The sequence below is a fragment of the Eschscholzia californica genome, unplaced genomic scaffold (genome assembly GCF_041429995.1).
Source record: "Eschscholzia californica isolate CP2 unplaced genomic scaffold, dmEscCali1.0.p SCAF_2, whole genome shotgun sequence".
In the NCBI taxonomy this organism is placed as follows: Eukaryota; Viridiplantae; Streptophyta; class Magnoliopsida; order Ranunculales; family Papaveraceae; genus Eschscholzia; species Eschscholzia californica.
The window spans coordinates 11,299,943-11,442,919 of record NW_028238309.1 but is presented as its reverse complement, the minus strand read 5'-3'; the positions used below and the strand labels follow the sequence as shown (position 1 = coordinate 11,442,919).

General features: G+C 36.2%; 10 protein-coding genes, 1 long non-coding RNA gene and 1 pseudogene across 31 annotated transcripts; 4 read left to right on the top strand and 8 right to left on the bottom strand.

Moving 5' to 3' along the window:
* Positions 1-11,502: 11,502 nt before the first annotated feature.
* On the bottom strand, positions 11,503-18,682 carry LOC147556203 (uncharacterized). Of its 2 annotated transcripts, none has more exons than XM_086664019.1 (11): positions 18,536-18,682; positions 18,287-18,328; positions 18,079-18,201; positions 16,466-16,586; positions 14,690-14,818; positions 13,475-13,584; positions 13,199-13,379; positions 12,875-13,078; positions 12,501-12,740; positions 12,182-12,377; positions 11,503-11,885 (listed from the first exon to the last, which is right to left on the bottom strand). In XM_086664019.1, exons 2-11 carry the CDS (start codon positions 18,307-18,309, stop codon positions 11,791-11,793), a joined length of 1,422 nt encoding a protein of 473 aa, XP_086520145.1. In that variant the 5' UTR covers positions 18,310-18,328; positions 18,536-18,682; the 3' UTR covers positions 11,503-11,790. The 2 variants fall into 2 exon arrangements, with proteins under 2 accessions (XP_086520145.1, XP_086520147.1); XM_086664021.1 differs by having other exon boundaries at positions 18,566-18,671.
* Positions 18,683-21,753: 3,071 nt separating this feature from the next.
* Positions 21,754-23,484, bottom strand: LOC147556202 (LOB domain-containing protein 29-like). Its single transcript, XM_086663303.1, has 2 exons — positions 23,034-23,484; positions 21,754-22,545 (listed from the first exon to the last, which is right to left on the bottom strand). Exons 1-2 carry the CDS (start codon positions 23,337-23,339, stop codon positions 22,129-22,131), a joined length of 723 nt encoding a protein of 240 aa, XP_086519429.1. The 5' UTR covers positions 23,340-23,484; the 3' UTR covers positions 21,754-22,128.
* Positions 23,485-26,670: 3,186 nt separating this feature from the next.
* Positions 26,671-31,897, bottom strand: LOC147556201 (Methyltransferase family protein). Of its 2 annotated transcripts, none has more exons than XM_086664018.1 (8): positions 31,429-31,897; positions 31,185-31,294; positions 30,558-30,769; positions 30,344-30,432; positions 28,892-28,994; positions 28,630-28,772; positions 27,621-27,746; positions 26,671-26,852 (listed from the first exon to the last, which is right to left on the bottom strand). In XM_086664018.1, exons 1-7 carry the CDS (start codon positions 31,702-31,704, stop codon positions 27,648-27,650), a joined length of 1,032 nt encoding a protein of 343 aa, XP_086520144.1. In that variant the 5' UTR covers positions 31,705-31,897; the 3' UTR covers positions 26,671-26,852; positions 27,621-27,647. The 2 variants fall into 2 exon arrangements, with proteins under 2 accessions (XP_086520144.1, XP_086520143.1); XM_086664017.1 differs by having other exon boundaries at positions 30,558-30,763; positions 31,429-31,707.
* A 4,307-nt stretch (positions 31,898-36,204) lies between these two features.
* LOC147556200 (protein EIN4-like) lies at positions 36,205-46,709 on the bottom strand. 12 transcript variants are annotated; one of them, XM_086664010.1, is made up of 5 exons: positions 46,332-46,709; positions 40,442-40,586; positions 38,293-40,117; positions 37,214-37,770; positions 36,205-36,326 (listed from the first exon to the last, which is right to left on the bottom strand). In XM_086664010.1, exons 3-4 carry the CDS (start codon positions 40,066-40,068, stop codon positions 37,231-37,233), a joined length of 2,316 nt encoding a protein of 771 aa, XP_086520136.1. In that variant the 5' UTR covers positions 40,069-40,117; positions 40,442-40,586; positions 46,332-46,709; the 3' UTR covers positions 36,205-36,326; positions 37,214-37,230. The 12 variants fall into 12 exon arrangements, with proteins under 12 accessions (XP_086520136.1, XP_086520133.1, XP_086520138.1 ...); XM_086664007.1 differs by having other exon boundaries at positions 40,442-40,696; positions 46,441-46,660; XM_086664016.1 differs by lacking the exon at positions 36,205-36,326 and adding an exon at positions 36,736-36,960 and having other exon boundaries at positions 40,472-40,586; positions 46,332-46,708.
* Positions 46,710-61,334: 14,625 nt separating this feature from the next.
* Positions 61,335-70,345, bottom strand: LOC147556199 (Peptidase C13 family). Its single transcript, XM_086664003.1, has 11 exons — positions 69,899-70,345; positions 68,094-68,135; positions 67,847-67,991; positions 67,346-67,575; positions 67,090-67,147; positions 64,962-65,039; positions 64,719-64,807; positions 64,085-64,166; positions 62,881-63,066; positions 62,332-62,471; positions 61,335-61,724 (listed from the first exon to the last, which is right to left on the bottom strand). Exons 1-10 carry the CDS (start codon positions 70,102-70,104, stop codon positions 62,334-62,336), a joined length of 1,254 nt encoding a protein of 417 aa, XP_086520129.1. The 5' UTR covers positions 70,105-70,345; the 3' UTR covers positions 61,335-61,724; positions 62,332-62,333.
* Positions 70,346-72,729: 2,384 nt separating this feature from the next.
* On the top strand, positions 72,730-75,694 carry LOC147556198 (Galactose oxidase/kelch repeat superfamily protein). The gene is made up of 2 exons (XM_086664002.1): positions 72,730-73,867; positions 75,147-75,694. The coding sequence occupies exons 1-2, from the start codon at positions 72,891-72,893 to the stop codon at positions 75,436-75,438; spliced, it is 1,269 nt and encodes a 422-aa protein (XP_086520128.1). The 5' UTR covers positions 72,730-72,890; the 3' UTR covers positions 75,439-75,694.
* Positions 75,695-81,146: 5,452 nt separating this feature from the next.
* LOC147556197 (uncharacterized) lies at positions 81,147-85,129 on the bottom strand. 6 transcript variants are annotated; one of them, XM_086663999.1, is made up of 3 exons: positions 84,734-84,898; positions 82,732-84,177; positions 81,147-81,603 (listed from the first exon to the last, which is right to left on the bottom strand). In XM_086663999.1, exon 2 carries the CDS (start codon positions 84,165-84,167, stop codon positions 82,959-82,961), a length of 1,209 nt encoding a protein of 402 aa, XP_086520125.1. In that variant the 5' UTR covers positions 84,168-84,177; positions 84,734-84,898; the 3' UTR covers positions 81,147-81,603; positions 82,732-82,958. The 6 variants fall into 6 exon arrangements, with proteins under 6 accessions (XP_086520125.1, XP_086520122.1, XP_086520123.1 ...); XM_086664001.1 differs by lacking the exon at positions 81,147-81,603 and adding an exon at positions 81,884-82,304 and having other exon boundaries at positions 84,734-84,846; XM_086664000.1 differs by lacking the exon at positions 81,147-81,603 and adding an exon at positions 82,500-82,559 and having other exon boundaries at positions 84,734-84,915.
* A 2,570-nt stretch (positions 85,130-87,699) lies between these two features.
* Positions 87,700-89,735, bottom strand: LOC147556196 (uncharacterized; annotated as a pseudogene).
* Positions 89,736-90,424: 689 nt separating this feature from the next.
* On the top strand, positions 90,425-98,211 carry LOC147556195 (S-adenosylmethionine carrier 1, chloroplastic/mitochondrial-like). 2 transcript variants are annotated; one of them, XM_086663994.1, is made up of 13 exons: positions 90,425-90,525; positions 90,685-90,760; positions 91,078-91,179; positions 92,607-92,689; positions 92,920-92,996; positions 93,621-93,711; positions 94,239-94,292; positions 94,368-94,463; positions 94,943-95,032; positions 95,228-95,279; positions 97,213-97,274; positions 97,375-97,455; positions 97,618-98,211. In XM_086663994.1, exons 2-13 carry the CDS (start codon positions 90,706-90,708, stop codon positions 97,747-97,749), a joined length of 975 nt encoding a protein of 324 aa, XP_086520120.1. In that variant the 5' UTR covers positions 90,425-90,525; positions 90,685-90,705; the 3' UTR covers positions 97,750-98,211. The 2 variants fall into 2 exon arrangements, with proteins under 2 accessions (XP_086520120.1, XP_086520121.1); XM_086663995.1 differs by having other exon boundaries at positions 90,515-90,593.
* Positions 98,212-114,171: 15,960 nt separating this feature from the next.
* ARC5 (P-loop containing nucleoside triphosphate hydrolases superfamily protein) lies at positions 114,172-122,832 on the bottom strand. The gene is made up of 17 exons (XM_086663993.1): positions 122,438-122,832; positions 120,407-120,571; positions 120,183-120,305; positions 119,783-120,004; positions 118,471-118,604; positions 118,267-118,359; positions 117,997-118,060; positions 117,748-117,796; positions 117,504-117,586; positions 117,105-117,262; positions 116,953-117,013; positions 116,418-116,480; positions 116,190-116,290; positions 115,610-115,667; positions 115,197-115,532; positions 114,596-114,760; positions 114,172-114,488 (listed from the first exon to the last, which is right to left on the bottom strand). Exons 1-17 carry the CDS (start codon positions 122,828-122,830, stop codon positions 114,423-114,425), a joined length of 2,334 nt encoding a protein of 777 aa, XP_086520119.1. The 5' UTR covers positions 122,831-122,832; the 3' UTR covers positions 114,172-114,422.
* A 1,417-nt stretch (positions 122,833-124,249) lies between these two features.
* Positions 124,250-127,496, top strand: LOC147556193 (uncharacterized). 2 transcript variants are annotated; one of them, XR_015235349.1, is made up of 3 exons: positions 124,250-124,455; positions 124,626-124,697; positions 124,795-125,311. It is a non-coding gene; the product is annotated as an uncharacterized LOC147556193 (long non-coding RNA). The 2 variants fall into 2 exon arrangements; XR_015235350.1 differs by having other exon boundaries at positions 124,263-124,455; positions 125,306-127,496.
* A 6,234-nt stretch (positions 127,497-133,730) lies between these two features.
* Positions 133,731-136,898, top strand: PI (K-box region and MADS-box transcription factor family protein). The gene is made up of 7 exons (XM_086663989.1): positions 133,731-134,243; positions 134,432-134,498; positions 134,851-134,912; positions 135,077-135,176; positions 135,322-135,351; positions 136,105-136,149; positions 136,530-136,898. Exons 1-7 carry the CDS (start codon positions 134,062-134,064, stop codon positions 136,689-136,691), a joined length of 648 nt encoding a protein of 215 aa, XP_086520115.1. The 5' UTR covers positions 133,731-134,061; the 3' UTR covers positions 136,692-136,898.
* Positions 136,899-142,977: the final 6,079 nt, after the last annotated feature.

Genomic DNA, 142,977 nt, shown 5'->3' with positions numbered 1-142,977 from the left:
TATTTAACGTATTATATAATCTATTGATATAAGTTAATATAATTAATATTTAAATAATTAACATATGAATTATACATTAATATATATTTTTTAGATTTCATATATATAAGTTAACATAATCTATAATTGAGAAAATCAACATAAGAATTTACATCAAAGTATTATAAAATATGTTGATATAAATTAATGTAATTAAAAATTAAATAAGTCAACATAAGACTTATACATTAATATATATTTTTGAGATTTTATTTATATAAATTATTATAATTAAGAAAGTGTCAAGTATATCAAAAGAGCATAAAAAGAAGAGTGGTCAGATATATGATACATAAAGCATATATTATGTATACGATAATAAAACATACATCATGTATACCAGGGTCCACCTGAAATAGCAGCAAATTCGTTCCCTTTCCTCATTAATAGAAAAGGATGTGAAGACAGCACATCATCAAATGGACCATGATAATGAACTTGACTTATCGTATCCCCTAAAATCCAAGGCTTTAGTTTGTGAGTGTATGCGAGCGTGTGTTGTGGGGCGAGAAAGCCTGAGCATATGGGTCTAAAATTAAAGTGGACCTTGGTGTGACATACAATTATTTTGCACCTTATATTATAGAATATGTTGATATAAATTAATATAATAAATAACTAAATAAATCAACATTTGAATTATACATTAACATATGTTTGTAAGATTTTATACATATAAGTTTTACATATTCATATAATGTACTTGTCTGAATGCTTAAACACTAAATTTAATTACTCAACCTAAAACGACGACAAATCAAGAAGAAGACGCTTCGTATTTGACTACATATTTGCTATAAATGTTCCATTAACCTATCTTACCATCAAAATACAAGTATAGTGGAGGTAAGTAATGAGCATGCATACAATAATTGAGTTATCTCAGAAAAGTAAAAACTTCAATCATCAAAATTTATATGTAAAACCGAAGAGAAAAGAAAAGAAAAGAAAATAAAAGAAAACAAGAAGCCAAAATAAAAACAAACAAGCACTTGCGAGGCGTGGCGTCCCTGGATTCCATCTTTGTGCATTGTCCATTTACTATCAACATTTTTCTTCTTAGAAAAAGTAGAGTCTAGAGGGAAATCTACCACTGAAGTGATCCTTATCGCTTCTGGCACTTGCTTTAATGTTATACTCCTAAAACGATAAAACAAAAATGATACCAGACCGTCAACAAGCTTAAAACCAAAAAGATACCAAACAACTATATTAGTGACAAGGTGTAAGTACTTGTATCTTACTTGTGGATAAACAAGAAATTGACAAGTTTGTTATGACAAAAGCAAGTAATCCAAGAAAAAGCAAGTAAAGCAAGTAGTTCGGTTGGTGAGAACTACTTTAGAGTGACAACGACACGATGATTTCCACTATGATAAGCAAACAAGTTACACAAGAGATTCTTGAGAGTTAGACACAGATATCTCCTAGGATTTTAGTTTATATAGCCATTAAAACCCCAATCCAACCGCCTAACAGACTCTCTCTTTTTAAATCCGAAATACACTTGGATAAGCTAACACTAATAATCGACTTAAGCCCTACTCTGCATTCCAACTCTGTCTCAGAGATCAGCTCTGCCTTAGAGTCCTGCTTCGCGAACCAGCTCTGTCTCGGTGATCAACCGTGCTAACGGGTCCAAAATTTTGCGCTTGTAAGCAGGTTGGCGAGTCGTAAACCGGGTTAAATATCAACCCATATTCAAGACACTTTCAACAATTCTACACTTTGACTTGAATATGCTCCCATTGACTTAAATCTGCCACCATCATAGCTCAACGCCTCTGAGCCATCGTCGCGCAAGGCCTGCTAGGGCTTGCCCTCCAAAGGGCTCAACATCTGGAAATCCAACCAAGTCTAAGCAATGCTTAAAGTTGAAGTTGTAACTGCTTTGGTCAACATATTCGGTGGATTATCTGCCGTGGACACCTTCTTCATCGTGATCTTCCCTTTTCAGTCACGTCCTTAATAAAGTGATACCTGACATCAATATGTTTAGTTCTCTCGTGATACATTTGATTTTTGGTCAAATGAATCGCACTCAGGTTCTCGCAATATATTTTTGTCACCTCTTTCTTTAGTCCCAAATCACCAACTAAACCACTCAACCATATTGCTGAAAGAGATGTCCTTCGACCTAATATGCTCTGCAAGTAATTTGTCGGATAAGAAAGTTGATGAAGAAAATCATCAAGTCCGGGTGATTTAAGGATCGTAATTTTTAGCTAAAAACCAACTACGAGCGTCTAATCACAAAACAGATCGCGGCTAACTTCGTCCGGATCCTACATCGGGTTACACCAAAGAGTGTCGACTTGATCGAAAGATATGACTAGAGGGATGAGACATATAACCATGGGTTAGACCCATAAATATGTCCAAAAGGGCTAAAGGAAGTTTAGGCAAAGATAGTACAAAGGCCTGAATAAATGGAATTTGGGTCGGACACCTAAATAAGGATTTTAGGCCCAAAAGACGGTCGACCTTCCTTGGTCGTGCGCCCTTATAAGGCCGGCCAGATCTGTCCTTCAGGGCATGCCTTGGCCGGCCATAAGCTAGGGAAACAAGAAATAGCAACTAGTTGCTATTTTTGTGAAAACCTTAAATCTTATTCAAAAGGGACTTTTAGGAAACCTAATTAGGGTTGCACTCTAACTTAGGGTTCTATATGATGTTTCTTAAGACGTGAATAACGTGTGGAAAATTGTCAAGTACCATTCTAGCTTTACAACATCAAGTAGAGAAAAAAAAGAGAGATAATTCCCAACTATCTATCTAGTCAAACAAGAAGTGTTCTTCAACTAACCACCATTGGAGTTCTAACTAACAACAAGGTGGGATATCAAGTTGATTACTCGGTGTCTCAAGTGGAGGAGTTACAATTAGAGTTCTTGGTCTTCCAAAGCGATTGGAAAGGTTCGAGGAGCTACAATTGGAGATCCAAGATGGAGCAGAAGCCAAGCTTACTAAGGGTGCTGAAAGGGATCGAAGTCTTCTTTAGGCACTAATCTAGATTAATTTTATTTTCTAGTTGAACATTATCTCTGTACTAAGTATTATGGAGAATCAATAAAGAAATTTATTTCTATATTGAGATATTATAAAAGTGTTAAATGAACGATTTATACTGACATATTTTAAACTTTGTTATAACTGTAAAAGAGAGACATCAACGAATCCAATGATATGGAAATCATAAGATACATGTGACTCATAAAACATGAACATCCTCAAAGAAAGGGATGAGGACAAAGTGTCCAAAATAACCAAAAATGCTTCACAAAAGAAAAACGTTTTCTTTCAAGGGAAGCAGAGAATCAATTAAAAAGAAAGAAGAATCTTAAGTCACACACAGAGGTTAATTGTCACTACACTTCTAACTTGTCCAAATTGGAGCCGTCCAAAAGAATAAAATTGAAGTCTATGAATTAAGCCATGTCCTCCAAAACACTATATCTAGACACAACTTCTCACATAAAATTAAATCTGTCTAAAAGCCAAGTCTAGTTAAAAACGTTTTTACAATGATACAAAATTAGCTAATCTGACGCAATGCTTAAGAACGAATTTGGACTTTTCCACAACCGATCGAAGAACAAAGTGTTTGTTGCTCGTGATATTATCCTTCTAATAATTAGTTTAACAAAGGACTCTTATGAACTTGAAAGTTGCTCAAACGGAGATATCTCAAAAGTTGAGAGTATTCCAAATTGTTGTTCATAAGCCCTTAAGGTCATAATAGCTTATCTAACAAGTTCAGAAGATTGAAATCTTACTGATAGAAGATAAATGCCATAGACCTGCGCAGAGACGGAAACCAACTCCGAATTTGGGCTAGGAGCCAAAATATCATGGAATCCATATCTCATCAAGTTTTGGAACTTGATAATTTCGTAAATGGAGTAAAACCCATTAGACGAAAATTAGTTTTCCAAAGGAGAACCTGAGAAAGATGAAAACATTAGAGTTTCTCAAAACTAGACAAGGAGATAAAGATCACAGATTCATACCAAGAGATTATGAACGAGATCTATACATCAGTCTAAATTTAAGTCCATACTAACATAGAAAAGTCAAAAACCGTCTTCCTTAATAAAGTTATGGAAGTAAAAGGTTAAACGACTTCTGAAGTTAGTAAACACAAATGCTACAGAAATTTATCGATGGATTAAAGCAGACAAGAGTTGAAAACTTAGATTCAAAGAGGAAATCAAAAGATGTTTGATTCCTAAAGAATGAAGAAAATCTTGAATCTCGAGAATTTCAAGAAGGTAAACGTTTTCAGGTCCGGTATGCAGAGAACATACTAAGATTGAGAACAACATAAAGATGTTGAAAATAGTTTAGAGTTGACTCAATAAAGGACCACACACAAGGATGATATCCTTTTTTTGGGCATCAAAGATATATGTGCATAGATTGAAAGGATGATAGGCTTAAGTTAAGAAATTTGCTACGCTAAGATTCCTAAAGTCCAGATACGAAAGACTCTGTGAGAGAAATTCGACCCAAATGTCATGAGATAGAGCTTAGCGAGACTCAAAGTTTAGTAGGCATTGATGAGAAATCACGCATGAGAAAGATATTTATGCCTCGAACATAACATCGGTCATGTTGGACATGATTAACATTAGGCATCTCAAATACTGGAATATAAAGAGATGTAGACATCCGAAATCAGATTAGATAATCTGAACCACAACTAAAGATTATCCTAACAGGTTTTAAAAGTAATCAGGATGAATTAGTACAAAGGTTTAACAAGTTATTCATTGCAAACTTCCAAACATGGAAGGAAAGTAGGCTGGAAAGTGTTTCGAGCCGAAAACTGTTGCGGACTATACAAACGAAAGAATAGAATTAAAACTTAAGAAGTTTTAAAATTAGTAAAGAAATACTAAAAATCATCAAATAAAATTGAAGGAAGTGACCTTCGATTAATAGGTTTGTCAAATACGTGATCTGATGAATGAACCCCTATTAAGTGAACTTGGAATTATTTCATTATCATCTCACTGGTCCAGGTAATTGCATGGACAACAATAACTTACGAAGACTAACACGTGAGATCGACAAAATAACGTGGTTTCGTGGGCTATGTGAATAAGGTATTCAGGTCGACTATGTGGGTGTATGATTGGGAATATACACTGGATAACCCACAAATGAGAGGACATCTAGAAAGATGAACATCAAAACCTCTCATTGACAAATTTGGAGAGATTCCTCATAACATGAGGGCTTCACTCATCTTATGTAAGGAATGTCTGAATTTAGTTCCGCTAGACGCCGCACCGTAAAAGGAGGTTATAAAGACGGACACTAGGTCATGCATGATAGACATGAAGCTGAGTGAGAGTACACAAATGGATTGTGTCATGCTATATAAATTAGGAAAAGTATCTCAAGGCCACTTGATGAGTAGCAACTGAAAAATGCGTGGCCACGCTAAAATGGATTAAGTGATTAATCATTTGGATCGACAATTGTGCTTGGGATCAAGAAAGTCTGAAAGATGTGACGTATCAGATGGGATAAAAATTGACACCAGAATCGAGCATTGCACTTGTTCTAAGTACAAGTGGGAGACTGAAAGAGATGTCCTTCGACCAAAAATGCAATGCAAGCAATTTGTCGGATAGGACAATTGATGAAGAAGATCATCAAGTCCAGATGATTTAGGAATCGTAATATTTAGCTAGAAACCAACAACGATCGACGAATAAGGAAAGAGCGACCAACTCACCTCTGTCCTTCATTAATTATATCTTAATTTAAATTTGTTATATAAGTTTATCATTGTTCTGTAATTCGGAACGATACGAGTAATCGTCAGAACTCTTGACTTTTAATAAATCAGTATACCGAGACTAATAGTATGTGCATGGCCCAAAAAGATGACGTGGAATGTTGTGATTTGAAACTGAACATGTTAGGTCGATCATAATGGAAAAATATTAGGCCGTATAAATAGGGAAATGCAAGTGTATAAAGGATTTTTGACAAAATTCTTGATTTGAAGAGTTACACGGGTGGAAAATAATTTTTGAGTCTATAGACCAAAAATAGGGTCCTAATAGGAGATTTAATCCTCTATAATCCTAAAAAGGATTTCAAAACCTAAATAATAATTTAAATAGATATCTAGTCCTTTTGGTCTCATCTAGAGAGAAAACACAAATCCATATAATACATATTAAAGATTTAATACCTATATTAACCTTCTTTAATATCAAAACGTGATTTACATTCTAAACTGTTAAAGATATTTTTTCCATTTTTATCTCAACTTTCTCTCTCCAATCACGTTTGAATTGTAACTAACTACTATGTTGATAATATTCCGTAACTGAAATCCGGTAACTTTCCATCTCTCTCTCTAAAAACGAAATCTTCATTAAACATAAATTAAACTCACCACCAGCTGTTAAAACTTCCATTGTTTAATATTCAATCAAGAGCTTTCATCAAAACCTCCATTGTTATTTCGGTTTTATACTGTTTATCTCTTTATTCTAGCCATTGTTATTCAGGTTTAAAATCTTATCTTTATTGCTTTATAGGTTAAAGATTCATATAGAATCGTTGAAAACATCAAATCTTGATTTAGGTCTTTCTTTTCTTGTTTTCCATTTCAATAACTTTGAATCTGTTTTGCTGTAATCTTAACTACCTTCGAATGGAAGATTTACATTTTCTCTCTCTAAAACTTTCATAACTCTTTAAGATCTTTGATGTTTATTTCTTATTTAATGATTTGTTCAATGTTAGTATGTTATTTCTCCTTCCAATGTTCATTGTATATTTCTTCAGATCTACGTTAAATCCTCTTCTTTTTTTGTTTTTTTTGCAGATCAGAATCATCTGTCTGTACAGTTCTTGATCTTTGTGATTATCCACACTTATTCCTATAACAGAATATAAAGTACAGGTACTTTACGATAACTTTTCATGTTTTCTGATAAAATTTGCTAATAATATCTTGATGTTTATCCTTTCTGATTCTTGTAACAGAATAAAAATTACAGTTACGTTACGATAAATTACCATACTTTCTGATACAATCTGCATACATTTCACATAAGATGATAGTATTAATGATCAAAGGTTCGTAAAGTATGAAAAATTTATCCAACATTACACGTCCTTTTTTTACCAGAACAGTGGGCATTATTAATGTATGTAAATTTGATTATAATTTTTTTTAACTAATACATATGTTTTTTTTTTCTTGTAGTAAACCAGCACTGATGGAATTTCCTACAGAATCATCACATAAACTATAGAAGTATAAATTACGATGAAGAAGATTGTTTCTATGATCCTGTTTGGACAACGGAGTCTTACGTGAAGACTTACAAGGAACATATAAACCCTGCCCCTAACTTCGATGAACCATGTACATTTAATGAAGAGTCAAAAACACTACCATGTTTGATTCGCCGTAAACCTGGAAGACCAAAGACAGTAAGGATCGAGAGCTCGGGCAACATTCTGACGGAGTTTGTTTTTAAGTTACCTAGTCTACTATGTTCTTTTCATTTACAATAAAACACAGATTACTGTTCAATAAAATTTCCTTTCAGTCGTACAAAGGTTGTGTTATTTTCTATACAGTATACATAATTTATGATAAATCACATACTTTATAACAAAAAACATGATTTCAGATTTACATTTCCTAACAAGTTACTATAATTTATGGTACATAATGGATAATCTAAGTATTCAATGGTACATAATGGATTCAATGGTACATAATGGATTCAATGGTACATTTCCTAACATGACATAAAAAACAAGTAATTTATGTCAGAAAATAATCTAAGTATTCAATGGTACATAATGGATGACACACACGCATATGATAAATTACGTTGTATACATGACAAATGATGGTTTCCTCGTCATAAATAACACATAATTTACGAACTTGTTTCATAATTTGTATTCGATGTGTGTTTATGTATGAATAAAAAATGAAAGTTAAGTGAGAGAAAGTTGATATATATGTTTTGAATATTAACCCCCAAATCACGCTAATTGATCTCAGAAAATATACTCTTTCCAAATCTGAAAATTAAGTGAGAGAAAGTGATATATAGATTTGGTTTCCAAATCTGAAAGGATGAGAGAGAAAATCTGTTTTGGAAAATATCCGTTTTCCAAATCTGTTTTGAAAAATCTATTTTGGAAAATATCCTTGATCCGTTACTTCCTATTAAATCTTTTCAGTTTGTAACCTAAATATCTCCCCCAAATCACGCCCCCTGGTTTGGGAAACTTTCCGGATTCGTTCCGAAATTTAACAACCCCGAATTTTTTAGACGAGGGACATGGAGGGTATTTATCAATAAAGTATGAGTTATTTATGCCCTTATTGTAAAAGGACTAAATGTCCATATTTTGGGAAGATTGGTCTGTATACCTATTATGAAAATGATTTTGGTCTATATACCCATGGACTCTAAAAGAATAGTCTAGATTTAAGTCAAACTTTGAAAAAACTGTCTTTTAGTGATGAGTCATTAAGTCAAGGATTTTGTCATTCTAGCACTCGCCGTATAAATACATACAACATCACCATCAAGAACAACTTGAAGTTTACATATTAATCCACCTCCATTAAATATTTTATACATAACTTGTAGCAAAATTTCTCCTATCTTTCTGCCGTGCCGTCCCAACTACTTTAAAGCCCAACAAAAGAAATCTGATAAAATTAATCATAACTCATATATGATCAATATATGTATAAAATACTATCAAATATGGATCAAATCATCAAAATAAAATAGAAGTAGAGCTATCTTAAAAAGAAAAATTAGTAACTAATTAATGAATAACATACATTTCACGGCAAATATGTTATTAGAATTGATTTTAACAAATAATTCTCTAACAAAAAGAATTGAATCTATAATAAATTATACTCAATAGAATATACTACTTTTACCTTCTATTTTTCTTTTCTTTTTCTTCCACAAGATGATACATTTTAACATATATAAGTATATTTACCAATAGATATAAGTATTTAACATAACTAATAATAATAATAATGGAAGGAACCTCGAAGGATTAATCGATTGATTAATGGTGCAATGGGTTTGGACCAGTAGGAACTATCCGTTTGGAGACACCGTAACGTGGGTCGATCTCTTCATCTTTCCCTTGTAGCTCTGGTTGCACCACCATGTGGTGGTGGTGGTGATGGTGTTTGTGGTGGTGGTGATGTTTATAAAAGGGAGTGAAGTCAAATAATTTGGTGCTACTTGATAACATTTTTCGGTTGGTGATGAAAGAATTGGTGTTGTTAGATGGCTTGCAATGGGTAGCCCATCCATGAATGAATAACATAAAAAGAGATAACCAAACAAGTGAAGTTAACAAATATGAGATCTTCAAAGCCATATATTATAAGATATGAAAGAAAAGAGATGAACAAGAAGAAGAAGAAGCATGGGTGATTAGAAGGAAGAAATGAAGAAATTATGGGTTAATTAGTAGGGAAGTAATGGTTTTGAAGATTAATGACAGCTTTTATCTCATTGACTAACAACATAAGAAAATATTATGATCTCCAAAGTAAGAGTTGAAAATTGAGTGTTTGTATTTACTTACATCTTACACTAGTTTCTTTAAGGAAGTAATTTAATGCAAGAACTTATAGAGAGTGAGAGAGAAAGAGAGAAATTTGGGGAGAGTAGAAAGAGGAGGAGAAGTGAAGGGTGGGAGACCCCCTTCCCAATGATAGTTCCCTTAACGTTCAAGGAACATATTAATATAGTTGGGTCATTAAGAAGGACATTGTCAAACCCTAGTAGTGGTATTGACTTAAGTATTATATTACTATGTTATAAGTTTCTATGAAACAAAGTAATTAATTTAAAGTAGTACAAACTTAAAACCGAAACTCCCAAAAAGGTGTATCTAAACCATGTACGTATGTACGTACAATCCTCTCATATACCCACGCATCAAACCAATTAACTTTTTCTAACGGTGACGATCCTCTGACACCCTGTCATGTGAAAAGGCTGCAAGTACAGTTCAACTTATAAATTTGCCAGTGACCCAACCCAATGTGTTTACTTGGTGCTTAGTTTGTTGTTTTCTTCTATGTTCTTTAATCGGAGAACATCAAACTATGCAAGATTTTATGCCATAATTTTAAGTTAACTAGAATAAAGTCAGACTAATTAAACTTTTCAGATAATACATACCTATATAAATCACCAAAGTCTCACAAAAACCTTGAAAAGAGGGAAGAAAAGGAAAAGAGGCCAAAAGAGTTGTTTTCCCTATCTTTGGGGAATGGGAAAATTTTATGCATATAGTTAGTTAACTTATGGCAAGAGTATAAGGTCAGGTTGTCGAAGTTTCACAGAAAGACATAAACATAATAAATTAATGTAACTAGATTAATTTGTTGACTGTAATTCTTTGGAGCAGCCGAAGCACCAATTGCGACAACTAGCACAAGACCGGCCCCAGTAAGAACTCAAGCGAGCTCCATAATAGTTTCTGGAATGCTAATGGATGCCGAGAACTATTGCTAAACTTTGGAGAAGATTTAATTTCATTCCTTTCTCAGTGCTTCTGAGGAGAAACAGAAGGAAATAAGCTTAGCCTATCTCTCTTATTCTCTATTGTTTTGGTTTGGCATACCCGAGCCTCACTAGAGAAAGGGTTTTAACCTATTAAGAGTAGCACCACGCTCCGTCTTCCACTGATGTGGGATTGTTTCGATAACACACTCTCCTAATACAACGTCACAATATAAAAAAATACAACATCATAATAGAACAACTCATGCTAATAATGAGTTATAAGATGGTATGCCGGTATGGACTAGCTTTCTGGACTACTAGTGATACTGTCCGCTTTGGTACACCCGCACCTCAAAGTTTTAAAATTCCTAACTAGGGCATGGTGGTTAACCCCTTAAGAAAAGCGCCAGAATCTGTCTCCCACAATAACTAGGGCATGGTGCTTTTGTTGGCATGGTGCTAATAATGTGGGCTTATTTCTACAACAATAACAATGTTTTGAATGAAAAACAAAGATCACAGCAATCTCAATTGAACTGACTATCAATCATTCTTCAAGAGTTTCATTTGAGATAACTTTCTTGATAGACAAACTAAAATCTAAATTGAACTTCCATCAAGGGATTATTTTGCAAATTGGCAGCTTTCGGCACACCAGCTTGAAATATTAATTGTTGATAGGTAGCAGAAATTAGGATTTATAAAACCTTGAAGCTGGATAGAGATTCTCGGAGTGTGAAGTGACTTCAGATGGCAGGTCTGTCTAACGTTTCCATCGAGTCTTCTTACTGAACTACACACAAGACTCTGAGCTGAGGTCTAGGCAGAGCTCGAGTAAATAACAGAATAATCGAAGGGACACGAGAATAGTTTTTGACTAAACAGGCTATCGATCTAAAACATGTATGAATTTTACTAGATGATCTTCAAAACAATCATATTATCTTCATCTAAATTGGGTCTCAATTAGGGTATCAAACTTATCCCTTGTGTAAAACAATATGACACAATATTCAGGCCTGAAGCAATGGTTCAGTCACTATTTGGGCCCCAGCCCTTACCAAATTATATCGAGACAATACAACTTTCAAGGCGATATTCACGAACGAACCTAATAGAATGAAGAAAAGGAATCTAACATGGTTTAACTCCGCCTATTATATACAAACCGTGTTCGATAAAAAGATGGGGTTTTCTTTTAGCCTTCCTCCCAATCAATTTCGTCCTCATCGTCACCAGATTCCTCCACAGGAGTATTTAAACCATTTAGTTTGCACTTCTCTGTTATAGTACCTGTAAAAAAGTTCGGGTTAGGCACTTGCATGAAAGTAAATTTGAAACTCTCTTTCAGATAACTAAAGAAGATTTAAATGCCGCTAGAATTCTAAATTGATGATGTGGTTCTGATCTCCAGTCGACTAGAGATTCAGTGACTCTATTTGAAGGGAGATGAGTTCTCGTCCGTCCTTTTAATCGGAAATTCACATTAAGCGTCGAGAGTAAAGACTAGAGCTAATAGGAGTCAATAACTTCTATCGTTTATTTTCCCCAGAAGACCACAGCCAAATCAGCAGTTACATAAACCATACCTGTAGTTGGAGCATGTTCCCATATAACTTCATCATCCTCGTCATCTTCCTCGCGTTTTGATTTCATACCAACTTGGCGATCAGAAAGCATATCAGATAATAGATTTGCTGTTTGTTCTTCATGCTTCTTGGCAAATTCTAGTTGTTCTTGTTGCCTCTTCAGTGATGCAGCATTATAAGCTTTGACATACTCCTCCTAAACAGATTGAAAAAAACTACAATGAGATTTTATTCCCAGAAGATTTAACATAATTTGTTACGTACATCCATATTCTAATACGAGAAATAATAAAGTCAAAATTAATCACTTTGAACTTGCCTTTATACTCGTGTCATCCTCCTTTTCATTAACTTTTGACTTTTTGTCATCAGATAAATCTGAAAGTACTGATTTCCTATCCATTTCCGACTCATCGTTGGCGACTTCTCCACGTTGTTCCTTCGTAAGATTCATGACCTGTTTAATCGTCCAAGGAGGCACGACTTTCAAACCAACAGTTGGAGCATCAGGTTTGGTGTCTTCTTTCTTTACTGCAGTATCCAATATAACAACTTCAACCTGCGAAGAATCAGAAAAAAATCTATTATCAACCCGTCCAAACATGTTTCAGCAGTGTCGGAACTCAGAAACATGATAGAAAATACATAAAGAAACAAAAACACGTAGTAAAAGAAGGAAAAATTACTGCCCACCTTTGTATCCGCAAGAAATGGCATATGCATTCCACCATATCCTTGGCCTTGCGAAGACTTAGATGGATCATTGGCACTAGAATCACCATTTGCTGCACGGTTAGCAGCATTAGCTCGGGCTTCCCATGCTTGTAGCGTTCCAAATTCAGGAACAGGCAAATCCTTTACTCTATTAAGTTGGTCCATCAACGGCTGCAACTGGTCCTGCATTAAAAATCCAGCATATCCAAAGATATAACACCTACCATGCATGAAATCGTCTGCTCCCCGGCGAAACTCAGCATATCCATCGAAGAGATATAGAAGAAGAAGTTAGTAGCACACCTCCATCTTTTGAAGTATGTCTTTCAACTTTTCCCGTCTCCTCCTTGCATTGTCATCTCCGTCGCCCATTTCCTCAGCAGCTAGCTTATCACTCTCAGCAACAAGTTCTCCATTGCAATTTTCACAGACAAAAGCTTCATCAAATGGGGAGACCAGTTGAAGTGCATCAAATGCTGTATACCTGAAAATAGTCGAATAACAGAATATGGAGAATGAGGAAATTTGTTTTAATATAACAAAAAAGAGATGGATTTTGAGAACAGGAGTAAGTATAACCTTTTGCCACAATCAGGGCATACATATTCCTGAACTGTGTTTCTATTATCCAGTGCATCTTTCAGTTTTTTCTTTAAATGATGCAGTCTGTATCTCACAACATCATATATCTGCAAACAGATTTCCCACTTATCATTGTCCACAGAAACGTTTACTAGCACTTACACCATAATTATGAGGCCCTAAGCTGAAACCTAAGTCACCTTTATGGAAAATGAGCCCCTAAGCTTAAAACTATCAGTTCTGTTAATCCTAAAGCCACTGGTGAAAGTAGTGACCTTAGTCAAAAGTTCCAGACACAGTAAAAGGAGATAAAGAGATGACTGTGTACTAAAGAATGTGGCCTTCGGATCTACGTTGTTCGAAGGAGGCTTAATAGATTGTGTTGGATAAAATTTGTTCTTTTTCAAAGAAATTTTTTGTATTGAATGATGATTACAATCGACATAGAGGTATAGAAAGAGTAGATATCATGCATATCTAATTACTAATGTCATATTTTCAAGCAGAGACTAGAAAGGCAAAACCTAAGAGCCATTCAACTGCCTACTAGAGATGGGAGGTCCGTCGTATCGCCTAGCGCTTCATACAACATAGCTTGGAGAACTTACTAACCTATATCTGCAAATAATTTTTAATGATTAGGGCCACAAGTAGCAATGGGTTTTAGACTCCTAATATAATAATCAGCTGTATTTTCAATTTGTTATTTTTTTTTACTATACCCACATTTTGTTATACAACAGTAATTAGTTTGTGAAAGTTTCATCAACATAAATCAATATTGTCACTTCGGAAACTTGTTGAGTATTCAAACATTTTCGAAACACACTCATGGAGTCATGGTTAAGAATACGCAAACTGAGAGTTTTGAAAAATGTAAAAAGTAAATATAATAAAACAAAAGAAGAAAACGGAAACTGAGTTATCAAATTCACAGCAATACAGCATTGATGGTGAAGCGACACACATGATCAAAGAATCATTTACTATGGTTGAATTTTGAAAACACTGAATGTGATTAAGAAACAAATAACTTTCCAGGCATATGAAATAAAATCAGTAAAGTTGCAGTTTCAGTAACAAAATAAGAAATAGTTTGTTTAACTGCTAACAAAGTTTGAGCCAGCAAACTCATATCCAAGCCTCTTTTGGTGAAAAATAATCAACATATGCAAGTAGAAACCATACAGATATACATCAACAAAGACCAACCTGTGAGTAATCTAAACAGCAGTAGGAGTGGGTATGCAGCTTTATCTTTTCTTTTCCCTCGTTCCCATTTCTCTGTCTATCACCAGTGGCAGCGATTGCAGCACTAAATACCTTTGCTCCTTTAGCTGTCTATACAAAATCAAGCATCAAATAACAAATTATCGTTGTTCATAATCATAGGCAACATTACTGAATGATTCCCTAAACTGAAGTACTATTAGGAACTATGCAGTACGACTCGGCCGAGTCAGTCGAGTGACTCGGGACTCGGCTCGGACTCGGACATACACCGAGCCGAGTCCTGACTCGGATCTGACTCGGGTCGTTACTAGTATATGCCAATTTTTTTTCCTTTATTTGTCACATATTAATTCTGTTTTTGAAAATATTCTAGAAATACCAAAATTTTCCGTTTCTTTCAAAAGATTATTAGTAGTAAGTTGCAATTACAAAGTCTATTAGTAGTAAGTATTTAAACCTTTGGAATAGCAAAAGATTTTCTAGAAATATACCAAAACATTGTTATAGAAAGTTGCAATTTAGTAGTAAGTATTTAAAATCTTTAGAATACCAAAAGATTTTTTAGACATAAAAAGAAAAATTTATTAGTAGTAAGTATTCAAAATATACCAAAGGATTTTCTGAATAAAATATTTAAACTACCAAAACATAGTTTTAGAAAGTTGCAGATTAGTTGTTAATTTTCAGTTTTGAAGTTTGAACATGATTACATTTTGAATTGGCGTATTAATCATATTATATGGAGTACATACATTAGTAACTACTTATGGGAAGCAATGAGATCGACTCTGGCTGACTCGGCCGAGTGACTCGGCTGACTCGCCCCCCTGACTCGGACTCGGATCTTGGCCGAGCCGAGTCCGAGTCCGAGTCGTACTACTTAGATTAGGAAATAATAAGGCTTCTCGGCTTATTAGAATTATATACGTAAAAGAACTAGTTGATAGTCGGAAATATCAGAACACTTTAAATCTTTAGAGCACCAAAGGCAAGAAGAACCGCATTAGGTATTGTCCAGGGTAAGATAAACACAAGTTCAAAACACATAAGACACGGTAAGATACCTAAGCAGCAAAGCAAAATTTTGATAAGCAATGGAAGGGCTCTTCTTAAAGGCTCTATAGACCTTTAATACTTGTAATGGCATATTGGTTATAAAAGAGTTCTATGAAATTTGATATATGCAAGTACTTGATCCAATCGGACCTGTAGACATTCGATATCAAAATGTTACCTTCAATGGGATTATCAACCAGAATACCATTCAACAAAAAACTAGAGGAAACCCTTAGAACTGAACAACAACCAATCCATCACAATGGTTGAAAATCATATATAAAAAGGAAAACTTTTACCCAATACCTCCCACGCTCTCAACAAAGAGGTCAACAAACCACATACTGTACTCACTGTCGGTAACTGCATTACTGGACAGACAGTGCATAAGCTGTTTCTTACAGAAACAATCTAAACGAAAAATCTCTCAACGTTTTCCAACTATGAATAGTTCCACAATGTTCAAATCCTTACCATCCCAAAGTAACTCACTTTATCTCTAGTGGACAATACTTCATATCTGAAGAGTTTCATACGATGCTAAGAACCAAAAGCAAAATAAACTGGCGACAACAAAATTTAAAATAGAAGGAGAGTAAAAGTACTTAATCAAGTTATATCACAAGATTCATATGTACATGGGACTAATAGACATTATCACCTAATCACGGTAAAAAAAAAAAAAAAAAAAAAACTAACCTCCTTCCTATGATCCCTCGTCACTAGCTTCTCTTCTTCAAGAAACCGCAAAATGCGGCGAAGTTGCTTTGAATGCAGCTTCAAATCCCTAGCCAAATCTTCTTCTCTAACCCACTGACACCTAAACAATTGGAAGTCTAGAATTGATCAGAATTGACAAGCAGCATGAAAAAACAAAGCCTATTTAGACCTTATTTAACAAGTGAAAAAGAGTTAACATATTACCCCAGAAACCAGAATTCAACATGCATATTTCAAATCCAGACTTAATGTCTGTTAAACTATTCAATTCTTTCCAACAATATCTACTCTATTCCACCATACACATTACATGCTCATACTACTCCACGATAAGCTTACAACCTTGTGGTTGGAGGATTCTACATTACTTTCTTTTACGGACCTCAACACATGGGGATTAACGAATGACACACTGATACTGTGATACAGTTTGGTAGTTTAATGATAGTAATACTTGGATGAAATGTACCAATGGATGAATGGAATAAACGATCGAATCATGTATAAAAAAATCCTTGGACTTAGGACCCTTTTTCTATAACTAAGAAGCGTGGATTTTGCATTACCTTAAATGTTAAACTTGTATCTGTCCTGAAAGTGAGAAAATCTGAGTCTGAAAGTGGTAATTTAACCTATATGTCTTATCACTAAGCCATTTTGGCAGCAGAACAATAACATCAACAAGTTCATTTACTCCATAACATGTACTTTACTTAGTTCCCTTTCCCATACTCAAAGCACTATCCTTTATTCCTTGCCGAAACGACAAATCAGAGCACTCCACAAAATAACTTGCATTGTTTTAGAAAGTGCTAAAAACAATAATGGAAATCTCAGTATCAGACAAGTACAGAAACCAACACTGTTTCTTTGGATAGAGAAGTGGTTTTGCAAAAGAATCTTCACAAATAGCCTTCATCATTATCCAAGAGACACATCATTCCCTTGGAAGTTATTCCAAAGGAATGAAAGGATATAGAGACATAGTCGGTAGGGACCCAAGCGATTTCACGTAGATGACGTCATTTACAGAGACAATGCATCTACCAGTTTTCCATTCAACTATTTCTCAAAGGTGCATATGTATGTTTCCCAACAGCACTCCAAAAATGATAGGCATATGCAAAATTATAATACTAATGCCTCACGTACAGCCCGGCTTTACACATACATAACGTAAGGATATGTTCGCAAAACAGAATATAACCTCAGAAATATTCTAGTTTATCATATTAAGCTTTTGATAGCATAAAAGATAATAAATCACCTTGATTCTAATTTTATGTCGACGCATCTGAATATCCTCTATGTATGATGTATCATCCTTCTCTTCTTCACAATATAATCCAAATAGTAAAGGTGAAGGTGACACTATGTTTCATATAGTTTTTCAACAGCTATCATTTAAACCTAGAATTTTGGTATTAAGTTCACTGCCCACACTGCCCAATTAGGATCGTCAATCTCATTCTTTGGCGCCAAAAGATTGTGCATACTGAGAATGCTACTATTTTAGATTCAAAGCAAATACAAATTTGATAAATTTATCAACTCGAACCTTGTGAAAAAAAAAGTATTAATGAAGACTGAACCTTGTGAGAGCATCTAAAATCACGACAGCAATCCCTCTATTATCACTCCTGGCATTCTTTGGCTGGTTATTGCTTTTCAGAGTAATGTCATCGTAAAAAGCTCGAGCCGTAAGCTTGACCAACCTAACATACACCAATACTTGAAATTAGGTCAACAACGTTAATAGATGTTATCAGTGATTACTTAAATACAACTTGAAGTCATTACTTGTCGAAAGGCCCCAAACTCATCTTCCTCAAATTATTCTATCTGCCATCAGAATGTCAAAGAGGAAAATGCGTGTTGTCATCAAAGAAGAAATTGAGGATAAGTTCTTGATTAAATCACATTAATGGAACCGTATTTGGTTTAAACCCTAATTAATGAAAAAATGATAAGTCGAAACAACAGTAAGGAATTGAAGAGAAAACTACCATGAAATCAATTAAAAGTTCATAACCTAGAACAAATAAAAACTCAATCAAGAAATTAGGGGTCATGGATTACCTTCTTTACTTCTTGTAGAGAAAGAAACTCCCCAGTTTGAAGCAGGAAACCTAAAAATCTGGTATATATAGTTTTCGGCTCCAGTCAAAATTCTACAAGCAGAGCCTCTTTTTGTTTTTAGCTCTCCCCATGAGGAGTTTGTCTATAGAGAACTTGACAGGCTTGGGTCACCATATTGGGCTTACAGAAATGGATCTTTGGTCCATGAACTTGCATCCCGCTCTTACATATCTGAAGTCCTATGTTCGAGTCTTGGTGGAAGTAGTTTATCCCCATTGTTTATCCTGTTTGTTGTATAATAGGCACTAAATAAAGTAAGGGTTGTCTTGATGGTTTTAAGGGCTCTTAGTGTGACCAGTAAAGGTCTTTATATGATTTTTAAGAGTCCTAAGTATCAATTATAGTGGTGTACATGCTCATCCAATTTTCATGTTGTATTTCAACGTTGTAGCATTATGATGTAATCAATGTCATATAGTGAATGAACGAGTCTTGAAGTCTGCCACAAAAACATATTGGGCCTACACTTGTAGTCTGGGGCCCTGGGCTTACGTATTATACTTTTGTAAGCATTAGTGACCATGACTTGGGATGACCTTTATGTGTTTTACTTTTGTAGATTAGATGAAGAATTTTTTAAAAATCGAAGTCAAATTCATTTGTCCGTAAAAGTTTATACAATGATTTATCGTCCTGGTTATAGAGATAGAATTCAAGCTCTTGTTGAAGGACGTTCACGACGAGATACGAATATTGTTAGAGAGGCGATTGGGATTAGTAATGTTCACGGCGAGATACGAATATTGTTAGAGAGGCGATTGGGATTAGTAACGAGAACCCGAAGCTAGGGAAAAGTTCTGGTGGTGGTGGAAGAGATCATAATGGAGGTCGGGATAACAAAGAGAATGAGATAGAAAAAGATAAAACACAGAGAAAAAAATGGTAGCGGTAAGGGTCGGTGGTTGGAAGTGTGGTAGTGGTCGGAAGTTGCAATGTGGAGGTGACATGATGATGAAAATGGAAGATTAGAGACTAAAATACGATCATGTTAATTCTTGGACTGAATATAAAGATGCTCCCTAAGTCAATTTCTATTGACTATAAGTTTGTATTTTCCAGAGACTATTTCAGATTCCCAAAACCGTGTCCAACTTCAAAATATAGCTGAAGAGACACCGACTCATTACCGTATCATAAATAATATATTTTAGAGAAAGAAGTAATAGAAAACGTTTCTTTATAACAAGCACAAACACATGAACTTATCCCCACTACAATAAGTCTTCTTTTTTAGACACAAAAGAAAGCTTTTACCTACTACTTTAAGAACTACCTTTTGTCTCTCGATTTTGTTGAAGTAGTTTCATATTTGTTAATAGGACAATCAATTAATCAATGTATCTAAATGACTAAATCTCTAACCTGGAAGAGAAAGAAGATTATTGTTGAGAAGAATGGTACATTTGGGATGGAAAATAATGTGAGGTCCTCCTAACATATGCTCCAAAATAGTGGTGTGATTAAGAATTTAAGGACCTAGTTCGAAAAAAAAATAGATTTTTTTTCCAATAATGTTAAAACTTAAAACACAAGTTTTTATTTACAAGTAATGCATTCAGCAAACACGAACGAAGTACGAAATGTCTTCGTATCTCAGATGAATCTAAGTCGTGTATTTTTTTGCTCCCAAATATTTTTTAAGCAAAAACCACAGATGTCCAACTCCACTTGTTCCATGAAAAAAATTAAACAATAAGTAATAAACTTGATAACTAGTCTTTCATACAGACTAACCTAAAACTAGTTGCATCATCTATAATCAATAGTTGTTATTATTACTAATAGTTCAAGATAATATTGATCAGTTGAGATAATCAAGAAATAAAAAGTTTAGCAAGGGAGAGTATTGAAATTATGACTTCATGTTTGTTGCACAAGATGTTTACTAACTAAACTACTTTAGCAAATTATTAGATTTTTTATTCGGTTTTTAGATATTAAGATAATTTTGATTACATATTAAGATAGTTTTGACAGAGTGGAATCAGTAGTACTATGACCGTAAATTTACTTCTTATTGTTTATTAATAATAGGAATTCTACTAAGTTTTTTCATTTATTTTTCAAGAACAAATTCTTGCAATTAGTTGAAGCAAGCGCAAACTAATCCATTTTTTAATATGTATCCTCGCATACGACAAATACCCCATTTAAATAAAAGTGGCATATATGTTAAAGTAGTTAGATCGATCTCCCTATTTAACTCTGAAAAACATGAAACACTAAACAATGGGTTCTTACTGAAAATGAGGGATTTCAGAATCCTTATGACATTGATGTTGTCTTGTAAAAGGACAGAGTTATTTAGTAATTTATTTACGCGCATAATTAGTTTAGTTTAGTTTAGTTTGTATAAGTAATAGTTGGAACGTTCTTATCTGATCAAACTTTTACACGTAATAAAGTTACTAAGGGATAATCAGTTTCCGTAGCTACTACACAACAATCAAAATTAAATTGCTTTATACTTATTTTAATCAATACTTAAGTTCTGATTATAATATTTAAATGCATTATTGCTTAGATACTGTTCGTACTAAAAATTGTATGTTGCAAAAACATTTTAAAATAGTTCCCTACTTCGGTTAGGTGGTAACGAGTATCTTCTTTATTTTTGTGTTTTAGAAAGCAAAAATGCTAAAATTACCCATAGTGATCCTTTGGTGACTTCCTCACATACGTAGCCAATCACGCGAGAGATATTTTGGTCTTTTTCTTTTATAAAATGGTCAAAATACCCCTTGTCTTAAGAGAGACCACGGAGGTCATATACCTCTGTTGTTCTGAAAGATTTAGGCTGTATGCCTTTCTTCTTCTGATTTTCAAAGAGCGAGATAATTCTTTCACATTTGGCTGATGGACTTGTTTTCTTGAAATGACAAACTAGTCATTTTTAATGTTTCAACAAACAATCATGATAGAGAGGGCAACAAAATTATTATGAATTTAGAGTGAATCACCATCGAACGACTCACAATTACTCTGTTTCATCAAGAAAGAGAAAGTGTCGTGAATCCAGTCGTCCCATTGAAATTCACACCTATTTTGTCGATGGGTGTGACATTTTCCTTCAACAAAAACTACCACAACTTTGTGGTTAAAACACAACGTAATATATAGAGAGAAAATTGATAGAAGAAAAAAAATACTAATTAGCATTGATTTATCTCTCAAGTAAAAACACCTAATATACCTTACTAAATTAAGCTTGTCAAATTATTAACTTAGTTTTTCTTTGAATTTACATGCCCATGCAAACACATATCTGTAACATACCAGAAGTGATACAATCACAAAGGATTTGACAAAAGAAGTTACCCAGCTGATGTGGTGGTTGTGATATTCATCTCTCAACGGCCTAGATTTCGTCAAAGTTTCAAATCACAACTTCCACATCAGCTGGGCAACTTCTTTTGTCAAAATCCTTTGTGATTTTACCATTTCCCATAACATAAGCATATGTTTGAGAGAGAAAAAGACAGATCTTAATTACCATGAGTTGATTATGAGTTTCTCATCATTCTAAAAGCTAAAGCTTGAAGTTCACTCAAGTCAGTATTAGAAACTAATCTTTTCTTACTACAAGGTTGAAATGGAGAATAGTATTGATGATGATGATCATCTTCATCTCTGTTTTCTTGAACTCCTCCTCCTATATCATTACTACTGTTGTTATCAACCGACGAATCAAGCGAACTTTGTGGTGAAACTGATGAATTATTATTATTCATACAATTATTAGTCTGATAGCTCAGATGTTGTTGATGAAACCCTCCACCACCACCACCACCACCACCACCACCGGCACCGCCTATGTTGATCCCCATCCAATGGTTCTCTAAGGACCGCGAATCCACGATGTTATTATTCGCCATTAATTGAGCTTTCACTTGCATCAGTTGACCTTGCAAACTTGCTACCTATTCACAAACATACACCAAGAAATCTTGTTCATTGCTACTCTATTAGATCTGATAATGCTAATACCTCCCCACTAGCTCTAGTTTCATGCCCCAAGTTACTCTTCCTTAAGAAAATGATAAAACAGGCTACAAAAGTAGACCTATCCCAGACCTAAACAGGAATTAACCATCCATCAAGACCGAAAATGTCCATCAGGAGAGAGAAAATGTGTTGACTCGAAAATAAAGACAGTTGATTTCGCGTATGTCTAGAGTAAAGAATAACAGGACTTGCCTAGACTTCTCTGCTCTAAGAATTCTATTGTACAGATGATGTGGGATAATGCTAATCACTATTACTAGGTTATTACCACATAAAATAACACAGTGTTTAGTAAAGCTTAATTTGTTCTACTATAAAAAAAGAACTAATACCCCATATATATTAAAAGAATTCCTTGAAGCCAAAATTGTGTATATATATAAGCATGATTACTAACTAGTACCTGCTGCTGGAGTGCAAAAATATGAGAAACACAACCATAAACAGGATCTCTAATCCTAGCTTGAGCTTCATAAGCAATCGTAACGACAGCTTCGCAACGATCGTGAACAGGTACATGTAATAACAATTTTGAAACATTACTAGCACCAAAAACCTTATGAATCGCGGCGAATCGAGCTGGCCCTTGTTCCGAACAGAAATAAGGTGCAAACACACAATCTGTAGCACACTTTCTTCTTAGAAATTTACATGCACCACAAGGAGAACCACTACCAACTGATGAACTAGTACTACTCATGGTAGCCATTAATTTCTAAAATAGAGAGATAAGGTAAAGAGAGAGATGGGAATTTGAACAAAACTCAATCTTGAACAACCCACAGACACACACGAACACACTAGGGAAATGGGGGTGCAAGAAAATTTGCAAGGGCACAGAACACAAGTGGGTCTTGAAATATTAGGGCATAAAGAGATCTTTATAAAGGTACTAAACTAGAGACATGGAAGGTATGAATGTAAGCTTCTAAGGGAACATTTAAAATAAATTTTGAGAATTTTCAAACTTTGGGTTATATTTTTTATTTCGAAAAAGACTATTTATCATCGATTAATATATTTATATATAGTTCGTGGGCTTTTATTTCATTATGTATTTGGAATAAATTAAGATAAAAAGAAGTATGTAAAGAGTTAGATTTTGGGGGTTTTAAGTATAAAATTAATTTTCCGCCGAACGCCGTACTTGGGAACTGCTGCTTTTTGTTTGTTTTCTTGTACTCGGATCACTAACACCTGTCGACAATATTTTTATTTTTATTTTTTTTTTGTTATACAATATTTAATTGAAAGTAATCTAAAAGTCTTTGATGACATAAAACTGTGACTTTAATTGCTTTAGAAGAAAAAAGTCATGCTTCTAGTTTGGTTGGGAATTAGATGTTCATGAAACCAATGTGAGATTTTGTTATTCAACAATTTAAGCCCTTGGATAGGTTGACTACAGTTTTGACGTATTATTGATTTTTTTATCATGGGAACCGGCTAAACCTCTTTTTTTTGTTGAAAGCTAAATCAATTATTAATAATGAAAAGTCTGATCACAATACAAATGAGAAATAAAAACGATACGGTAGTCCAATAATGTTGGCCAAGATGCGTCCTCCCCCATTTCGCTAAATACTCTGCCGGTTTGTTCTGATCACGATTAACACGACTAAAGATGATATTTTGAAATTGAGGAAGTAACTCTTTTTATTTTGTGGATATGCAAGATGGATTACCATTGCACTCTCGAATCATAGGAATCAACAACAAAAAAAAGGAGAGCGCTACAATGACAAAATCTTTGATTAAATATTTGACTTAATGACTCATTTTCACTAAAAGACAGTTTTTTCAAAGTTTGACTTTGATGTAAACAGTTATTTTATCCGTGTGACTCATCGAGTCAAAGATTTTTGACAAATCACTTGTACACTTAACATTTCCGGAGAAAAAGGGCTAAAGTTGACCCTAAATCCAATAAATAGAAAATGAAGATGCGAGTTAAAATAGTTTTCCCATAAACTAAAAATATATCTAAACTTCCTACCGATTAAAAATTGTTAGAAATATATATAGTTTTTTTTTTTGCAAATACCAATTATATTAATAATTAAGAATATTATTATAATGTAATTGGGGCAGAATATGAGGAATAGCATCGAAAATTCTTGTACTATTATTATGCCGCACCCAGTTTGCAAGAATTTCAACAGGACCATTGCTTTGCATTTGATGTCGTAGAATTGGTGTTTTAGTTTTTTTTTATTTTCTCAATATGAGCTAAAGACTGCCACTGAATTGTATTTCTTGTGTTTAAAGTAACGTGTTACTGTTTCTCATGTCATTTTGTATATTTTTGTTGTAAGATATTCTCTAGCCAATAAAACTTATCTCTTCTCTCATCAAACAAATCCACTAAGGCTTTTGGATGAAGATAGTTAGTTATGAATTTCGATTTGAATAAAGATACTAGGATTTTTGATAAGTTGTTGTGTTCACATATCTATTAGGTTAATCGAAGTCCTGAAGACTAGTTTAGATTTGACATTTGTACGGGGGGTTGAATCATCTAGTACAAAATCAATTTTTTGTACCACGGCTCCCCCTACCAACAAAAAAAAAGGGCTAGAGGTTCAAATACAAGACCCTAATAGTGCTAATAGTTCACTCATCTTTCAAAATGTGTCAAAAGTCTAAAAATAAATTATACCCACATCTAGTCCAAATGAAGATCCAATGCACCAAATCCTATCTCTAGGCAAAAAAGATTTCCCTTTTTTCAACTTTATCCCTCTATATATATACAAAGGCAGTTATGTATTCACCATTTCTAATAGGTCATAACCTAATTTTCAATGGTTATTTTTCAAATAGCCCCCAACTTTGTGATCAGCTTCCTGTCTAGCCTCCTACTTTATCAAAAATATCTAGATGAACCCTTTTTTCAATTACCGTTATAACACCGTTAATCAGTCATCTTTTCTCTCTCTTTCATCTCATCACCTCTCCCTGCCACTTCACCGGCGAAGACCGCCGACCAGCCAATTTTCAGGCCGGCGACCTTCAAACATTAAAAAAAAATTCTCTCTCCTTTCTAGATCTGTTGAACCATTGAAGTATGAATTACTAGTAATAATTACACACTAAAATATGTATTGTACAAACTACCAGATGTAATATACAAACTAAGGGTATGCAACAGTCGGTTTTTTTCGGTTTTAGGTTGAGCCGAATCGAACCAATAGGTGGCGGATTGACTAAATCGTCGGCCGAAGCCGAACTGATTATTCAGCTCGGTTGAGTTCGGTTTAACCAAGCACAATTTCATTTCATAAAAAAAAATTCTTATTATTGATTATGGTTCTTTTATTTATTTTTTTCCTTTTCAGTTAACACTTTTAACACCAAGAAAATGGTGTACTAGGGAAAACTTTCTTGTTTTCTAAAAGGACTGGCCAAATAAAGGGTAACACTAATTAGACCTGCTCCATTTCACTTGAATAGCCTACATAAATAACTACTACTTGCTCTAAATGGTCCATTTCATTATGTTAAAATTCCTACCAGACTTTAATTTTTGAATTAATAAGTTTTTCAATTTAGATAAAACAGAAAAGTCACTCTGTTGGGATGACATTGGATTAGATGACTCAATAGTCCTAGTCCCGTGCAGTGATGTAGCTAACGCGTCACATATCGACAGTCGACTACATTCGCAATACTAAAACTCAAGAATTGACAAAGGGCCTACAGAAACGGCTGTGCATGTGGGTTGATTAGACGCCAAGCGAAGAATTTTACCAGGGCTTGACGCGTCCTGAATAGTATTATTAAACTAAAGAATATGCCAAAACTAGTTTGGTTAGTTTTATTTTTGGCCACATGATTTCACTAGTTGAACTTATTAGGGCTCTGACACTATTTTGGAAAGATGAGAATTAGGGCAGTGGGGTTGCATCATATATATTTGTTGGCTACTACTACCCACATTCATAAGGTGTCATCATCCATACTTAGCCGTTACTCTCCAATTCTTTAAGTTTCTTCAGAGATGAAGTGTCAGCAATTCTATATGTAGAGACAGATTCATGTGTACCAAAACATAAACAAATTATATTATTTGATAAAGTCTGTAAATGTATTACTTTAAATAAAGGAAATAACAATATCGTTGCCGTATTCCTTAATGCCGATAAAGGGAATGTGGTACCTTTTTTTCCTAGCTCCACAATATATGCATTTTCTTAGTTTTTCTGTTCTTCGACTCCCTTACCTGATATGATCGTCAACAACAGAAGTTTTGAAATTGTTAGATAAGTGAATGCTTAATTACGTGCCGATATATAAACCAAAACTCACAGAATTCAGTTTACTTCATTTATGTATAAAGATTATACAACATGGCATGCAAAATTTTGAGTCTTGGACAAAACTGAAATCATCAATATGGTCTCAACTCAAGATCATGCATAATGTGTTATTTCAGGGTATAGATTAAGAGAGATAGAAAATATGTCCTTTTAATATGAGCCAAGAACAAGCACACGCTGAAACTGAGATTTCAGAAGTGAAACTGAAAACGAAATTTCGTTTTTGGTGGAAATTTTGGTAGGCATGGAAATAAAAATATTTCGGTCTTTTCAGCCGAAAATTTCAAAATTCGAAATATTCCTTGGTATGCATTAAAGCAATTCGATTTCGGTTTCAGTGGAAATTTCGGTAGGCATGGAAATATTTCGGTCATTTCGGCTGAAATATTTCGAAATTTAGTTCCTTGCTTCATGCTCTCTTCTTCACTCAAAAGGCTTCATTAATATGGTTGAGTAAAAGGAAATATGAATATATACTGTTTATTTTGAAAATTTTGCGTGTTATGGGCTCTGGCTTGTTGTACATACAAATATCTCACACTGTTGAGGATTAATGAATTGGTTCTAGCCCAACACACCAATCCTACTATGTTGTGAGACGTCTTCACATCTATAACGGGCCGCGAGTCTATACATAACACTTATATTGTTTGTATAGTACCGCTACATACCTAACTGGTAGTATTCGAATCGCAACATCAAATGGGCTTTTGGAACTTGCCGTGAACCCAAACCCTTCGCATGCACTTCCCTTTCCGTCGGTTTACAGACTTCACACAGCAGTATTCAAGCTCAAGCTGCACTTACGAGACAATATATCAGAAGATATAACCGGAAAATAGACCTCAACAAACATACACCTTGATGTGGTTCTGTACCCAAGTTACGCCACTACCATGCCATTCATCAGCAACTTGTGAAAGATTGTTTTAATTGGAGTCTTTTTCTGTTTTAGTTATTGTTTTTAATTAGTAACGCGCTACTTAGAACTTGTTACTTATCAAGTCTCTCAGAAGGATTAGGAGTTGCTGTTTTATTGAAATTAGAAAATCTATTTGGTAAAGTCATAAAGGTTCTTCACCTACATATCTCCTTTGGATTAGTTAATCTGCTCCTTTGCTTTAATTTTGAACTGTTTAGTTTGAAAAACTATTATTTATCAGAAGAGTTTAACTAATTACATCTTCTTTTTATATGAATATGGATAAATCATGGTCAAGATTATTTCGTCTAAGGCGGAAAATGAGAGTGAAGAATGGGTGAGGCGGAGAGTGAAGAACGAGTTAGGCGGAGATAGGAAATGGGACAAACAAATTAACTAAAAGACTGGAAAGGAAAATAGTCACAAAACAATCAACTAGGCATTATATCGTTAGCTTTCCGGGGCATTCAATAGTACCAGTTTTAATAAAATAAAACAGAGGTTCTAATTCTTAATAATTAATAGCCAGTGAAACAGCAAGAGTAACGGATCCAGTTAGTTCAAGTAACCTAACTCGCACAAAAACGCTGAAATCCTCATGAAACTTATAAACTGGATAAAAGATCTGGGTTCTTTTGAAAATCAGGTTCCATCACGCCCCATGATTGGATTGTGATGGTTAAGGAAAGAGGTAACTTGACTGCAAAAGTGCAAATGTGGCATTTTAAATTATAATAATTCCAGTAGAAGATTAATACCTCAATGAAGCCTGCATTGACAAAGAGCTCACGTATAGTATCAAGACAGAAGAAATAAGAACGTGTTCCATCAGATCGCATGTACTCCCTGAATCCTACTCTTTGATTTGGCTGAAATCTAAGCATTGTCATGTCATAAAGCCCTGATCACGTCAAAAGAAGTTTTCAGCAAGTATAAGATAGTAATGATGGACTCAAATTCAAGGAAAATATGAACAGATTGAGTAGTAAAGCATAATTAATGCTTGGTAAAGCATTTTACCATAATCCCTGAACAGGAGCAATCCACCTGGCTTCAGGACGGCAAGACACTTTGCTAACGCTGGCAGCATCCTTTGAAATGGTATAGCAGATAATGTGAATATCTGGAAATATCAGCGGAAGTATATTACTTAGAGCATTAGCAGATACAGATTTTGAAAGCAATATAATGCAAAAGAACAATATATATATGATCCTAAGACTGACAGCAAGTTCAGATCAATTTTCAAATCTTCAACTTCAATTAACCCAACTTTTTCTTTAAAGTCTGTAGAGTGTAGAATTAATAAGTCGAGCAATTAACTACAAAGATTTTTTAATTAACTATGAATACTTTCAGTTATATGGAGATGGAATGTATGAGGTTGAGTCTATATATTCTATATGCATCAAGGAAAATATATAATTTTCTAAGGAAACACCCCCAAGCATACCGCGACCCCAAATTTAGTACAAAAGAGGTATACTCATAGTGTACTGCATACTGGCGGCATACCACGTACAAATACTCGTACCACGTAGTGAAGCAATTCATCTAGGTAGCATCGTGTCAACATACCAAAAGAGAGGGGGAATACGGGATACATGGGCATGGGTAGATTTTTTAGTAACTTTGGTTCTGATTAACTTGTACCAAATTGTATGAGATCTAAAACCATATTCCGTCTATATGGCACCTGAAGACGCGAAATGAGTGATGCACAAAGCATACTACAGCATTCGAGTGTTTTATTTAACCCTCCACGATCAATAGGTTCACATCAAGAAAATCTAAGGAAAATTTTCAGCGAAGCCTCTTCGTTAACAATATCGGATAAACTTTTCATTGAAATCTAGGCCTTCATCTTTGTTGGACTTCTTCATTTCAGGAGCTTAAATGAATTACCTTCACCACTAACGCCCTTGGTTTGGAGATCTTAAACCACCCTATCTTGTAAGTTTTTTAATTTCTGCTATTTGTTCCATTTTTTAGTTTTTGGGCAACTCAACTCATGAGGTCTTCTAACCCTAACTTCTATATTGGATTCCAACATGATGAATGTGTTTGTTGTGGTGTGAAAGTGAAACTTTTGCTGCAAACAACCGTTGTTAATAACATTATTGGCCTTCGGGTGGAAACTTACTAGAGTTTGATGGGTGTTCATCAAGTTAATTTGTTAGTTAAACAACTAGGCGCCAATGAACCTATTCCCGACAGTGGACCTAAAATAGAACCACCTACAATTGTATTCCAATAAAAATGAGGACTACTTGTACTAATAATTACAAGCATCGTATACATTCAATCGAGGGAATTATTTCTATTCGACATTAATCATAATAATTATAATAATTATTAACACACATGGCTATATTGTTTGTTATAGTGGAAGCATATAGCATTTTATGAAAAAATTATTTTATTCATCTTTTGAGAAAATTTAGTGCAACTACTTGAAATAAGTAAACTTACCATCGTGACAAAATCCACCCCACCTAGACAACATTGACTTTGTTTCAAGGAGGATGAGCTGTCTAACTCCTCTTTCTCATCTTTAAACTCTGGGAGGCCATTTGAACTATCATAAGCATGTATTACCAAGAAAATTCCTGTTTTCCAAAATTTATAACAATGAAAAGGAAATAGCCCTGAGAATCTTAAAGATGAATGGCATAAGGTGAGGAACCTTTCTCAGAATTCAAAAGCTCCTTCGCGGAGGTTCTCCGACATAGATTGCAGATCAACCACTTCGGAAACCCATTAGTAGAAAAATCACAAAGAAATGGATGGAACCGATGTTTAATCGAACCTCCATCAGTTGTGCCTATCATCTCCTTAGCCCTGTCAAGAGCCTCACTACTACAGTCACATGCATAAACAAAGATGTTCTGCCTGCGGCTAAACAATAACCACAATTTTTGTAAGAATGACAGATTAACAAGAGCTGATGAGCTGAAATAAACGATTGTGGTCATTAACATACAAATGATCAAATTATGTGATCCCAGACAAAGGTTGACACTGTCACACTGCAATGTGAAGAATTGCAATCATATTGAACACGCGCCTATCCCAGAGAAAGGTGTGCGTGCGATCACAGGGAAAAAATCCACATTATTCTGGCTACCCTATCCCATTGGAGTAGGCAACTTCACTGGGATAAGAAACTTTCTTACCTACGTTTTACTCTTAATTGGGAGAGGCTTTAGTCATAACAATGTGAATTTTTGTATCCTTTCCCCTTATTCAGTCAATCAAATTATTCAAATAAAATTGCTCAAAGAAATGAGGGAAAAAAAAACTAAAATTGTACCGTAAAATGGGAAGAACAGTGCTTCCATTCCCACACCCAACCTCCAAAACCACTGAAGATTCGTCACAATGAAGCAATTCTGGGAATTCTTTCAGTAAATACCTTCTTTCCTATTAACATAAAATTAAAAATACCCAATCAAAATCAATCTAAAGAAACGTTAACAAAATCTCAAATGTTTGAAAAAGAAAAGAAACATGTAGTGATTGATTGATATTTCTATAGATAGAGATAGAGAACCAACCTTGAAGAATCTGCCAGTGAAGTGACGAGTGTGGAAGGTTTCCCATGCGACTGAATCGTTTGAAGGAAGGGAAGAGGGAGAAGGAGGATTTGAATCGAAAGGGAGAAAATGGTGTGAAAGATATGAATCCTTCTCGATTTCTTCTCTTAGATCTTCCCATTCGAAATCTTTAGAGAAATACTGTGTCTCTTCTTCTTTTACTTGTTCGCCCATCACCCTTTTTTGCCGCAACAAACCTGAAGACTTTTGAAGTTTGTCACGAATAATAGTGGTCATACAGCCACGGAAATCCTATGTCCATTTGGAAGGGAAATCCAAATCAACGGCCTGCAATTTCCTAGCAATTCCACAACCAGATCAAGAGAAAGTTGACGAATCAATCTAAACTGTTGATTGGGGTTTCTTCCCGAGTCTCTTTGGATTATCCATGGCTAGATCATTTTTCTCGTGTTACGATTGACTCTGAGACGGGGAGGAGAAATTACTAGGGCACTCCACTAGAACCCGAAAACCCACAAGTCCACATGGTTTGAACAAAGAACTTGACTTATTTTTTCAGAAGAGAAAACTACAAAAATATACCTGCTTTAAGAGGAATCGTACGTCTAGAAGGTGAAAAAAATCTATGACGGAGAGAGTTGACTTGAAAATAGAGACTATTATTTTCATGTATGTTTGGACTTTCGCATAAGTTTTGACTTGTAGCCTCTTCTAATACGTCTGCATTAAAACCTAAACTTATAGCATTTTTTAGAAAACTATAATTACAAATTATGCACTCGTCAAAAGAGACAAATAACATCAAATATGTAACTCATAAACAACAAGAAATAAAATTTATACTAAATCTCATTTTATGAACAATGAGGAGCAGAGGGAGTGAGGAAGTTTTTAGGAGATTCGGTAATTGCATAATTTTTTTTTTTTTGAATTGGTAAGCGTGTGCCTCGAACCCTTGACCTCTAAGTTGGAAGACTTACCTCTTACCACTTGAGCCAAGGGTTGTTGGCGGTAATTGCATAATTGTTCCCATTAAATTTCAACCCAAAGCAACCTTATCTTCGGTAATTGCAAAATTTATACTAAATCTCATTTCAGACTTGTTAACTTTTTTATAGTTTTTTTTTTATGAAAATAGGCATTAGCCTTGACTTTAGTCGTGGATTAGAAAAGAGTTAATGTTAGATTTATCTATCCCCAACTGACTTACAATGCAACCTAGAGTCTGATTAGAGTTCCATACGTTATTTTCATTTAATATGAGATCCTCTTTTGTTAAAGTATGAACCGCACAATTAAGATGTCTTGAGCAGTAAATGAATTCTATACCGTGTAATTTATTGAGTTCGGATAGTACATCAGTCATTACTGTCTGGATTCTCCATGTCATACTCTTTTCAGTCGATAGAAAACTATTAATCACCACCATCGCCTCACCTTCAACAATAGTAGGAAACTGGTTCACTTGTGTTCACTAAATTCAATGTCAAATGTGACGATTTTGCTTCAACCTCTATCAGACAAGATGCCTCACTCTTCTTAGTTCCAGCTGCTACAAAATTTCCATTGGAGTCACAACACACCATTGTCGTTGTCGCCTTTCCAAGGATGAAGGCAGCATCAAAATTGAATTTCGCTCTTGGTTTCGGTGTTTGCCACACCGATGGCGTTTCGTCATTCTTCTCTCTTCTAGTTTGTCAGTTGGGATCATTGTCTATCTTTTTAAGCCTTAGTTTTCTTGCATGAATGATACCTCCTGTAGAAGGCTTTATTCCTTCAAACAATAATTTATTCTCGTCTTCCATATAAACCACACAATATAAAATTTAACACTAGTTAATAAGGTGTCAGAGAAGCGGAGTTTGTATTTCTTCTTTAAATCCTACAAATGTTTTTGATTAATTAAAGACCAAGATGAAACCCCAAAGTTGGAAAAAAAAATTGTTTTCCTATTTATGAAATTCTGAAGTGAGTTTTTTCCTGGATGAATTTCTTAGGTGAGTTTATTAGGGGTCTAAGAAAATAAATCAATCAAGGGCAGGTCGACAAAATTAGAGATATTTTTGCATCTGCATCCGTTTGTCCACTTTCTTGCAATTTATTGGGTCCACGGGTTTTAGGCCCAAAATAAAATTCAAAAAGGGATTAACGCCCAACCTTCCCAGAAAAAAGAATTTTAGTCATTTTCCCTTTTAGAAGAAACATTGTTAGGACATAATGTGTTATGTATGACACATAAAAAAAATTGAAATAAAGTATGAAACTTAATTTAACAATAAAGAACACGTTATTTATGAAACAAAACAAGAATCAATAAACAGAAAAACACCGTAACTTTGACATCTAGACATACTTTAACTATACTAAATGTGTTTTGTTGTAGAAATATACGTAATTGATACTAAATAACATATATATTGCGAAACAGATAGTAAGTTTGAAATCAATCAAAAAATCTGAGAAAAATAAAGAAAGAGAATTTTGGGGATTGGTTTTCGAAAGTGTGTTTTTTCTTATATAAAAGGTTATAATGGATATTATGATTAAATAGAAATAATAGAGATCTGTTTTTTCTATAGAGATGGGTCAATTTGGACTAAATATCCATTATAATTATTATTTTGGTTTAAAATTCTATATTAGAATTAGGGTGGACTAAATGTGTGTTTAGGTGTAGATTTTTTTACTAAGAACTCAAAATATAAAAGATTATTGTATATAACATTGTTCCCATTTAGAAACCCTATCTTATTAGATGCAACACATCTCGCAATCCAACCGTTTAGTGACAGTAAATTAGATTGACGTTTTCTTTTCTACATTTTTTCTAGTCAAGTATGATGTTTCTGCATATATAACATAATAACGTAACTATACAGAATAATCTTCATAAAAAAAAAAAAACTATACAGAATAAAAGTATCATTGTATAGAATAAAAATGCCTTTCTATGACCATTTTACCTTTTGGGACCCAAACTTCACGTCTGAATCTGACTTCAACCACGGGACGTTGCGACACCAATATGGATTTTGTACCGACCCTGTTTGTTCAGACGTGGGACTTTTCCATAGTTGCTGAAGAATTGTCTTAAGCTACTCACGAGTAAGAAGTAAATGAAAAATTAGACTTTTAGAGTTTTGGGTTCAATTGGACCTTATTTTACGTGGCGTTCATCAAAACCAATGGTCCATGTCAAGCCGTGTGAATAGTGCAAGTTGACGTTGTGTTTTAAATTCCAAAATGAACCAACTCGTTGGTTTTTCCCGGCATTTTTTTTTCTCCTACTAAAAAAAATGATTTGCTATATCGGTAAATCACATGTATCAATACAAAAAAGTGTAAATTTGGGTTATATAAATAGTACAAAAAATAATAACTAATAAAAATCTCTCTCTTAATAAAATTTAACAATAAATTTCGTAACATTTGATTGATACAAGTGTCTGTGCCCTAGGGGACGGCATATACCCTAGCATTTCTCTGTATATATATACAAAGAATCAATCATAGAATATTTTGAGAAATAGATAATCCTATTAAAACTTGAGAATTATCAAGTTTCCTATTAAAACTTTTACAGACACATGAGCTTTAGTTTAGACTCTAAGGAGTAGATAATATGTGGATTAAGAGAGTAATTAGAATTCGATTAGATATTTGCAGTGGAAAATGACATATATAATATGGAAATTGTCGTGCTATTTTGAAAACGTAGCTAAATTAGCTACGTTTTTTTCTGTAGTTCGGACAAATACTTCGCTAAAAATGACATTTCAGATTGGATCAAAATAACCCATTAGTATTCAGAGACGTCGGCTCACAAAGTCATGCCTGACCCGCTGCATCCTACCAATTTGTATGTCATGTGGTTAGTGGTGATTGGACAAAACTTGCCATATCATTCAACTAGTCAAACGGGTGCTCGTTCTAGACGCTACAACCCGTAATGAACCTTTACAATATAGGACTAAGATCACCTTATAACCTAAGTTACTGTGTTACCATCCACCCATAGGCCCTACGATAGGATTTTTTTTGTACTACATGCTTCTTCTTCTTTTTTTTTGTTGAAGATTGTACTAGATGCTTGCTCAGAAAATCAATGGAGGGCCCTTTGGAATTGATGTGATTTTCAATCATTCTATTTAAAATTCGGGAGATTTTAAAAGGCCTCCCCGTTTTTGTTAAAAGGCCTCCCCATAGTTTCGTTGACTTGGTAAAACACGTTTGACTTGGCTTGGTTAAAGGGCCCCCTCTTTGAATGGGTGAAAAAAACCCCCTTTAAGTGTGTATTTCACCCACATCATTTGACCACGCCACATCATCACCTTCTCCGGCAAGGTCGCCGGCCGGCCAAATTTCCGGCCGGCGACCTTCAAACCAAAATTATTTTTTTTTTTTTTTTCTTTCTCTCCTCTCTCTCTAAGAACTCCGGCGAAGGAACCCTTCGCCGGAGTTCTTAGAGAGAGAGAGAGGAGAGAAAAAAAAAAAAAAAAAATTTGAAGGTCGCCGGCCGGAAGTTTGGCCGGCCGGCGACCCTGCCGGAGAAGATGATGATGTGGCGTGGTCCACATCACCGGTCTTGGGTTAAGTTTGACCTAACGGCGTTAACTTTGCCGTTAGGTCAAATATTGATGAAGGAGGTGCTCTTTTGTAGAGGGGGCCCTATAACCAAATGGGTTATAATGAGAGGCGCTTTTAGCGGGGAGGCCTTTTAACAAAAGGGGGGGGGGGGGGGGGGCCTTTTAAAATTTCCCTTAAAATTCTTACTTTCAAATCTCAGATGCTCTAACCAGAAATAATTAAAGAGTCATTCTTTTTCTAATTTGAGAGAACAAGACTATCAAATCTACAACTCCCATGTGGTAACTGACCAGCATAAAGCAAGCAATCATCTGCAAATAGATGTGATTCTATTAAATCATTTGTTTAATCACACTCTACATCTAAGATCCACTAGACTACTGATAGATTACTCAGTATGGGTAAGAACCAGGTCAGGCTCGGACGCCCATGGGTACCTCTAGTTCAGGCTCAGGCATTCCGGTCAGTTTATATCAAAGGCCATTAGAGGGGCTCTGCCCGGGCGAAGTAAAATATCATGAACAAAGCACAAAATTATCTGATTGTATCATACTAACGACGGACAGAACGAGCTTTGAGCGCGCTGTGTTTCGGGTCATTCATTATATAGCACAAATTATTTCAATTGGTGATAGGTTTATGCAAGTTTGATCTTCCAGATTGCTGATGATTATAACTCGGGCTCCTCTCCATCCCATGTCCGACAATAGAACAAGATAATTTAACATGAACCAAATATCTATTCCTCATACTGAAAAAAAATCGACTAAATTTTACACGACGTGGACACCCAAAAGACCTCACCCCTTACTGAGATTGAGCACTCACGTATTCGGATATACTCAAGTCTCTGGGCAATTTCCAGAACGCGTGGATTATTACATTCAGGTTTTTTCTACAATCAGAATCTTAAGAAACTGATATTTCTTTTGCCAGATATGTAAACTGTATTTGATCAAATAGTGTTTATATACTGCACCTATAGAAGCTTAAATCAGAAACTAACCAAGAAAAGAGAGCTAATTTTTGTATACCATTTTGATTCTAATGTAAAAGTGATTTTTCCATCACTGGATCTTTGAAAGGGTTCACTACCGCTCTTTGTTTATTCCATAACCGATATAAAACCCCCCGAAATATTGTCAGGAAAAAAAGGCTGCACACTACTTAGTATTAGAGAAAAATTTTGAAATCTAACCTGGTCCGATTGGATTTTCACAATCCTTTGTTTGCTTGTTGTAAAACCCGGCGGAGTTCTTCTGCTATTCCTGATAAGAGAACTGGTTTTCGAATTATGCCATTGATTCCTGCCTTCAAACATTTCTCTGACAAATCTTCATCTGTACTTGTTGTTAGAGCTATAATCAGTGGCCAATTTCGACTTCTGAATTTTCTAATTCTGATTGCAACTTCGAATCCATCCATTTCGGGCATGTGGAGATCTAAAAGAACCATATGGAATGAAGTACCCGGCATGCCTAGAGAATTCAAACAGTCAAGTCCCGACGAAACAGCAGTCACGTTACATCCTAGCTTTTCGAGTTGTTTACATGTGACGGCTCTGTTAATACCATCGTTGTCGCCTAATATCACTTGCAGACCTCTAAATAGAGAGTTTGAAAGAGGTTCTACATACGTTCCGGGTTCAAAGCTAGTACTTCCTATAGATGATTGAAGTTGAAACCTCAGGATAATGGCCATGCTTTGGATTAATCCATTAGAGTTTGGAATCACCCAGATGTTTCCTTGCATCATCTGCACATTAGTTGAGCCAAACTTTAATTATCAGAAGAAGTCGGCGGGAGAATCTGAAGCTTAGCTAGAAACAAGTAATTTTATCTTCTGCTACCCATTCTAACAAGAGTTTAAGTTCAGAATATTGTAATGTGATTTAGCTACTGAAAGAAAATATTACATTCATCATCCAACATGTGAACTATTTAATGAACATTCCACTCGGTTTTTAATTTGTAAAACACAAGAACATGCTTTATTTTATAGTCCATGCAACATATAAATCTTTCATGTTTTCATTAATTTCAAGACAGGTATCCAAAAATAGTGAAAGAGAGAGATGGCCAATCATTGATTTTACTGAAAACTAGATTTTAGAAATCTGATCAATTTGATGCAAAAAACAAAACAATAATTGAAGTTGAGGATTTCTTTCCATGATTCCATTAATAGGATCAAGGAAGTAGCTATCAACCATTTCCACCATAAAGTACGAGTAAATGAAGAACATGCATATATATGTATGAGATTGAGCATTCTTACCCGCACGAGTTTCTTGCAGACACTAAAGCTCAAGCTTCCCTCAAGTCCCTCGCTGCTATTGATTTTTCGACCAAATTGTGGCAAAGATGAAATCGAGCTCTCTGTTGGGACTAAAGTACCGTCATCATTTATCCCAATTTCAAGCTTTATGTACGTATATCCATCAGAAGATCCTGGTCTCCAAACTGCCCATCTCTGATCATTCCAACCTTCACTTCCCCTCACTGGACAAACCCGAAAAGTTACAAACTTTCCTCCATCGGACCCATTCAATAGATTCCCAACCATATGAAGTATAACCTGAAAAATCCGTTTTTCATCACCAATAACCCGATCAGGAAGTTTACCCTCAACCTCTACCTTGAAACCCAGTCCTCTACCGACACATAAGCCATTTGCAAGGCAAGCTGCTTCTTTCATCATTGAACGTAGCCCGAATGATCTCAACTCTAACGGAGGTTTACCCCTATCCTTATCTGAGATCTCCATTACATCATCTATCAAAGTCGAAAGAACACTACTAGTTTTCACCATAGAGTCGACAATTATCTTCTGTTCACTTTCGATATTTTCTTGTTGTAACATTGAAAGTAGACCCGAGATTGAGTGCATTGGTCTCCTCATTCCATGACTCATTACTCTCTGAAATGAACTCCTTGCTTGGCTTGCCATCATTGCATCTTTCCTTGCTTGTAGCAAAGCATGGTTTTGCTCTTCGAGTGTCTCTCTCATCAATTGAGATTCTTCCAATACAGCAGCGTGAGAAAGAGCTACAGCTACTTGATCAGCAACCACTTCAATAATTTCCAGTTCATTATAGGTCCAAAATCTAACTTCTTCATTTGGAAGAACCAAGACGAGAATAGCATAACATGCTTGAATTAGTTCTGGAGTTCCTCCTTTGAAGTTTGAAACTCTCAACATTGGCATTCTAATTGCAGCCACGGCACCTGGTTCACCATTTCCACCACTACTAGCCATTCCAAGAGCAGAAATGGACTTCAATATCTTAACGCCCTTGTTTTCTTTGATCTCCCTTACATCTAGATCACTAGTTGGGATCGCAGGGGCTACACTCGACGGATCTCTACCGTGTAATTCATGGGTCAGATTCATCTCTGTCTTGCCCTCATTAGGCATCCAAACCGCACAGTTTTGAAGGTCCAATGTCTTAGATAACTCAACCAAGGTAGTATACAAGATAGTATGCCTATCAAGTGACTTTCGAATCTCTCGAGTAAGCATTCGAACATGCAAACTTGTTTCCTTTTGTTGTTTCATCATCTCAACTTCCCGATCAAGCTCCCAAGCTTTCTTCTTCAAGAAGAGTTCTCTCACCTTTATTTTAAGAAGCAAAGGGATGAGAGTTATAAGTGTAATTGCCGTCGCACATGAAACAAGAGCCGTTAGAAATTTGAAGATTGTAAGTGCAAGCATCAACTGAAATGTGTGTGGGGCATAAGTCCATCCATTGAGCAAATGAGTTAATCCACAAAGAACAATGAAGGCAATGAACTGAGAGAGTACCCATTTGAAGGGAACATTGGAGCAACTAAGGAAGTAAAGCAGTTCAATCGGTATTGAGAAGTACGCGACAGCAATCAAAAAGTCACTGGCTTTTTGACATTGTAAAATGTTTTCCACACTCCAGAATCCTTCATCTTCATCACAATTACAACGAGGAAAGCTATTGTCGATGGCCGAAACAGATAATAGTAAGGAGGAAATCAACAATCCAACAACAATTACTTTTAACATTGCATCTGAGTACTGCATTCCTTTTCTTCAATCCATTTGATAAACCCCAAAAGATTGAATCAAAACCCTACAACACAAAAAAGAAGATAATTAAATCCTCTGAAACATTCTTAAGCTGAGAGAGATAATGAGAGAAATTAAGCTCCAAGATCCATAAACTATATTAAATTATAAGACTAAACCCCATGAATAGGGATAAAACATTTGGTAATTTCATAATCTCACATAATAGTAAATCAGATATCCCAATGAACTAAAAATGATTCATTTCCTCTTTCTCACTAGTGTTTGTCTCCCATTTTACTTAAATTTATCAACCCAGAAAATGAATTTAATACTGTAATAAAATTCACAGTGAAAATCCGAAAAAAAGAACAGTGAAAGAAAGTACCAGATAAATTAGGTTTCCAATAAAACCCACCTCCAGATCTTATCCTTTCACCTTGCCCTAATTCCAGAACAGCTATTGATTTTGGCGGTCTCAGTAATTTGATCATCAAACTTCCAGAATAATACCAAAACCGCCATTAAATTCACTTAAACCACTTCAAGCTTTCCATCCGTAGAGTCTACGAATAACAAGATTCCCCTTTCCATCCATCGAAACGAAATCAGAAAAGAAAATTGCAGAAAGGGGGGAAATCGCCTAATTTCTCAAAACACAGGCCATCTAAAACAGTGGAAATCACACTGAAAGAAGAAAGTGGTTTTGGGTTTTCGAATTTTGATACGACAGATCATATTAACAGAGAACAAATTGAGGAAATGAGAAGGAAGTAGCGAGAGTTTCAGATTTCTTCCTTCTTATTTCCATCAAATTTCAAACCAAATTCAAGGAAATAGAGAGAGAGAGAGACAGAGGAGAGTAGTAGAGAGAGAGGAAATGGTGATTTTTAGGGTGGGGGGAAGGGCCCACATCAATTTTTCAGTGTATTAACATTCTTTTAGGTACATGAACCGAACCTGGACGCCTTCCACTAGGACTTACGCAACCTACTCGTCAGTGACCGCTAAACTGGAGTACTGTTTTTTTTCAATCTAATTAATAATAGTATGTCTTATTATAACTAAATTTTTGACATTTGGTCAACAACCTTAGAGTGGTAAGAGATATAATTTTCCACCTAAAGGTCAAGAGTTCGAGACACACGCTAAATAATTCAAAAAAAAAAAAATTTGATATTTGTGCATTGTTTTTCCCAATTTAACATTTCCTTTCCTCACAAATGTTTATTTAGGGATACTTTTTTTTCTTTTTTAATTGGAATTTCTAAATTCACTTAGGCTCCGTTTGGTAAAGTTAACGTGGGAAAGAGTTTAGGGAGCGAAAGAGAGGGTTTCAGAGAGATAGAGTTACGTGGGAAAGAGGAGTGAAATCGTGCCAATTAGGGGGAAGGTGAGAAATCACTTTTATCACCTATTTTATTGTAAAATTTTAAAACTTTTCTCCACTTTTTTCACCATAAGAAATAGTTTTCTTGTGAAAATGACTATTCTAACCCTATTTTTTCACGTATCAAAAAGACCCTTAATGACTCAAGTTATATATTTTTTTGTCTTTAAGAACCACCTAAATTTTCAAAATATTTTTTGTTGAGCCAGATATTGGTCAGCTTTGACCAAGTTAATACGTCAACAAAGTGACCCAAACTAATACAAAATGATACTCGTCAAAGCCATCACGGGTGTGAATTAGATGGAACCTTGCCAACTAAACCTTGATATGGAAGGTTGACATGAGTCTCCTAGATGTCTGAAATCCTGTTCTGGCTTAAGAGATAAGGCAAAAGGGAGAACTAAACTGGCTTTAGTAAGAGCTCTATTTTGGGTCGCGGAACAGTGAGGTAGGTCTGTGGAAACCAACTTGGCACCTTGAGCCCCGTGCTGCCTCAAAGCAAGTGCGAAGGTGGATCAGAGATGAAATTTTCCCAACCTGAGTCCTGATCTGGTCAGAGGCCCGGAACAGAGTGGTCAACCGAAATGAGCTCGATCCTTTCAAGCTCAGAACAACCTGAACATAACAATGTGACGTGGAAGGTCAGAAAGCGTCAACGATCCATTTCTCATACACGAACCTTTATCTGTCAGATGATCTGTCAGTGTCAGAAGATATGCACTCATCAAATGTTATACACCAAACGACCATCAACACGTGGCTCTCATCAAGGCGGGTGTCTTAACACGTCAGGTTCACTCCAACAAAGAGGTGACCAAGCCACGCTTTACAGAAAGGAGAACTACCTCGGGTACGTCATCACTTCCTTCAAGCGACACGAAGGTATCTGAGAACTCAACCCTGCAAAGAGGTGACAAAAGACTCCCACAATACGGTTCAACAGAGTTGTAAGTAAAAAAAAAAAAAAAAGTGATAGTAATTTACTTATATGATCTATGGAGGAGGTATCTATATACTATATTGGAGTGTCCTTATAAGGTTATAAGGTATTTACTAAAGTTAGTTTGTTATTAACTAAAAGCATTCCTTAGTGAACAACCACTCTCTCTAGTGTCTCTCCTTATGACAAACCTCTCTGTTTTAGTTTAGACTATGGATACATATCAAACTCTAATTATAAAGACTAGTAGTTTGTTTATCAATAAATATTTACTTGTTTAATTCTATTGCGGTATCAGAGTTGTCAACCTTCAAAACAACATCCAGATCTCCTCGATGGTGCACGGCCGTGGAAGAAGAGTTCTCGGCCTTACAAAAGAACCAGACTTGGTCTCTTGGTTCATATAAAAAGTCTATTAATATAAACAATCTTTTTGGTGAAAATCCTTGGCGACTAATCTTGTCTTGAGCCTCTTAACAGAGCAATCAGATTTTTGCGTAATCTATTACTTTGGAACCTTCTCTGATGTAGCATTGTTTGGTGATAATTTGGGAACCAAGAGCCTCGCCTCAAACCTATCTTTCATGCATGGACCAAACATATTGAAGTCGACTATCACTTTGTTAGAGGTTTGGTTTCAGTTGCAAAACACTCTTCAATATATCTCAATTTCTAAACAACCTGCTCGCTGACGGTCTCATTAAGGAGCAAACTGATTTATGTAGCAGACTCATATCAGATTGAAGAGGGCTATTAGAGAACAGACACATTGTGTAAGCGAAGTGTTAATGATTTAATCATATGAAGGAGGTGCCTCTATACTATACTGGAGTGCCCTAAATCCATAACAAATTGATTTAGGTTAAATACATATCAAACTCCAATAGTAAGGACTAATGTTTGTCTTAGCAATAATATTTTACTTCTTTAATTCTAAGTATTCAATCATGAGGTATATCCCAAACTCGCGTCTTGAAGATTCGAAAAAAAGCTATTAACAAAAATAAACATAATAAAGTGTATTGTTTTACGTAATATCTTTTGGTGTAAGCTTGCGAACCTTCCCTCTTTGCCCCTCTTCCGAATAATCAAAATAAAAAATATAATAGTAATTAGATTGAGAGTGTATATAATGTGTATGTAGCTTTCTTTAAGTTTTCAATGACAAATGACTATTGGTAAAGGTCTAAATCAATGTATAAATAAGGTAGTAGGTCCAAAACTGTTTATTCTTTTGAAACCTCATGTAGGTGCTAAAATTGAAACATTTTGGAGAAGTTCACCTAATAAATCAGGTAGGTTAAAATTAAGAAGGTTCATGAACATAGTCCTCCCATGTGCCTAAAAGGGGGCCAGGGCCCTCTTGAATTCCAAATATTTACTTTTTTTTTTTTGATGAAGATAAATATTTACTTCATACTATAATTTTTCAAGATTTGAATCATGATATTAGTCCTCTCTTTGGTCTACATGTATGGCAATACTCCATACTGTAGTGTTGTATGAACAGCAAGAAAAAGAAGGCTAATTCTCGTTTGGGCTCCTGCTCTATGACGGAACTTTTTATTTTATCACCTACCTTTTGAAAGTTTTAATCTGAGTCCCCTCTTTGAAGAAGAGAGAATGATGGAGAATTTATTTTTTCTTGAGAATGAGACTACGATCTAATTTTTGTTGTTCGTCTGGTATTATGAAAAACCAAGAATCTGATCTTCCTGTCTTTATTCAGTATTAAAACAGGGATACACTTTAGAGTGTCTTTCTGAAATAGATTCAGAGATAATTTTATTTCTAAAAAAAAAATTAATATTGTATCTTAAACAGATTAAAAGGAAAACAATATTTTTTAAAAACAAGGATTAAATAAAAGATTTAGAGAGAGAAAGCCGAGTCGAGTTGTCTCTTTCCTTAAGACAGTGAACACCCTGGTATTAGTACTAAAACCAGTAAGATGTTTGTCTCCCGGGATACAACGGCTGTACCTTTCAGTATGACGACAAGAGTACTTCGTTTCTCTGAAAGCGTGCGAACTTAGAACAAGCAGTAAGAACGACAGATGAATTGACTTCTTAAACTCTAAATGCTCTTAACTTTGAATGCTAAAAATTTTCGTGTTTTGTTTGCTGGATTCTGTTTGGTATTTATAGAAGTATTGGTGACACTTCAGACAGGTGCCTTAGAAAAGAATGGATGCTTCCCAACAGTCATATTTGTCTGTTGGTTTTCGGGTGCCATGTTGACCGTCAGATCTTAACGGATCTATTAAGATCTCGCGCATTGAACGCCCACTGTTAGATCATCAACGGATCTATCTTAAAGAGCGCCAAATATACTGACCGTCAGATCATATCTATGATCGTAAAATCCAAGGCTCCAATCGCTCCTCGCGTACGTGCGAAGTGCAAAGTGCGTGCGGGCGCCTCAAAAGCGCCCAATGCGCCCTAAACGCCCATTCGCCCATGCCGCGCGTGCGCGTGCGTGGTGCAAACCACGTGAGTCACCTTTCTATTCTAAAGAACATACCATAAATATATGGAAGGTTCTATAAAAAGAAATAAACCATTTCCTCTTTCATAAATGTGGTACTAACTCAAAATCCCGATTTTGAGTTAATGGTACCCATACCAAATGAATTTTGTAATAACTCACTCATACGGAATCGGATTTGGACAAAATTTGAGTCTAAATTCAAGAGCTCGACGAGACGAATCCAACGAGACGTCTTGCTCGAGATTCTAACGAATATAGGTATATCAAATTAACCAAAAACCGGTCCAGCTACTTTTGAGCTAGGTACCGATTCCAACAATTTTAAACCAGGAAGAGACTTAAAGTCCAACAACAAAGAGCCTTAAAGTCCGACAAATTATTACATTATTTATAGCCTACATTACATGGAATAAATTTTGATAACAAACTGCTTCCACCGAGACTCAATCAGACGACCTCATAAGCTTGAGAGGGGTGTCCAACCACTGCACCAAAGGTAGGGGTGGGAATCGGGCGGGTTCGGACGGGCTCGGGCATAATATAGCCGGACTCGGGCGGGTTTGGGCACGCGTATGCCTAGCCCACGTCAAGTTGCCGGGCGGATCGGGCCGGACATAAGTCACCATATTAAAGCCCGTAGCCCGTCCGAGCCCGCCTGCACGAGCGAGCTCCACCGGACTCGGGCCGAACGGGCTCAGGTAATTTACTTATTTTAAGAAAAATAAAAATTACTAGTTAACCTATTTATGAAACCCTAGATTATCATAGGGTCCAAATGAAACCCTAAATTACAAATTTAGGAAAACCTAGACTATCAAAAGATTCAAAACGATATTAAACCCTAATTTTCTTACTAACAAATCTGATTTATTAAACCCTAGATTAAACCCTAAATCTTCATAATAACAAATCTAATAACAAATTAATGATAACAAGTCTTCAAAAGGAGATTAAACCCTAGATTATCACCTACCCGATTACATATATGATTTATTAAACCCTAAATCTTCATAATAACAAATCATAAAAATAAAAGAGTTAATTCCTATATGGCCCCTACTTTGTGACCAGCTTCAAATATGGCCCCTAAAATTCTGTAAATTCAAATATGGGCCCCTTTTTTATGTAATTGTCCTAACTACCCTTCCTTTAAATCCTTTTTCAAAATTAAAAATAAAAATAAAATCTTAATTCCACCTCATTTCCCTCTCCACCACACATCTCTCTCCATGTCAACTCTCTCTCCACATCACCTCTTTTTCCAACTCGCCGGCGACTTCAATCGGAGAAGATGAAGGTGAGTTGGAGAGAGAGAGAGGGGTGAGTTGGAGAGAGAGAGGTGAGTTGGAAAGAGAGGTGATGTGGAGAGAGAGAGGGTTGACATGGAGAGAGATGTGTGGTGGAGAGGGAAATGAGGTGGACTTAAAATAATACCAAAACCGCCATTAAATTCACTAAAACCACCTCAAGATTTCCATCCGTAGAGTCTACGAATAACAAGATTCCCATTTCCATCCATCGAAACGAAATCAGAAAAAGAAAATTGCAGAAAGGGGGAAATCACCTAATTCTCAAAACACAGGCCATCTAAAACAGTGGAAATCACACTGGAAGAAGAAAGTGGTTTTAGGTTTTCGACTCTTGATACCATAGATCATATTAACAGAGTAGAAATTGAAGAAATGAGAAGGAAGTAGCGAGAGTTTCAGATTTCTTCCTTCTTATTTCCATCAAATTTCAAACCAAATTCAAGGAAATAGAGAGAGATAGAGACAGAGAGTAGTACAGAGAGAGAGGAAATGGTGATTTTTAGGGTGGGGGGAAGGGCCCACATCAATTTTTGAGTGTTAACATTCTTTTAGGTACATGAACCGAACCTGGACGCCTTCCACTAGCACTTACGCATAGGGGTGGGAATCGGGCGGGTTCGGACGGGCTCGGACATAATATAACCGGGCTCGGACGGATCGGGCACTACATTGTCTAGCCCGCGACTAATTGGCGGGCGGATCGGGCCGGACAGAAACAACAAATTGAAGGCCCGTAACCCGTCCGAGCCCGCCCGCCTGCCCGAGCGGGCTCCATCGGGCTCGGGCCGGACAGGCTCGGGTGTTTTATAGGAAAAAATATTTAACTTATATCTTTAAGAAGCCTCCCATCCTTATATAAAAACTATCAACCCTCTCTAATTCTAACTAACAGATGTGGGGCTAACAATTTTAGTTACAAACCTTTCTTTCCTTTCTTTAAGTAAAAGATTCCAAACACTTTGTAATTATAAATACACAATGTGGGACTAATACTTTTTAAATTTTAGATTACTTTGCATCCTTCCCTTCCTTTAAATATAAGTCTCCAATCACCTTTTAAGTTCCTGAATGCATATTCCACAACATTATAAGATAGACCAAATGAATTTTCTGTGTCACTTCGATTATTTTTGACGAAATATTAGTATGCATTCAATACCCATTTTCTGTGTCACTTCGATTATTTAATTAACATAAAAAGGAACCCATCATATACTGAAATGGGTAGGTTAGTACCCTTGCCCATTACATAAGGAATCTTTTTATTAATTTGAGACACATCCATGAAGAAGCCCTAGATTTCTAGCATTCACTTTGTGAAGAGGATCCCATATATTAAAGTACTTCTTTAAGATAGAAAGAGAGAAACAGAGATGAAGAGTTACAAGAAGAAGTGAGATCCTCAAAACAATGGTTCTCCTGTTATTTCATCAAAGAGCCATTTCTCAAGATCGAATCGGTCTCTTCGTTGAATGAGGTAGTAATATTAGTAGTTTGATTAAATTCAGACCCATTTGAATCTGAGGAAGTCTTCTCCCAAGCTATGTTACTTGTGTTGTTCTCAAGTGTTAAGAGTGATTCAAGCTCTTCTTGTGACATGAAATGATCACAACTCTCTTCTACATCTTCAACTTTGTTAAGAACTTGATGATATCTCTTGCTTGGAGTTGTGTTTAAGAAATCTTCATCTTTTTTCTCATCAAAGCTAATGTTACTACTAATGCTGTTGCTACAACTATTCTCATTGTGGTTCATTTTCTCATCATCACCGTCATCTTCACCGACGTCATGCGCCTTTTGCTCTGACCTAATCTCTGTAGGGTTTTGGTGTATCCTATACACTACCTAGTGTTGTAAGCGGAATCTCAAACATCTCATGTTTAACACTAGATTGCCCAGGACCTATATGCATAAACTAATCAATGAACTAGAGAGGGATAAATACCTTAACGCGTTTTTCCCTCGAACCATTCCAATCGCATGCAAAGATCGAGAGCTCCAACTGTAGCTCCTCTACTTGAGACACCGAGTGAATAGACTTGATCTCCCTTCCTTTCAGACTGCTAGGACTTAGTAGAAGGTTGAGAAGAACTCTTCTTCCTTGACTAGATTGATAGAATGGGAACTTTTTCTCTATATTCCTCTCTCTCCAATAGCTGTATATTCAGAGAGAGAGAGAGCTGTATAATTTTCCTTAGAGAAAAATCCACACCTTTTCTGTTCTCAACTGACCCAATATATAGACAAACCCTAATTAGAATCTCATTCAGATTAGGTTTTCTATTTTCTGGGTCACAGAAAATATAATTACCAAAATACCCTTTTTGGGGTATTTTGATAATCCCCTTAAGTGTGGCCGGCCAGGGCAGCCCACTATGGGCCTTATATGGCCGGCCCACTTACTCTGGTCGGCCATCTCATGGCCGGCCCAAAGAGCCTTCCTCTATCTTGTCCCGAATCTCCATTCGGACCCTTTCGGCCTTTCCAGTTGAATCCCATCCAACTTTAGCCAGTTCCCGTCTAGCCAAATCTCTCCGATCAAGTTACCACTCTTATGTGTAACCCGTTGTAGGATCCGGTCTATGTTAGCCTCGAATCAACTCCTTGATCCGATGATCGTAGTTGGCTTCTAGCAAAGCATTACGACCCCTAATTGGACCGGACTGGATGATCTTTACGTGTGGTCATCGTTATCCTAACTGACAAATTGATCGCATTGCCACCTTGGTCGAAGGACACTCCTTCGGAAGGACATCTCCTTCAGACCGAACGGATAAATCCTTCAGTCTCCCACTTGTACTTAGAACAAGTGCAATGCTCGATTCCCATGTCGCTTAGTATCCCATCTGATACGTCACACGTTTCAGACTTTCTTGATCCAGAGAACAACTGTCAATTCAAATGATTAACTCTTAATCCATTTGAGTGCGGCCACACATTTCACAGTTGCTTCTCCTCAAGTGGCCCGGAGATACTTATTCCTAACTTAATAGGAGGACATCATCCAGTCTTGTACTCCCACTTAACTTCATGTCTATCCTGTCTCCCCCAGTATGCTGCCTTTATAACCTCCTTTTACGGCGCGGCGTTTGACAGTACCAAAGCTCGACATTCCTTACATAAGATGAGTGGAGCACTCATGTTTACGGAATCTCTCCAATCTTGCCTATGAGAGTTTGTGACGCCTTTTTCAACTTCTTGAAAAAACTCTCATCTTTGGGTTAATCCAATGTAGATTCCCCAATCTACATCCATGTAATTGACTTAAATACCATATTCCTATAGCCCATGGAACTGCGCTATCAGTCAATTCCCATGCTAGTCTTCTTGAGTCATTGTTGTCCATGCAATGACCTGGACTAGGGACTCAATAATGAATCTATTCCATGTTCACTTAGTAGGGTTCCATTTACCAGATCACGTATCTGATAAACCTACCTGGAATTCCTCATTATTTTGGACCGTCATTAAACACTAAACCATTATTTAACGACAGAAATAAACTCCTTTATTTCTTTTTATTGAATGTAGCTAATTGATTACATGAAAACCCCTTTTCATTAATCCAATTACAACCTAAAGCCATTCATCGATGCGCTTTATACCTATGCCCCTTCTATGACTCTCATACTTGGGCTGAGGCAGTGTTTTAGTTAACGGATCGGCAACGTTGTCGTCCGTATCGACTTTGCAAATGACCACATCCTTTCGCTCAGTGATTTCCCTAATCACGTGGTACTTCCTTAGGATATGTTTGGATTTCTGGTGCGCCCTTGGTTCCTTAGCCTGGGCGATAGCTCCATTGTTGTCACAATACAGAGTAACCCCATTTTCTATGCTAGGAACTACACCAAGTTCGGAGATAAACTTCTTTATCCAAACTCCTTCCTTCGCTGCTTCCGAAGCGGCAAGGTATTCTGCTTCTGTGGTAGAGTCTGCTACAGTAGTCTGCTTTGAGCTCTTCCAGCTTACTGCTCCTCCGTTTAGACAAAAGACATAACCCGACTGCGATCGGAAATCATCTCTGTCCGTTTGGAAGCTCGCATCCACATGGCCTTCCACGATTAGTTCGTCTTTCCCGCCATACACCAAGAAGTGATCCTTAGTCCTTCTCAAGTACTTCAGGATATTTTTGGCTGCGGTCCAGTGTTTCTCCCCTGGATTAGATTGGTAACGACTACACATACTCAAAGCATATGAGACGTCTGGGCGAGTGCAGACCATGGCGTACATGATAGATCCTATTGCCGAAGCATAAGGCACCTTCTTCATGTGTGCTAGCTCATCAGGATCTCGGGGACACTGAGTCTTGCTAAGCATCGTACCATGTGTCATGGGTAGGAATCCTCTCTTAGAGTCTTCCATCTTGAACCTCCCAAGAACCTTATCTATATAAGTCTCTTGACTAAGTCCAATCATCCTCCTCGATCTATCTCTATAGATCTTGATGCCCAATATGTATTCTGCATCTCCTAGGTCTTTCATTGAAAAACACTTCCTAAGCCACTCTTTCACGGAGTCAAGCATAGGAATGTCATTTCCAACGATCAGTATGTCATCCACATACAGGACCAAGAAAACTAGGTTGCTCCCACTAACCTTCTTGTATACACAAGATTCCTCTTCATTCTTCAGAAAACCAAACTCTTTGATTTTCTCGTTGAATCGAAGATTCCAGCTCCGACTTGCTTGCTTCAACCCGTAGATGGACCTTTGAAGCTTGCAAACCTTTCCAGCATTCCCGGAATCCTCAAAACCCTCAGGCTGTGTCATGTACACATCCTCTTCCAGTTTACCGTTCAGGAAGGCGGTTTTGACATCCATTTGCCAAATCTCATAATCATAATGAGCTGCAATTGCTAGAATAATCCTAATGGACTTAAGCATCGCGACAGGGGAAAAGGTTTCTTCGTAGTCTATACCCTGGACTTGTCTGTAACCTTTTGCCACCAGTCTAGCTTTGAAAACGCTCACGTTTCCATCCTTGTCTGTTTTCATCTTGAAAATCCATTTGCATCCTATGGGTTTTACTCCATCGGGCAAATCAACCAAGTTCCAAACTTGATTCTCAGACATGGATTCCATTTCGGATTTCATGGCTCCCAGCCATTTTTCGGAGTCTGGGCTCGTCATAGCTTCTTCGTAGGTGTTGGGTTCGTTATCCTCTACCAACAACAACTCTTGTCGTTGAGACAACTCAATCAGCCTTGCGGACCTACGCGGGGCTTGAACAACAGGTGAGACACTCTCAACTCCTTGAGGGTTCTCCTGCGAATCACATTCGCTTTGCGCGGGAGGATCTCCGAGATCTACCATCTCATCCCCTCTTTCCTCTTCTATCGGCTCATAATAGTTAGGAATCGCGACTTCTGACATCGGTGCAACGGTGCCAGTTTGTTGCTCAGATCGAACCTCTTCGATCTCTATATTTCTCCCACTTGTCTTCTTGGAAAGGAACTCCTTTTCAAGGAAGACACCATCACGAGCAACAAACACTTTGTTCTCTGACGGATTGTAGAAGTAATACCCCTTTGTCTCTTTCGGATAACCGACGAAGAGACACTTGTCTGATCTTGGTGCTAGTTTATCTCCTTGTAAACGCTTTACATAAACATCGCAACCCCAGACTTTGAGAAAAGACAACTTTGGAACCTTTCCAGTCCACATCTCATGTGGCGTCTTTTCTACAGCTTTTGACGGAGCTCGGTTAAGTGTGAAAGCAGCCGTTTCTAGAGCATACCCCCAGAAAGTGTTAGGAAGATCGGCTAAGTTCATCATCGATCGAACCATGTCCATCAATGTTCGATTCCTCCTCTCGGACACACCGTTCATCTGCGGTGTTCCTGGAGGAGTGAGTTGTGAAACTATTCCACAACTCCGAAGATGATCCTCAAACTCTTGACTCAAATACTCACCACCTCGATCCGATCGAATGGCTTTTATTTTCTTGCCAAGCTGATTCTCCACTTCATTCTGGAATTGTTTGAACACTTCAAACGATTCCGACTTATGCCTCATTAGATACACGTAACCATATCTAGTGAAGTCATCAGTGAACGTTATGAAGTAGCCATAGTTACCTCTCGCGAGTGTACTCATAGGTCCGCATACATCCGTATGTATCAGTCCTAAGGGTTCACTCACCCGATCTCCTTTCCCCTTGAAGGACGATCTTGTCATCTTGCCCACTAAGCATGGCTCACATGTATCGTACGATTCCAAATCACACGATCCCAGAAGTCCATCTGCATGAAGCTTCTGCATGCGTTTCATGTTAATGTGACCCAAACGACAATGCCAGAGATAACTTTGGTTAGAATCATGAGTACGAAGCCGTTTCGTGTCTATGTTCAGGATTTCGTCTTCTATGTTCACAATATAAAGACCATTACGCAGCTTAGCACTGGTGTAGAACATCTCACCCTTGTATAAAGAACAACTCTTGTCCTTTATTATAGCGTGATATCCCTCTTTGTCTAACACCGACGCAGAGATGATGTTCCTCGATATAGTCGGTACGTAATAGCAATTACGTAGCACTAATATCAACCCAGTCTCTAAACTGAGCTCGAAAGTTCCTACAGCCACAGCAGCAACTCTTGCCTTGTTTGCGACTCGTAGAACCATCTCGCTCTTTGTCAGATACCTGACCTCCTTGAGCTCATCTAATTCTGAAATTATATGAGCTCCACATCCGGTATCATATACCCATGAGGGAGAGTCAGCTATATCTGCCAAATTGACCTCTATAACATAGGCACCGACTTCCACTTCCCTTTCTGGTAGCTCTATTACGCTTTCTTTCTGTGAAGCATCGAGAACTCTTCTCTGATCTTCTTCCCAATCTAGAAAGTCGTATAGATCTCTATCTAAACGTGAACTAATCCTATTTGCCATCTCTACTCTACAGAAACAAAATAAGGATTTTGCTAAGTACTACATTCAATGTTTACGCAAAAACACTTTTTGCCATATTATTCAATGAAAACCGTCCCCCTATGAATAATACGATTCCAAGACCCCATTCCTGTGAAGCTAAGCGTACTTTGGCACTGCCCTTAACTTCACCCTCCTGGGTGAGTAACTCCTTACTGATCATATCTCATATGACTCTTGGTTGATGAATAACACTTATGTGTTAAATTCATCCTTTTGCCTCGAAATCCAAAACTCTTTTGCTGACTCGTTTGAGAATAACCATTTAGACATGTAGACCTCTTCATAGGTCTACCCGTATTGTCCCGAGGTAAAAGATGGCACCCTGCTTTGGCATGACCCACCATCGATGAACAAGGGCGCAACAGGTGTCTTAATCTGGGTAGGCATTACTCAAAATTCTTTTTGGGGACTCTTACGTTTTTGTTTGCATGCATTACTGTGAACTCTAACATAATCATACACCACATAAAACGTAAATAAGTAAATGCGCGCGAGAAAATAAATCAAGCAGATATGATCCTAGTATGGCCCCTAACCTAAAAGATCTAATCTTCTTAGGTTCTTTGCTTGTTTAGCCTCCGTTCGCCTGGATCTCCATCCTCGAACATCCATTGAATTCTCCCACTCGAACCACGATCTCATCCTTTGGCTCTTCAATGGACTCAATTGTACCCTAAACTCTAATTACAAGACTCAACGATTCGCAGATCGTATAAAACTTGAAATTAAATTAATTACATCGGGCACTCATCCGTGCTTAAAAACAAGATAGAACGATTCTATGGCCATACTAGAACCCGCATTCACATCCATACACACATAATAATATGACATTCATAAAACACCCAAGTATGTATGAGATTCGCTTACTCAGGTCGAATCTAGGTTTGCTATGTTCTAGATAGCTATTCGGGAGATACTACCGACATCTCTATGTCTAACGTGCCTTAAGTCTAATTATCTCATAATTCTGACTAATGGCTCGTTCTGGTTTTATCCTAAAAGATTTTGAAATCGTTTTGGAAAAACTCCGATTCGGGCTTTGGTGGGCCCGGGTCACTTTTGGAAAAAATATGGTCAAAGTCGGAAGAAGAAAACCGAACCCTCCCACTTAAGTCAAGGCCCAAAAGACCCGAGTCTAACTCCAAAGACTTAAGTCAAACTTGGTCAAGGGACCCTTTGACTAGACCTAGTCAAGTCTCGGTCAAGGTCCGAACCAAGGTCGGACCCGGATTGGCACGTTCCAGACCGTGCCAAGCCCCTCGGGTGGTCGCGTCCTGGCCCTGCAGACGCGTCCTAGACGCTCTGCCCAAGTCCGAGCTTCTCGGACTCCCAGTCCGAGACAGCTTCTGGTCTCACCAGACGCGTCCCAGACGCGCTCTGGAAGGTTCTGTCCCGGTCGCGTCCGGATTCCCAATCCGAGACGCGTCCGGACTTGTCTCCGTGGTCGCGTCTGGAAGACGCGACCTCAGGTGCTGGACGCGGATCCTTCGGGATCCCTGTCCGAGACGCTCTCGGACTCCCAGTCCGAGACGCTCTCGGACGCGTCCTTCTGTCCGAGATGCTCGGACGCGTCCTAATCCGAGACGCTCTCGGATTCCCAGTCCGGGAAGGACTGGGACGCGTCCTGAGCGTCCGCCACTGGCCAGACGCGTCCTGGGACGCGTCCTGGTCAGTCCGGTCTCTGGACAGCACCCTGTTTTCCTCTAATTTTCGAAAAAATCCAACTTTTTGCTGCTGTTTTGATGATTCTTCATCCAAAAACCCAGCAATTTGAAAACTCTTTTCAAAAAACCATCCACTTTAAAATTTTATTTTGAAAACTCTTTTCAAAAACACCAAATTTTAAAGATTTCCCATTGAAACTCTTTCAATTTTCTATCCGATTAAGTCTAAATCTAATTTAAACTAATCAATTTCATGTCTAAATCCCTATTTAAACATAAAATCATCTAATCAATCAAGCTCGAATCTAATTCGACTAGTCAGAGATAGTTTCATGCAACCGGCTCGTGATGCCACTGTTGGGTTTTGGTGTATCCTATACACTACCTAGTGTTGTAAGCGGAATCTCAAACATCTCATGTTTAACACTAGATTGCCCAGGACCTATATGCATAAACTAATCAATGAACTAGAGAGGGATAAATACCTTAACGCGTTTTTCCCTCGAACCATTCCAATCGCATGCAAAGATCGAGAGCTCCAACTGTAGCTCCTCTACTTGAGACACCGAGTGAATAGACTTGATCTCCCTTCCTTTCAGACTGCTAGGACTTAGTAGAAGGTTGAGAAGAACTCTTCTTCCTTGACTAGATTGATAGAATGGGAACTTTTTCTCTATATTTCTCTCTCTCCAATAGCTGTATATTCAGAGAGAGAGAGAGCTGTATAATTTTCCTTAGAGAAAAATCCACACCTTTTCTGTTCTCAACTGACCCAATATATAGACAAACCCTAATTAGAATCTCATTCAGATTAGGTTTTCTATTTTCTGGGTCACAGAAAAGATAATTACCAAAATACCCTTTTTGGGGTATTTTGATAATCCCCTTAAGTGTGGCCGGCCAGGGCAGCCCACTATGGGCCTTATATGGCCGGCCCACTTACTCTGGTCGGCCATCTCATGGCCGGCCCAAAGAGCCTTCCTCTATCTTGTCCCGAATCTCCATTCGGACCCTTTCGGCCTTTCCAGTTGAATCCCATCCAACTTTAGCCAGTTCCCGTCTAGTCAAATCTCTCCGATCAAGTTACCACTCTTATGTGTAACCCGTTGTAGGATCCGGTCTATGTTAGCCTCGAATCAACTCCTTGATCCGATGATCGTAGTTGGCTTCTAGCAAAGCATTACGACCCCTAATTGGACCGGACTGGATGATCTTTACGTGTGGTCATCGTTATCCTAACTGACAAATTGATCGCATTGCCACCTTGGTCGAAGGACACTCCTTCGGAAGGACATCTCCTTCAGACCGAACGGATAAATCCTTCAATCTCATGATTAGTACTACTAGCTTTTGGAGAAGATTTAATCCAACCTTGTAAGAGTCTTGAAATGTTATTAGTGCTTGAAGCATATGTACTAGTACTTGAAAAGCTCTTATTTAACTTAGGTAAAATACTCATACTTGAAGCAGTACTAATCTTATACGGAGTAGGCACGTTGATCATGCCTATTAAAATGTATTAAGTATTTATAATGTCTTACAAAACTTTGTTTAGAAAAATCTATCCAAATATTTTTTGTGTTTGAAAAATAAAACACATCAAAATTAAGAGAAAAAAAACACATGGTCATAGAGACCATTTGATATAGTCAATCACCATTGACCATGTCTCATAGTTAGTGAAGGTCACAAGAAGGCCAAAATCACACAACAAACTTCAAGGAAGCTTCAAATTTTAATCCCACACCTTTGAGTTAGAGATAAAAGAAGCAAAGGGAAAGGTTATATGTAACCTCTTCCTTTGGATTTGAAGATATGCTTTGTTTAGGCACAAACTTTAAGTAAGCTCCATCTATTAAACCCACATTGTTGGGATAAAGGTAAAGAAGCAAGAAGAGAGGTTATATCAACCTCTTCCTTTGCTTCACAAAACAAGGCTTGACAAAAGCCAAAATTTTTAGTAGCTCCAATTCTTTAGTCCCACACCTTTGAATCATATAAATTTCATTAGGTGATACGGGGATGAAAGGGGTGTTTGCACGGGTAGTATTAGTCGGGCAGCTAGCGGGCGGATCCTCGCGGACGGGTACCGGGCGGGTATTTCGGGCCGGGACTCGGATACGAGTGCTTGTCCGAGGCCTGCCCCATATAGCCCGAGCCATCGGACCGGGTAAGCCCGGCTCGGGTAGCAATTGTTTTCGGATGCAAACGGTCCGGGCGGATTGGGCCGGATCTCGGGTTCCCGGACCGTTTTCCCACCCCTAAGACCTACTCGTCAGTGACCGCTAAACTGGAGTACTGTTTTTTTTCAATCTAATTAATAATGGCCGCGGCTTTGGGGAATAATGAAAATTCTCCGGGGAATAAATTCTTGAGAGAATCCAGATTTTTTTGAAAATTTTCCGGGGAATAAATTTTTATCGGGAATACAGAATACATTTTTTTTGAAAGTTCTCCTTCATCTCATCAGTTCTCTCTGCCACTTCATCTTCTCGACACCTCATCATCTTCTCTGGCGAAAGTCGCCGGCCGGTCAATTTTCCAGCCGACGACCTTCAAACATAAATTTTTTTATTTTATGTTCTCTCTCCTCTCTCCTCTTTCTCTCTAATTTTTTTTCTTTTTTCTCTCTCTCTAGAACATATCTAGAGAGAGAGAAGGTCTGTTCTCACGAACATATCAGTAACCCTTCAAACATTAACTTAACCCAACCTCATCTCATCTTCACTCTTTATAAATCACTTGAATAGACCGTGCCTTTGAGAACCGTCACATTTCTCCTCACTAGTCACTACCGATCTTGATCTCGTTCTTGCTCATCGGTAAGTCCGATTTGATTTAACTAATCTAATGAGGTTAGTTAATCAGTAAAAGGGTTACTGATCTAATCAATTTTCTTGATTTGCAGATATCTGATTGGATAAAAATGGCAGCAAAGAGAAGCGTTGGTGATTTAAAAGAAGCTGATTTGAAAGGAAAGAAAGTTTTTGTTAGAATTGATCTTAATGTTCCTTTGGATGATAATTTGAATATCACTGACGATACTAGGGTTAGAGCTGTTGTTCCAACAATCGAGTATTTGATTAGTAATGGAGCTAAAGTCATTCTCTCCAGCCATCTTGTAAGCCCTAGTGATTCTTTTTTTAAAGGTAAATCAGTATTTATATTTTGATTGATTGGAGATAGATGAAGATTATCATGACTAATCTTCGTGAGAACAAACCTTCTCTCTCTCTAGATCTGTTCTAGAGAGAGAGAGAAAAGAAAAAAAAAATTTAGAGAGAGAGAGAGTAAATAAAAAAAAGTTTTTTTTTTATGTTTGAAGGTCGTCGGCCGGAAAATTGGCCGGCCGACGACCTTCAAACATAAAAAAAAAACTTTTTTTTATAGCATCTTCTAAAATTAGAAGATGAAGTGTTGGGTGTCGGAGAAGATGTTGGGTGTCGAGAAGATGAAGTGGCAGAGAGAGGTGATGAGATGGAAGAGCCTTTTTTATAGCATCTTCTAAAATTAGAAGCCCCTTAGCAATAAAAAGAAACGTAAAAAGTCAATCTTATTTGACTAGTTTTAAGAAAAGTCTTTATTCTCCGGAGAATTTTCTTTATTCCCCAAAGTCGCGGCCTTAATAATGTCCTTTTTATGACTAAAATTTTGACATTTGTGCATTGTTTTTCCCAATTTAACATTTCCCTTCCTCACAAATGTTTATTTAGGGATACTCATTTTTCTTTTTTAATTGGAATTTCCAAATTCACTTAGGCTCCGTTTGATAAAGTTACGTGGGAAAGAGTTCAGGGAGCGAAAGAGAGGGTTTCAGAGAGATAGAGTTACGTGGGAAAGAGGAGTGAAATCGTGCCAATTAGGGGAAGGTGAGAAATCACTTTTATCACCTATTTTACTGTAAAATTTTATAACTTTTCTCCACTTTTTTTACCATAAGAAATAGTTTTCTTGTGAAAATGACTTTTCTAACCCTATTTTTTCACGTATCAAAAAGACCCTTAATGACCCAAGTTATATATTTTTTTGTCTTTAAGAACCACCTAAATTTTCAAAATATTTTTTGTTGAGCTAGATATTGGTCAGCTTTGACCAAGTTAATACGTCAACAAAGTGACCCAAACTAATACGAAATGATACTCGTCAAAGTCATCACGGGTGTGAATTAGATGGAACCTTGCCAACTAAACCTTGATATGGAAGGTTGACATGAGTCTCCTAGATGTCTGAAATCCTGTTCTGGCTTAAGAGATAAGGCAAAAGGGAGAACTAAACTGGCTTTAGTAAGAGCTCTATTTTGGGTCGCGGAACAGTGAGGTAGGTCTGTGGAAACCAACTCGGCACCTTGAGCCCCGTGCTGCCTCAAAGCAAGTGCGAAGGTGGATCAGAGATGAAATTTACCCAACCTGAGTCCTGATCTGGTCAGAGGCCCGGAACATAGTGGTCAACCGAAATGAGCTCGATCTTTTCAAGCTCAGAACAACCTGAACATAACAATGTGACGTGGAAGGTCAGAAAGCGTCAACGATCCATTTCTCATACACGAACCTTTATCTGTCAGATGATCTGTCATTGTCAGAAGATATGCACTCATCAAATGTTATACTCCAAACGACCATCAACACGTGGCTCTCATCAAGGCGGGTGTCTTAACACGTCATCATCTCAGTCGTGCATAATCACAACTCATTCAGACCTATATAAACATATCAGGTTCACCCCAACAAAGAGGTGACCAAGCCACGCTTTACAGAAAGGAGAACTACCTCGGGTACGTCATCACTTCCTTCAAGCGACACGAAGGTAACTGAGAACTCAACCCTGCAAAGAGGTGACAAAAGACTCCCACAATACGGTTCAACAGAGTTGTAAGTAAAAAAAAAAAAAAAGTGATAGTAATTTACTTATATGATCTATGGAGGAGGTATCTATATACTATATTGGAGTGTCCTTATAAGGTTATAAGGTATTTACTAAAGTTAGTTTGTTATTAACTAAAAGCATTCCTTAGTGAACAACCACTCTCTCTAGTGTCTCTCCTTATGACAAACCTCTCTGTTTTAGTTTAGACTATGGATACATATCAAACTCTAATTATAAAGACTAGTAGTTTGTTTATCAATAAATATTTACTTGTTTAATTCTATTGCGGTATCAGAGTTGTCAACCTTCAAAACAACATCCAGATCTCCTCGATGGTGCACGGCCGTGGAAGAAGAGTTCTCGGCCTTACAAAAGAACCAGACTTGGTCTCTTGGTTCATATAAAAAGTCTATTGATATAAACAATCTTTTTGGTGAAAATCCTTGGCGACGAATCTTGTCTTGAGCCTCTTAACAGAGCAATCAGATTTTTGCGTAATCTATTACTTTGGAACCTTCTCTGATGTAGCATTGTTTGGTGATAATTTGGGAAACAAGAGCCTCGCCTCAAACCTATCTTTCGTGCATGGACCAAACATATTGAAGTCGACTATCACTTTGTTAGAGATTTGGTTTCAGTTACAAAACACTCTTCAATATATCTCAATTTCTAAACAACCTGCTCACTGACGGTCTCATTAAGGAGCAAACTGATTTATGTAGCAGACTCATATCAGATTGAAGAGGGCTATTAGAGAACAGACACATTGTGTAAGCGAAGTGTTAATGATTTAATCATATGATGGAGGTGCCTCTATACTATACTGGAGTGCCCTAAATCCATAACAAATTGATTTAGGTTAAATACATATCAAACTCCAATAGTAAGGACTAATGTTTGTCTTAGCAATAAAATTTTACTTCTTTAATTCTAAGTATTCAATCATGAGGTATATCCCAAACTCGCGTCTTGAAGATTCGAAAAAAAGCTATTAACAAAAATAAACATAATAAAGTGTATTGTTTTACGTAATATCTTTTGGTGTAAGCTTGCGAACCTTCTCTCTTTGCCCCTCTTCCGAATAATCAAAATAAAAAATATAATAGTAATTAGATTTAGAGTGTATATAATGTGTATGTAGCTTTCTTTAAGTTTTCAATGACAAATGACTATTGGTAAAGGTCTAAATCAATGTATAAATAAGGTAGTAGGGCCAAAACTGTTTATTCTTTAGAAACCTCATGTAGGTGCTAAAATTGAAACATTTTGGAGAAGTTTACCTAATAAATCAGGTAGGTTAAAATTAAGAAGGTTCATGAACATTGTCGTCCCATGTGCCTAAAAGGGGGTCAGGGCCCTCTTGAATTCCAAATATTTACTTCATACTATAATTTTTCAAGATTTGAATCATGATATTAGTCCTCTCTTTGGTTACATGTATGGCAATACTCCATACTGTAGTGTTGATCTCCTTTTAACAAATCTAGAAATGCCAAACATGCCGATCAGATTGGCAGTTAAAAATCATTATGTATGATACACAATTTTTTTTAAGAGAAAAATCTAATTAATAGAGCCTAAAAACTTTTTAAACACACCTACTCGTTCTATCTGGAGTCGAAACTTAATTAATGGAGTTTCAAACTTGTTGAAAAAACTGAAAAAAAAAAGAAACTAAATTTTAAGTTGAAATAGTTGTTCATTATTTTCTACTTCAAAAACACCATTAACGGAACTTGAAACTTGTTTAACAAACTTCAACCATCAAAAAAAAATTAAAAGAATAACTTAATGACGAAAAAAATACACAAATAACAAAAAAGATCATGTTAATCTTTTCAAGTGGAAGGAAAATGTCAAAATAACGCATCCTAGTTTCTGAGGGTACTCTTCTATGTCACTGAAGGCTTGTCTTTCCTTTTGCCACAAATGGACAGGCAGAGGTCTTTGATCTCTCTGCTTGATTGGGAGGCGTTCTATTGTGTAGGAGGATTATGAGAGAGAAGGATGATCTCTTTTCCTCCTGAAACATTATCTTGAGACACCATTGATTGCTGAATGTTGCCTTCCTGAAACATTTCATTTTGTGTGCTTCAAGCGTAGAACACAAAATGAAAGGATGATGAACAATCTTACATTGTTTACAAACAACCCAATGATATGTTTTGTAGAACATTTTTAAGTTGTGTTGCTCGTCTAGTAGATCAAGTTGAAAGGATGCAAGAAGAGGTCTTACACAATACATAAAATGCCCCCTCACAAAGGAGTTGTGGACACTCCGAAGTTTGTTGCATCGCCGAATACTCTTTCCAATACAAGCAGACGTAATAGTTAGGTCTTCATTGATTTGAAGAGATGCTGGGATATTTTGCAGACCTCACCACACCAAAGTGGTTCAATATCCCTAGTTATTGGCCTCATTAAGATAAGCATGCCTCTGCTAATCAAGACCTACCATAGTTGATTGCTTCGAGGATAAACGGTTTGTATGACAATTCCCTACCCAGTTTCCAGTTTGTGAAGAACCGTCCTTTTCTCCTTTTTGGTGGATCAGCGTCTCATAAAAAAATGTACAACGTAATTCAACCATCTCAACTTCAATTATTTAATGTAAGAATACAGAATACAGAAGAAAACAAAGAATGAAGAAAAGAAGTGGTACAAACTGTCTTGCACCTTCAATGGAACAAGAAGGTCGAAACTGCTACCAATGGAAGCATGATTAGCAAGCCGTAATTCACCATGGTGTTCATATCTTCTATCTTGTCCACTTTGTTATTGAAACTGTTCCTTATAGAGTGGAAAATGCATTCGTCCTGCAGATGCGAAAAACTTCAGTATGAATTACTTGAAATCAATGTTGGAACGATTGTAGAATGAAAAGGTGACAATCCACGCCCATTGCCATTACATTATATGGCTTTTTGGTCGATCTTGAAAAACAGACGAAAACAGTGACAACTGATAACAGAGGGCAAACAATGTTATCACGGTTCCTCTTATAACTATTGTTGTAGTCAAGAATAACAAGAGGGGAATATTCAAAAAAAAAAAACAAGAGGGGGAGAAACTCTTATAACAGCACATAGCAGGAAAAAGGGATTCTCCAAGTTTTGGGATCAGTTGCAACCCTAATTCGGAAATGGTCATTATCTCCGGACGATTTTTAAGCTCTACCTAAAACAAGAGAAGGCTTTACCCAAGAAAACTGCAATTAAGCATTACCTCTTTTCTGCTTGGTTCAGGAACTTGGTTTTCTGCTTCTGTACCAGTCAGAGTTCTTCTCTCAGTCTCGGGATCTGATGGCATTTTGATATTGGCTCTGCTTAACTTTTTGCTTGAAAAGCCTCTATAAGGTGAATCGGTAGGAATTGTTTCCATGACTGAGCCAAAGAAATTTGTTACAGGCACCTAATGAATAACAAACTGATAAGAGAATTGTCTTAATTAAACGTATTAACGTCGTAATGAGAAAGAGCAATATATATGTTAAAGATTGGTAAAAATACACTTGAACAAACCCTACAGTATGAGAAATGGGTTTGCCAATCCAAGTCCAGGAAACATGTTGAAATTGACAATGAAGCACAGAACAACATAAATCATTTTGAGAAAACAATGTTCCAAAATGGGATTAACCAAAGCCTTCGTGGAAACAAAGTCTATCTCTCAACATGGGGAGCTTCTTCCTCTCATCATTCAAATTATATAGGGAGGCCAAAACCGTCCATTTAAAGAGAGGAGCCAGGAACCGAGAAAGGAGTGCAATCAATCTCTAGTTTAGTTAAGGTCACATTGAAAAGGTGGGTTAAGATTGTAAGTCTCCATTTATTCATCAATTCAGCGGAGAACAAGTCTACTGTATCTACTGTATCACTTGCTCACTTTACTCAAGAACCAAAATAACTAAAAGCTATATCAAATATGGTGTCCCAACTCCCAACGTTTCTTTCTAATGTAGAAGCGGAAAGGCTTATCAGTTCATCCTAATTAAGATCATGGACTAAGATTGGAGCTGCAAAAAGACCAATGAAATCTTTTTGCTTTTTGATCAGCCATGGAAATCTCGTTAATCTTGATGTACCTAATAATATCTCTCGAAGAAAAGGCACAAAGTTGGTAAGTATAGGTAGCTAAAGCATATTATACATGAAAACATTCTATAACAATTTTCCAGCGTCATTTGCATATACAGTATAATTTAACAAGAGCTGATCAAAAGTGAAAAATAATAAGGACCATCAATCAGAGCCAAGAAAATATACATGCGTGCAACCATGTACATGATGTATTCATCAAAGGGTTTAAACTTTTTTAGGTTGTCATGACGTACGCTGTACTAGTGCTGCATATCATTGATAAACTTACCAACACTCACGTTACACAGGAACGAAAGAATAAGAAATGACCACACAATCTAAAATCATACCTCTTCGAGAGGTCGTTTATACAGATCCGTTCGGTAGTAGGCAGTTGACAGCAACATGCTTGGAATATAAGATTTGAAAAGACTGCACATATATTATGCATATACACACATCAAAATGAGTTAATATTCGAGTCTCAATTTCAAGAGGAGAATTGGTTGGTAAACCAAACCCAGATACCTGACGCTGATACCTGTTTTGTAGTTCATGTTACATACAAAGCAGTCAGAGGCGGATATCCGCTCGGGATTGGTAAGGGGCCGATAGACACACACAAATATAACATATGCATGTCACATGTTCTGTGCATAAGGCACAAATTCTACTTGGAATATACAAGCTAAACTCCAACTATTTAAAGTTTGAAAAACAACTAGGGAGGGATCGGCCTAGGATCGACCGGGTCATATGGTCTGAAAAATCAAAACATTTGGGACAAATATTCCTGTAAGTTACTCTGTAATGGTTCAAATTGGAATCCTGGACTATCACATGATGACATGAGAACTTTTCCCGGACTAAGCACATCACAACAATAGCATCCACTGGAAGTGATTCGTTTCCAATCTATCCAGAATACTAATGTATATGCTTTATTGAAGTTAGACATTTTTGGCAATTAAAAGTTACATGTACCTGCTCAATGACGCATTGCTGTATGTATTTAGCCTCTCAAAGAAGGCAAGGGTGTAAAAAGTAAATCGATCCACAACGGATACACCAATCTGTATCAAAGAAACATAGTTATCAGAAAACAGAAACTTGGGCATTGTCTCTTAGAGACAGTTAAGCTGAAAACGATTTGTTGGATAAAGTTGTCAGTCAAAGAACTAAAAAAGAATTGTACAGTGAGAATGAGTGAGGTAATAGTTTTCTTACATCAGAATCGAGGTGATGTGAATATGAATTTTCTCCTTTCATGCTGCTCCCAATGGCCAAAACACCAGGTGAGTGAAGCTGCAGAATTTCAAGATGTTAAAATTTCAAATTGGGTTTTCCTTTAAAAAAATTCAAATGCACTCAAGAAATTGCTAATATAGCGCTATTAAGGAATGTAGATGTGCTTGTCCAACATGCATAGAACTCCTTGAATGATTTTCATGGCACAATATAATTGAACTGTATATCATTGTATCAGTCCAGAAATTCTAAGTTTCCGGTTGAAACAACTAGTGCTTTAAAATGTCAAACATATGTAGAACCAGTTGACCACAACATGCAGGACATTTCAAGCACTGGTTGAGCTTTACACATCATCCGCTACAACATTGAATTTCTATGGCATGCAAACTCGTTCGTATAATATGAAAAGGTACAGTCAAAAGTAATGTTTCAAAATACGTTTTTACGTCTCAAGGCGGTTTGCTCTCACAAGGCAAAGTAGCGCCTGGAGACGTATGCCTCAATGCGTAAAAGGCGGAAACTATTTTTTGCAAGGAAAATGGCATCAACTATGTAAAAATATAACATAACACAGTTCTTCTAGTTTAATATCATAATATAAAGTCTTAAGTATTTAATAAACAAAACTATTAATGTCTATCACAAAAGAAGACGAAGTAGAAGTAGAGAGAGAAAGAGGATGCAAAACCTAATGGAAGGTTTTATTTTTCTTTTTTCACTTTATTTATTTTCTCAATATCTGAAATGTATTTATCAAAGCCCCCAAACTTTTCTATTTTTTACAAACTTGACCCCTTCTCTAACTTCAGATGCGCACGTTTAACTCTAGAGTTCAAATTGAGTCATAAGTTGACCGCCTCGAACATTTTTTAGAACACTGAATAAGATAAACAAGAACAAGATTCGGGAAGTAAAAATTCAATATCTAAAAATAGATCTAAAGAAACAGAAACATGCGCTCGTTGGAAAAACAAGCACCAATACAGGTGCGGAACTAGTATTCCAAGTCAACGGGGCAAGTATAAAATTACTAGAAAACAATTTTACTCATCCAACATATGCAGTACTCATCACTAAGATTTGAAGGCAATTATTTGGGAATATTGTATCATGTATCGACATAGCTTTCTAACTCAGACTTACAAAATCGAAGAAGATGTTGAGTTCAATAAAGAGAAAAGGAATTATTGATATTAATTCTCTTTTTGTTTAGTGAATCAGCTGGACGCAACTACTGTATTCATTAAAGAGAACAAATATTACTATAATAATTAATATATGTACATAAGAGAAGAGTTAAGACTACGAACGTAAACGATTAATGGCTCCTCACAATATTCAATTTTTTGAACTATCATAGTTTAGAGTAATATGCTTTCGCCTAAACGTTAAATAAGACCAACTTAAATACGATAATCGAATAAAATAATAGACTTAGAAAGTGGAGATCCATTAACAGTTATCTGAGTACAAAAATGAAAAGTAGTGTGGGATGTTGAAGAATTGACTCTAACTCCGAACAATTTGATTGTAAACCAAGTTCTTTACCTTACTATTACACTAGCGTCCCCATATAATATGAAGCAAATACCCAACATAAGATAAAGACAAAAGGTGTTATAAAAACTAAAAAGAGAACCTAGTCGACATGGGGTATTGAACTTAGGATGTTGATCTAACTACTACACTCCTAGACCAACTTAGCTACTGACTCCTACTTGACAATGTTCGGATCGCCGTTTAATAATGTTCATCCAATCTCTAGTGAATATTTAAAGAAACCCAGTCACGGGCTGGTCTCTATGTAGGTCCGCCCATGATTATATAGAAGAATGATCTTCATAAGTAGGTAAGTCTATTACAAAAAAATGAGATAATATTGTCACCATTTCTTTAACTTGTGTCCATTCCAACATTTCCAAAATATTTCGCTTTAAAGTGGCATCAGAATTTATTCAGAAATTGAAATTTAGTAACTCGATTAAAAGAAATGATATCGAACTCCAATTAAAACAAATTTCGGTTCCCTAGAAAGCTGGCTACTTTGTCCTCTGTTAAAAAGTTTGCTCTATACAATCATATTGGACGAAGCAAAATCACCTACCTGGTTAAAGAGTGTAGCAGCTTGGCAAGTATCTACCATAATTAGCAGCTCCTTAAATCTACGAGGAAAAAATGAAATTAAGTAACTATGAGCTTTCTCCCAGAAAATGATGTCAGGTAGTGATGGAATCACAAGTTGTTTTATCTGTCGTTAGAAGTACTACATATATTATATATCTGGTTACTCACAATAATAAAATTGCAGACAAGTTCTTATTTTCGTAACAGAAACAAAACATAGAACTTTTTACTTTCACCTATGCTTTTCCTTCATTTGCTTCACGGCATCAGCTAAATCATGACTCTGAAGTTCCTCTGAATCCTGAAACTTTAAGAACTCATCTCCCCCATGCCCAGTCATGTACAGGAGTATGTGGCTCCCTTCATCGCTTAACAGACGTTTTGATCTTGGAACAGCAGTCTCATGTCGCCCAGTCAAAACACGCAAGAAATTTTCAACTGTCACCTCATAACCCCGATAATCAACCTAAATAATTAGATGGTCAAGTATCAGTTTGAGGATACTTTGTCAAATAAAATGATTGATCTCAGTACAAGCATAGCCATTTTCTCTAACAATAACTGTATCCAGTATTCCGATTAGAATGTGATTGATTACATATATGCGCAATACCCATGATATCTAAATAAGAAGTCTCTACTCCATGTTGAAATAACATAATCAATGGTTATGAAATTTGATCCTAACAACAACAGCTGCTTTTAGAAGAAGATAATACATCAAATAAGTTTCTGACCTCCACATTGTCCCCATACAAGTTAAGTCGGTGGTTTTCATTGTTGAAAACTTGGGCAGGGTAATTATTTCGAGCATTGCATGCCATATCATCTGCTAACATGAGTATAATTCTCTCATCTGGTATTCCAAGACGCTTTACTGTCCTGGATGATAAAAAGGTAACTGAATTTGAACTGCTCGAATACGTAGTGAAGTAAATTAACAAAAGGGAAAAGGAGGAAATTGGATAAAAAAAGCCTACCTACCTATACAGGGATAAAGTGTTTGCCATGTGCCGATAGTTAAACCTGATCAAGAATAACAAGACCATTAACTTCTTTCGTCTTGTTTTGATTTTTTAAAGGTGAACAAACTTACATAGATATGAGAAGAATTACGAGTAAAAAAACAAAAAAATAGAGACATGACAACAAGTTTGGTAAACCAGCATCCCTGTAGCATCACATCAACAAGAGAATATGCAGAACATGAAAAATTAACGCCCGGAAGGCAAAGGTCAACAGAGGGAAACAGTGAAGTTGTTCTAATTGTAGTGATTCATTACCCACTGATTTTGGAGAATAAACCACAATTACATAAAGCATTTACAGATTGTAATATTTTTTGGCAAAGGTACTATAGATTGTAACAAAGTAATGACAATTTCTAGAGATGCAGCTTTCCAGGACAAATAAAGTTACGTCAAACTAGATTATCACAATAGGTGTATCGTGAATATGATCCCATCCAAACTATTAATTTAGATCAACTGCATCTAGGTCAAGGTTATTGCTGAAGTTCATCTTTTCTATGGGAATGAAGCATGAAAGACCAATGTTGTGATTGTTGTCATGCCATCCAATACATCTAGACCTATACAGCTGCCTCGTATAAATGATCATAACAAAGTAAAGTTTTGGTACAGAATATAAGAAGCTTCACAAGAAGGTCCTACCGTCAATTAATGCTTCGTTATTTTTTTGGCTCAAAAGGGAGCATATTGTGTTTTATGTTGCTTGTATCCTTAAATGGGTAAATATTTTGTGTTTCGCGAAAAGCCTTACAGCATAGGTTGAGAGGCCTTTAACCCAACTCTCAATATCATCTTTTTATCTTTCTAGCAGGAGGAGAATGTGGAAAGGTAGGGAGTCTAATTAATTGTCCCTGGATGCTAATACCTAGCTCAGATTAAACCTTGGGCCTAATGGCCTTAGTGCCTTCGTAGCGATTACTTCAGATATTATAGAGACTTTATGGAAGAGCATAATGAACCTGTAAAAATGTACCTGAAATAGGGTTCAAATGCAGTGGTTACCACTTACCACTATTGCCCAAGGAAAATAGCACACATACAAAAGTTTTTATCAATTAGGTTGCTGCACTATTAAAACAGTACAAACATCTTATGTCAAATAGGAAGTCAAAAAGAAAGTTATGGGTGTAAAGTTCCTTATAAAGAAAACAACTAATAAAAGTATATAGTTAATGAAGCGGGGAGCTTTGAATCTCTAAGAAACTTGTCAACGAAATATGAAATGGAATTGGAGCAAGGGTGTGAGAACTTAAACAGATGAGATATAGCGCTGCATAAGATAGACGGATCTGCAGAAGGCTTAGAAGCAGGTTGGATGAAATTCCTTAAGATATCTTCCGTGATGCATGTCGACTATAACTTGCATCACATATAATTTCATAATGGGAAGCTTGGAAATGTTGTTTTTCTCTCTTTATTGGAACCGACGCAACGTCATATGGAAATTCATAAAAATAATACACTAATACTTCGAAGAGTTATCATGCAACCAGTACAACTGACTCAGATTCCAGATAGGGGTTGAATCATGTTAAATTTTTAATATCCGACAATGACGCAATCAACTTAATATTTGAATCCTAGGGTTTCAGGTAGTAGGATATTTGCTAATACCTTATCATATTTCTACCATTCAATTCCACTTTGTTTATGGTAAAAATGCATCAAGATCATGAAATTCAACTATTACCCATGACATAAGCTCATTTGAATCAGAAGAATCAGATAAAAAGATCTAATTTGAAAAAATTTGCTTACCAGAAGCGAGAGGTGCACACTAAAACAGCCCAATTGTTGGTATGCGTGGTTGATGAAGATGAAAAAGAAGTAGTACTGACGGTGTTTGATCTACAGAGATCGGTTGTAGCCAAAAGCACAACCAAAACCAATTGTAAGACTTTGTGATTGGAGATGTTTCCACAGCTCCATCGCCAAAATCCCAAATTTGGGATCGTTGGAGCCATTTATTCCCTTTCTGAAGCTTAACCCTAGTTCACTCAATCATAACCCTAGTTCGGAGGTGATCGATCTCGAGAGATTCAGTCAATCCGAACACTTTGGCGGCAATAGGAACCCCTTCTCTGATCGTGAAGTTTCTCGCCGGAATGGAGGGAGCAAATGTTCCGTTCACTAGTTTGAAACTCAAGACTCCAACAGAGAAGGGGTGACGCAAGTTGGGAAAGTGGTTAATTCTGTTTCGACCCCAATTTATGACCAACTAGCCGTTTTGGTCTCATACGTCTCTCGTGGTGTGTGTTTGATTTGGATGGAAAGTCAAAATATTTCAATTTTTCCGAAAGTACCCATAAAATATTTCAATTTTCCCGAAAGTACCCATAGGGATCAAGATGGAATTAGTTCCAAAGATATGTTAAAACATTAACTCCACGTCATTTCTCCTTATCTCTTCCACTTTCATCCCATTGCTCTTTGAGATCATCTCTCCCTCTGTCTCTCGAGCTCGCCTTTTATTTCAGGTAGAAAGTTGTCTGCCAACGAAGTTTAACTAAAAAAACAAACAAAATATATTTTGCTTCTTCTTTCTCTGTCTTTTTCTTCTTCTATCTCTTTCTCTCTCTCTTCTTCTTCGATCTCTCTATTCTTCTCTTTTATTTCTCTCTTCTCTCTCTCCGGCCTTTGCAGGAAAGGGAGTAAGTTAAAATAAGAGAAGGGAGAAGGAAAAAAAAAAGAGAGAAAGGAAACAATTCTAATTTTTGAGTAAATGTTAATTTATTTGTATGGTATTGTTTTTTCTGAAGATTTACATTCTCAATTATTTAGTTTGGTTCGTTTTGTTAAGATAAAATGCAATAGTTGTGATGATGGAAGGCTTACTCTATGTCAAATGGAAATCAGACATTTTGATAACACGAGGTTCACCACTTATAATGCGTGAAATATTCAACAAAAGCGTCCATATGAAAGGTACGACCACGATCGTGGGGTGCCCAGTTTGAGCAGGACGCCTACACTGGCCCCCTACCAGTGGGGCCCGCAAAAATTTTGCATGTATAGGGTCTGCTATAAAAGAAAGTCTAATTGGTTGGGAGACTTCCTTTGGAGAAATGCTAGAGAAGGCAGAAAGTTAAGTCTACTCTAGACCTCATTGCATGTGGCGGTGACACGTGGGCGCAATAATGTTATTTTTCAACTTTTTATCTCATTTTTTCTATCTTTTTCATCTTCTTATTATACCAAGCATCGAATAAGATCATTTAAGGAGAGAGAGAGAGGAAGGAAGAGCAAGAACATAAAAGTAACAATCGTATCGAAATGAAAAATAAAATAACAAATTTAAACTGAATGGTAAAAGCTAAATAAGAATTATTACAATGTTAGTTAAAATATCTACTACCATTAATTAGAAGACAAACACTAACTTGCCCGTACTAAAATATGCATGGGGATAAATGGAGACATTGTACGAATTTTTTGAACTTGTCCTAATCCTCGTGAGCCCATGGGTGTCTTATAACATACTTTCTTTTCTCCTTGTATGGTTTGATTATTATTACGTATTATTTTTAAAAAACTGATTACGGAAGTCATTATAAGGACATAAATATATCACTAAGATGTGATAAATATGATAACTGTCGAATTTTTTAGTTTTGAAAAAAAAAAGTGTTTATGGACCAACTCAGAAATGAACATGGAACTTCCGACCGAATTATCAGTCGTGGGCTTGTATGATTGGAGGGAGTGGCTAAAAGAACCCGTTAAAAATGTTGTTAGTCCACAGTGGTGGAGATTGACCTCATTTGACCACAAACATCTATTGGCACCCGTTGAAATTTTTGTACACGGATCGACTTGTCCAAACCTAATCCGCGATTAGGGTTCTCGGAAGTATTTTTAGTGGTGGTTCTGGATCAAGATTCTTTCTTTCTCTAACGCCTCGTCATATATCTATTGGTTTGAATCAAAATTTTCTCATAATGCTTTTACTCTTTTTATCTCTCTAAAACAAGGTTATTTATCTCTCTAACTCCTAATTGTTGATGATGATACTAGAAACAAGATTTTTTTTCATGGTAAAGTGTTGATTATGATTCGAAGAAAGAGAATAGATGAAGAAAAAGAAAAAGAAGAAGGAGAAGGAGAAGAACAAAAAGAAGAAGAAGAAGAAGAAGAAGAAGAAGAGAGAGAGAGAGAAAAAAGGGAGGGTGCTGGGCGGGTGCCTCCGTAATAGGCACCCAGTCTGTATCGGGTGCCTACAGAGGCCGGAGGCTAACAACACTTTTAGTGGGTGCTATTAGCCGCTCCCATGATTGGAATTTGGAAATCGGGAACTTAGAGCATCTTCAATGCAAAACCAAAAAAAATTCGAAGTGTCTTATGCGTCAAGGTTCAATCGAGTTTCTCTTTCTAATATGTCAATGCCGAGATCCTCAATTCAAAAGACATCTCCAATGCAATACTCTATATGGTTAGATTTGCTTTTAATATTGAGTGGTCAATTGAGATCCTTAAAAAAAATCTCAAATATTCTTCTCGAGATATCTCAACATTAAATGATGCCACGTTATTGATATCTCAACATTAAATGATGCCACGTTATTTTGAAATCCAAACTCAGTGTCGCATTTGTAATAGTTTTTTATAAATAAAACTCAAAAAAATTTTGGTGGCACTTTAAGTTTTTTTTAAGAAAACATTGCATTAGGACAACATTTTGTACTTGTTTTTCTTTCTTAAACTTGCGCGGTTAGAGATTGATTGAAACACTCTCAAGAAGTTCACAACTGAAATGTCATCCTCTTCCTCGTCATCCTCGTCATCTTCTTCTTCTTCTTCTTCTTCTTCGTCTTTAGCAGAAACAGTCGATCCAACTCAAACCCTAATTCCAGGACTCCTCAACGATATCTCCTCTTTAATTCTCTCATCAGTTCCGTTTTCTCACCACGCTCGCTTAAAACCAGTTTCCAAATCATGGAAAACTTTCTTCTCTTCCAAAACCCTAATTTCTCTTCGTCAAATTCATCATCTCAAATCATCACACCTACTTTGTATCTTCCCTCAAGATCCATCTCTCTCTCCTCCTTACCTTTTCGATCTTCAAAATCTTTCATGGTGTCCTCTTCCTCCTATGCCTTGTAACCCTCATGCATATGGTCTCTCCAATTTCATTTCCATCTCTCTAGGTCACCATATCTATGTTCTTGGTGGATCACTTTTCGATACACGATCATTCCCAATTGATCGCCCATCACCATCTTCTTCAATTTTTCGCTTAAACGTATATAATTCATCTTGGGATCGGTTATCGTCTATGATTTCGCCGAGGGGGAGTTTTGCTTGTGTTACAAACCCTAAATTAGGGCAAATTCTTGTTGCTGGTGGTGGGTCAAGACATGCTATGTTTGGTGCTGCTGGGAGTAGGATGAATTCAGTAGAGTGTTATACTGTGGAGAAAGATGAGTGGGTTGCTTTAGATGGGTTACCGAGATTCCGAGCCGGTTGTGTTGGTTTCTTGGTTGGAGATGGAGAGGAATTTTGGGTTATGGGTGGATATGGAGAATCTAGAACAGTTTCTGGGGTTTTTCCAGTGGATGAATATTATAGAGATGGGGTGGTTTTAGAACTCAAGAATGGTGGGAAGTGGAGAGAGATTGGGGAAATGTGGGAAGAAGGGGAAAGGAGGAAGCTCGGAAATGTTGTTGTTGTAGAAGGGGAAGACGGCAAATTGCCCGGCGTTTTTATGCTTGATAGGACTGATGTTTTCAGGTAATATATTATTTCCAAATTCCAAGTTGTTCGAATTCGAGTACTTCTGCAATTTAATACAATACTTTTAGTGAAGTTATTCATCTTTAGATTAATATTGTATTGATGATATAAAATGTGGCTTGATTCTCTTCGTTGTTTTATTAATGATATAAAATGTTTGTTCATGTAGTATGATTATGAATAATATGGCAGGGGTCAAAAGAGTTAATTCTGCTTTGATTTGGGCAAGTGGAGTAATGGTGACGCAGTGTTACCATATACTCTACTCTCCCTTACCTACCACGTACCAAATTTCATGCACGCTTTTTAGGTATGTTTGTGACCCAATACTCCAAATTGGCGTATCGAAATCTTCCCTTTTTACCAACCGATTTTTTTCCATAAAAGTCGAAAAACTCAACTAACCGAGTAGTTAAGTACGAATTTAAGATTTATGGAGATGGAATGTCTTAGTGTGGATGTATTTTTTTGTAAGCGTTATAGAGAGTATGTATCGCGTGGGAAATAGTCCAAAACGTACCACAACCCACAATAGCATGTTGAAGAGGTATACCCCCACATACATGATACTCATCTAGATGCATATCGCGTACTGGTACCCGTAGTACGTACCAGAGAAATCGCGTTTTAGGTAATATTATAATGGTCACATGGACGTTTCGGTATGTGAAGCACTGTTTTTGTTTTACAATTTTATGTCTGATAGATGCATAACTAGCTGAGGTTGAGTCTTGTGAGATGGAGGCTTAGCTGGAGTTCGATGGGTATCGGCTGTTTTGTGTAGAATCTTGAGTTTATGATTTATAGACAAAAAAAGTTCTCAAGGATCAACTCCGACTGTCACAAAATTGAACTTAAAAGAGTTTGGTTGATTGGTTCAACATCTGTCTAACGACAATTTTTCATTGATTCAATTGTCTGTTGTCTTATGGCCAGGGCCACGGGAATATAATATAGTGATATTCAACAATATATCGGGTCAACTCAGCCATATATTACGTAAATTCTGTAGTGTACCGGATATTTCTGTATTTGACAATGTGGAAATAAAAGATATATTTGGTAAAATGGACCATATACCGAAATATCAGATTCGGATAGCATGAGTCTAGTTCTTTTCAACCGACTGATTGCGTCTAAAGGAAATCCTACTTAAAGTAAATGATTTTCTTTCATATAATCATCATTGATCAAAGAGTTTTGCCATTATGTCGTATCTTTGCAATTACAGTTTAGAGGAAACTCCCAGTCCCATTGTGAAATTACTATTTTGCAGATATGATATATATTCGAACAGATGGAGTAAAGAATCATCAGTACCAAAGAAAGCTCCCATGGACTCGTCATTTGGTTTTGTTTCATTAAATGGAGAACTGCATGTGATGTCTTCGCTGAATTCAGTAGACTCCAAAGAAGTCCGAAGAACACGCCCGCAGAGGAAAGGTACGCCACTTATGATCCAAAGTTACAACCCTAAAAAGAAAACATGGAGATCTCTGACGACAAAGACGCCATTTCAAACCCCCTTGGATTTCAAAACTGCAGTTATGTGTACTATCCGACTCTAATACACCTATATGTCATTCATTTACTACTATCATTCTCGATTTTAGACGGTGATTTGTATTTCAAGTATGAACTCCCATGATTCTACTTCGATGAATCTGATCCGAATACTGAACATTCATACTGTACATGTTATGTTTGTGTGGTGAAAGTGTATGTGAAAATAAAAGACAATAAATTTGTGTTAGATGGTTACTCTTGATCTGTACTGGAAAACTTGTGTATAATCAAAAAATTAATCAGTGTGTATACATGTTCCGTCTTGGTTTTATTGTCAATCTCTCGTAGTTTGTTAACTTGTTTTTCCATGATTAGGTATCCATGGACCGGTACTATAAGAATGTACCGGCTTCATATTTCCATTGTCTGTTAGGTGTTTTTGTGAATGGATACAATGATGTGGTTTGTGCATCAAGCAGAATTAGATTTGTAAAGTGAGACTCATCCTAGAATTCCTTTCTCATATCCCCTGCAGACAGCGCAAATAAAGAGACTGGAAACCCTTAATTATCGTGGAAAGGGATTAGCAAATTATTTAAAAGCACCCCTGTGTACATTATCTGTCCTATTTGGTAATAGGACAAGGGATATTCCCGTCTTTTCCAACCCTTTGAAAGGTTGTGAAAAGAGAACTTATGGAACGTCCCCTGTTCATTCGCATGGAAGTGTAAATTCAGGAAATATTGAACTTGGGTGTAAATAAAGTAATTTGTGTAGGCTTTAGACCATTTAATTCGTCAGGCTATAGGCTATTTAATTTGTCGGGCTTAGGTTCAGTAGTATTTCGACAGTTATTGTGCTTATCACATCGTCTCGATGTATTAATGCCTTATAACGACTAACGTAGGTTGTAGTCGATTTCTCAAAAAAGAAAAAGTATTCATTCCAATTGCTTTCCTCTACATGTAATAATTTGGCCGATAAATGCGAAATAAAATAAAGTAGTAAAAATTTAAATAAAGAGCCAGACGTTTTCCTTTGTAGCTACCAACTTCAGCCCTGCTTATATATGTTTTTATCACTAAAAGTGAGGCAGGGAGGTTTCTAGAAGGAGATATATTAAAATTTAGTAGATAAATATTTTGGGTGAGTAGAAAATTTTATTACTTTTAGCAATTTTATAATTTTAGGAAACTTTATTAGTTTTAGATTTGAATATTTTATTTATTTGAAAATGGTTAATTAGAGTTTGATTAGGTTTAAGAAACTTTTATACTATATAAAAGGATCTAGTAGTTGTTTTATTTAAAGAGACATGATTCGCTCGAGCTCACACGGTGAATTGTGAGCTCGAGCACCACAACCGTTGATTGTGATAGATTGACTCTCACGGTTGAACTTTCCCTTAATATAGGGAAGTGCAAAATTCATATCTTTTTAAATACCCAAATGACTTCTAATTCACGGTCTTCTCACTCAGTCTCTTTCTCTCTAAAATTTTTTTTAACTAAAATTTAAAAAAACGTCAACACTTTTAGTGAGGTTGTAAACTCGCAGATAACATCAACACTTTGTGCAAATTCTTTTCCTTATTTCAAATAAATATTGATTAATTAAAGAAAACCTCATTAGATTTGGCAAAAAAAGGTTCATTTTGGTTGGATTCGAGCCAAGAATACTAATGCTTCCATGAATTTAGACATTGATCAGATTAAACTAAACAAGAACAACAAATTTCAATGATAAGATAAAGTGGCACCAAAACTTGACTTGAATATGTGAATCATTTAACTCAAAGAACTGTAAGTTATTTCATATTTGAGGTTGAATTTAACCTTTGATTAAAAACTACGCATCAAAAAAGTGAATGAGAGAAAAAATTGCTCAAGTAAAACCCAGACTCTAAGAGAAAGTAAAAGATTCTGATTAAGTTTGTGGGGGAAGGAAGAAGACAACATGCTGATTGAATGGCTAATTTGGGTGAAAAGTCGTGAAACAGGAAAACCCTATAATTGGTTAATTTGGCTAAAGAAGATATAAAAAATACCTCGAAGATTTATTTTGGATGGTATTTTTGTAATTATAAATGTGAAATAGGGTTTATTAATTATTGAGTTAAACCACTCCATATTTTAAGCAAAATACAACTGTATTTTTGAGGACGCATACAAATGTACGGTTGTTGGAGCTGGAGCTCACAAATCACCGTGTGAGCTCGAGCTCAATGAATCACACCTCTAATTTAAATAAGTTTGATCAATAAAATTTAACTGTTTCTTTTACTTTATACGAGTTTTATAGTTTTAGACATACATATATATATATACATATATATATATATATATATATATATATATATATATATATATATGTCTAAGGTTTTTATGAGTTTTTTTCCTGCAACAGTTGGCATCAAGAGCAAGGATTCGCTTCGTTCGATATCATCTATGAGAACATCATTATAGAACCCATCGATAGGTTTGCCAAAGATGTATTTAAAGTTGATTTAAGAAAAAAAAATCATTCACATTATTTTTCCTTTTTCAATTTTGTTATCAATCAATATGGATAAATATTATCATGGTGACGGGAGGAACGATGCAATACTTCTAGCACTTGAAAAGATAGATCAATTACAAGAACAACTCGTAAAGATGTTTAAAAACCATCAGAATGTCAATGCAAACCCTAGTCAATCAACCGGTAGTAGAGATCGTGTCGAGGGCTAATAGACTCAAAGAAAGCACAACTAGTATTACTACATATTTTGAGGTAATGTCTAATTGTGATGTGTCTATAGCTGTTGATGAAATTAGTGATACTATTTCGGGTATAGAAATTTCTGTGGAATGTGATTATAAACTAATTATTCAAGAAATAAAGCAGACACTATTACAGAAGAGTTTAATATCATCAGTTCTCAAGATGAGGGTTCTTAATTTCTGAAGTTGTTAACAAAGTTGATTTGAAGGAAGATGGGAAACTTTATTTATCGGATTTCAGACTAACTGGTTGTACTTCATATGAAGATCCGGTTTTAGTATTTTGTCACAAATTACTAATAATAGATCTTCATATGAAGAACAATCAGTTAGACCGAAATGCGACTAAAAAAGTGTCTCATCTTCCTTCAAATCAACTTTCTTAGCAACTTCTTCAAAAATTCAAGACCCCTCATCTCGAGAACTGATGATATTAAACTCTTTCATGATTTCAATAGTATCAGTTTTTATTTCTTGAATAATTGATTTAGCATCACATTCCACATTAATTCCTGTGTCTGAAATACTCCCTCCGTCCCAAATTAAAAGTCCACTATTCCTTTTTTGGATGTCCCAAATTAAGAGTCCCATTCCTAATATATCATATAAAATCCCTTACTTTTCCATGAATACCCTCTCTTTGATACTTTTAATATATGATGCATTAATTAAGTTAATTAAGATATTTGACATTTTCCAACACAAAAGTTGGTTTTTCTTTGTAATCTTTCAATTACTTTAAGAAAAGTTAATTACTTCAAGAAAAGTTACATTTATTTCTAGAATGGAAATTATAGTCCTTGTATTGCTTCAAGAAAAGTTGTCAAATAAATAAGGATAAATTTGGAAGAAGAAAAAATATGAAAATAAGTTGGATTACCAATATGGGACTCTTAATTTGGGATGGAGGGAGTAGTATTATTAATTTCATCCACAACTACAAACACATCACAATTAGACACACCTCAAAATTTGTTGTAATACTATTTTTTTTTTCCGTATCTATTAACAGCTTGGTTGTGGATAAATTTCTAATCAGATCCCTGCTAATGGTTGATTGATTAGGTTTGGTTAAGATTCTGATGGTTTCTAGCCGTTGATCTATCTTTTCAAGTGTTAAAAGTATCACATCGGTCCTACGATCATCATGATAATATTTATCCGTATTGATTGATTACAAAATTGAGAAAGAAAATTAATGTGAATGACTTTTTTTCTAAACCAACTTTAGATGCTTCTTTGGCAAATTCATCGATGTGTTCTAAAGTGATGTTCATGTAATTAATATCAAATCAGGCGAATCCTCGCTCTTGATGTTAACTGTCGCAACCAAAAACTCAGAATTTTTTTAGATATGCGTCTAAAAGTTATAAAAGTTAAAACTCATAAAGAGTAAAAGAAATACTTTTATTGTATTGATCAAACTTGATTTAATTAAGCAACTACTAGAATCCCTTTATATAGCAGAAGAGTTCTTAAACCTAATGAAACTCTAATTAACAATTCTAAATAAATAATTTACTAAAATCTAAAACTTAGAAAGTTTCATAAAATTATAAAACTACTAAAAGTACTAATTCTCTTTTTTTTTAATGAATTGAGGTCATTGCCTGATTTATTAGCTACTAGAGCAAATATTAATGTTGGCTAAATCTGTCGCCAACGGACTTACAATGGAATTCGGAGTCTCATAAGTCTCCATAATTTGGTTTAACTTAAGCTTCAAATTAAACTTTGCTAATGAATGAGCAACATTATTTGCCTCACGAGGACAATAATTGAATTCCACTTTTGGGAGTTCCGCCGAATCATCTTGAATATCAGTAATAATAGCTCGAATTCCCCATGGTGCATTATCTGGGCGATCTGAACAAGATTTAATAACAGTTATGACATCTCCTTCAATGATGCATCCATACTCAGGAATCTTTTTCGCCGTGTATACAACCTATTGTGTTGCCCTAGCTTCAGCTTCCTTTGCCTTTGAAGCTATACAACTTCTCACAGCAACTATTATAAACTCTCCTTTGTCGTTCTGACTATAGCTACCACCCTTGCTGCTTCATTCTCAAAAGCTGCATCACAATTTATTTTAAGTAAATCTGAGTTAGGAGGAGACCAAACCCGCCCGTGTTGTCTTGGTAAATTCTCATCCTGTGTAGTTGTACTTGTGCTAGAACCCGAGAATTCATAAAAAAATGTTTGAGAGTCTTGTATTATTCTACAACTGTTCGGTTTTACCTTCTCAAAGGTACATTTGTTTCGCGCTTTTCACAAAGCCCACGTAACGTATATTCTCAATACGATAACCTTCTCATCTTCATTACTCATCAGCCACTTGCATATTAGTGTTTTAAAATCTTCATCTCCATTGACCCTCGTATATAATGGAGAACACCTCCATGTCTCCCTAGCCTTTCTATATGTACGGAATAAGTGATCAATATTTTCATCCTCCTCACAAATTGAGCACTTCATAGATATTTGTGGGTTAAACTTTAAGATTCGCATTTTTGTTGGTAAGGCATCATGTAAGATTGTCCAGATGAAGGTTCAGACTCTTGGTACTAATCAAAATTTAGTCCACATATTCATCCATGTTAATTCATATGATAATTCCTGCGGATAAGATGAACTCGGTTTCTCCTTGTGAATAGTAGTATATAACGATTTAGTCGAGAAAGTTTCCTTGTCTTTATGTACCCAAATCAACTTATCATCCACTCTCTTTACATTCAATGGGATTTTAAGAATTTCTCTAGTAGATAATTCATCGAAAATCTTTTCTATCACCTTGTTATTCCATTGTCCGTCGCCACCTATAAGCACTAATTCTCTACTAACCCAAAATACTATACTACTAATATTACAAGATTTCAGATTTCCAAGACACTTGGAATATCTTCTGAAAATCTTCCTGCATAAAAAATATGCGAACCCTAGTCTACCATGACGGTCATTACATAAAATTGGCAATGGCAGAGATGGTATTGAACATTCTTGACATATACGTCCCAAATAATTCAGATTGTTCTCCTCATTGAATACTCGATTTATTTTACAAATCGCGAATATGACAATGATCCTAATATTTTGGTTTATATACGATCATCACACAAATACGATGATGGAACCAGAAAAATAGAAATTGCCTTGACAACGGAAAAGAGAGAAAGAAAGAAACAAGCTAAATTTCAGACTATGTTTCCTCAACTTGTTGTGAACAATCAAGATTTGACATGATATCACTCAGACAATCTTTCTCAAGTGAAATTTGCTCTTCCTTGTGAGCTCTAAGTTCCTCGACAAAGTAAGAATGGGGAATACGAGACTTGAAGCTCAAAACTTAGTTGGACCCGTTTCCAAAACCGAAAATTTGAGTTTTCTTCTCACATCTCTACCATTTTCTTTAACTTCTCTGCTTTCTTCAACTCTGTCTATCACATCTTGCTGGCAGTGGAGGTTCTGCACACATATAGACAAAAACAAAATTCAATTAGAGGCATCGTTTCTGTTACAAAATTATGGAGACATTCAAACTGTTTATTTACGAAGAAAATCATTTTACATGAATAGTCTGAATTTCGTGCCATTCCGAGATTGACGAAATCTCACTCCAAATTTAACACGAGTTTTCTTCAAAATGCGTTTTTGAATGTCTAAGCAAAGGAATTCGCACTTTAAATCTTATAATTCCATGGTGAATTTATGGATGATGTAGTTATAGATGTTGATCGGAGAGTCATTTTTACATGAATGGTCCAAATTTCATGTGATTCCAAAATCGACGAAATTTCATTCCAAAATTCTCACCAGAGTTACAAGTAAGGTTCATAAATTGCAGATTCAAGCTTTACACAAATATCAACCTTATATGCTTGTGAAATACCAGCAAAATCAAAATAATGATTGGGGGAGTACATTTTTTTCTCGAAATTTCTCCCCAGCCTCCTCAAATGAAGAAATTTGAGTGCTGTTCCTTTCTGTAGTTACTCAAATCAGAGAAACCAGATAAATCTTTGCGATGTCGTCACAGAGGCAAGCTTAATGAAGCCGTGTTCCGCGGACCGGAGTGATTTTACCACTCCGTGTTTAACTTTTCACGAGTTGGTTAAGTCATAGGAATTGTATCCAACTATTCGTTCTCCAAATGCTTAATTGTTAATCTGATGAACCCTTACCAAATTAGGAACTCATTTAGTGAAACAAATTTCACTTGAGAAAGACTAGTACTTCACAGTAGTCATGCCCAAAACAACCAAAACAAGTGCTCTTATTGAATTTGAAATATTCTTTCAACATATGAACTGGTTATGGTTAAACTACTAGCTGGTGATCAGTTCATTTGGAGCAATCGGAACTACTACCGAAATTTGACATATCTATTAACAGTATTATGCAGATGCAGGCATGCAGCAAACCTGAACAACAATTCGGCATAAGATTAAAAGAAGGATATAACACTTTACAATGACGAACGTGGGTACTACAGTTTCCGATATTTATTTTCCGATCATTGATTCTAAAATATTTGCGCATATCCATAAAAACAAAATAATATGTTAATGGAATACAACAATTGAAAGAACCAACCTCGATTTGGAGGATGATGCACGGCCATCTATGGACTCGCGGATAGGAGCATTTTTCTCCGAAAGCTTCAGAGATTCTTGCCCTCAGAGCCAACCTTACACTTTTCGACATCTTATTATGAGTAAGCATGGTTGCTTCATATCTAGAAATGTCTTCAGAATCTTGCGTTGGCATTAGAATTTCTACTCCTGTAACTCCAACGAGGCTTATATTCTCTAAGATTGATATTACTTCGGCAGAAACGTCGGAAGCAAATCCAGATATTTGCGATAGTGTTCATTCCCTGTAAGAAAATTGATTACTATCGAGGCAGTAGAGGCATCTGGTACAAGATCTCTCTCAACCATTTTATGAAGAAGTTGAATTGCTTTTTCTGGTTCATTATTTTGGCAGCATCCATGTATAAGTGTATTAAACGTGATAACATCCGCTATACATCCCTTCTCTTCCATTTCCGAGAACAAATCATATGCCTTATCCAATTGGCCTTCCTTGCAAAATCCATCAATCATAATTGAATATGTTACGACATTGGGTTTCAATCCTCTATTCAAGAGTTTTTCAAATAGTTCCATTGCAACTTCACTTTTACCTGATTTCCACATCCCACTTATTAGACAATTAAAAATCTTAACGCATAGTTTAATATCGGTGTGCTCAATAGATTTAAACAGTTCCATTGCCTCTGAACTGCACCCGTTTTTGCACAGTCCATCTAACATTATGAGATAAGTCGACGAAACCTGTCTCTTTCCACGACTTCTCATCTCAGCAAAAAGCTTGCGTGCATCTTGAACATTCCCTTCTTGAAAGAAACCATGTAATAAAGTCTGATGGGTCACAACAGTAGGCTTAATACCCTTACGAAGCATTTCTCTATAAAGTCTTACAGCTTCATCGCTCTTCTTGTTCTTGAAATACCCATTGATCAAAATATTATAGCTAATAACATCTTGTTCGTAATCTCTACTACCAGCCATAGACTCAAACAACTTACTTGCATCATCTATTCTTCCTTCCAAACACAATCCATCAACTAACGTATTGTAAGTAACCGTATTAGGTTTCTCACCTATCTGTATCATATAATCTAACAATTTCTCCGCTTCTATAGTTTTTCCTTCCTTGCATTGTGCATCAATCAAAACATTAAATGCAACCACATTCGGTGAAATACCTCGATTAACCATTTCACCAAACAACCTTTTACCTTCTACTAACTTGCCTATGTTACAGTATCCATAAATTAAAGAGCCATAAACAACTACATCCGGAGAAATTTTGTTAACTATCATTTCAGAAAATAGTTCCGTTGCTTCATTCATCAATCCATCCTTACAGAAACCATCGATTATAGCACTATACGTGACGATATTAGGCTTACAACTACCATCACCATTAACCATCTCTCGATGCATTTGTAAAGCTAGAGTCATATTACCCGACCTGCATAACCCATTAATCAAAGTCCCATATGTAATTATATCAGGTTTACAACCACACTTGATCATTAGCTTGAAAACCCTAATTGCTTCATCCAATTTTTCCTCCATAAAACACCCTCTAATAAATGTATTGAAAGTTATAATATTTGGTTGATAACCCCTCCTAAGAAGTTCCCCTAGAAAAGCTAAACCTAAACTAACACGATTAGAATTGCAACAACAGTTGATTAATATATTTAGGGTAATGAAATCTGATTGAATTCCAATCAAGTTCATTCTTTTACATAGAGAAATGACAGGTAAATAATGTTTGATTCTAGCAATTTCTCCTAACAATGAATTGAATGCTGCAATTGGAGGAATGGGTTTCATGGAAATCATTTCATTGAAGAACTTAGTTGCCTCATGGAGGTTAAATTCTCCTGCCCTAGTCTTAGATTTGACAAAATCTAAGACAAGGGTTTCGTTCAAAGTTTCAGGATTTGAAATTTTTGATACATTCTGAGGTTTTGATTTAATGACTTTCCCTGGGTTTACAAATAAAGATGAAAGTTTACCTATTGAAGTATTTTTTGAACAAGAAATGAACTCAGATGCGACTGAAGTTGTTTTTCGAAACACCATTCCTTGACTGAGAAAAGAAATTACCCTAATCCGTCTTCTATTCCCCTTCCTCTCTCCACCAAGCTCCTTATCTCCCTCTGTTTCAAGATTTGCGGATCAGTCCTCTACTAGTGTTATTGTCTGCTTTTACTTTTTTTTTCGCCTAATTATTTTAAAAGGTCTCGCTGGGGATATTGTTCGTTTTGACTTCTGGGTCTCATGATTTCAAAAAGGCTCACAAGTCACAAGGGAAGGGTGTTTAGTCTCTTAAGAGGAGCACCACACTTCGTCTCACCAACAATGTAGGATTGCTTTACAAGACCTATGATACTAGAAGGGTTTTGTGGTTTGGATATGCTATAATTTAAAATGCATTTTTAGAGTTTCGGCTTTGTGGAGATCTAGATAGGAAGTACAAACATAAAATTATTTTCGGAAGTTATGAGAGAACAATATTTAGGATTCGATTTTTTAAATTACTTGATTTTGTCTCATAATTTCGGAGTATACATAGTGTAGATCTAGAAATACACATTGCATTTCTTATATGTAATTTGCATAATGAATCCTTCCTACTAAATGGTCATGCTAAAAATATTTCGAATGAAAAATTTAACTTTGCATTTTCTGATATGTTATTTGCATTTTGAATATATGTAGTGTAGATTGGAAAATACACATTGCATTTTCTTAAATGTGTATAGTGAATTCCTTAGACTAAATAGTCATGGTAAAAATGATTCGAATCAAAATTTAACAACGTATTTTCCGAAATGTTATTTGCATCGTGAATATACGTAGTGTAGATATGAAAATACATACTGCATTCTCTAAAATGTTATAGTGAATTCTCATAGTCGTGATAAAAATATTTCAAACCAAAATCTAACATTACATTTCTTAAAATGTTATTCGCAACATAAATATACATTGTGCAGATTTGAAAATACATATTACATTTTTCTAAATGTCATCTTGAATCCCTTATACTAAACAGTCATGGTAAATGTTCAACGAAAAAAAAACAGCCATGGTAAACATTTTCGAATCAAAATCTAACATTGCATATTCTTGAAATGTTATTTGCGTTGTGAATTTATAGTGCATATTTGTATTTATCTGAAAATACACGTTGTTTTTTCTTCAATGTTATTGTTATTGATTCTATATTCCTTTCGCTTTCTTAATCTATTCCCGGAATTGTGGGTATCTTTACAAAAACTTGCAAAATATACAAACCAAATATACGAAATGTTTAAAGAAATAAGAAAATCTTGAAACTTAAAACTTAAAACTTAAAACACACTATAATTTATTTATCTAATTACTTCGAATTCATAGAGAAACAACATACTAGAACAACAAAAAACTAACAGTTCTCAACAAAAGTTTAATGTCTAGCAAATAACATTATTGTTGTCTTCAAATATATAGATGTTCAATCATCATTTGTCTAGCAAATAACATTATTGTTGTTTTCAGTGCAACAAAAAATTAAAACACAAGCATATTCGAATTTGCTCATTAAAAAATTAAAAGAGATATCTGGCTCATTAAACAAACTTCACTTTCTCCCTTAGCCACAAACAATATTTTCTTTACATCTGGTTAATTTTGTCTACAGTTTCCCAAAATATTGTAACAGAATCAGTTCCGAATACTAAAAAAAAAAATCAAATCTCCTAAGATTTCAATATTTCATGTCCTCTTTCTTCGTCTTCCCTCTCGATGAACTTTTTTCCTAGCTCAGGACAACAAAGTAAATTTATTAAGCATAATATGTTTGCTCCCCACAATATATTAGTTATGCAATGGAAATACATATCATAAAATGCGTCAAAAATTTGTAGAGTACGACAGAAGATGTGAACTTGAGGAGCATGTATGTTTTGCTTGGTTAAATGTTTATGAAGGTTTCCGCACACATTGATTTGTGAAAGGTCCCCCTAGTCAAATTGAAACATCTAATAAAAATTTGAACAATCAAATAGTTGGACTTGGTGTCCAAATAACATTACTGTGCAATGTGTAAAATGAAAAAACAATAACGGAGCTAAAAGTTGAAGAAAAAATAGATGCATACTTGTTTTCGGTCTGTCTGATTTCGTATGGTAATGAAGCTAGCTTGGAGTCACGAGATGGAGAAGAAGAAGAATGCAGGAGGAGAGAGAAAGCTTTTGGTTTTTGAAAGTATGAAAGAAATGTATACAGATTGCCTCGCGATACAACTGCACCTGCGAAATTATCGAGGATAGATACAACTGCAGCCAAACTTAAGTATTCCACATCTTTCTGTTTGAATATCCCGGGGAAATGATGCTTTCGGTTTTCCACGGGAGTTACGACAACTTAATTTCCAAACGGTTGAGAACATAAAGTTAATTTAAGATCATAGAATCACGAGAAGAGATACCTGAATACGATAGACAGATACGGAAAGCAACCTCTATAGAATTTGTAAGAGCCTATAACCCAGCTGTAAAAAAAATGAGAAACAGCAAATCATACAAAATAATTCCATATTTACGTCGATTTCACCCTCGGAATTCTCAAAGGAAAGCACTGAAAGATAGTCATTCAGAAAACTTTCACCTCACTAAATTATCGAAGGTTGATTATTTCATAAGAGAAAGTAAACAAAAATCTTACCAGCTCGACGAGTGATCGGTTTCAACATATTTTACTTGTGATTGGTTTTAACGAAATGATAGCAAGAAAAATAACTGCCACTCCCCAATGACAGCAGGTTCCTTAGATCATCACAGCAAACAACCACCATATGTCAGTAGTTTCAACCAAATAGTAAGTCAATAGCATACAACGACTTAAAAACCAACCTAATGTTTGGAGAATAATGCACCGCTACTTAGGGCCTTGCAAAAGTGACTTTTTTTATCCTTAGCTCTGAAAATTCCTGCCCCTAGAATCAACGTGCACTTATCTTTATCATGATCTTGGTCAAAATCTGATTATGAGTAGGCATTGCCGTTTCAAAATGGAGAAATTACTGCAGACTCTTATATTGGCTTATAATTTTGACTCATATAAAATCCCTGTCATTCCAGATTGTACTTCGGCAGAAACGTCGGAAGCAAGTCTAAATATTTCTGGTATTGTTCTTCCTTAGAAAGAATAGTGATTATTATAGAGGTAATGGAGGCATCGGGTACAATATCTTTCTCGGCCATTTTATGAAGAAGTTGAATTACTTTCTCTGGATCGTTGTTTTGACAGCAACTATGCATAAGTGTATTAAACGTAACAACATTCGGCATACAACCCTTCTCTTCCATTTCCAAAAATAAATCATTTGCCTTATCCAATTGGCCATTCTTACAAAATCCATTAATCATAATCGAATATGTTACAACATCAGGTTTCAACCCTCTATTCAGAAGTTTCTCAAAGAGTTCTGTCGCGAGGGCCATTTTACCTTCTTTAAACATCCCACTCATTAAACAGTTAAAAATCTTAACGCTTAATTGAACATTGCTATGCTCGATAGATTTAAACAGTTCCATTGCCTCTGAACTAAACCCATTTTTGCATAGTCCGTCTACCATTATGATATAAGTTAGCAATACTGGTCTTTGGCCACAAACTCTTATGTCATTGAAAAGTTCTCGTGCATCTCGAACGTTCCCTTCATGAAAAAAACCAGTCAATAAAGTATGAAAAGTAATAAGTGTAGGCTCGACGCCCTTACGAAGCATTTCTTTGTGAAGTCTTACAGCCTCATCAGTCCTCTTGTTCTTGCAATACCCATTGAGCAAAATATTATAGCTAATAACATCTTGCTCTCCAACTTTACCAGTCATAGACTTGAACAATTTACTTGCATCATCTATTCTTCCTTCCAAACACAAACCATCCATCAATGTATTGTAAGTAATCGTATCAGGATTCACACCTACCCGAGTCATCAACTCTAACAATTTCTCCGCTTCTTTGCTCTTTCCGTCCTTGCAGAGTGCATCAATCAAAACATTAAACGTAACAACATTCGGTGAAATACCTCGATCAACCATTTCACTAAAGAACTTATAACCTTCTAATAACTTGCCTATCTTGCAGAATCCATCAATCAGTGAGCTACAAACAACAACGTCTGGTGAAATTCTATTAACCAACATTTCAGAAAATAGTTCCTTTGCTTCATCCATTAACCCATCTTTAGAAAGACCATCAATTATAGTACTATACGTAACGATGTTAGGTTTACAACTACCATCACCATTAACCATTTCTTGATGCATTCGTAAAGCGAGAGCCATATTACCCGTCCGGCATAACCCCATTAATCAAAGTCCCATACGTAATTATGTTAGGTTTACAACCACACTCAATCATTCGATTAAAAATCCCAATCGCTTCGTCCATTTTTTCCACCACAACATACCCTCTAGTCAATGAAGTAAAGGTTATAGTATTTGGTTGATAACCCCTCCTAAGAAGTTCCCCTAAAACAGCTAAACCCAAACTCACCCGTTTAGAATTACAACAACAATTGATTAATATATGGGAAATGATAGAGTGCCCAGCAATTAAGGGTAATGAAATTGGATCGAATACCAATCAAGTTCATTCTTTTATAGAGAGAAATGACAGGTAAATAATGTTTGATTCTAGCAATTTCTCCTAACAATGAATTGAATGCTGAAATTGGGGGAATGGGTTTCATTGAGAGCATTTGATCAAAGAAGTTAGTAGCATCATTTAGATTAATAGCTCCTGACTTACATTTAGATTTCACAAAATCTAAGAACAGAGTTTCGTTTATAGTCTCAGGAGTTAAAGTTTGTGCTTGATTTAGAGATTTAGATTTCATAACCCTAGATGGTTTTACAAATAATGATGAAAGGTTACCTTTTGAAGCATTGTTTGAACAGGAAAATAACCTAACTGCAACTGAAGTTGAAGTTTCTGAAATAGCCATTTCTTTCAAAACGAGAAAGAGAGAGAAGAAATATATTTCTTTCAGCTTTCATTTCGCTTTAAATTCCGTGTTTTCTCTCTGTACTGGGCCTGATTGGTTTGCTCGGTTCTGATACTAAATCTACACCCCTAGTCGTGTCATTCGACTGAAATATTTAGAAAGTTCATTCCTTTGGTGAAGACCCGATACTCGATCATCTCGAAATGTTTAACAGACTTGGACGGGTTCTTGACACTAGAATTTTTAAAATAACGCGCAAACCAGAGAGCCCGAATGGACAGGGAATTGCAAAGCTCGACTCGAACTGATTCCCATCTCTAACTTTGATTGAAAGACCCTACGAAGCTTTAGTGTTTCCTAGGATTGCCTTTGGGGCTCTCCTACGCAACTTAGGTGGAGGGAAGAAGGCCTCCTTTCGGGGTTTCAGCTGTTAACTTCCTTGTCATGGGGTTACCAACTTTCTTGACCTTGCGACACTAAAACCCTTCCCTTAGGCGGGCCTATGCCTTGGACGGCTTATCTATCAGTTACTTTCTCTCTTTCTTTCATTTTCTTTCTCCTTTGGAGGCAAGTTCTCCTTGTTTCCGCGGTTGGCGGCTTGGCTCGCCCACACGAGCTCCTTTGCTCGTCGACGGAAACTCAATGCGACGAGGGGGTGCCTTCGGAAAATTGAGAATTTAGGGTCCAAGCCCAGTGGACCACAAAAGATAGAAATCAGTCTGCTTCTCTTCCATTTTGCCCAAATCGTCCAAAGTGAATAGAGAGAGATAAGAAGCTCCAAGCTCTCAAATTAATTCTCCAACTTGAAAGGTACTTGTTTTTCATTTTCTTTATCTTCTACTTCTTCTCTTATAATTTGCTTAATGAACAACTATTTGGTATTGGGAGATTCTTTTAAGTTATGAATGTCTCTTGTGTTGGGGTACTTCTTCCATACATTTTATTTATCATATCTAAGTTTTGTTGCAGGTGAAAGTGTAGTCGACATTGATGGGTCCTCCAGTATTGGCAATGGATAAAAAAAGTTCTCCCCAAGTTTCACCAGGTTTCAATATTTTATGTGTTTTTTGATAGATTTTAAAGTGTCTCATCTTCAAGTGTTGATTTTTGTTGTTGTTGTTGAACACATTAAATCCATCTCAGTCGAATGCATTTGATTTTTCCTGAGCCAATGCCAGTTTTTTTTTTCTAATTCTTCCAACAAACTTCTCTATGTTTTCTCCCATGATTTTCTCATCCTAGGAACAAATCTTTTGCCAATTTTCCAACATTTTGTCCCATACGGAATAGCTAATCTTGTTGTTTTGCTACTGGGAATGAGCTTTATTGATTTGTTTTTGAGCAGGCGATATGGTTTTGCAGATGCATTTAAGAATTACAACTACCAAGTGGAGTCGCAAAAGCGTTTTGCAGCCATCAGCTTGAGCGAGGAAAAGCCGTTTGATTTCTTCCGTGTTTTAATTGGTAATGAACTTGGATTTTTTTTTGAATGGTAAACAAGCCAAATATGGCAGTGTTTAGTTTGGCCTTTTTCAAGTGGTATATGGTTTATCATTTTCGTGGTAGATAGGGAACTTGAAACTTTTATGTGTTCTCGGAGGTGAAAATTTGTAAGGAAGAATGAATCTCACACATACTACATCAGTAAAAGATTTATTGTGTTTGTCAGGTTGTTACTTCTAACTGCAACGTGTTAGCTTCATAGTACAAGTGGATGAACATTAATCGCTGGCATGCATATTGCAATATGTCTCAGCTCACCAAGATTCTAGCAGTACTTGTTTATATAGAAGGGTTTACGAATACCGCATTACCTCTGAAAGTGGCAGTTGTCAACTAGTTTTGATATATTTTGAAGTTTGGACTACTTCTGAATTGAGTGTTTTTTTTGGAAATTGACTACGATCTACGATAGTCATTACAATGACAGTGATACATTAAAGATGTGATAAGCACGATAACCGCCTAATTTAAACTCTTACAAGAACGGGCCTAAAACTCAACTAAACTATGGCCTAAAGCCCAACTACATTATTTATACCTTAATAACCCAAGTTCAATTAACCATGGAACCCACCTCCTCTGGGGAGTCGGACCTGGGACCTCCAGGGTTTGGGAGTTTATGTCAACATTATCGACCACTTGGGCTACCAAATGTTGACACTTCTGAACTAAGTTAATTCATTCAGAAACAACCAAAATATTAAAGCTGCTAGTTTTATCATGCAAAACGCCATTAGTTTTTTTTTTTTTAATTTATCCATGATTTGTCTTCTTTATGAGAAAACCCATCTAAGTGGGGATTGTTGAGAAGAGTTTTCTCTGTTACAGGATAAGTTGATGAATTGTAGTGTACACCACTCCTCCTTTGCAGTAGTCAATTTGAAATGTGTGAAGACTGAAGAACTTTTCGTTAATTTTTATTGCGTGATCAAATTATCTATATTTGAATCACGAAGAAGGGAATGCTTTTCATATTACTGTTAGTTGCAAAACATGTGAGCAATTTCGTATTACGTTGATAGTTACCGTGGGAACTGAGTTTTTTTTTTTTTTTTTTTACATTAATTCCTTCAATTAGACAAAAGTGTGGAGAAGAAAAAGTAGAAAATATCCTCCCAGACCCTAACACGACATTTGTACGCTTCTGATGCTTTAGTGAAAAAATAAATTTTCACTTTGAAGGAAAAAAAAACTTCACCTCATGTTCTAGGTTGGCATCAACACATTCAAGTAGGTGCCTTGATAGTTTATTTTTTCCGTACAACGGTGTTCTCGATTTAAAAGCTCGTATCTATGCTTAGTACTTCTATATTTCTAACAGATGTAGAATAGAATCATAGATATAGGAAACCATTCCAATTACGAGTTTGTTCTTTTGAATTCCGCAGATGGTATTATAGCAGGAGGTGCTGCTGGTGTTGTTGTTGAAACAGCTTTATACCCAATTGATACAATCAAGACTCGTCTACAGGCACGTTCACTTATGAAATAACCATTGTGGCTAACTTATTTATTGATTATCTGATCCTAGATGTTGGGCTTGTTTATGTGAACCTTTGTCATTGCATCTGCCTACCTCTTGTTAGGCTAATGTCAATTAGCTGACCTTGAGCCAGGTTGACGCCTAGGATGGCCGGAAGAAGCAAATCAATTACAGTTTGTTTACTAGTTTTATTTACATTAGTCCTGGATCCATTTCAGGCTGCTCGTGGAGGAGGAAAGATTCTACTGAAGGGCCTGTATTCTGGGCTAGCTGGAAATATTGCTGGCGTCTTACCGTAGGTTCTTCGTATATATTACTTACTGATTTACTTCCTTTTGAGAATATGTTTGAATTTAATGACAGTTTATAAATTGAAAATGTCGAAAAAGAAAAAAGTGAAGTATTCTACATAGATTAAATTCACATTTTCAACATGTACAATTGTATTGCATCAAAATGGTACTTTTGTAAGTGGGTGATCTCTAGAATCTGTGTCTTCCATTCATAAGAATGTAACTAGTCTCTGATTTTTTTCAAAGTATGCTCATTTCTACGTCTACCCTTGTGCGTTGTTTCTCTGGTGAAGGGAATTGATCATATCGCCGATCTAATGCGGTCGACAGGCATGATAGAAGTTATAGGTGTACTTTAGTCTTTAGACACTTATGCAACTTAATTCTTGTGTTTTTTTTTGTCTTTATTCAATTTGCTTCTCTTATATTGGTTCTGTGATGAGAATTTCAAGATTTTAGAGTAAACCTCTTCAATCGATTTAATAACTTGTATGAAGAATATAAGACAATGTTATTATAGTTTATAGACCAGGGTAAACCCATACCAAAATTTATGAGCTTTTAGATCTATTATATTGTCAAAGCCACACATTTGATAATTTTGATCTAAATGTTTTTCTTCCCAGGGCTTCTGCCATTTTTGTTGGAGTTTATGAACCCGCAAAGCAGATATTATTGCAGCTTTTCCCTGAAAACCTTTGTGCTTTTGCTCATTTGGTAAGCCAAATTCATTAAAAGATTGTATTTTGGGTTTTTATTAATTCGTGGTCGGGATGTTTCATCTTCTATCTATATATACTTAGCTTAAGATGGCACAAGTGACATAAGTATTTACTTCAGCCAGCTACATTTCCTATCTTTTCCGTCTATACTGCATCATGCCTTCCTAACTTTCCGGGGTTTGATAGCAACAAATTTTGTACTTATTAATTATTATCATGGTTGAAATTTATGGACCTGGAGTTCCGTTACCTATCTTCTGGGTTTCGAAGATCGTCAATTGCTACATAAGCTGAAGTTCAATCCCTTTAAACTGTAACTGTGTAAGAGAAATAAATATATAAATCTTTAATCCAAGTAGATTTAGATACTAATTCCCTAGTTAAATCATACATGCAATAGTCTGTGTTGTGAGACACACGAGTCTTTCTTTCCTTTTTCTTTGCCCTACAAGCAACGTTTCTTTTCCTGTTCATTTTGGGTTATGCCTTTCTTTTTCTTACAAGGTGTTAGACTTAACATAGAGTGCAGGAGCTATTGGAGGAGCAGCTTCTTCTCTTATTCGTGTGCCGACAGAGGTACTAATTTTCTTTCTCAGTTCACATGTTTCCATTTTCTTGTTTATTCAATTACTTATCTTGTGCATTACTCAGGTTGTCAAGCAAAGGATTCAAATGGGACAATTTTCTTCTGCTTCTGATGCTGTTCGCCTTATTGTTCGTAAAGAGGGTTTCAGAGGCCTTTACGCGGTATATTTTGATCATTTTAAAACTCCATTAAGTTTTTGTGCCTTTGTCTCGATAAGATGATTCAGAAATCATATTTGATCATCGTAATTTATCAGTCACTTCTTGATGTGGTGTAGCTTCTCTCTATTTCTGACTAAAAACGTTATGACTTGTATTTTTCCTAATTCTTGTACTGCACTCTCACTATCACTACTATTTACAATGTCATTACAAATGAAACTAAAGATTTTACTGTCGCTGTAGTTGTCTCTAGTCTCTACTGCTTGAAATGTAAAATCAATAGTGATGCAGAATGAAAATAACTGTCAATGCAACTCTAAATGTAATATTCTAACAATATTTAGGACCATATATGTAATGACCCGGAGTAGCATAGTCATTAGCATGAACCTAATATTTATTTTCAATTTTGGTTCATGGATGTTATTATCCAGTTATATGGGTGCTGATCTTTTTCTTTTTCGTGTATGTGGTTGCAGGGATATAGTTCGTTCTTGTTAAGAGATTTGCCATTTGATGCCATTCAGTTTTGCATTTATGAGCAGATTCGACTAGGTTACAAGATAGCTGTAAGCTTCTGAAACTGCGAACAAGCTTTTGAGTTCTTGATAGCCGTTCGGTCCCTCCAGCATTATGGAGATTCCAATATGGAATGCTCCTTCTGGTAGAGGGCGACTGTGGAACTCTTCTTTCCAATTATAGTCGGATTATTCATACTGAACTATTTCAGGAATAATTGACTCTTTTACTTTTTATATATGCAGGCAAAGAGAGATTTGAATGATCCAGAAAATGCCATTATTGGTGCTTTCGCTGGTAACTTTTTTGCACAAGGACTACTTTTTTCTATTCATCTAGTTTGACATAGGTTCCTTTTTCTTCCTGTTTCACTTGCTTTAATTTAACTACTAGTAAGCAGATCGCAATGTACTTAGTACTCCCGAAGACTTGCTAGTTGGCATGTGGGTGACCCTACTAGTAGAAAAATGCAGTTTGAAAAACAACTAAATCACCAACTAGAAGTTCGGATATCCAGTATAGAACCATTTGCTCTTCAGGACTAACTTGTTACGAACGTTATCAAACATACTTTTTAGTTTTTACTCTTTCAAAATTTAAAATATATATTTTTTTTCTTTTCTTATAAATTATACCATATATAAACTTAGTAACTTGTATCAGCATATGTGATCAAGTTGTTCTTTTTTGTGTGTAAGAATTCGAATTCATGTCACATGCTAACTAATAGTGATTTACAGATCGAGGTATTAAATTTCCCGAAGTTTCCAGCGAAATTACTTTATTATCGACCCGGCCGAAAATAAATCTTATTTACATGTGTTCTTTGCACTAGTTTTCACTTAAATGTTCGAATTAATGGAAATATTTCTAAGAACAATGAATTTCCCCCAAAATTTGAATAAATGAGTAAAAATTATTAATACATTCGGTCTTCGGCAGACAAAAGGCGGAATCACTTATAGAGTGGCGTGACTTAAGCCAGGTTGAATTTTTTCTTCTGGTTAATTCAACTTCACCCTATAATGTGACCAACTCACTAATAATGCCCCCATGTTTTTTACAAGCTTCCAAAAAATGGCCTCCTAACCAAAGTTTATTTAGTTAACTTAAATTTCTAATTTTAAGAAAATATCATCCAGCATGCCTTGTTTTGTTTACTTGTCGAAATCTTCTACTTTAGTTCTAGTTAGAAAGTGAAGATTTTTTTTAAAAGCGTGATGGAGAAAATACCATATTCACTAAAAAATGTCTTTAAATTAAAGTTTGCAAATAGATATACGTTGTAAATAAAAATTTACAATATCGTAAAATTAGGCTAGTGTACCCTGACTTGAAATCGTGGTTCCGCCCTTGTCTATAGAAATTGTGGAAAGAAAATTTGTAAGGTTTCATTTCAATTAGGGTGGAAAAGGAAATATTTCAATAGAAAGTTCGAAAATATAATACTTTGTGTAGTAAGCATATTTAGACAATAAGTATATAAATGTGACAAAAAAATCTTACTAGTAGGATTTTGACAAAATACTACTAATTTTCTTTATTACCCTTCATCAATCATGGTTAGATTGAAGTAACATACATTTTGTGCTTCCTTGTTGTTTATTAATCTTGTCTCTGAGAATTACATCATTTGCTTTACGTTGTCATCATTTGTATTAATTTTTGTTATTTCCACACTGATTGAGATATTTCTATTTCCATACTGGCAGAAACGTAGACTGAATCAACACTTGATACCTTGACTTGAACTAATAATTTATTTTCTTTCTATTTATTAATTCTTTTTGTGCAAAGTTGTGAGGTAGATGTGAAGAAAGCACTTGTCACATTTTATGCATACAAATGTAATGAATCTTTGATTTGAGTAATGGCGAGTGCACCCCAACTGCTCATTACTGCCCGCGACTAGCCTCTGGATTCGAGTTCACTGCTTAGTATTTCATATACTACTCCAGCTTTAGAAAACTTCTGCATTTCTTTCACTATAATATTTTATCGTAATCTAAACTTATGTGAATACGGAAATTGCGTCGAAACATGGAAATCCAATGAAAAGAGAGTTGTCATATATATGTTTCGTAAGTCTTGCATTTTGTAGTTGGTGAAAGATCATGCTTTAACCACTTGGAAATTCTTGTTCTTTGCCGCTCTGACCTAATCCCAAATTGAAATGTGGGGTATGTTTAATGATTCATCATTCATCACATAAATTCCATTATGCTTGTAGGTGCAATAACAGGAGCTATAACTACTCCGCTTGACGTAATTAAGACACGATTAATGGTTCAGGTATCCTGATCTATATTTTTGTCCTATCGTTGTTATCTGAGCGAACCACAAGTGCTTGTAGTTTTTCAACGCATTGCTCAAATCGATGTGCCTCTTGCAGGGATCGGCCAACCAGTATAAAGGGATTTTAGATTGTGTTCAGACCATTGTTAGAGAAGAAGGCGCTCCTGCTCTCTTAAAGGTATATGTAGACCTATGTAACATGGGCACTTCGGCTACCAATGTTTTCTTCTATAGAAGTTTCAAATGAGCGGTGAAGTATCACTTGACGACCATAATTGTACCAAAAAGTTCAGCATATACATATAGATATTGTTTTCATGATTAATGTCGTTTCTTACAGGGTATTGGACCGAGGGTGCTTTGGATTGGTATCGGTGGTTCAATTTTCTTTGGTGTTTTGGAAAGGACGAAGTTGTTACTTGCACAAAGGCGTCGAGAGAATAACACAGAAGAATCCGTCAAGCGAGACTGATATAAATCCATTTGGATGTTTTAACTTCTTGGAGTATTTTGGAGTTCTCATATTTATGTTCTTTTGTTTATTTCCATTGGTGACATGAACAAGAATCAAACTACGCTATTGAAGTGACATTCTGAGGCCCCCACTTGGGTGAACACCTTTTCGAGTGCATCAATATGCCTTAGATCTTCTCATTAAAGCAGATACGGCAGGAGCTAAGCCATATTCAACGCCTATGGCTTTAGATATTAAGCTTTTGCCTTTTGATAGTATTCGTTTGGGAGATCCAACTTCTTATAGAAAATTAGTGGAGGATTTTTACAATATTTAACACGAACAACACCTGATATTTGTCATGCAGACAGTCGGGTCTGTCTTTATGCACACAAGTGTATACTGATTCATCTTGCAGCTGTAAAATGAATTTTACGATATGTTAAAGGAACATTACAAGTTGATTGATTTATTACTAAAGCTCCTCGTTTGCACCTTAATGGCTTCACCGATGTAGATTGGGTGGGTAGCACAAGTGATAGTCGTTCTAGTAGTGGTCATCGTTCTATGAATCTTAGTGCCGCTCGAGTAGTTTGGATTTGCCACCTATGTGATCTTCGTTGTCATTTGCCAACGGTTCCCTACCTTTGATGTGATAATATCCAAGTACTAGCCCTTGCTTCTAATCAAGTATTTCATTCAAAGAATGAGCATATAGCCTCATACTTCCATTTTATAAGAGAATTGGTTTCATCAAATCTTCTCAATATGTTTTCTCCCAAAAACTCGTCTTACAAGTCTTTTTGCCTCTCAATTCTACGTTTTTTTCGACAGTCGAAGGTTCTACCAAGCCCCTTCATCTCGAGGAGCTTAGCAGTGTATCTTGTATTGTGTCACATAAGATAACGGTATGAGAAGTTAGTTAAGGTTTGCTTTATGTTGCCTTACTCACTCATGAGCTTGCCTAAATAAAGATATGAAAAACATCATATCATTTAAAATGCCCGGCGTGGGAGATTATGCATCTCATTTAAATCTGTCATCCTCTTAATTAATCAACATTTAATTCCTAATAACTTATTAATGATCTTTGTGGGGTTAGATTACAGTTTTTAATACACTTCAATTAAAACCATGAAAACATAAAATGTAACTCACAACTGTTTTCCTGCTCAAAACTCAATCTATATAACACCATCCCTTTACATCTCCCTGCTATCTCTTACAAACTTCTTTTCCTCGATCCGCTTAGTTCAAATTTGACACACAAATGGAAAAGTCGTCCGCCATGAAAACAACCCTAATAATTTTACTAGGGTTGGTTACATTAACAGTTACACAAGGGCAAGTCCAATCCTACGCAGCCGAAGCACCATCATTTCCATACAAAGACGTCCTCGGACCACAACCACCAGGGTTTTATCACCACTTGGATGCTTGCATTGCCAATGTTGAGTACACCGATGATTGCTTGGTACAATTTTTTTCAGACCCGGGTTACACTTGTTGCAAGACCTATTTTAAGATCGGTAAGGGTTGTTATGAGGTGTTCGTGAAGGTATTAGCTGCTTCAGTATTCGAAGGCGATACCAAAAGCATGGTACCAGTAGCAATCCAAAAGGGGCACGACACGTGGAACAACTGTGTTCATGAAGCATCAATAAAACATGAACTCGGATCGTATGGTATCGTCGAAGCACCGTCTCCTGCACCTACACTAGAAGATTTGGTCGGACACGATTTTTACGGTTTTTTTACTAAGTGCAAATCTCATCTAACCAATGAATGTAGAGTTCACCATGTATTGGAGAAACCTGAGCTATTAAGCTATCAATGTTGCCATACCTTCGTTAAGATAGGAAAGGGTTGTTTTGATGGATTTAAGAAGTTGTTGATTATATTCAACTCAGGAAATTCAGGTTTTATAAACCAAAGGACTTCTGATGTCTGGAATCACTGCATTCAAGTTGCACAAGCCCCAACTCAATCTTCTTAAGTTTTTTTTTATATGTAATAAGGAAAAACCAAGGTGAATTGAGAAAATAAATTGATTGACCTTATGCACGTCTACTTTTTGGGGTCTACGGGTTTTAGGCCCAAAATAAAATTCAAAAAGGGATTAAGGTCTAATCTTCCCAGGAAATAGGATTTTAGTCCTTTTCTCATTCAGAAGAAACATTGTTGATACATAATGGGTTATGTATGACACATAAAAAAAAAATGAAACGAAGTATGAAACTTTAACAACAAATAACGTGTTATTTATGAAACAAAACAAGAATCAATAAACTGAAAAACATTGGAACTTTGACATCTAGACATACTTTAATTATACTAAATGTGTTTTGTTGTAGAAATATACGAAATTGATACTAAATAACGTGTATATTGCGAAACAGATAGTAAGTTTGAAACCAATCGGAAAAATCTGAGAAAAAAAAGAAAGAGAATTTTGGAGATTGGTTTTCAAAAGTGGGGGTTTTCTTACATAAAAGGTTAGTATGATTAAATAGAGATGATAGAAATCTGTTTTTTCTATAGAGATGGGTCAATTTGGACTAAATATCCATTATAATTATTATTTTGGCTTAAAATCCTATATTAATATTAGGGTGGACTAAATGTGTGTTTAGGTGTAGATTTTCGAACTCGGAACCCAAAAAAGACCTACTTTTAATTCAATATTATGTTGTTTCAGTAGAAATCGCTATTCACTTTGGTTGTGCGGCATACTTATATTGAATATTTCAGTACAGGAAAGAATCTCAACACTTTCCCTCAAGTTGGTGCATAGATATTGCACATGCCCAACTTGTCCACCAATTCAAAAAATATTTGGCTTGAATTATTTTGGTAAAAACATCAACCAATGTATTAACCATTTGCAAAATCTTTGTATTTGCAGCAGAATAATCACCATGACCTAACTCAGACTCCAAAACATAAACTTCTTCACTGAGCTGATCACCCTCCTGTTCCAATGATTTTAGCCTCCGTGCTTCGTTGTTTAGCCGTCGTTGTGCTCATTGAGCATGTTTATCTCGTCATGCATCAACACATATTCGCCTTTGGTATCGACGACGAGGTACTCAAAATAGTCTCCACCGTCATCTCATGTTAAGTTTGTGGTCATCGAACTCAAAACCAATTGGCAATGAGTGGAGAGGACTTATACTTTATATTCTTGGTTGCTGGTTACCCATTCTCCCATGTGGGACTATTCTCACACGCCCCCTCACGTGTGGCGTGCTTTGAGCATAACACGTGTGTTTTTTTTTCTTTACGGGTGACGTGGAGCACGTGTGGCTTTTAAGCTTATCACGTGTGGGCCTAGCTCTGATACCATGTTAAGTTTGTGGTCATCCAACTCAAAACCAAATGACAATGAGTGGATATGACCTATACTTTATATTCTTGGTTGCTGGTTACCCATTCTCCCATGTGGGACTATTATTGTATTGATTTCCTAAATTATTATGTAAGTCTTTATAAGGAGTTACAATAGAGAGAAGTTTTATCTATTGGGCAATGTGGTACTATATTTTCTAACATTCATATATTTTAATACTCCCCCTCAAACTAATGACTTTTGCTAGTGAAAAATTCATGAGTTTGTTAAACAAATTGTAGATGTTGGACTTGATTTGAACATAATGGGGTCATGTGAGGTAGCTAAAGGCACCATTGCCAGATATAATCTCTTATCTAAAGAGAAAGTGGTCCATGGTGGTTGTAATAGCTCCACACATGGATATTACTCCATATAAAACCAACCCTTAATCTTGTGATTTTATCTTCTTTCAAACACTAGCAATCACCATTCTTGAGCTTGCCCACTTCAATTCTTCTCTATGATCTTCTTTTCTCACCTCTTGATTTGATCTAGTGAAAGCTAAGGAACAATATTGTGAGAGTTCTCAACTAAGAAGTATGAGCAAATCAACTAAGAGAACTAACTCTTTTGCCATATAGAAAACCCAACAAACATGTTCACAAAACCCTCTTTGAGAATAAGCTCCATTTCTTTCACACATTTTACCAAACACTTGATGTGCATACTTTGGTAAATGAAAAAATTGGAAAAGAAGTCTAATTCCAAGATAAACATGGGGTATATAACAAAAAATCTATGAAATCTCTCCCCCTCTCTAACATCTTTCCAATCTTTCTTTGTTTTGACATCTCAAAAAAAAAGGCTTCATTTGTAAGAATATTGATCTACATAGATTTCATGTTGTGGAGAACTTGAGATTTGAAATGCTTGAGATCATTGAAGAGTATATCATGTGATTTCTTCAACAAATCACTCTTGTTTTGATCTTTCTTCTTCTTGTTAGTCTTCAATCTTCATCATTTTTAAATACTATTGAGAAGTATTGAAGAATGATTAGATCTCAACAATAGAAGAGAACTAATCTTATTTGAAAGGAAAAAAACACTAAACTAAAAGCATAAAAGCTAAAAACCGATAAAAGTCCGGCGGACGGTAGCCATTAATGGGACTACCGCCGGAAGACTCTATTGACTAACCCAAGAAAGAAACCTAGAAGCTCTGATACCATGTAAGAAATAGAGAAATTGTATTGATTTCCTAAGCTATTATATAAGTCTTTATAAGGAGTTACAATAGAGAGAAGTTTTATCTATTGGGCAATGTGGTACTATATTTTCTAACATTCATATATTCTAATATCCCACATAAGTTAAGTCTCAAAAAGGACCATAAAACTATCAAATAAAAGAAACGGAATTTCGCGTCAAAAAAACATACTGAAATAGCAAGACAAGTAGACAAAATGCTAGCCCCCGGAGCAACAGGCCGAGCTTATTGTCAGATCAAATGTGTAAATAGCCCGGGGTGTCTCCCAAGAACAATCACAGTCCCTGCAACAAGTTTTTGCCCACCAAATAGGTTAGGAGGTTGGTGTAATCCTCCTGACCAACACTCCCATCTATCTCAACCAGTTTATCAACACATTGCCACCTATAGGTCAGGAATTGTCCCTGCCCAATACACAAGGTAAGACGGATTCCCTCTCTCCAAAGTCCATTTTTTTTCTTTTGGATTGCATTTAATTGCGTATTTTTTGTCCTTTAATTTTGATATATCTTTACATTTCCGACCAGGGTTGCTTGCAAGAAGAGTGGTGAGATGAGATTCACCATTAATAGTCACTGATATTTCAACCTAGTGCTTGTAACAAATGCCTCTCTCTCTCTACAAACTTCATCTTCAACCTTCTGTTTCTACTTCATTTTCTTCGTCTAAACATGGATAATCCGAAAATAACCTCTTTATCAATCAATTCAATGGGAAATGCTATTCCTATTAAGCTTCAAAGCGATAATTACTTAGCCTGGCATTCTTTGTTCATTCCAATCCTTAAGAAATATAAAGTGATGGACTTAATCGATGGATCAAGATCTTGTTCTGATAAATTTGTTGATCGGGAACAACAAATTATCAATCCACAGTATATTGATTAGGTTGAAGAGGATCAAACCTTACTAATTTGGATCAATTCAACGCTTTCTGACTCAGTTATTCCTTATGTAATTGGAAATTCAACTTCTCAAGAACTGTGGCAAAATCTTGAAGATTCATTTGCATCTGCTTCAACATCTTATATCTTTCAACTTCAAGAAAACTTACGAGACTTGAAGAAAAAGAATGAGAAAATGCCCGAATTTCTCACTAAGGTAAAAAAGATTTCTGATTCCTTAGCTGCTGCTTGTAGTCCAGCTTCAAGTGCTGAGTTAGTGGTAAGCATCTTCAGAGCTTTACCTTCTCATTATGATTCGTTTTCTGCTGCTATTAGATTGAGAAAACCTCCTGTTTCAGTAAATGAACTTCAAAATTTACTAATCAGTGAGGAAATTACTATCATTGAACGAAAGAAAAGGTTATCTTCTTCTATCAATCAAGTTTTATTCACTAATCCTCAATCTTTCAATCGTGGTTTTCAATCTAAATTCAATCATAATCAAGGAAGAAACTTCAATACTAATCAAGGAAGGAATTTTAATTCTAATCAAGGTAGGAATTACAATTCCAATCAAGGCAAGAATTTTACTCCCAATCAAGAAAAGAATTTCAATTCCAATCAGCCTAAATTCTCTAATGTTCAGACTCCTAAGTCTTCGAATGGTGATAGACCTATATGTCAAATCTATCACAAAGTAGGACACACAACAATAGAGTGCTATCATCGTATGAATTTTTCCTATCAAGGTAGAGTTGCTCCTACTAATCTCGCAGCTATGCTAGTTAGTGCAAATATACTTGGTGAGAATCCTTGGTTCCCAGACACTGGTGCATCTAATCACATTACACCAGATGAGTCCAACATTGCTTCTTCTTCAACTGAGTATAATGGCTCCAACACCATCACTGCTACTAATGGTCAAGGTATGATCATAACTAGATCTGGTTATAATTCTTTTCGTTATAACAATAAACACTTTCGACTGAAAAACATACTAGTGGTTCCTCAAGCATCACATAATCTGCTATCAGTGAATAAGTTCACTAAAGATAATAGCTGTTCTTTAACTTTTGATCCATCTCATTATTATGTGAAGGACCTATCATCGAACCAAACTCTTTTCCAAGGGTCAGCTGAAGATGGATTATATCCAATCCATCTAAGTTTTGTCTCCTCAACATCAACTCCCCAAATAAAAGCTTTAACAGCTCAGTCAATATCTTCTGATGTGTGGCACAAGAGGCTTGGCCACCCTTTTTTTCAGTCTTTGCAGAAGTTGAAACACTTGTTTCCTTCCACCAAAATAAAGCCTATTTTCTGTTCTGAGTGTCAGCTGGGTCGAAGCAAGAAGCTCCCCTTTCAAAGGTCTATTACGACTGCTTCTTTTCCTTTACAACTCCTACATATAGATTTATGGAGCCCTGCTCCTATTGCTTCTGTTAGTGGTTCTTATTACTATGTTAATGTCATAGATGAATACTCAAAGTATTGTTGGTTGTTGCCTTTGTCTAATAAATCTGATTTAACATCATGTTTTATTACATTTGTTAATTCTATTGAAAATCAACTAGGCAACAAGGTTAAAGCTATTAGAACAGACGGGGGTGGGGAGTTTATTTCGAATTCTCTCAAATCTTTTCTTCAAGAAAAGGGTATTATACATCAGTTAACTTGTGCTCACACACCTGAGCAAAATGGTGTTGCTGAGTCTAAGCATAGGCACCTCATTGAGATCACAAGGACTTTGCTTATTCAATCATTTCTCCCACAGACTTATTAGCTAGAAGCCTTAAACGCTGCCAATTACTAGATAAATAGGCTACCTAATACAGCTATTCACTCAATTTCACCTCTAAAGAAACTATTCTATTCTCTACCAGATTATGAGTTTCTTAGAATTTTTGGTTGTGCATGCGACCCCTGGCTCAGACCCTATACAACCAATAAACTTGATCTAAGGAGCAAAGAATGCATATTCATTGGCTATGCACAAAATCATAAAGGATATAGATGTCTTGACATCTCTACTGGTAGAGTGTATGTCTTTAGGCATGTTATGTTTAATGAGAAATTTTTCCCTCATAGGACAGTCTCTCATTCACCTATTCCATCTCATTACCCTTCCATCTCATTATCCTTCCATACCCATACATCCTGTTCCACTTAATCCCATTCACACTTTTACCCATCCTTCTATTCAGAACCAACCTCAAATTTCTATTATAACTCAACCCATATCTCATTCTTCTCTAGATGTTTCTTCTGCTCACTCTTCTACTGAGCCTCATCCTCACTTACCTGCTTCCAATTCTTCCCATACCACAACACCTATACAACCCATCTCTCTTCATCCTATGCAGACAAGAGCCAAGTCTGGCATTTTTAAACCCAAAACATATTTGGTTACCTCAAAACATCCTATGTCTGAGACCCTCACTACCAAACCCATTCCATCTACTGCTACTTGCTTTACTCAAGCTAGTAAGGATCCTCTTTGGAGAGAAGCTATGCATTCTGAATTTAAAGCCTTACAAGATCTCAATACTTGGACATTGGTCCCTCCTTCTTCTTCTCAAAATTTGGTTGGCTGCAAGTGGGTGTTAAAAATAAAGCAAAATTCTGATGGGAGTTGATGAGACATGAAAATGTCCCATTTGAATCTCTTAATTCGGGTTAGTTAGTCCAGTTCGAGCGGTTACTCTAATAATTTGTTTGATTTTCTTTCTCAGGTGTCTTTTACGGAGTTCGGTGAGAAAAATAGTTAAGATCGGGAGAAAGACATCAATGAGGGGCAGTTTGGTCATTTGTTGATTTTGGAAATTTTGATACTCGGATGAAAATAGAGTCCAAGACGAACTCATAGGTGAAAACGGAAGTCAAAATGGAGTCCGGACGAGAAAGATAGAGCAAGTCAAACTTGGGGTCAAATAGAAGCAACTAGACGACACGTGGCGCAGATCGAGTGGGGGAACTCGGACCAATCTGGACGTGAGTGGTATAAGGTCGGGCTGATTGGGACGAAATTCGAGATTTAACAGAGTATAAGATACCGTGTATCGGAGCACAGGATGTTTTGGGCAGATCTCGATCACACATCCAGATCTGACGGCTTTGATAATTTGTTCTCACATGGCTTAATAAGGAAGCGCGTCACAGCTTCTTAAGTTACCCCGCAAAGCACCGGATCGAAGCTGATTCCAGCAGGCAGCAACTACCCATGTTGTTTCCATATTAATGGGAATTTTTATTCACTTTCCCTTCCTCTCGTCCCTATCTAACAAATCTCTATATTCAGAGAGAGACCGAGAGAGATTGAAGATCGCAGAGAGGATCCAGATGATTTGGAATTCTTTTCCTCTCTGATTTGGAGGAACCGAATCCATCTCTTTCTAATCATCTCCTCTTCAGAGAATAAAATCTTCTCTCTCAAACTCCAGCTAAGAATCCCTCAAGAATCATTCCTCTAAATCAGAGAGGAAAAGAATTCCAAATCATCTGGATCCTCTCTGCGATCTTCAATCTCTCTCTCGGTCTCTCTCTGAATATAGAGATTTGTTAGATAGGGACGAGAGAAAGGGAAAGAGAATAAAAATTCCCATTAATATGGAAACAACGTGGGTAGTTGCTGCCTGCTTGAATCAGCTTCGATCCGGTGCTTTGCGGGGTAACTTAAGAAGCTGTGACGCGCTTCCTTATTAAGCCATGTGAGAACAAATTCTCAAAGCCGTCAGATCTAGTTGTGTGACCGAGATCTGCCCGAAACATCCTGTGCTCCGATACACGGTATCTTATACTCTGTTAAATCCCGAATTTCGTCCCAATCAGCCCGACCTTATACCACTCACGTCCAGATTGGTCCGAGTTCCCCCACTCGATCTGCGCCACGTGTCGTCCAGTTGATTCTATTTGACCCCAAGTTTGACTTGCTCTATCTTTCTCGTCCGGACTCCATTTTGACTTCCGTTTTCACCTATGAGTTCGTCTTGGACTCTACTTTCATCCGAGTATCAAAATTTCCAAAATCAGCAAATGACCAAACTGCCCCTCATGGATGTCTTTTTCCCGATCTTAACTATTTTTCTCACCGAACTCCGTAAAAGACACCTGAGCAAGAAAATCAAACAAATTATTAGAGTAACCGCTCGAACTAGACTAACTAACCCGAATTAAGAGATTCAGATGAGACATTTTCGTGTCTCATCAGGAGTATAGAAAGATACAAAGCTCGTTTAGTTGCTAAGGGTTTCCATCAAAGAGAAGGCATTGACTTTTATGAAACTTTCAGCCCAGTGGCCAAACCCACTAATATTCGAGTTTTTCTCACTCTTGCAGTTCAAAATGATTGGTTAATTAAGCAACTTGATGTTAGCAATGCCTTCCTTCATGGTAATCTCAAGGAAGAAGTATACATGTCTCAGCCACCTGGGTTTCAAGATAAATTGAATCCTCACTATGTGTGTAAACTAAACAAATCCATCTATGGTTTAAAGCAAGCTCCAAGAGCTTGGTATGAAGAATTGGTTTACTCTCTTTTGGCTTATGGGTTTCAAAAGTCTTTCTGTGATTCTTCTTTGTTCACTCTGTCTCACAATGGAACTCTTTTATATGTTTTGGCCTATGTTGATGATATACTTGTGACAGGAAATTCTACCTCAGCCTGTAACAATCTTATTCAGAGTTTGGGTTCCACCTTTGCTATGAAGGATTTAGGTCCACTTCATTTCTTTTTGGGGATGGAGGCTACTAGAAATAGTTCTGGTCTTATGCTCACACAGACCAAGTATACCTTGGATCTTTTGAAGAAAGCTGACTTATTGGATGCTAAAACATGCTCTACTCCTTTAGTTCATGGTTCCAAATTATCTCCCTCATATGGTGTTCCAATTTTTGATCCCACTCAATATAGCAGTTTAGTAGGGGCTTTACAATATCTAACATGGACAAGACCTGACATTAGCTATGCTGTTAGTCAAGTTTGTCAATTCATGAGTAAACCAACTTCTCTCCATCTCTCAGCAGTTAAACGTATTTTGAGATATTTAAAAGGTACAGTTGACTTTGGTATTCACTTCACTAGGTCCCCTAAATTGGATCTTCATGTCTTTACTGATGCTGATTAGGCTGGTAGCATCTCTGATAACAGATCGACTTCTGGGTTTGTGCTCTACTTAGGTGGCAATCATGTCTCTTGGTCAGCAAAGAAGCAGCCCACTGTTTCTCGCTCTTCAACAGAAGCTGAGTATAGATCGCTGGCTCAATCAGCAGTTCAAAAACTATGGGTCTGTTCTTTACTTAAGGATCTTCATTGTTTTCTTCCTCAACCACCAACACTATGATGTGACAATGTCTCAGCTCTAGCTCTTGCATCTAATCCAGCATTTCATTCCAAGATTAAACATTTGGCTCTGGATTTTCACTTTATTAGAGAGTTGGTTTCCAATAAGAGAATTCAACTCTCTTATATTTCGACTCATGACCAACCTGCTGATGTATTGACTAAGGGGCTCCCTGGTCCTCGATTTGTGCTTCTCAGATGCAAGCTAAAGCTCTTTCCAACATCTTTAGCTTGAGGGAGGGTAATAGACCATTAATTATCAAATTTCTAAGGATATGATGTATCATTACTCATCCACTCATGGTTCACTCTATCATACACTATTAGAGCTGTTAGTGTTAGTTGGAGCTATACGCAAGATGTCCGGCCTAGAAGCACTGAAGCTTATCCCTCTTTTGGTTGTTATTTTCATTTATAGTTTGTTGAAGCTGATCCCTCTTTTGGTTGTTATTTTCATTTATAGTTTGTTGAAGCTGATCCCTCTTTTGGTTGTTATTTTCATTTATAGTTTGTTAAGTAGTTGTTAGTTTGTTGTGAATTCTTCTATATAAACAATATGTAACAATCATTTTCATTAACGAGAAACCCATTCTTCTATGTAGCTCTGGCTGTAGAAGAATCTAGATCTGGTTGGCATCCAATGTCAAAAAATTGGGGTCAACATTAACAAAGCAACTCTTTCTTAGATGGTCAAGCACTCTCTTTAGAGTCACAACTAGTGATGGTCAAAGAATTTGTTTCCAAATAAGTGGCTCCTCCAAATGGGTCTTTTGGCCAGACCTACACTGGTAGACAATTTAAAGGATACTCAAGGGTATGAATCTGATTTGCCTATGATAAAATTAGTAGCTAGATAAGTTTTTTTTGTTGAAAAGTAGCTAGATAAGTTAGTATCTATATTGTGTTATTTAAGTTTTTGTTTTTATATACACAGACCTAGATAAATTAGTAGCTATATTGTGTTACTTCAGTTTTTTTTCTACTTTCGTTATTTTGTTGACAATTTTGTTTTTCTATTTGAGTTTTAAAAACAAATTGTGTTCTATGACCATGATTGTATATTAATCCTTCTTGCGAAAGTAAACATTTAAAAGGAAGTGTAGCTTGTGTTACCAAACTAAGTTTTTTAAACCCAATCTCTTTCAAGAAAAAAAAAATTTATTCTCAAAATATTTTTAAGATATAAAATAGATGAAAAAGGTATCAAATGGTTTAAGCACACGAATTTTTTTGGGAAGTTTTATATGGCCTCCCCAATTTTGTTAAAAGGCCTCCCCATGAACCATTTTCCTTGGTAAATTATCATTAAGGGGGGGCCTTTTAACAAAAATTAGGGGGCCCTATAAAATTTCTCATTTTTTTTTTGCATTAGTGAGCGAACAAAGGGTTGGAACCCAAACGAACTAAAAGCTAAAAAACAGTATGCTGAACTGCTGTATCATCGATGACGATAAATAGCATCTGGTCGAACATGAACGATCAGATCCAATAGGAGTTTCAGTAGTATCAACATTAATAGCTTCATAACAAATGATTATCAATAGTATCACCATCATAACAAATATTTATCAGTTGAGTATCAACAAAGGCAACTCTCAGTTCAACAAAAAAAAAAAACAAAGGCAACTCTCATTATCATTTCACATTTTTCTCGTTTGAAATGTATAACTTTTGATTGATAATCTTAATGGGCTTACGTGTGTTACGAACTCAAAATTTGAGATATGTGACATTCTTCAATGCCACAAAAGTTTAAATTTAAAACACAAATAATTTCAAATTCCGTACAAAATATAACGATTTAGCCCGACTCTTGTTTAAAGTGAGTAACTTAAGGAAGTATATGTCTTTTAAGTTGCTTTCATAATAAACTGATATGTTTATGCAAAAATTCCTCTTTCTCTATCAAGCCAAATGGATCATATGATTGATTTAATTGTAACTAAGATATTACCAATTATTAGTTATATATCATTTTATAAGTGAACTCACTAACCAGAATACCTTATTCTTTTATGCTCAATCATTGGAACTCAATCACCCTACCCTCTTGGGAGAAGTGTACAACTAAAGGATAACAAGAGTAAAAAAAATAGAAGATTTAAAAAAAAACATAAAATAAAAATTACTAATAAATAAATAACTTTAGAAAACTTGATACTTTAATGTTCAACGTGTACTCCATTTGATGTCACTGAATTGTAAGTGAAATCATTTATCAAACACTCTTATGCTCTTTCAACAAAAAAAAAAAGAAAATACTCTTATGCTCCATCATTAAAGACATTTAGGAATCTTTTGAGAATTCTTTAAAGCATATGTATAAAAGCTTCATTCTAAGTTTGCTTAATGACATTGTTCTGATACACAGAGTTTTCACTAGTATCAAAGTTCTATAAAATGTCGACAAAATCAAGAAGTAACTTCCAATCAATTTCGATTTTCATGTCATGCGCCATTTAACACTAAGAAAATCCTATGCTCTATAGATGAGATATTGGCTTTTTTTTGAAGATTTATCTACGTCAAATAACGTATTTATGTAAACTTTTAGCACTATAAATAGTTAAATACATAAAGTTCATGGTTTTCCTCGTACGCAAAACCTGTTCATAATTTCTAATGGTATTAGAGTCCAGGATATAAGAAGTCTCGATCCAATAGCTATTGTAACTAAAGTCAATGTGTGAGGGGACATTGTTAGGATAATCTCATATTGATAGTGGAAAGGGCACATGGTGAGTTTGTAAGTATAGAGAAAGTCTTACCACTTGAGCTAGCTTTTAGGGTAAGAGACAGAAAACCACCAAAACTGGTATCCAAAGCAGTTCTTCAACGAGTTCAATCCTTACTGATTTTTTTTTCGGTTGTTACCAAAAAAGTTCATCTCTATCTTGTCCAGTTTAACTTCACTAAGGTCTTCCTTTTCTTTTTTGGTGTTTCGAGCTCTTTCTTTATACAATTTTATTTTGGGGGGTTGGGTTAATATCTTTACAAGGTTTTATTATTGTCGGGGGCGGCCCAGGCCCAAAGCGGCTGCTTTGGGCCTCACTTGGGCAAGGGCCCCAAATTTCATATAGTTACAGGCACTTTCAGTAAAATTATAAAATAAAAATAAAGGTTTTTGGTATAGGAAGAGCACTATTTAGTAAAGGCAGTGCGTTAAAAAGGTCAATTTATGTATTTGCTCTTCCTTTACCAAATTGGTTTAAGGAGGCGTTATAAGGATCATTTAATTAAATAGTGCCAAAATAGAAGGACTTAGATAAAAGTTAATAATAAATCTAATATTTTATTCACTTGTAGTTTCTCTCACATAAACAACCAAAACCCTAATATCCTCACTACTATCAACATCACCATTAGTATTAAAAAACTTGCAAAATTTACCATCACTATAGTAAATTTTCGGTTGGATCGACTGAAAAAGACAACAAATTCGGTAGGGTCGGCTGAAAAAGACAACAAATTTCGGTCGCAACGGCTGAAAAACATGACAAATTTCGGTTGGGTCGATTGAAAAAGATAACAAATTTCGTCTGGTCCCGCTGAAAATAGCAATAAATTTCGGCTGAGATGGCTCAAATTAGTCTTGTTTTTTCAACCACTCCGGCCGAACTTTTTTAAAAATTTCAGTTGGTATTCATGAATTTTTATTTATGCTAAGCGAAATTTATTTTTATGTAAATGTCACTTATATATTTTTAGGTCGAACAAGATTCTCTCTTCTCTCTCGAAGGTTTTTAGTCGAACATGAGGATACTCTCTTGTCTCTCTTTTGGTCCAAAATAGTTTGATGGGAGGGACCAAAGTATAAATTTGAGATATTTTTAAAAAAATGTTTATCCCTCCCTATTCTAAAAATAGTGCTCTCCCTATCTAATGCACTGCCTTTGCTAAAAAATGCTCTTCCTATACCAAAATAATTACTTTACATGTTTGGTTGTTTGCTGGGAGAGTTTCCAAGTACAACTAAAAGTGAATTTGTCTTTATAATAGTGGGCCCAAATTCAAAGTTGCCAATAAGGTTACCTAATCAGCTAGTCTAACCCTAATTTGGCATCAAAGCTACAAACTTGAACCGATACGATTTATGGGGCTATGTTTACCTTCTAATTGTTTTTTGGCAGCCTATTAAAACTTATACTTCTTGTTTCTCACTAGAATTTTATGGTGCTTTGTTTACCTTCTAATTTTTTTTTACTGTGAAGGCTCCTTCTCCCGACGAAAATGTTGTAGGCTTCCGGATTATACAGGAGATCTCTCACAATTTGTTTGTAATCCGGAGGCCTACAACATTTTCGAGGGGAGCCTTCAGCCGCGCCCTTGTTATTATTCTCTATCTCTAACAATTTTCTATAAATCATAAGTCTTTAACAATAGTTTGCAGGTACATGTACTCTCTTATTTTTATTATTTTAGTACCGATTATCTTTATTTTGACCCTTTGATTTTTTGAGTATATATATTTTATGTTATTTATATTTAAAGCGAATCAATTTATATTCTAAAGTAGATTCGTAAGTGGTGATAAAGTCTTACCTCCGCTCCACTATATCAGAAGAGAGATTAAATGGGTTGGTTTTGGGTTATGAACGCATCATTAGTAATTTGTAAGAAGAATATTTTCGATATATGTTTAGCTTATCATTATGGAAACCGCATGCACTCCGTATTTAGTACATAAGTTTAGCTTTACGTTTTTTGGTAATGTTTGTCATAGTAATACATTTGTTACGACAAAAATTTATTTTTGTATAGTTTGTGTACAAAGAGCCCCGAATTATATTTCGCTTTAGGCCTCCCAACTACTTGGGCCGCCCCTGATTATTGTATTCGTTTTCTGTGGAATCTTCACTAGGTTCTTCCATTTCAAGTACTATATCTCTTTCCACACCTACTATGTTATCTTACCCGTACCTTAACTATGTGATCAACTTGGAACTTGACTCAGACTGTTATGACGTCGTAAGGTTTTATCTTTGTTAAACAGTAAACGTTTGGTTCATCATCTTGATAAAATGGTCTTTCCTCCTGAACCCATACCAGCTTCCCCTACAAGTTCATAAGCTGTTAATCTTCTCTGTAAATCTGAATCAATTACAGATCACCTAGTTTTTTTCAATCATTTGTAGTTCTCTTACTGTTTTGTAGTTACAGAGAAACCAAATCGACGTATCTCTCATCATTCAACATATAGGGCTTAACGGGCAATTTACCCTTCAATTGGAGGTAGAATTACTCAAAAGATTCGATAGCAAACGACCAAATAAAAACAGACCCCAAACTTATCTATCGAACTACAAGTTATTTTGACATACAGGACTTTTCAACATTTATCAGCACTGATATAGGCTTATTTTCCAGAACGCTCTTATGAATTTTGACTGAAACCGCTTCATATAGCCAACTTTAAAAATTCGTCTTTCCCCTCTAATATTCGATCTATTTTACTTTTTGTTCTATATATTTGAATCTAAGGTTTTATCTTGATTTTTTTCCTCAAAATGCAAAATATCTAAGATTTATGTGTAAATAACAAATACGATTGGATCTTTTAAAATGTTCAGTGGGAACAACAATTAAACTGAGAATCCTAAAGATTGACTGCAGAGAAACGAAACAAACGTGACGATCAAATTTATTTTTCATGTGAACCACACAAAATGGTGCGAAGACCACTCGTAAGCTTCCTAGGCCCCCCTCCCCCCGTTGGGGTCTGTCCAAACTCGGTTAGGGTTATCTAAACACAAATATAACAGCCTTACAAAGAAAAAGAAAACTAACTTTTCATTCAGTTGTTCGAAGAACCTTGGAAAGGATTCTTCCTCAGGAAACAATGTATTCCAAACTAAAACAGAATTTTTTTTCTAGCCTGACCTGACATAGCTAATCTGCTCATGTATTTGCTTGAATTTCTCTTTGAGCTTCTGTATCTGCAAAATCACACAGATTCATTATCACGATAGAATAATACGGTATCCAACAAGAAGAAAGGGAAATAAAAGAGAGAGAGAGACGAGTACTATCCGTGAGTGATTACCCGTTTAAGCTCAATCTCGATCTCTCGCTTCTGCTGCCCCAATGAGTGTCGTAAGTGTGTGATGTTGAATACATTATCCAAGTCATTTTCAAATGCAAACTCTAGTTCTTCCCTGAGGAGGGCTGGTAACTTGTCAACCACCGGCATCAAAAGGAAGCAGTTGAACTGCAACAAAACAAAAACTCGGAATTGAATAACATAACTTATTTATGAACTTTTCTCCTTCAAATAAGTTGGTTGGACTTCAAATTGATAAAGCATGTCACGAGATACAGATACCATCAAATGTGACGGTGAACAGATACACATCGAGATCGTGAAAATTTTGTTATTAACATAGTATGCTTAAATTTATGGACAAAGTATCAGATTGGATCAGTTGGAACCAACTGCAATAGAAAATGAATCTATTCCACAATGTGATTGATGGAGGGACTTAAACGACATGTTCAACCATGTTTACCACTACCCTTGCATGATGTCTTAAAGTCCACACCAGTACACATGGTGGTTTTCGTGGGTAAACAATAGCTCATATCAGAACAAAAAAGTTTGATATGAAAACCATAAGCATAAAAAAGAAAAAAAGCAAAAAGCAAACCTTTAGCTCTGCAGATGCAAGGAAATGTTCTCTTATGCCATGAAATATGTGTTGAACCAAAGCATAGACTATTCTCTCAGATGAAGGAGCAAGTCTTCGGTTCCAAAGTGTGGTATCTAATAGATCAACTAGCTTTGTCTCTGTTGTCTGAATGCAGGTTCCTGTATCAATACCCGAAGCCAAATGACTGAGTTTCACATCTGACCTTGGTTTAGCATCATTCTTTTCACTCGTACCCGAACCGACAGACTCTTGTGAGGCAGAAGAAGTAGAATAACTAACACTGTTTTCTGAGCCAGCAAACGAGTCTAAGAATTGACGTAACCCAGCCCGATTCTGCAAATTGAACTAAAATCATCCATAGGCCACCAAATGAGGCACTTCTGCTCTCCAAAATTTAACTACTTCCTCACCTTATTGTGGATGGACCAAGTGACATAACGTGTCGTGCTCATCAGATCCTCCATACATCTGCAGCAGTCAAAAGAATAATATGAAAACGATAAAGATGAGTTCAAAATGATCAGATATTTTTCCTTAAATAAGTCCGAAGGTACAAAAAGAGTACCAACGACACCACACACAGATAGGAAACAAGTGTACCAGAGGTATTCACATATGGTTAACCATAAGAATACAACTATACAAGAACATTAAACCTACATCCACAGTGGTTGTTAGAGTTGTAGAAATTGAACTATATTAACTCAGGTTGGTTATCCTCCTTGACCTAGCACAAACTAGAATTCTGTGTAAAAAAATCCAGTTGACTCTCAGATATCATGTTAGATGACAAAGACGGATAACAAAATTTCATAATTTAGGTCGCAACTTTGAAGAATAACTCTATGTGCGACGGCAAAAGTGCGCCTTAACTCTTTCACTTGATAATATGACCATTGTTTGTTGGCACTAAAGGCAGTCAAACTTAATAAGATTTAGGAAAGTAACTACAGGGCCACATGCATATTGAAACGGAAGGAGATGATTAACTTTTCACGGCATGCTCGTTCGGTGGATTCCGCAAAATTACTGAAAGCAGATGCAACCCGCCTCAGAAAAACTTCATGGCCACTTAAGTATTCACCATCTTTCTGTTGAAAAATCAGTTGATGAAAGATGCGTAAGTTTCCCGAGGGACCTATAAATAACTTAGTGTCCAAATGGTTGAGATGTCAATGGATCTAAGACCATAAAATCACAAAAAGAGAAAGCTCGTACCTGAAGAAGATAGACAGATATTGGAAGCAATCTTTTTAGAATGTGTAAGAGCCTAACACCCAGCTGTAAAAAAAGTGAGGAACAGCTACGTCATACAAAACAATTCCGTGATATATTCTGATTTTCACCAGTGAATTTTTTCGTAGGAAAGCTTTCGAAGATAGTTTAGTCAGAAAAGCTGTAAGACAGAATCAACAACTAGGGTTATTATGTAGGATGCTCATTCCTCTGCCCCTTTAATTGTGTTATTACTACTTTCCTATATTCCTAATCAGTTACAACTTAAGCAAAGAGGGGAAAGTATAATTTTTTTTATTAGAAACCTTTTTGATTATAAGCTTGTTAGCTGAAGTATTAAAACGTGATAGAAAGTGTGAGTAGGTTTTGGGTACCACTGACCCAGATTCATGTACTCAAAGTTGGTCTCTAGTAGGACTCTTGATTCGGTAAAAATAACACTTGACCATGAGTTAATAAGAGCTGTTCAAATAATACTGCTCAAAAGTGTATCAGCAAACAAGGATGATCTTTTCACCTGGTGAAGAAAAGGTTCAAATGTATCGCGGGCCTTTGCAACAGCAATCACACAAGCAGTCCTATGTATAGAAAAAAAAGAAAAGAAAAAGTTATAGCATACCACAAAAAAATGCTACTGTGAAATGAGATGAACCTCAGGAAACTAAAGACCTGGAATAATTAGTCCCATCGTGAATATCTTCAACTCCACATGCATTTACAATCTCTTCCCGTGTAATTGGAGGGCATTTGGTTGCCCCCACAACAAAACGGAACTCCGCCATTGCACGATGATACTGGGCGCCACCATAAAGACGCATTCCTGCATTCTAAATCAATAGAACACTCTTATTACTATTAACTAGTTATAATAATGTACAAGTTAGTAAACTTGAAAGTTGAAATTTTTTTAATCGAGTAACTGTATAAGCAAAACCATATGTTTATGAAAAATATCTATTTCAGTACCACCTATAAAATGTTAACAATACCTACAAAAGCTGTAACTACTTTTTAATTTTTATAGCACTAAAGGCAGTATAACTTTCCGGCTGCCCGTTTGTAACTTACAGGTATTAGTTTGTATGGGAACTGGAGACCATCTGTACCCGAAAATGCTCCTCCATTAACTCTCTCGTCATGGAGGGTTTCTCCTGTCGTAAAAAACATTGAGAAGGATTTGAAATTACTCATAAGTCGCACATGCATTGTGAGAGTAAAGAAAAAAAATCCAGAGGTAGTTGCATCTATAACATTGGCATCAATTTGTCACTGCCGTTGCTCAACCATAGCTACTGTATACTTGTAAACTTACCAAATTTATCAGGAGGTGCAACAACTGTCCCTTTCAGTAGCAGTGACAACTGAAAATGAAGTCACATATTATTGTTAATAAGAAACACAAAGAAAAAAGATTCTAACTAACACGTGACATCTAACTCCATTAAGGAACTTATATCAATAGGGAAGCATAATAGATCCATCTAGCAGGAATTCCAGAAAGTATGTGGTTATTTTGTTCTCCTCTAGGCTCTAGACTCTGATGAAAATGCCTAATAAACACCTTGGTCAAGAAGGAATCATTGAATACACGTCCTTTCTCCTTTAGCTTTGACTCATCCAGATTGCTGCAATAAAAATAGTAGCATATAATCAAACATTAGATTATCTTTCCCCCATCAGTCATTTTAGATCAATCATAGGATCCTTTTACGAAACATAGGCAGGGCTAGTTAGGCCAGGATCCATACTTCTAGTAAATAACGTAAATCTTCAGTTCTATAACAATATCAGCTAGAAACTTATCTCTCATTGTTAAAAGTGAATGACAAACCTGAGCTCTTCATTTACTTCAGTAAGCTTTCTTGAGACGGTTCGGTGCTCCTTCTCTAAAAGAGGAATAATCAAGGGAACACTATCCATATACCTTGCGATGACATATAAGTACCAAAGGTGTAAGTAAAGCTGAGAAATTTTAGTGGATATAATCCTGAAATAGTCGTAACATGACTGGATAGAATACGATATCTTTGTGTACCTCTTCTTCAGCAAATCTTCCAAAAACAACCGAAGGCTACTGACTCCTATCCTGTTCTTTTCTTCCTTCGACAAAGGCCTGCCTAACTTTTCCTCCAACGATGCAGTGTCTTCCATCTCCCTCAAGGAAATAGCCTGCTTTAAGAAAAGCACGAGGATTCTGAACTTCTGACGATGATTAAAAAATAAACTTGAAGTCTAAATATAAAAGTGTGAACTTCACACTAAGAACAACATACCAACACGCATGTCCAATACTTGTGCCCCCACCAAGTGGTACTGATAGTACAGTGATATGTTCTCTATATTATCTTGTGTTTACTCACACAAACTCGTGTCAGAAACTTAAAATGGAGATATCTTGCTTCTCACATAACAATGGAAATATGAGCTTTTGATTCATCACACAAAATATGAGACATAATTCTATCATTTGCATGATATTTCCACCACTTATATAAACTTGTAACTATTTCAACACGAACTGAAATATTTCCACTTCAAGCAGACCAAGATGTCTGATGGAACCAAATTCAATGCCTTGGTAATAACAAATATTATATTTTCATAAACAACATAATTGACTAGGCGAGGAAGCAAAGTGTTCAAGGGGCAAACAAGAGAAAATATCAAAAAATGAGTAAAGCTAATACTGCGATGCGTGCTTGAGTCGCACGCGCTCAAAGAGAAAAACAGGGAGAATCTCAAAACGGAGAAAAGTGAGTTAGCTAATCCTGAGGCAAGTGCTTAAACGTCTAACAGAACAACACACACATCGTACACAAGTAGATAATAGTTTGCCCGGTAAGTATACGAAAACCTGTAGCTCGTAGGAACACTCCACTCTTCCTTGCCGTGTCTAGATTATGGGCCTATATCTCATGAGGGACTATACACCAATCCACACTAAGAGTTGACTATGTTTTCATTTTGGGAGAGAACGCCCAAATCGCAGCATGATACATGAAGGAGAATGAGCTATGGACTGGTTTTTCATGAACATCCTCACTATGTCATAAATCAGCCTGCTATAGAACTTCTAACGTCCTCAATCAGCATGAATAAATTGGCAAGATTTTATCATTTTTGCTGTTGAACCCCAACATAATAAGAAATCTTAGAATTAATAGATTTACTAATATGCTTTTTTGTTTAATAAAACAAGTGACAATTAAAAGTTGGGAACTGGAAGAAACCAAAGTCAAACAAGCATAGTATTAACATCAAATTATGTGTTGAACTGCTGCATTCATTTTGCGACATTGTTCGAAGAAGTCAAAAGATGGATGAGATTTGGATTTGGAAAACTTAACCTGTTTGAACTCATCGTTTGATCTGTAAACTGATTCATGTCCAGAACCAACTCTTCCAGAAGGCACAGATGTAAAGAAGGGAGAGTCACCTAGCACGCATCCATCAAGTGTACAAGCAGGTGGCCTAAGAAAAACCTCCACATCTGAAGAACATGAAAACTGTGGAATTTTTGTGTCAAGTTTTGTTGCAACAATCACAGTCCTTGAAAGTTCAGGATCGATCTGCATCCAGATAAGAAAGAAGTTTCCAGCAATTACATTGAAAGCAACAAATATGGAGTTACTTAATCTAGTCTAAGACTAAGATATCATATTAACAGCAGCAGTTTAACCGAATAAATCTGCAAGCATAAATCTAGAAAAGGAGGAAATTGGCTAGAGACTAGGAAAAAATCCATACTTGCATCACCACCCTCCGTGTAGTGGCATTACTCCAATCACTACAATCCTCAAGGCAGAGTATGATGAACTCTTTATGCTGCATTTTCGCACGCACAAGGGACTCCACTAGACGAGCCTGCCCCTGCAAAGAGGTGAACCATAACCACAACTCAGTTACCAGTGCATCCCATTTAGGTTTAACATAGAATTTCGAAGTCCTAGGTACATAGAAGCAGTTTTTACCTGTAGAGGCCGGTTTTTGCGACCAGGTGCTGGAGCTACAAGGCCTGGTGTATCAATTATTGTGAGGTTTGGACAGTATTTGTACTCTACCGTAATGATGATTTCTTTCGCAGAGAACTGACAAGGTTCATGTTCTAACCTCTTGTTTTCAGCTTCAATATAAGCCTGCACAAGATTGAAGTATTGAATTCAGAACTTAATTGTATCAATTTTCTTTTCCTTTCAGGTAAAAAACGTTGCAACAGCAGACGGTGAAAAAAGGAGAAAACAACAAATATATAAGATTTTGTTTAAAAAAAAAAATTAGATAGTGGTCCACATTCAGAGCTGCTCACGCATTGTGACGATTAGCTTACAGAAAAACAAATACATGGTGAACTGAACACTAATGAGTAATAATTATCATCCAAACGCAATATAAAAATTTGGGTCCAACTCATTCAAAAACGATTAGAAAAATGAACTACAACATGAGTCTAGAGGAGAAGAATAGATGAAAGAGCAAATAGCGTGCTGGCTAACTCATTCAGGATATTTAAAGCAGAGCAATACTAGAAATCACTTAAAGGCTGCCCGTTGGACCGAAGTTGCTAAAGTGCAATACGGGTGTACTATTTAAACATAACCATCAGCAGCAGATAATTCAAATTATTTTGGGGTACTTATGGCTGGTGAAGATAATGGGGGCACAACGACGTCCAATTGTCATCCTCAAGAGTCAAGATCACCTAATGCAACAACAAAGATTTCCTCCAGTAACGTCTTCTTTGTTGATGGTGTTGTCAATTTCATTTGATACTCCTCCAGTTCTCCAGTTATACAAAATACACGAATTACATATCCTCACAACATATGGACATCGAGCTTTTACACACGTCACTAATTTTGCACGATGAAATCTCCCAACGGTATTGAGAGTAGCTTTAAAGTGTCTTAGTTCAATATTTGAATACAGTCTTTTCTTCCGAAGGTCTAAATCGATTCCTTTCTAAAGTAGGCAAAAATATGTGGACTATGTAATGCATGGTATCCCTGAATTTGAGAGCTCTAGACTCCAATTTGGTGTCAACTCATAAGTGGAAGCTTCAACATATGTTTAATGTAGCAATACGGAAGAATATGAATATACTAATTTAAGATCTAGGTTTAACACCTAGAAAGCATTGAAAATATGCACAAAAGCATATGGAATTATAAAGATAGAAGGTAATCATAAGCTTGTTATTTTTGTTGACCAAAAGATGTCCTAAACTATATGCATTCATTTATAGAACCCCAAGTATTGGCCCCTGAATAACTACAGAAGATTAGCTACTTCTGACTAAAAGAACCTCTTCTTCATCTTCATATACAGCATTATTTGCTATATTTAATGCTTTTTATCTACAGATTCTACAATCTTCCGCAGTATGTACATAAAACCCTCTTACCAAGAATTACCTCCCTCTTAATAGTTGTCAAGAAAAATATTGTACATTTTGCACATATGAGTATATCGTACGTTCTCTAGTTTAAAAAGAAATAATTATCAAGAACATTCTATTACATTCCTTGTTCGATTATCCTTCTTAATCTTAACTAAATACTCCGAAAAACTAATAATAAATAGTCTTAAATTTTGTGATCATTTAACTCGAAACTAATTGGTATTCTCAAGGTGATGTGGAGCACCTAGTTCTGATACCATGTAAAGTTTTGCGGACATCCAACTTGAAACCAATTGGCAATGAGTGGATTACCCTTTCTCCCATGTGGGTCTATTCTCTTGTTCCGGGTGACGTGGAGCGCGTGTGGCTTTTAAGCCTATCACGTGTGGACCTAGCAGTGATACCATGTTAAGTCAGTGGTCATCCAACTCAAAACCAATTGGCAATGAGCGGAGAGGACCTATATATATTATATATTCGTGGTTGCTAGTTACCCTTTCTCCCATGTGGGACTATTCTCACAGAGATTTCACAAAAAAATCATAAAGGATAGTATATATTTCTACCTGAAAAAGAATAACAGGAAGGGTTCTTAGGTTGTTACCTGAATTTGTTCAAGAGATTTTTGTTGAGAAACATTAGAATTAGTATTATTATGAATATGATCAACATCAAGATGAAGATCAACATTAACAGCATCATCTGAGATAAGACGACAGAATGGAACATGACAATCAGGATTATACTTCATATGAAGAGTAATTGGACGCCTGGTTTTAGTTCCACCACCGACATGATTGAATTGAAACCCCATTAGTGCTTCAACAAGTGCGCTCTTCCCATCAGTCTGGTGTCCGACCACCAAAACTGCAGGTGCATCAAATGGTGTCTCTAGTTCTTGTGCTAATCCATGTAATTCGTTATAAGCCTCGTACAATCTCCATTTCTTCTCTTCTTCATCTTCTTGAATTACTCTTTCTTGTTCAGCGGTTTCCATTTCCATTCTAGTGAGAGAGAGTGAAGAGAGAGAGAGAGAGGAAAGGAGAGTGAAGGGTTTTCTATGTTGGGAAGGTGTTTTTGGATTGTTTTGGGGTAGGAGATCAGGACGGATGGCAATTGGATGGTCTTCAAGAGCTGTGCACTGAAGAGCGGACCACAGTACTAATGTTGAAAAAAGGGCAAAACCTCAAGTGTCAAATGTCACACTTTTGTTTTTTGTTTTGTTTTTTGTTTTGTTTTTTTATAGTTGCACATTTGTTTGTTAATGTCAAATTCTACAAGCACACTTATTTTTGCAAGCAACCCCCGTCGCCGGATTGAGCAAAATGTTCGCAGTATGGAGTCAATGAAAATGGATCCATGGCAGAAAAAAAGTATGTTGCAGTTCTTCAGGTCAAAATCTTCTATATAATAAGGGAGGAGGGTTTCTTTCTCCCTCCTCCCAATGACTAAGATTTGCCCTCCCATGTTTGTCTCTAATGATTAAAATTTACTCTATCAAAGTTTGAGGGTTCCAGATTTGATTAAAAATCAACCAACGGTTGAGATTATAACAAAGACCATCTTTTCAAAGATCTCGTTTTTCTTTGGAAAGACTTAAAGGCACCTGTATTATTGTTGTAGGCGCCCCATTTACGTATGGATCCCTTCAACTTTAGCTTTTGAGGGTCGCCTATGGCTGCAATGTAGGGCGCGTATAGATCACCTCAAGTGACGCATTTTATAGAACTGTTCATGCCCGGGCACGTGTTACACCCTCGTGGCAAAATATTTTTGGAAATTACTTATTGTCTTCCACTTCCAACGAATTTAGGGATTTATCATTACAAGTTCGCGCTCTCATTTCATGTTTTCTCTCTCTAACACACAAGTGTCATGTGTCCATTTCTCACCTTTATCTTTCCCTCTCTTACGTTATCTTACTCTTTTACAACTTTCTCTCTCTTTCTGTATATTTACTCTCCATTATTTTCAGTAGTCTCTATTTTCTGTTTCTAATTTTTTTCACTTCAATCTTAACTACTTAATCTTTTTCTCTTCATGTGGTACATGGCATACACGTATTTGTTTTCATTCAATGCACTGTACATCATCAAATGCATAAAAACAACGTAGATTTCTTAATAGTATGCATTGTTTGGTGTACTTCGCTGTGTGTATTGCATTGAGTGAAAAATAGGATGTTAATTACTTATCGTAATTTTTTCATCGATGCCCCCTACATAGCCAAACGAATCAGACATTACATGTTTTGCATCTATCTCGATACACCGTACATCAAGTAATGTAAGGTGTATCCATTATGTAAAGTGCATTTACAAATATACTATGCATATTATTGTAGATTTTTCCTAACTCAAATCTACCAGACATTGTTTGTAACAGCCCAAGTTCTTAAGGTTAATTTAGGGACTATTTAGCATTTGGGTCAAGTTAAAAGAGGAGTTAAATCAGCAAAGAGTACAATTTAGGGGTTATTTTACAAATCAGGACAAAACCAGGGACTGAACAGTAAATTCGGCTGATTTAATAGAGAAAACAAAAATCTGATTTTTTTCCTTATCTTCTATTGACCGACTGAACTAGGATTTCATTTTGGGATCAGATAATTCGATCAAAAAGGTAATTTTGGGTAAAAATTCATAAGGGAATGTGATATATTTGAAAATCATAGGTTATTGAAAGTTTATCTATTGATTTTAGTTAGATTCTTGGAAAAAAATTCGTTTTCTCTCTCTAATGTGTTGGATGGAGGTTTAATGGAGTTTTATTTTTGTAACTTGATGGAACAGGTGAATTAGGGAAGGATTTAGCTGAGATTGATCAAATAGAGACCATCACAACTCAAATTCATCCCAATCAAGGTAAGAAACCAATAAATTAGATGTTTAAGGTCAAAATTCTTAATTCTAGGGTTTAAGGTTTATGAAAATTGGGGATTTTGTTGATTATGTGATATAGGTTATCGATCGAACGACAACTCGAGGGACTGAATTAAACCTACTGTCCGAGCCAATCTGGGATTGATATATTGCTCGTACGTACTTTCATAAAACACGAAAGTCGTAGCTTAGGTTGTTAGCTTTCCGAAAAGGTATGGTACAAGTCATTTCGATATCGGACGAAAGAATTATGACTGTTTTACCGAACAGTGCGCAGTTAGGAAAAATTCTGCTTTGTTGTTCGTATTTTTGCAAACTTCAAAGGCGATTCACTTGGATTTTGGGGAATACATCTAATGACTAAATGTTAAGGTTATAAGTCAGTTCAAACAGTGATTGATCAACCACGATTGGGCATGGTTATGAAGTTAGAAGATTGATTGGAATTCAGTTAACTCGAAGTCTTCCAAAATTTACGAGTTTCTTTTAGTTCGTATAGTTTCATTGTTTTCTTTTATTTACTCTTTATGGTATACCACGGTTCTTATCAAAGAACCTAACGTATATTTCTTTTGTCTATGGTTTGGTAGAGGGGGAGCCGGAGCATTTCGTGGACGATTTGGCTACGGTTGCAGCGGAGGACGACTAGTTCCTGTACTTAGGGGTGTTCATTTAGTATCCAAACCGACCGATCCAATCCGATCCAAACAGATTTCAACGGTTTGGATACCGATCCAATAGTATTCCGGATTGGTTCGGATGTTAAAATGGCAAAACCGAGTGGTTTGGATTGGTTTATGGATTTGGTTGACAGATAACCGAACAAACCGAACCAAACCATTTATTGTTATTTTTTATATATTATATATATAAATATAAATGATAGGAATGATGAACGGTTGATATTTAATAGTTAAGTTAGTTCCATGTTTGTTAATATCGTAGCTTAATGCATGTGTAACAGAAGTAAATGGCGTGGAGAGTTGTAGCTTAATTCAATAATTAAGTTAGTTCCACGTTTTTAAGTCGAAAGTGCGAAATTTTATATATGGTAAAATATCACAGGTGGTTCGGTTATCCAACCGATCAAAACCGTCCATGCATAGTTCGGATCGGTAACCGAACCAAACCATGAACGGATTGGTTCGGATTTAGATTTGAAAAAACCGAACCCTTCGGTTTGGACTTTGGATTGGTCGAAAAAGTCGGTTATCCAACCGATGTTCACCCCTACCTGTACTGCTTGGTAGGGGTTCTGAATCCATTTCTCAGCATGGTTTTATAGATAATGAAATGTGCTAAGTCGTATAGTTATATATGCGCCATTACAACTAGAGTTTAGGTAGCATGAAACTCAATTTTAGTTATGAACTGAAATATGCTGGAATGGTTTTGTTGTGATACGAGAAATGCTTTCGAACTGTTTTTACGATGATTGCGAACTACGATTTTCTTGTATGTACCCGACTGCGGATTATGTCAACCTACGGGCACGTAGCCATTGAGGGTAGGATGACATGTGGACACGGTTGTGACCCGTGTGAGACCTGTGAGGTGGGCGACACTAGTCATGAGACCTGTGGGAGTAGAGTGCTTCACTTGCTGGCCATTGGTGCTCGTGCCTCTAGCTCGAGGCTCAGGGCCGTACACCCTGACCGCTCGTTGGGGAGGCGACATTGATTGGGATCCCTCTGCTTTGTGTGTGATGTGGCTATTGGTTGTTCCACTTCCGTGTTTGATAAGATAATGAATCGAATGTAATATGGTTTTGATATACGAAAGTAAATGGATTTTGAAAGATTACATTAAATGCATGACAGGGTACCGAAGAGAGTAAGGTTCAGGTCCTACCATGGGTATTGGGGGACGGCTCTATTACTCGAACTCGGTGATCTAAAACGTATTTAGATACTTAAGGTATATATGTATGATGAGGTAAACTCTTCAATGATTGCGGAGTCCCTTAGTGGGAGAGGGGCTTATCGACTAGGGGTAAGTCTCTTTCTCGAGGAGACGTAGTGCATTAGCTAGTGCCTAAATGGGCTGGTACTATCTAACGCACTCTAGGCTCTCCTGAGGAACTCTCCTTTTATTGGGAGCGCACCATGGGTGGGCAGCTAATCACTGTTATTGCTTGCTAGGTTAAGAAAAAAAAAACGGTTTTGTATATAGCATATATAGCAACTTGTTTGATAACTCGTTTTGTCACGATGTTCGGAACTTACTAAATGAACTTTTGAAAACGTGATGGGTTTTGGATTGGTCGTCTACCAGATTAACTCGTGTCGGTGAGTTATCTGACCCCCTACCAGTTGTTAGTGTGCAGGTGTTATCTTTTTGTTCGACGTGGCGAGTTTTGGTTCGTAGAAGACTCTTTTACGTTGAAGTCTTCGGGAGTATGTCGCCTTGGTTGTTGACGCTGCTTTTTGTTCTTTTCCACTAGTTTGTATATATTTTTACTCACGGACAAACATATATGTAAATATTTAACACTCAGAGTTGTATATAGTGCGTATGAAGGTTTATGAGGCTTTGATAGTTTTATAGTTCTTTTTGTGGTTCGGGTTTCAACCCGAAGTAATGTGAGTTTGTTAGCTTCCGCTTTATAGTTTATTTTTGTATATGCGAATGTATGGTTTGCATGACAGGTTTTACAGGTGCGACCGGTTCGATTTACAGAGGAGACTTTGCCGGATTTTTGTCTCGTCTGTGAGTTGCCGGGGCGTGGTCGTGTCTATTTTGGGACACGGGGCGTCACATTGTTTTTCCTTTTTTACATTTTGGATGTGTAGTTTTGTCTCTCAACATTCGAGATTATGAGACACAAACCTCTTACTACCCTGTTCGGTTTTATTATTTTCTCCATTCGAGATTCTGAGATTCCGACATTTCATTCGTGGGAGATTATAGGCAATGTCCAAAGTTGTTAAAGGCAATCTTGCTAAAGGCAATTCCTAGTTTGGTTAAAGGCAATGTATATTTAGGTGTCGTTTGGCAACCAAAAGTATAAGTACTTTTGCTTGTAGTAGAAGTTCTTTTGCTTTAAAGAAGTAAAAAAATTTCAAAAGTATATTCGGCAAAAATGTTACTTATAAGTAAAAAAGTCAAAAAGTTAGTTTGGTAATTCAATTTACTTTTGATAATTTTATTTTTCTTTTACTCATAGAGATACTTGATTTTAATGAATTTATTTATGATTTCCACGATTACTCTTGTATACGAAGTGGTGGTGATATCGGTGGTAGTGGTGGTGGCAGTGCCTTGAAGGTATGGTAATGGGGTTTGGTGGTGGTTGAGGTATGATGGTGGTCGGAGAGGAATGATGGTGGCAGTGGCGGTGCTGGTGGTAGAGCTATGGTGATGGTAGTGGTGGGGGTGAGATGATGGTGATGGTGGTGGAAGTATGGTGGTGGTGGTGGTGTGGTGGTTGAGATACGATGGTGGTGTGGTGGTTGAGAGACGGTGGTGGTGGTGTGGTGGTTGAGATACGGTGGTGGTGTGGTGGTTGAGATATGATGGTGGTAGTGGTGGTGGTGGTGGACGTATCGTAGTGGTGGTGGATGAGGTAAGTGACTAGTAGTGACGGAGATATGGTGGTGGAAAAGATATGTAGGTGGTAATGATGGAGATTTGGTGGTGGTGGTATAGTGGTGGTGATGGTTAATAAAATATGTGGGTGGAAGTGACAGAATGGTGGTGGTGGTGAAGGTAAGGTGGTGGTAGTGGTGATGAAGGTACGGTGGTGGTGGTGAAGGTAAGATGGTGGTGGTGATGGTGAAGGTACGGTGGTGGTGGTGGTGGTGGTGGTGGTGGTGGCACGAAAGTGGTTGTAATTGAGGTGTGGTGTGGTGGAGGTGCATGGTAGTGGTGTTAGTGATGGAGGTATCGTGGTGGAGGTGTGAAGGTGGTGGTGGTGGAGGTGCGAAGGTGGTGGTGGTGGTTGAGGTATGGTGGTGGGGGAGGTACAATTGTTGTTGAGGTGGTAGTGGAGGTACAAAGGAATGGTAGAAGTTTAGTTGTGGTGGTGGAGCGGAGGTAGACGAAGAAAAAGAATTCGTAAAGTAAAATTTATGTATGTGTTGTACATAAGTTACTTTACTTTAAAGTCAAAAGCTAAAAATTTTAACTTCAAAAGGAAGTCAAATTTTAACTTAAGTGAAGTTAGAAATTTTCACGTTACCGAACTAACTTTTTTACTTTTCTACTTAAATAAACAAAAAAACTACTTATTTTAGTGTTACCAAACGACACCTTAGGAGGCAATGCCTGAATTTAGAGTTTGACTATGACTTCACATCGTCGGCCTGACTCCGGAGTGTCGGAGACCAAACCCAGGAAAAAAACCTCACTCTACCCTCTCAATCTCGTCTCTCTCCGACTCTCAAAACCAAAAGCTAGAGACAGAATTTTAGAGAGAGAAATTAGTAAGAACTGAAGAGATAGAGAGAGAAAGAGATCCGATTTGGAGCTGCATATTGTGTGGTGTTATCCTACTACTAGTTATTAGGTTCAATCTTAATCTTTTACTCTTTTAATGAGTACTTGGTAGTATTAAACTTTGACAAATTAAAACACCCATTACCAATAGAAATCTCTCATCAATATTTCTTCATGTTACACAAATTCTTCCTTCTCTGTAGAACGACAACTCTTAGCTCCATTTATGGCCAAAACGAATCTACCTCATCAATCTTCTCACTAATTAATTCTTTTCTTGTTTAATAAGTAAGCACTAAATTGTTTTCTTCTCACTTTCTCTCTCTAAAGCTCTTTATCTCTTCTTCATTCTCCATGGAGTATTTCCTGATCTAAAAAAAGGCTCTTAGTTCTAGATTTCTTTTTCACTAAACTTTCTCCCTCTTCCATTATGTCTTCATCTTCTTTTGTTTTTTCGATTGGAAATGTAAGAAGAAGAAATAAGTAATTTTCTAATGGCGGGAAATGGTGGATTAAGTAGTGTTATAAGTGGTGGAGCTTGGATTAGTGTTACTAATGCGAAAATCTGGTTTCTCCATGAATCCAGACCTTTAATCCAGATCTGTCTGGTTTCGTCGAGATAGACGGGAGGGAGAGATAATAGAGGGAAGAAGAAGATGACGAACAAGAAGAGAGAAAATGAAGATGAAGATTTTTCTTATTTTTTTAATTAAGACCCCCGGCCGGAGATTGTCGGTGACTTTCTGTCTGGTGGGCAAAAGTAACTTTGACATGGAGCATTCAGCATTGCCTTTAACAAAGCTTGGTTATAAAGAATTGAACAAGTCAATCTTGATCAATACATTACCTTTAACAACAAAAGGCGTTGCCTTCAAAATCTCCCTTCATTCTTTTCTCTACATCTCAACATTTTGTTTTGTCTCTCAAATTTCTATATTTTTTCTTTCTCAGATCTATGAGACATTTAGAAATGTACTATGCATATTATTCGAGTTTTTTCTTCTCTCTAAATATTTTCACTCCTCCTCGAAATGGACAAACATCCATAAAAAATGTAAAGAACATACACTCTTATAGCGGACAAAACTTTTGATCAACGATCACACAACACGAAGCCTCTTCCCGAGACCACCATAGCACGAAACTTCTGACCCTTCACTCCGAAGCTCTATTTCCATAGGCTAGAGCACAAATATATAGGCTCCAAGCCCCATTTCTGGAGGCGAGCTTGTTGACCTTTTCCTTTTCATCTACTCATATTAAGTACCCTTCCCCCATAAAGCAGAGTTTCGACCACTCTACGAGTCGTCAGGGACGGACCTCAGATTAAAGACCAGGGGGCAATATAATACGAAATAGGTTGTTTGTGTTTGACAATTTATTTACATTTTATATTTATACTCCACTTACAAGAAACGATTTTTGTATATAATGTGAAATAAGAGTAATACCATTGATTAAAAACTACAATTTTGGTTTATTTTGTTTTATTATTATCACTTTACATCGTCTTCTAAATAGAGGTTTTTGAGACAAAACTTTTGCTTGAAGAGTCATTGCTTTTTTGTTGTCCAATCCTATTTGAATGAATGCCCTATTTCTCAAACTCACAAAGAAAATTGAATATCTAATACTCTAGTACAAAGAGGATCTATAAACTAATAACTTTCCATGCCAAACCAAAAATTAAATGAAGGTTTCAATAAAAAAATTGTCAGTGTTTTCTAAATGCATAAGAAAAAAATCCATGCCAAACCAGAAATTATATATTTCTAGATGGGATTGAACTCTTGTCACTTGGATTGTAATCCACCACTGCTGCCCGAAAAGCCTAAAAGACTTCACTTGCTATTCCTCACCTTTTTTTTTTTTGAAATGAACATTCTTTGAAAATCATGGTTACAATAATGACGACTGTGGCTAGGTCGAGGGGGGTCATGGCCCCCTCTGGCCTAGCTCTAGTTCCGGCCTTGCGAGTCGTACCAACTTTTGCCGTGTGAAAGCACTGTTTTGTACTATATAACATAAAATAGGCTCCGTGGTTCGATTTGAGTTGTTTCAAAATTTCAAGTCAAAGTCACACCACATCGATTATTTAGAAGGACACACTAGATAGAGCACGTCAATTCTCATATTTCCCCATACATCAACCATAGTCTTCAAAGATTATCGTCAAATCTGTGCAGGTCAGAAAAGGAGGCGTTTAGAAGAAAGGAAATGGATGTGGTGAACATGACAACCATATCTTCATTACGTGATCAGAGAAAGAAAAATACCTTTTTCCAAAACCTAACCAAGCTGAAATATGATTTGATGGTTAAGATCCCATTAATCTCACACTTCCTTCCTTTGTCCATATGCTTTTTTAGGGCTTTACACCTTAAAGTCCAACAGACAAGATGAAGTAATTAGGGATTCAAGCATCCAAAGGTCGACACATGCACAGGACGAAGTGAAACTTAGAAAGATATCATGGATCTGATTTGACCTCATTCATTCACCCACCCTTGATTTTGGAGTTAAACTCCTTTGGAGCCCTAAATATGACTAGTTGACCATTTTGGTCCTCACATAACCATGTCAATGGATAGTCAAATATCAATATCCGATCAGCATTCGTATCCAAAAATTTAGTTATCAGATATAAATTTCTATATCCAAAAATTCCTTAAAATACATATAATATATTACTAATAGATACATAATAATTATATTTTACTTCATACCCACCAAGATTTGATTAAATTGTGAGGAGGGCAAAAACCAAATTAAAGGGATTACTGCTCGAAAATCATATATCGATGATATACCCTGGTACAAAGAGGATCTATAAACTAATAATTTTCCGTAAAAGGGATTCAGGATTTTGAGTGTGCATAGGGTGTTTTGCTTTTCAATAATTAAAAATAAATAAATTTCTTTCGAAAAATTAAAAGTTTAAGCATACACGTTTGTTAGAGTGTCAAGAAATTTCTCATGGGGATACAAATATGAATGTGGGATCTCTTCGAATGTCTAACGTTTTCTTGATATTTCTCAAACTTCTTTGAATACAGATTCAGAAACTGCACTTTCTATTTCCTTAAGCATCTATTGACGCCCCTACTCCAGATTGTCGAACATGCCATTTTGACCCCAATAATACTACTTAACTTTATTTCTTAAACTTTTCCCTTTTTTGTTCTAAAATAAAATTTCTGTATCTTTGTTTGTTACTCTTATCTTTCTTCTTTCCCGTCGCTTCCAATGACCATATATTTGCTTCAACGACTTGCCTTTCCTCTGGCACATACTTTTGTTCCATCAACCATTACTTTAACAACCTCTCTGTTGGAGATCAACTAAAACGGGTAAGGTCATTGGGAGTATCGTATGGTCTTCAACAACACTAATTGGGTCGAAAGTAAGGGAATGGTTGCTAGAAGCAATAATGCTAGTCTTTGACAACAATAATTAGTGGAAGCTATTAAAAGAAAAGGTAGGAGGAGAAAAGTAACGAGGGAGATAGAAAGAAAATGTTCTTTTAGTACACTGAAGACAAAATCGAAAAAATAAGAACAAATACAACCGTATGGAGCTCAGTCTGAAAATTTGAATTTTCAGACCAAACCCAATACTCCAACCCACTTTTTTTTTTTGGGTTGAGCTTAGACTCAGGCCCAAATAAAAGTTCACTCGACTCTACGTGTAGAGTTAACTGAAGGGTTTTGGGCCCTTCCAACAAGAGACCATTGGGAATTCCATCAGTTATATGTCGGGTGTGCAGCTGAGTTGGACCAAATCCAACTCAGCTAGGTAAATCAAATATGATTGTTGAATCAAGTCCAACGGTCCAATTTGACCCGATGCCCTATCATTTTATTCTGTTTTCTTACACTTTTTCATTCCTCACTTTTTTTTTCGATTTCTTCATATAATATTACCTAAAATTTCATAAAATATTATCTCAAATTTCTTCTCACACTACAATATCATTGAAATGGATCCTCTCGATGTGTAACAAATGTTCCACTGAAGGTTTATGGAAATGATGTCTCCTAAGCTCCAAAGGTGCCGTATATACAAGAAAATGAGTAGATGCATGTAATTAAAAGTCAAAGCTTTAGAAAAAGTGGGAAATTCAAAACTAAAATTTGAATTCAAATTGAAATCAAATATAATTTTTTAGATATTAAAAAAGTTCACACACATATTTCACACATATACAAGATCACACACGTTCTTCGCACACACACAAATGTCATGCACATACACAAATATTTTAAGTTCTAAGCCTCTCATGGTTGGAGTTGAATTTTTTTATTAGAGCCCTTTCATTTAGTTATAATAAAAAATGAGTTGAGCCTAAGGCTAAGCTTTTCACGATTGGACTTGTTCTAAGATACAGATAACACTTGGGCCCCAAAGATAGCTTGTTGCCGGTGGTCACTTTTGGAGGCCAAAATGGCAAGTTTGTCATATATTGGGGGTGAAAACGGAACTAACCCTTGATTTAATGTAATGTGTTAATGACCAATGGATCAATCCATCATCTTCAAGAAAACCCATAATTAATGAAGATAAAAAACCAAAGGACAAGTGAAGGTAACATAAATCAGATGTCTCTAATCTTTCAAATTTGAGTAAGTAAATGAGTTGGTATTGTCAATACAAACTACCCATATACAAACCATCAACTTTTGTATCTCAGAAAGTTTCTTCAACCCTTAACTCATAGTAGAATGCCTCCCTCTCTCTCTCTCTCCCCACTTCTTCTTCTTCATTTACTACTTTCCTCTCTCTCTCTTTTTAACCCTAGCTATACTTCTCTTTGCTAGATAAAAGCTTTCACATCCACCCAAAACTCCATCATTTTGTGTAAAGAGAGAGAGAGAGAGAGAGAGAGAGAGAGAGAGAGAGAGAGAGAAAAATGGGGAGAGGTAAGATAGAGATCAAGAGGATAGAGAACTCAACAAACAGGCAAGTGACTTACTCTAAGAGGAAGAATGGGATAATCAAGAAAGCTAAAGAGATTACTATCTTATGTGATGCTGAAGTTTCTCTTGTTATCTTTTCTAGCACTGGCAAGATGTCTGAGTTTCATTCTTCTCCGTATGTATTTTCATCATCTTCAATTACCATAATATACAGAAGATACTCATTTCTCTCTCTCTTTATCACTTTCTCTCTCTACCCATCTCCCTTTATCTCTCTCTCTCTCTCTCTGTGCCTTGTTCATGTTAATTACCAGCTGGTTTCTTACCCTAACTATAAAGTTTGACTTGTTTCATTTCTTTAAGGTTGGTGAAGATTTTAGATAGATATCAGAAGGCTTCAGGGAAGAGACTATGGGATGCTAAGCATGAGGTTCATACATATACTTCTTCATCTCTCTCTGTCTATAGATCTCTCTTTTATAGGGATGACTCTTCCTTTTGTCTACTGTGTTTATCCAGATCCTATATCTATTTAAACCTAGGACATGACTACTTTTACCCTAGAAAATAGATCACTAAATTTTTTATCAACAGCTAGATCTACTCACATCATGCATATCAATTAATTCTCTCTCTCTCTCTCTCTCTCTCTTTCTTCCAAATATCCATCTCCTTCCATGAATTATTGGGTTTGTATGAAACCCTTCATGTATATATATGAAGTATCAAGATTTTATGGTGAAGATGATGAAAACTGATTTTTATATGAATATAAAACACAGTATCTGAGTGCAGAAGTGGATAGAATCAAGAAAGAGAATGACAATATGAAGATTGAGCTCAGGTAATTAACATAGCAACCTATCTAGGTATTTTAGAGATTAGGGTTTGCTTCAAATATGGATCTGTTTGTTTAATCTTATATACTAACTTGTTTGTGTCATTTTTTTTGTTCATGGTATTTAGGGTTTTGTGTTTTATGATTTTTTTTTTTTTGGTTTTGTGCAGGCACCTGAAAGGAGAAGATCTTACTTCTTTACATCCAAAAGAGTTAATCCCTATTGAAAAAGCCCTAGAAAATGGCACTGCTAATGTTCGAGCTAAACAGGCAAATCTTATTACACCATATTGTCATGTTTCGTTCTCGCTTATATCCAATATACTAGTTTTTTAAAGTTTGAAGCTAGTATGAAATTATATTTCTCATATCATCTTCATTTTTGTGTGGCTTTAATGGTTATTTTTTTTTGCAGATGGAGATCTGGAAAACTCTCAAGAAAAATGTATGTTAGCTAATATTTCTACTTCCATTCTATAGATAATTTGTTTTTAAAACTATCAATATTATCAAAAGTTTATAAGAAAAGACTGAGAATAGTTCCACATTGAAAATTGTGATCTAGTAATTCGTTTTTAAAACTATCAATATCATCACCAGAGTATAAGAAAAGACTGAGAATAGTCCCACACGAGAAATTTGATCCAGTAACCAAGAATAGAATGTCGAAGTTGTCTCCACTCATTACTAATTGGTCTTGAGTTGGATGACCACAAACTTATCACAACATCAGAACTAGACCACACACGATGCTTTAAAACCCACACATTCTCCATGTCATCCGAAAAAGAAAACAGACACGTGTTAAGCTTAAAGAACAACCCAACAACGAATAGCTTAGTTCTAGACTTGTCTAACTAATAGGCTAAATTGCCTGGATTGTATAGCCATTCTGAAGAAAAAGATAAACGAAAATAGTTTAGCTACATTTTGCTTGGTGACTCTGCATAAATTGCAGTCATTTGCTTGGAGAGCAGCAAAATGTCAAGACAATTATCCGATCTATCCACATAGGGATGAGCCAAGATTAAATGTTGATTTTAGTTGAGAAATGTTTTTAACCTGTGAAATAAGAACTGGAATGTATGTGAATCTTAATGTTAAGACAAGTGTTATCTGGCTAAATGATCAATATAGCACTAACATAAATGTTTTTTTTTTCTCTTTCTTGGCGCGGTTCAACCCTATATCAATGCAGGGAAGACTGTTAGAGGAAGAGCACAAGCGCCTTACCTACATCTGTGTAATTCTCTATCTCTTCTTCTTAATCAGACTATGCTTATATGTATATATATAGCAAAAATATCATGTTATAGTATACCATATGATTGGTCAGTTTAGTTTGGGTTGTTTTAAATGTTAGGTCGAATTCAACCAATCAATTTGACTTAGTTTTGTTCGGTCGAGAACCTAGTAGATGTATGTTATATTTGGTTTCGGCCTATTTTCACTCACCCTAACTAGAAGTTGCTATCTCTACTAGAATAGATAATTAGCCTTCAAAGTAGAACTTGTTCACTGGAATCATCCCATTGGTGGTGATTACATTATATCATATACAGGAATAGATTGTTTCAAAATCGTTAGTGAATATTGATTTTATATTTGATTATTTTGCTGCAGCAACAGAAAGAAATAGAAATGGAACGCGGTCGTGTCGGAGCTACTACAGTTGGAACGACTGGTATGGATTACTCTCCTCCTAACCAGCACCACCATCAGATGCCGTTCGCCTTCCGAGTGCAGCCAAATCAACAAAACACCAACACCAACAACAACAAATAGCTGCTAGTATTAGTAGTTCTATCAAGGGACTAAGTGATGGTGCTATAACTATCTATCTTACTATTTCTATCCATCTGAAACTACTAATATATATTAAACAGTTATGCCTATTACTACTAGTTGAACTTATTATGTAGTTGACCCTAATTGGTTTTGTACCACTGGATTCAAGAGATTCTGCATGAAAATTATTGTTTAAGTAGTTAACCTACTTGTAGTTTTGTTGCTATTGTGAATGGGATATATTATATGCTAATACATAAACATGGTAGATAGGGTTTTGTACCACTGGATTCAAGAGATTCTGCATGAAAGACGTTCTTGCATTTAAATGAATGAGTATTGAAGTTCCGAGTTTAGGGATAGGATCTTCGATTGATTGCATTAGCTTGAGATTCAGCTTGTGATTTTGATCTTCGCTTACCTTGTTCAAGGCGAGCCAGTTGTTTTATATATAGGCTTGTTAGCCGACTGTTGATACACGACGTTAATGGTGCGGTTTAGATTCACGGTGTTGGAGTGAAATTGCTACTTCGCATTAAGATATCGAGATTCCTCTTTGAGATTATCTCATATATTTGATAAATGCAAGTTCCCTTATTCAAAGATATTCGGTATTTTGGGTAAATCGTGTTTCCGATCTTGTATATTTGGTGGCAAAAGTTAACTCTTCGTGGGACTCTCGTATCATAAGTTATTTAAAGACTTAAGATCTTTTTTTTTTCTTTTTTTTGTATAGGTCAGCAGGCTTTTTAGAGAGCCTGAAACTCAAGTGCCTCGAACCCCTGACCTCGAGGATAGTGAAGCAAGTGCTTCGCCACTCGACCTAGGGGTCTTTGGCAAGCTTTTAGGCAAGCTTTTACCCTCCCCTTATATTTCAGGATCGATGTATCGATCCTACTTATATAGACTTCTTCTTTTTTTCTTACCAAAATCCAGTCCAACCTGATTGTGAGTCAGAGCGGGGTTTAGACGTCTGCAACACTCGTACTGACCCCCCAGTTCTAGACTTGAGCGGCATGGCTCTTTCAGATTTGCCTCCCTGATGACATAACATGAGTTGATCTGTTGACTTTTTGGTTTTTGTTTGACTTACTAACCTTAGTCGAACAGATGACAAATTTTTTAATCATCGGGTACCCATCAATAACTTTCACACACACACACAGCAGTACATTGAATTTCTAAATACCCCTAAAGGTAAGTATATTTATAATTAAGTTTTTTTGTGTATGTCCTCTATAGTAATGGTTGTATAATTTGTTATCTTCGGCATAAAAAAATGATTTCAACACATAGAACAGTCTGTAATTTGGTTTTCTTAAGGTTGATGTCAACTATAATATCTGTTTAGAAGCTGAAATCTTATAAATTCTCCTTATCCTGAATGATGTTGGTCCATTGATAGGAAGGGGGCCCTAACAAATTCATTCACATAAAAAGATGTGTTCATTAAATGAATACAAAATTTAGTTTATTACCAACATCCGATATTAATTCCATAATATCTATCACATGATTTATTATGAAATTTGGATAAACTCTTACATGCATCATGAGTCAGAAAAGAGTTGCCATGAACGCACTTGTATTGGAAGAAATTCCAACGTATGTGGGCTCACATATGTATAGACATGTGTATGGCTATCTCAGTAAATTGTCAAGTCGTAAAGTGGTCTATGGATTGACTTGACTAGTAGGTATCAAAGTGTCATGGAATAAACGTTTAGAGACCATTAAGTGATTTCTAATCTGATGAGAGGCCAAATTAGAAATATAAGTCTATAAATAAGGGTCATGGTCATTTGAGCTTCTTCTCAAGTTCTCTAATTTTGTGTGACATCCCTTCATCACAAAGAGCTTTCAAGAGAGGAAGAACCAAGTGGAAGATCAACCCGATCAATCAATCTAGTTCAAGCCATGGATCAAGGTACGCTTCCGCTTTTGTTTTCTATCTCTTTGAACCTAATGGAGTTTATGCTATTATTTTAAGGTTGTTATTTTGTTTGATCATAATCGTCTTAGAAACATGATTAGATTAAACATATACGGTTAAATATTCTAACAACTTGCTTATACGAATATCAACCTATTTCGTGCATAATGATCTCATTTTCATTAATGGGGCTTCAAGTCTTGAAGTAGACTCCTCAACTCATGCAGGTATGCGAGATCAGATGTCATATTGCAAGAGCAATGTTTACACATAAAAGTAATAGCACCTAAGTATTTTAATTCTAAAATATATTCAAGTCAGTGTTTCTTATCCACTTACTTTATATTTAGGGATTAATTAGGTCTGACATATTAACCTAACTATTTATACTTAATCTAGTTTGTAGCCTATATAAAGGCACTGTTCTCTTTATAATATAATGTGAAAAAGTATTTTCTATCATGGTATCAGATTCACAACATCCTCTCTTTTTGTGTCATTTTTTCTCTCTTTCGAACACAATTTGAACAGAAACTTCTATCTTCTTCTCATTCTTTCTTCTTTCCCTTTTTTCCAAAACACAACACAACTTTAATATTTGAACATGTATCATCCAAAGATAACATCATTGTCAATCAATACAATGGAAAATGTTATTCCAATCAAGTTAGAAAGTGACAACTACTTGGCCTGGAAGTCATTGTTCTTACCAGTGCTTAAGAAATATAGAGTCACAGATCTTGTTTATGGTACAAGGATACGTCCACCTCAATTTATTGATGAAGAAAAGACACAAGCCAACATTATAAATTCAGAATCCATCAACTGGATAGATGAAAATCCACCTCAATTTATTGATGAAGAAAAGACACAAGCCAACATTATAAATTCAGAATCCATCAACTGGATAGATGAAAATCGAACTTTATTGATTTGGTTGAACTCTACCTTATCTGATTCAGTAATCCCCTATGTGGTTGGCACATCTTCTTCTAGGGAACTTTGGCTAAGTCTAGAAGACACCTTTGCAACAACTTCGACTGCACATGTTCTGCAACTCCAAGATAAAATGCGAGAATGCAAGAAAGGTTCATCTTCCATGGTAGAATTTTTAGCTGAGATAAAGAAATTCACTGATGGCCTTGCCGCTGCTGGTAGTCCAGCTTCCAAAAATGAAATTATTATTCCCATCCTCAAGGGCCTCCCTGCTGAGTATGAATCTTTTGCCACCTCCATTCGTGTTCGAAGCCCTCCAGTTACTGTGGGCGAACTCCATAACCTTCTTCAAAGTGAGAAAATAGGTATGGGTGACAAAAACAAATCAACCAATCTTAGTATCAACCAATCTTAGTATGCCTTTGATTTGTTAAACAAGTCTGACATGGCTGAAGCTAAAACTTGTTCAACTCCTATGGCCCCCCAACTAAACTATCTCCAAATGAAGGGGAGCCTTTAGAAAATCCTACCTCTTACAAAAGTTTAGTTGGCGCCCTTCAATATCTAACTTGGACCAGGCCTGACATTTTCCATGCGGTTAGTCAAGTTTGCTTATACATGCACAAGCCCACTACTACGCACCTAATGGCAGTCAAACGTATTATGAGGTATGTTAAAGGCACACTTGGGTTTGGTATTTCAATTTCAAAATCACTTTTCATGAATCTTCATGGCTACGCGGACACTGACGGGGCCGGGAGTCCAAGTGATAGTCAATCCACTAGTGGGTCGATCATTTTTCTAAGGCACTCCTATCTCTTGGCAAACAAAGAAACAACCGACTGTATCGAGATCATCAATAGAAGCTGAGTATCGCTCCCTAGCTAACTGTGATGCTGAAGTGTTATGGATTTGTTCTCTTCTTAAGGATCTACAATTCCACTTACCTCAACCACCTCGTTTATGGTGCAACAACATTTCTGCCTTAACACTTGCCTCCAGTCCGGTATTTCATTCACGCATCAAGCATCTTGCTCTTGATTTTCACTTCATACGTGAATTAGTTGCTTCCAAATCAATCGAAGTTAACTACATCAATCAACCGACTGATAACCTCACCAAAAGTTTGCCTGGTCCGCGTTTTCTACTCTTCGAATCAGAAGTTCTTCGGAGCCCTTTCCTTTGGGTGGGGTGGGGGGTGGGTGGGGGGGGGGGGGGGGGGGGGGGGTAATAGCCCCTAAGTATTTTAATTGTTAAATTGTATTCAAGTCAGTGTTTCTTATCCACTTACTTTATATTTAGGGATTAATTAGGTCTAACATATTAGCTTAACTAATTGTACTTAAACTAGTTTCTATTCTATATAAAGGCATTGTTCCCTTCATAATATAATGTGAAAAAGTATTTTCTATCAAGAAGAATTAGGGTATAGCCCGTGTCCATAGGACACTAATTTTTCTATAAGCATGATACCCGTGTGAAAATGATAATCGTAATTAAATTAAAGATCGAAATAAAAATGTTTATAAGTTTAGAGAAGGATACGATTTTTGTTAGAGGCAAAAGAAGAGTTCGTCTATTGGAGAATTTTAAGGAACTGAGTAGTTGCTTAGACTTCACAAATGTCAATAATATACTTATTCTAACTCAACATGTTTGTTATTTTTTGATAAAAATAAGGTTAAAAAACTAAAAGGTAGTTTGAGGTGGTGAAAGAAGTAGATCTCTCCTAATTTTTCTCTCTTCTATCCACGATTTTGTCCTATACATATGGTGGGACAGATTGGTTTTTTTAAGGCAACGGTTAATATTTACAATTGAGAGCTGAACGCCCGAGATTTATAGGTGTATGTTATGACATGCAAGTTTGAGATTTACTAGCGTATACCCGAGCCTCGTGGCGAAATTTTGAAAAAAACACATTTTATATCTTGGACTGTTTTGTCACATTCTTGTCTTCATCATGAATCAAATAGATAGATTAGTTGGAGCCTTAAAAGTTCCCACTTGAAAAAATAAAACAAATTCTAATATTTTTACCATGGTAACTTCGGTAAAGACAAAATTAAAATTAAAGCCGAAAAAAATATTATCAGATTAAGAGTAAGTAACAAAGTATACCTCTTTGGAGCGATGGACTTGGGTATATTCAAATGAGAAAAACGTAATGTTAGGTTGACAAAAAAATTTAACGAATCTTTTGCCGGAATGATGTTTCAAGTCTTTTTTTTTTGATATTTTGAAAGGGTCCGGACCGTTCAAAGAGATTTGAATCTGGGTCTTTCAACTATTAGCGGTCCAGATTCGATCAAAATTTTAAATAAAGAAACTTGCCATGTAATTCCAACAAAAAAAGAGCCAACAACAACTTTTCACCAACCTAGCATTTTTCATAGGAAAATATTAAACAAGTTAAATGGAATTGAAACAATAAGACACGGGTTGTACAACCAGGAGTGGGACAAAGATTTCTAAGTTAGGGGCAGACTCTTTATTTAATGTAATTCCAATTATCTAACAAAAACTTTATTGTATACTAAATTCTATAATATATAACAGATAACAGGAAATTGGGTCGGCGGCCCAGTTTCATGTTTTTTTTGTCAAAAAGACAAGTTATCTTTTTGTCCTTTTAGGCCCCATATATAGTTTGGAAATAGGCTTGAAGGACAATTCTAAAAGCACTCCCATTTCTAATGCCGAAATTGCCCTTAGAATCTTAGCTTGCGAAGCTTTGCAAACTGGTTTGCAGTGCTTTGCAATTTGGTTTACAGAGCTTTGCAAACTGGTTTGCACTGCTTTGCAATCTGGTTTACAGAGCTTTGCAATCTGGTTTACAGAGCTTTGCAATCCCGTTTGCATTGCTTTGCAATCTGGTTTGCCTTGCAATAACTTTGCACACACTTTGCAATTTGGTTTGCAGAGCTTTGCAAACTAGTTTGCACTACTTTACAATTTGATTTGTCTTGCAAAGCTTTGCAATCTCGTTTGCAAACTAGTTTGCACTCTCGTTTGCAAACTGGTTTGCAATAAGGTCAGTTTCGTCTTTTCCCTATATTAGTTTATTTACAAAAATGTCATAGGGAGTTGAAGCCTATAAAAGTTGATAAATCCTTTTTAACCAAAACTCAAATTTTTTAGGGAGTTTTGGCCAATTTCCCTTCTCAATATTGAAGACCCTAGATACTATTAATGGAGGGAAAACAAACTACAACAAAAGATAAACGGATTCCAGTGAAGGGATGACCCTTCGCCGGAGGAAAACTCAGATCTGTAACAGGTAAGAGAAATTCTCGAGACAGCTCTAGTTGTACTAACAAATATAGACCTAATAACTTCTTTTGCCCTAAAGAAACATGCACATGTTGTTACTGTACTTGTGCAAGCATTAGCTACAGATTCAGAAACTATTCA

Excerpts from the sequence above, each read along its gene's own strand:
- LOC147556203 (XM_086664019.1), bottom strand. The coding sequence starts at position 18,309 with ATGAGTTTGGGGCCTTTCGACAA. Across the intron at positions 18,202-18,286 it reads AGTTTGGGGCCTTTCGACAA|GTTGGTCAAGCTTACGGCTC; the intron begins GTAATGACTTCA and ends GGTGTATGTTAG. Across the intron at positions 13,585-14,689 it reads GCTGTTTAGATTACTCACAG|ATATATGATGTTGTGAGATA; the intron begins GTTGGTCTTTGT and ends ATCTGTTTGCAG.
- LOC147556197 (XM_086663996.1), bottom strand. The coding sequence starts at position 84,800 with ATGGTGTTTCGAAAAACAACTTCAGTCGCATCTGAGTTCATTTCTTGT.
- ARC5 (XM_086663993.1), bottom strand. The coding sequence starts at position 122,830 with ATGGAAACCGCTGAACAAGAAAGAGTAATTCAAGAAGATGAAGAAGAG. Across the intron at positions 117,263-117,503 it reads TCCCATACAAACTAATACCT|AATGCAGGAATGCGTCTTTA; the intron begins GTAAGTTACAAA and ends CTATTGATTTAG. Across the intron at positions 116,481-116,952 it reads TTGAACCTTTTCTTCACCAG|CTGGGTGTTAGGCTCTTACA; the intron begins GTGAAAAGATCA and ends CTTTTTTTACAG.
- LOC147556198 (XM_086664002.1), top strand. The coding sequence starts at position 72,891 with ATGTCATCCTCTTCCTCGTCATCCTCGTCATCTTCTTCTTCTTCTTCT. Across the intron at positions 73,868-75,146 it reads GATAGGACTGATGTTTTCAG|ATATGATATATATTCGAACA; the intron begins GTAATATATTAT and ends ACTATTTTGCAG.
- PI (XM_086663989.1), top strand. The coding sequence starts at position 134,062 with ATGGGGAGAGGTAAGATAGAGATCAAGAGGATAGAGAACTCAACAAAC. Across the intron at positions 134,244-134,431 it reads TCTGAGTTTCATTCTTCTCC|GTTGGTGAAGATTTTAGATA; the intron begins GTATGTATTTTC and ends CATTTCTTTAAG. Across the intron at positions 136,150-136,529 it reads AGCGCCTTACCTACATCTGT|CAACAGAAAGAAATAGAAAT; the intron begins GTAATTCTCTAT and ends ATTTTGCTGCAG.
- LOC147556200 (XM_086664010.1), bottom strand. The coding sequence starts at position 40,068 with ATGCAGTACTCAGATGCAATGTTAAAAGTAATTGTTGTTGGATTGTTG. Across the intron at positions 37,771-38,292 it reads TCTGCAAGAAACTCGTGCGG|ATGATGCAAGGAAACATCTG; the intron begins GTAAGAATGCTC and ends ACTAATGTGCAG.
- LOC147556199 (XM_086664003.1), bottom strand. The coding sequence starts at position 70,104 with ATGGCTCCAACGATCCCAAATTTGGGATTTTGGCGATGGAGCTGTGGA. Across the intron at positions 64,808-64,961 it reads CACATCACCTCGATTCTGAT|ATTGGTGTATCCGTTGTGGA; the intron begins GTAAGAAAACTA and ends TCTTTGATACAG. Across the intron at positions 62,472-62,880 it reads CTGAACCAAGCAGAAAAGAG|GACGAATGCATTTTCCACTC; the intron begins GTAATGCTTAAT and ends TCGCATCTGCAG.
- LOC147556195 (XM_086663994.1), top strand. The coding sequence starts at position 90,706 with ATGGGTCCTCCAGTATTGGCAATGGATAAAAAAAGTTCTCCCCAAGTT. Across the intron at positions 93,712-94,238 it reads TTTGTGCTTTTGCTCATTTG|AGTGCAGGAGCTATTGGAGG; the intron begins GTAAGCCAAATT and ends GACTTAACATAG. Across the intron at positions 94,464-94,942 it reads GTTTCAGAGGCCTTTACGCG|GGATATAGTTCGTTCTTGTT; the intron begins GTATATTTTGAT and ends ATGTGGTTGCAG.
- LOC147556201 (XM_086664018.1), bottom strand. The coding sequence starts at position 31,704 with ATGACCACTATTATTCGTGACAAACTTCAAAAGTCTTCAGGTTTGTTG. Across the intron at positions 30,770-31,184 it reads ACTGTTCTTCCCATTTTACG|CCGCAGGCAGAACATCTTTG; the intron begins GTACAATTTTAG and ends GTTATTGTTTAG. Across the intron at positions 30,433-30,557 it reads GCTTTTGAATTCTGAGAAAG|AGTTTAAAGATGAGAAAGAG; the intron begins GTTCCTCACCTT and ends ATGGCCTCCCAG.
- LOC147556202 (XM_086663303.1), bottom strand. The coding sequence starts at position 23,339 with ATGGCTACCATGAGTAGTACTAGTTCATCAGTTGGTAGTGGTTCTCCT. Across the intron at positions 22,546-23,033 it reads TTTTTGCACTCCAGCAGCAG|GTAGCAAGTTTGCAAGGTCA; the intron begins GTACTAGTTAGT and ends GTTTGTGAATAG.